The sequence below is a fragment of the Hevea brasiliensis genome, chromosome 15, assembly GCF_030052815.1.
Source record: "Hevea brasiliensis isolate MT/VB/25A 57/8 chromosome 15, ASM3005281v1, whole genome shotgun sequence".
Classification (NCBI taxonomy): Eukaryota; Viridiplantae; Streptophyta; class Magnoliopsida; order Malpighiales; family Euphorbiaceae; genus Hevea; species Hevea brasiliensis.
This window is the reverse complement of record NC_079507.1, coordinates 67,947,590-68,078,493: the sequence shown is the minus strand read 5'-3', so window position 1 is coordinate 68,078,493 and position 130,904 is coordinate 67,947,590. Positions and strand designations below refer to the sequence as shown.

The window sequence follows — 130,904 nt, the reverse complement described above, 5'->3', positions numbered from 1 at the left end:
ATTTCGACTTTTGGGCTAGATTTCTCAAAACCGTGAATCCCACGAGAAAACCGAGGGTACCAAAGACGCTCCACTCGTCGAGAGCTTCGGCGACATAAATTTCAAAATTTTCCGACACCGTTTTTCGGTGGGTCCTACGGAACTTCGCAGTGTTTTTCCGAACATTTAATGAGCTTAGAAAATTCTGAAAAATTTATGTACTAACCCCCGTGTTATGGGCTTCGTATAGGTATCCTCAATTCACAGAAATTCGATAGTTGACCGGGTCTGCGAAATTCCGGCCAGACAGACCCGTTACCGGAAAAGTCTCCGAATTGGACCGAGGTTTTGGCTAGGCCCCCATTGTCAGACATCCCGAGCGCGTTCCCGAAGTCGGAATTGGCAAAGGTAAACCCGAACCTTGCTTTTTCGTAATTTTCTAGTACTAAAAATCCATAAAATATTCGTGGTAGCTTAAAAAATTATGATTCGTTTTGCAATAGCTTAGTAATATTGCTAAGGACCGCGGGACAAAGTTTTAGAATTTTTAGAGCTTATTTGGGCAGTTTTTGCAAAAATGGTCAATTATAGGGACTAAATTGAAATTTTACATATTGTGATGGATGATTGATTTGATGGGCCCAGGAGGGGCTGTGTGATGTGATTGAGTTGTGGACATATGGATTGTGAATATAGAAGTGTGTTTTGAGCCCTTTTGCAGGTTGGGTAGGTCCTAGGTATAGGGGAAACTCTGCCGGATTTTCGGCACAACTTAGGACGTATTGGTCTTTTTCTTTGTTTGTATTGAGTCAAATTTATTAAATGATTGTAATAAAATTGTCAGGTGAGCCGGGACAGCCTTCTTCCTCCGCCCAGCCACCTCAGTGACCACTGTTAAGTCTGTGAGTAAAATATTAATTTTAATTGTAATTTCACTATTATTATATGTTCAAGTATGCCCATGCATCACTTATATGCATATATTTATGTAGTTAAACTCTAGGCACGATTTATGTTGCATTGATAACTGTTAAAGTGCCATGGATGTTATTGTGGTAATTTGGAGCAGTGTGCGTGCGTTGGCGTGCGTATGATGTGGTGTGGACTATGGATAGGACGGGTAGTCACGGCTTGAGTTCTTCGCTGGGACCCTCGATTTGGTTTATTAAGCGAAAGTCCGGCTTGAGTTCTTCACGCACTGTGTTGGATTTAAGAGAGTCAGATAGGGGATCAGCTCCCATATATTATGATTGATGCTACAGGGTGCGTGAGTGCTCCAAATTACCTTTTTGATGTTATGATGTGAAAATGTTGTTGATGTTGCATTTCACTCTACAGGATGCATTAGTTTTAGATAGTTATAGAGATTATGGTTAAAATTGATATTTTACTCTCTGAGTCGAACGCTCACTCCTGTTCAATATTTTTTCAGGCTACAGGAGGATTTTTTGAGATTAACCTGCTTCCTTTCCTCGCAGGTTGTTTATCAATATTCGTGTAATTTTATTTACTCCTAGAATTTCCGCATGTGTTAGAAATGTTTATTTGATTTGGGACTGTAAACTAAATTATTATTGTGGACCTGTAAAATTATTATATGCATGTTTGATGGACTGGATGAGGGAGCTGAGCTCCCATTTATCATTATGATGATATGAGTATGTGGAGGGTGAGCTGAGCTCCCCAATGGATTGTTTATTATGTTTACAGGTCGGGTGAGTCAAAAACTCCCCTTTGGTAGGTCCATTTTATGGCCGGACTCTGTCCAGTTGGTTTCTTGAATTTGGGTCCAAATGGGCCTTAGAGTTGGGTTAATGAACAGTTAGGCTTACTACGGGCCTCGGGGGCTTTAGGCTGGCCCAGGTCCTAGTGCCGGTCCGGCCCATAGGTTGGGTCGTGACATAAATAATAACTTTAAAATTCTTTCAATTAAAGAATAACCTTTTTTTTAATTAACAATGGCCTAATTAATTCTGATATGAATTTTCTCTACCTTTACGTATAAATAGTTAATATCATTTGCTATTTAACACACACCAAACTTTCTTCTTTTCACTGAGTATTCTCTCTTGATCTAATTATTTTTAATTCTTTTAATTTGCATTATTATTTGTGTTGTTTCTTTCAAGGGTTATTGGTCTCCATTCACATATCTTATTTATATATTTCTATTGATTGTTGTTTCCCTATAATATTAAGAATAGTTCATTGAATCTTAAAGGAACGTGGCTTGTGCTAAAATTATCTCTAAAACAATATCACCATGCCTCAAACTAATATTTGATTTTTCATCATATGAAATTTGCCATACAGTATATTTTTTTCGTCATTTATATTGCTCTCTAGAATCTCTCCTACCATAAGTTTACAATAATATAATGTACAACTAAATTTAAATATTTAATTTATGTTTATATTATTATGGAGGATGCATTTCTAATAATTACTTACATTATGCTTATTTTGCTAGTCTTTCATTAACTCTCTTAATATTTTCTATGTGTTGTGGATTATTTCGTAATAATTAAATTCTTAATACTAGTTTAATACCTTTCGGATTTTTCTCACTGATTATTTAGTTTCTAATATTTTTAACCTATTTCAATAAATTTTTTTCTGCCCAGGTAACCTATGACAAATTGACTAAACTGGATAACGGATCGTTGGCACTGGACACCACGGTGCCTCAGGCCGTCATACTATGGGATGCAGAACGTCAACTACGTATGCGGTCAGTATGGCTAAAAAGTCATGATAACACATAATCGGGCATAAAAGCCATGAATGTTGGCATAAAACCATAAATACGGGCATAAAGCCATGAATACAGGCATAAAGCTTTTCGTAATACTGTTAAAATAATATCCTATTAGCATGTCAATCTATCCAATCTGACACACATGTTTAGGCAATATAAAGGCACATAATATTATTAAGAGTTTATATGTTTCATCATTTCATTATTTTTTTTATTTATATTTTTATAGCATTCTAATTTTGTTTATAGGGGAAGCATAATTTCCAAATTCACATTTCTAGGTAATTTATGCATTCATCGTAATATTCATACTAATTACAATTCACATTCATTTGATCTCATATACCATTCACATTCAAAACATCTTTCCTTTCTCTTTTGACGGGAGCCTGAATCCCAAATGACACTTTTATCTCATTTATACATTCATCATAATATTCATACATTCCTTACATCATTTATATTGATCACAATTCACAACAATGGTGTTCATGTACCACTGTACTGAAAACATTCTTCCTTTCTCTTATAAAGAAAACTAATGTTCCATTCATATTTTCATGTGATTCATTTATTTATTACAATATTTATATGAATTCATAACTCATACAAGGTGTTATTATCTTCTTTGTAATGGAAACATAAATCCTAATGTAAACCTCATCCCATTTAAACTCAACAATCCATCTAGGTTAATTTCATTTCATATTCAAGTGGTATTACTTATGTTTTATTAGACCTACTTATAATGGGAATACAAATCTGAACTATATACTCATATAATTTAAATATTCATTAAGTCATTTAGGTAAATTACTATTTCTATTCCAATTAATCCATGAATGTTTCATGGATTCCAAATTTCATACCTTAATTTCCTCTATCAATTTAGTTATTACACTGTGTCTTTGTATTACTATTCACATTACTATTCACTCAAATTATTGATTTTTTAATACATAATAAATTTATTGAACTTAAGTTCACCAAGACACCACATTTTACATTCTAAAATTGTTGGTATTGATTGTCAATACCATTTCAAAGCTTAACATTGGTTACTTTATAATTTTCAGATTTCAAGAACTAAGTTTACTGTTCCATTGGTCATTTATACAATAGGAATTTGATAAAATTGTCTTCAGGAAAGTTATTCCTTATTGTGTCTAGTTACATTTCTTTTTTCGAATCACTCTATTTGGAGTTTTGTAGCTCAAGTTATGGTGATTTTACCATAATTGGCCGGATTGACCTGTACCTAGAATTTCTGGGCAATTTGATTCTGCCAGATTTGGTGACCTAAGTTTAATTGGAAATTTGACTAGGTTATGGTCAGAATTTGGATTTGTGTTCTTCATGAAAGTTGTAGGACTATGTCTCAGCTTTTTGCTGGTAAAATTTTAGATTAATTAAACTTTTCTACACTGAGTTATGACCATTTGAACAAATATTGTTCATTTGGTTATTTTCCAGGGACAGCATGTTGATCACCCGGATTAGGGTAATTTTTAGGTCAACTTGGTTTGGTTTTCTGGGCAGGATTTTTTCACCAAAGTTATGCCATCATGTGTCTAGTTTTATATCCAATTGGCCTTGCACTAATTGAACCTATACAACTCCATTTATGACTGCCCAAACCTGCTGGACTCACACCCAGTCCTGCAGGTCACTAAGGGCAGCATGCTTAAACTCAACTCCATTATCTTTACTCACTTCAATTCCCCCTCACACACATTCAAATGGTCACTAATTGACCATTACAATGTTAATATACCATTACATAAGCAAAACTCTAATTTTTCACAAACCCTAATTTTCAAAGTGTCCATTTCATGCTATCCATGCCATCTAATACATCCAATCACAAATACCTACTAAGCAACTCCAATAAACACATTTTATTTCATTTAAATTCATCAATTCCCATAGGTATACATGCTGACCAAAATTCTTCTTCCATCAAACATGAATAATTTCTCAATTTTTTTCTTGTAATTCTTTCCATTTTCATGCTCAAATTTAAGTTTACTAAAAGAATATGGAAGAAAATAGCATTAAACTCTTTGAGCAGAATTTTCCTAAGCTTAAACTTTACTTTCTTTCTTTTTTTAGGCTGCCAAACACTCTCCCAAGGTGCACAGGCAAATTTTCATTAAAGAAGTTTAGGGATTTTATGGTGTTTTTATATGGGAATTTGAAGTGAGAAGAAAGAGCAATGGAGAGAGCTCTAAAAAATTGTGGTTCGGCTATGGCTCTTGGGAGGAAGAAGATGACCACAATTTTTGGTTTATTATTCTCTTTTTATTTGTTTTATGTAAGCTTGTTGAATGGTGATTGGTAGATAAGTTTTTAATGACATCATCATGATGTAATAATTCCAATTTTCTTCATTTTTCTTTTCTTTTTTTTTCTACTCATTTTCAATTTAATTTTGAGTAATATTTATTCATATTTTAGATCATAATAATTATTTACTTAACTGGACAAGTCGGTCAAAAATCATCTCCGAAGACGAAATGATCAAAATGCCCTCCGTTTGGCTTATTGAGCTAAAATCGTCTGTACCGATTGAAAAATTTTTCTAAATATTTTCTTGGTATTCTAATGTCATAGAAACCTCAATGACTATTCCCTGGAGTCCAACAAATTATTTCATGAATTTTGTCCCGAGTTTAAGGCTTCTAGTTGCGAAGACCGCAACTTTTCATTAGATTACCCATCGCTAGGACACCGGCTGATTTAACTTGGTTGTATTTTATTTTTAAAATTTTTCCTAAATTTTTATTATTAATATTTGAATTATTTATGACTCCTCACTCTAATTTAAATATTTTTCTAGACGTTCTAGCTCGTCCAGACCGACACCGGTCACCGAAACAGTAAAATGTACGGAATAGCTAAAGTGAGGGTGTTACAATTATACATTATTTAAAAATTTTAGATTCATATATTTTTTAAATAAATGAGTATTAATTTTTATACTATTTTTCTATTGTTATATATATATATATATAATGCATTAACTTTTATATTAATTAATAATTAAGAATTTTAGAAATATATCTATAATTAAAAATATAAAATTATTTCATATGAAATATTTTTTTAATGAATTTATAAGAAATTAAATTAAAAAAATTTCACAAAATTAATAAAAGAATTCATATGTTTGGTTAAAATTTTTTTTCTTGTTTTTTTCCGTAAATTTAAATATGATTGTATTAAAATATTTTTTCATAAATAATTATAATTAAGATGGAGATAAAATCCATTAATATTCATTAGAAAAGTTACTCATATAAATAAAATATTTTCTATTTTTGTAAATAATATAAATCATGAAAGTACTGTTACAAATTTTATTTTAAATTAGATTATAATAAAAAATTAATTAAGTAAAATTTAAATACAAGTAGGATTACAAATTTTAAATTTATATAAATTTTAAAATTATATAGATAATTAAATTTTAAGTTATAAGAATTTTAAATTTATATAAACATTAAACTTAAATTAAATAACAACAAAATAATTATAAATACTATAAATAATGAAGAGCAATATTTAGGTAAAGCCAATATGTCTCCTCCCTCCATTCATACATTTATATATAATATAGATAACTATTTTTTTTAGGCAAAAAATGTCAAAGATATGTGAAAAATAGAATTATATCAAAAATTTAAATACAAGTAAGAATAATTGAAAATGTTAGCCAAAATCAATTAAAAATAGAATGTATATAATACTTTCATTTAAAATAGTTTGAGTTTGTAATCCTATCATATTAAGTAGTAATTTAGTGTCATCTAATTTATTTGATTAGTAACATCAATAAAATTTAAATTATTTTTGAGGATAAAATAATTTTATTATATTTTAATAAAGTAATTACATAGACAATCTTTAATTTATGTATAAAAAAAATAAAGAATATTGTTCTGAAATAATTATGCCATAAATTAATTTTAAAAATTACTATTAAAACAAAAGAAAACATATTTAAATTAAATTAATCAAGTAAAAATTAATTTAATAATAATAATTTATTATTATTATTTAGATTATATATATATATACACACACATTATCATGCATCGTATGGATATTCTGCTAATTTATCACTGAAAAAAAAATATAGTTCCTAAACCATGCCCATATAAATATCTGAATTTTGCGAGTTGAACTACGAACTAACTTAAATACCAGTCTAAAACCTTAATTGCATAAGAGGATAAAGTTTAGATTATCAACTTTACTAACCCGAATGCAATTATATTCTGTGCCTTTTTTTCTTTAAAGACACTAAGCTTTTGTTTTTCTTGTTTCAAAGAAACCGTGGGTCAAAATCAACCTAATTAATTTTGGAATGTAAATTTAAGGGGGTAAATTATATTGGCCATACCCAAACTTTATGATATGTAACAATAAGGTATCTGAAATTTAAATTGTAATAGAAAACCCCTCAATATCAAATAATGTAACAGTAAACACCATGTAACCATAACCTCCTATAGCCAGTTTACTGGTTTTATGATGATATGGCAGAAGTATTGTTTCTCACCCTTTAATATGCTCTCTCTTTCAATGTGACAGTGGAATTAAAAAAATAGGATCTCTCTCCTCCATTTAAACCCGTTCTCTCCACTCTATACTCTATCCTTTCTCCTATCAATATCACCTTGTTTTCTTACAAATTTTGATATCATTTGACTAAATTAATGTTTTGATTTTGTTTAGGTTTTCATATGATATTTTTTGGGCTTTCATATAATTTTGTTAAACATTATTCTCTAAATAAAAAATGGTTTGCTCCATATAAAGTGAGTAATTTTGCCTTCAATCTCAATCGAAGTTATATACCTACCCTTCTTGTTTTGCGACAATGAATAGTAGGGAAGAAGGTCAAAAGAGCACTGCCATTCCTATTTTATATTGTCATGTATTAGGAAAAAATCCCTCATTTTATCTTTTTTCTTTTGTTATACCTCTTTTCCTGCTTTATTTTCTCTTTCAATTTTATTGATTCGATTTAACAACCCAACTATGTCTTGGAAATTTTGGATCAGTCTATTCAAGCAAATTACAATAATTTATCCTCTGCATAACACAAACCATAAATGATTGGAAATTTAATTTTTCATTTTTAAGAAAAATAAAAAACAAAAAATCATTGTCCATACAAATTGTAATTTTATTTTCACTTACCATATATTTAGGACAACCATAGAACCTCATTTCAGGGTATTTATTAGTCCAATGTCCACTTGGCTTTTTTATCTTATTGGCACAAAGAAATATTATTTTGTGAAAGCCTTCTACCGTTGAAAAGAGACATCTTCAGCTCTTTCGCTTTAAATATTGTTTGATCTTTCTTCTTCAATGACAACCTTCGTCTTATAGCAAACTCCATCTCTCATTGCTGTAAGATCTGGTTAAAAAATATTTTTTTATCTTTTTTGTTCATTGATCTTATGGAGAGAGGGAGATATACATGACCAAAGAGCATTTCTAAAGAAAGACAAAAAATAAGTATGTCAACCCAACTATGTCTTGGGAATTTTGGATCAGTCTATTCAAACAAATTACAATAATTTCTCATCTGCATAACATAACTCATAAAGGATTTGAAATTTCATTTTTCATTTCGAAGAAAAAAAATAAAAACAAAAAATCATTATCCATACAAATTGTAATTTCATTTTCACTTATCATATATTTAGGACAGCTATAAAACCTCCTTTCAGGGTATTCATTAGTCCAATAAGTTGTCCACTTGGCTTCTTTATTGTATCGGCACAAATAAATATTATTTTGTGAAAGCCTTCTACCATTTTAAAGAGACATCTTCAGCTCTTTCGCTTTGAATATTGTTTGATATTTCTTCTTCAATGACAACCTTCGTCTTATAGCAAACTCTGTCTCTTATTGCTGTAAGATCTAGTTAAAAAAGATTTTTTGATCTTTTTTGTTCATTGATCTTATGGAGAGAGGGAGATACACATGACCAAAGAGCATTTCTAAAGAAAGAAAAAATATGTCATTTTTTAAAAAGAAAGTCTAGAGAGTCTTTAAGAAATATGTCATGTTGGATGAGAGAGATATATATGGAGAGAGAAGGAAGCTCCCAAGTTGCTAAGCCATGTCAACACAATACCAATTAATTGGCTAAAATAAGTAACTAGTGTTTTTTATTACAGTCCTTGATATTGGAGGTTTTCTATTACAATTTTAAGTTCAAATGCCTTATTGTTGTATACTATAAAATTAGAGTACTGTTAGTATAATTTAAATATTTAATAGTGGCGAGCATAAAAAAAATAATTAAGTATTTACAATATTAAAATGTTAAATTCAAAATTTATAAAAAATTATAATTAGAAGTTACAAAATGCTATAAAAATATTAATTGATTAAATATATTTGTATTTAGTAAATAATATTATATATACTTTATATATATTAACCCGTTAATCATTAATTTTATAAAATAAAAATTATATATGTCTAAAATTATTTTTTATTAAGTTCTATATTTTTATAATTTTCATTTACGATTTAATTTTTTAATTTGTTTTACACACTTGCCCTTTTTCAAATTTCAGATTTTATTCTATATATATAATTAATAGAAATGGAACAGAATTTAATTCCGAAATTCCAGTATAAGCCGATACTATAAATGGATTTCAATCAAACGGGGATTGCATCTAATCTTTTGTAACGATTCCTTTTAAAATCCCTAATTTCAAAAAAAAAAAAAAAAAAATTCCTCTTAAAATCCCTCTAGGCCTTTCAATTTACGGCAACCGACTTGTCCTTCACCATTGCCGCTCTCCCTCACTGCCTACCCTATCCGTCCGCGGCGTTGTTCACTGTGGCTGAGGTGAGATTTCCAATTAAACTTGAGCCATGGCTATCGTTTTCATGCTTTATGGATGCTGGCGTGCTATGTGAAAAAACTGAGCATTTGATTATGATGCTATCTTGTTGTTTGACTATCATTCTTTCTTCTTTAGATTTTCTGATTATCTTTTTGTTACTTCGCGCTGCGTTATCCTAGGTTTAACGTTTCTTTCCTAATTTAATACTGTGTTTAGTCACTTTAGTCATTGTTGTAAGCACCAATTTGGTGGATCTACTTTCACCTCGTTCTTCTTTAGTAGCATAATCACTATTATGTGATGCTCTTTGCCTCCTTAACTCAATAAAGAAGGCTTGCCTCTGGTGATGCCGGAGTGTCTTTTTTTATTGTTGTATATCATTTGTTTCTGTAAATTTTGGATATGTACTATTCTTGTAAATTCTGGGCACGATTTATTTGATGAACCAGCGTGTGTTTTCAATGTAATTATAATCTAATAATTTATAAAGGGTATATTAGCATCAATTTATTCATTATTTATTTGATTTCATAGAGTTAGAATTTTTTTTTTCACTTTTGTGCTGTGTGAAATTATTTTGGGTTCTGAATGGGTACCAATAGGGCACGACCTTTGATTAATTTTCCTAAAAAAATGGAGAAAAATGGGTTTGGTTAAGTTTTGGTATAATATTGGTCATGTGGGTGGTAGTAAGTGGATGAGGGATGGATGAGGGTAGCAAAGGGTGAATCCTTATTGGTTTTGGGAATTGGGATAGGAGTAGGAATGGGAAAATTTTCGCATGTAACCTATCACTGCCATTCCTAATTCTCATATTGTTGCTGCTGCAATTTATTTGCTTTATTTTTCTGAACATCAAATTTTCAGCTTTGAAATGGAGTATGTGAACTTTTTTGTTAGGGCATGGCATCTTCAGACGATGAGGCCGATGTTGGGCCACAGTCTGTCTCAAACTATTATTTTGTGGATGATGAAGATGCGCCAACTTCATTCTCAGTGTTACCACTTCAATGGAGCAAAAGTGAGAGTGTCAATGAAAAGAAAAAACAACAGATGTTCTTGCATGGGAGTGTAGATAATGGACTTCAGACCATACACAAGGAAGTCACGGCATGGAAGTTTGATCTTTTGAATGAAATTCCAGATATATCAGTGCTCACCAAGGAGAATAATTGGATCAAACTGGAAAAGCCAAGGAAGAGCTTCGAGGAAATAATTAGGACAGTCCTGATTACAGTGCACTGTCTTCATTTTGCAAGGAGGAATCCAGAGGCATCTGGCAAATCTGTGTGGGACCACTTGTGCAAAGTTTTCAGGTTCTTTCTTAGATGTGTCTCATGTCTCTTTTATCTTTTATTATTTGTCTTTTCCATGGAAATTGACACTTACGCATAAATTTGTAGTTTATACGATGTTAGACCTTCTCTAAATGACTTGGTGGACCACATGGCTTTAATATCTGAAGCTGTTAGAAGGGATGATTGGTTAGCAAAGTCCAAGGTTTTTATCCTTCTCATTGTATATACACTTTTGTGCTTTAAATTACTATTTATTTGTACTAAAAGAAAGCCTTTTTTTTCCTTTTCTTTCTTTGGAGGGATATTGTTTGCAAATGGTGAAACTTTTTGGGTAGGCTGTGTAGAATTTGATCATTCTTAATTATTTACTTGGGTTTATATTGGATCTGTTTTCTCATTTAGTCCCTTACCTCTTTGTTCAGGGTTTCTTTGAAAGGCATCTATTTCTTTTCTTCCTGGCTTAATGGCTAAAAAGAAAAATCCAAACCTTGTGCATTTTTGCAATTTTGTTCAAACCTTTTAATTTTGAAAAGTTTTTCATATTTCAGTTTTGTCCAACTGGTGAAAATTCAGAAAAAAAATATTATCACCAATTTGAATGAGAAATTTGTCAGAATTAGTTGTAAGTCTTTCCTCATGCTGTAGGCACTTTAATTTTTTATTCAAATTGATGATAAAATGTTAATTTTTAATCAAATTTCGATTAATTTTGACTGACTGGACATAATTGCAACCAAGTCTTGTAAAAACATGCAAAAGTTTTGATTTTCTTTTGGACCATTAGGCCTTTTATTTAGTTTATCTTTCTCCAGACGATTATATTATTTGAATATTATCTAACCTAATTTTTTAATGGTTTCTTGCTGTTTCATGCCTGGCTTATCTATTTCTTGTTATGTATTATGAAGTGGTAATCTTTTATTTTCTTTCTTAGTTGACAGAGTCTAGGTTTTGGACGTTGCCAAGACATTTGGCTATCACCAATAGCTGGTTTGCTGTAACTTCTTGCTTTGATATTGTTATGTTGTCTGTCTTGGTGAATGGTGATATCTCAATTGGTTGGTGTAATCAGTTTTCTGTTTCATTTCTATCGGGTACTGGAGGATTCTCTGTTTTCAAGCTATAGCTAATATTTGGGTGCATAAGCTTTGTAATTTAATATGAAATTAGTGATCCTTTTTATTGATTAAATCAGATGATTTCTATGTGAACTTAACTATAATTGCCATGTGCAGTTCCTACTCGCATTTCTTGAGGAAAAGCCAAGGAAGAGAAAGCTCTCTGATGAGGTTATATCTGTTTACCTTGGTATTTAGGGTTTTGATTCTCCTATTTGTTGCTCTTTATTTCCATGTTATTATATTCTTTTGACCGAGTGGGCTTGTTATTTTTCAGGATGTGAAAGCTACAACTGTTTCTGCATTTATAGTTGATAATGTGGATGATGACATCCTTGAAGATGCAGTAGAAGATGAGTCTGATGAAGTTGATGAGTTGTTTGATTCTGTTTGTGCAATTTGTGACAATGGTGGTGCCCTTCTATGGTATGTACCTTTTGCTGGTTGCTTCTGATAGTTAGATTGGTTGTTATGTTACCAGTGATGTTTTCTATTTTACCTTCATTTTGGTGATCGGCTTGCCTTCTTTATTGGCATTTCTTAGAGTAAATTTGTTTCTTCTCAATGAAAAATTATTGCCTCATTGATAACTATCATCAGGATCATCGTAACAGGACTTGTAGCCGTTACATATTAATTAGGGATAATTACTAAGTTTTGCTGTAATCTACTCGTTGTCCCAAGGTGTTTCAAAATTAGCTCTTTTAGTCCCTATATTGTTGTTTAGGATGTGAACTTTGGGTGTTGTAAATGTAATTTGAAAAATTTTTTTGGTATTCCTTACATATTCATGTTTTAAATGTGCATCGAAGCATCTTACTTTATTTAATTGGTATCATATACCTGCTTTGTTTAGTTGATTATTTTCTTCCTCATGTAAAGAGATTGATGTTGTAGAGCACTTCCGTATTGTAAGAATTTTGATGTCCCCTGGGAAACTGAATTTCCTGATTCATGGTTTCTTTTTTTTGTCTGCGCAAATAAGTGTTACCTTGTCTCTAATATGTGTTGTGCATTTGCTTTCTTGTATCGCACAGTTGTGAAGGGAGTTGCATGAGGTCATTTCATCCAACAAGACTAGATGGTGAAGAGTCTAATTGTGACACTCTTGGCTTTACACGGAGGGAAGTTGATGTATGATACTGTTACTAGAGTTTAATCAGTTTGCTATCTTCTGTTTCTTATGCTACTGTTACTTGAGTCTAATCAGTTGGCTATCTTCTGTTTCCTATCATCTTAGCATTGTTGTTTCCTTTTCCCTTTTTCGGCAGGCAATTGAGAGGTTTTTATGTAAGAATTGTGAATATAATCAGCATCAGTGCTTTGCTTGTGGAGAGTTGGGCTACTCAAATAAATCTTCTGGTGCTGAGGTATGAGTTTGTTATAAGAAAATGGATAATCCCTTTTTATATGCTTATGATTCTACTTTATGCTGTAGCCATCCCAAATGCCAATCAACTTGATTCATGTTATTGAGTCCTGTACAAGCATTTTTTGCTAAATAAGTTTCAGAATGAGGGTTTTTTCACTTTTATATTCTTCTGTTTGATGGTAGGAACTAGGAAAATTTGAGGAACTAGTATTGTCCCTCTTTCCTCGACATGGAACTTAATTGAGCTCACATTAGGAGATAAATGTTGTGTTGCTGAATAATATATTGATATTCTGCATTTGAAGTTCTGAGAACATTTATCTCCTAGTGTGAGCTCTGAATAATGCAGTAGGACATCAAACTTGCTGAACACATTGAAGTTTTGAATAATTTATAACTTTGCCAACTCTAATGAGTGTTTGGCAAGTTTCATGTTGAAATCTGGTTCAGTTTGGTTTTATTTAGTTATATTTTTTCACAGGGATGCCATTTCATGTCCTTTGTTTTAGTTAGAGAGGGGCTAGGTTATCATTGTGTCATGCAAGCCTAGTTTCTGATAGCTATTCTTCTTTGTTGTTATTGATATTTACATCCTTTTCTCTCAGCTTAGCAAGGAATTTAGTTCTCATTGCAATTCTTCTCCTCTTCCTCCTTTTGTGCATTGGTTTAGTTGGTTTGTGTAGGAACCTTGCTGGCCAGCGGCTTCTGCTATTGAATTGCAGATATTATTTGCTTTCATATTCTTAGCTGTTGTCGTGTAAAACTTCAGCGATTCTGCATAGTAATATGCATTGTGATACAGATAGACTTCATGTTGAGCCAAAACTATTTTTGTTCAGTAAAGGATGGTTTCTCTTAATTTCTGTGTCAGATCAAAGTGACTTTGAACCATGGTATTGCTCTGCCATTCAAAATTTCCTTAATTCATCTGTCAACATCTAATTGTAGGGTCTTATCACTTTCTGTTCTTAATCCCTGCTCATATGGATGTTCTGGAGGGGATATTTAGCTAGTTGCTGTATAGCTTAAAGTGGTAATGTCATCTAAATATTTAGACCTAGTTCTCTGGGTTATTAGTTTGTGTGAGTGATCCATGGAGGCATGGACGTTAAGTTTAATGCAGTGGATGATTTATTGGGTAAATGACTTCCTTGGATTTATATTAAATCGGGACATTGGGCGTTTTTCAATGTCATTGGAGGGATTTGCTTTACGAGTTATTTTCTTTATATCTTATCATTTCTATAAATGCCCTTGTATATTGAAACAAAGTGCAAATCAAATTAAATCATTAATTTCATGGTCATCCCAAAAAAAAATGTTGACTCGTGATTTATCATCCATAACAATAGAAGTTATGAATGATTCTTCTGGGCTTTCTCTTTAATAATTATTTGGTTCTATGCTTCAATTGTGCAAACTTGATCAGCTAATTTGCTTCTAGGTGTTTCGTTGTGCTAATGCAACCTGTGGTCATTTTTATCACTCGCATTGCATTGCAAAATTACTTCACCAAGAAGATGAAGTTGCTGTTGGGGAGCTTGAGAAAAAAGTTGCTACAGGAGAGTCTTTTACTTGCCCCATTCATAAATGCTACATTTGTAAAAAAGGAGAGAATAAGAAGATAAAGGAGCTACAATTTGCTGTATGCAGGCGGTGTCCCACATCATACCACCGAAAATGCTTGCCAAAGTAGTCTCTTTCCCATTGTCATATACTTGTATTCATATACATTTATACATTAATTGTATAGGTGATTCATGCCTGAATGATTTATTAGGGAGATAGTTTTTGAAAAGAAAGAAGAAGAAGAAGAAGAAGAAGAAGAAGAAGGGAAAGGAGGAGGAGGAGGAGGAGAAGAAGAAGAGGAAGAGACAGCAGCAGCAAGGGCATGGGAGGGCCTATTGCCAAACCGTGTATTAATATATTGCTTGTAAGTGTCATTCTTGAGCTTTTTTTCCCCCTTTTTCTTCTCACATTGATTCTTTCAATATATTGGCAATATTTTGCTAAACATGGGTTCTCCTTTTTCCCCTTGTTTTTAAACAAGAAAACATGAGATCATTGATGACCTTGGAACTCCCAGTAGAGACATAAGGTTCCCTAATGTTGAAGAAAAGAAGAAAAAACGGATATTAGAGTTGCCTGGAAGCTCAGGGAAACTTTTGCCAAAGAAAAGAAGGCTTACATCAGAAGACTCTTTTTCAGCAAAAACTGTTGCTAAAGAACTTAATGGGTCATATTCTGGTGTGACAAAGATTGCAAGTATCAAAAGAAGTGAAAAAATATCATCTGGATCAGATTTGTTGAGGAAAGTGAAAACAAATGATGCATTCAGAAAATCTTTAAAGGAAAATACAAAGTCTTGCTCAACAGATGTGGATAGGTCTGCAACAACTACCATAAACAAGACTTCACTGGGTGACAGATTATATAGGGTTATGACTAAAAGGTCTGAGCAAGTAAAACTTCAGAAGCAGGTTTTGCATAGTAGTGAACTCAATAAAACTATGACAGTTAAGACTTCAGCCCGGAAGTTAAGCAATGAATTACCTTCATTGGACGCTGAAACAGAGAAGAGGTAACCTTTTAATAACTTCTGGATGGTTAGACAACATCTTGTTTCTTATATTCTCATTTTAAATATTAAAATTTCATGTTTTCATGATGTAAGATTTCTGTTTGTGTTTAATAATATTGTCTTATTCTTTCAATAATTTCTCCTTATGCAGAATTTTGGCTTTAATAAAAGAGGCTGCATCATCAATAACTATGGATGATGTCAAGAAAAAGCATAAAGTTCCATCTACACATGCATACTCATCAAAAACTGTTGTTGACAAGACAATTACGACAGGAAAGGTGGAGGGTGCAGTTGAGGTACATGTATTTTCAGATTTTCTTTCTTGTTTGCTTCAAATTGCATGAGAAATCAATAATGGACTCCAATATGTAAGCAGGCTGTCAGGACAGCTTTGAGGAAGCTAGAAGATGGATGCAGCACTGAAGATGCCAAAGCTGTTTGTGAACCAGAGGTTCTGAATCAGGTTTTTAAGTGGAAGGTAGTTGTCCAATAACATCTGTTAGCAATTGCTATTCTTATGTAAGATTCCCAATTTAGAGGAATTTGTGCCTTTTTTTTTTTCCTATTCTTTGTGTATGCACACACAGGTACCTCAATTTTTTTGCTCGGGTTGATGAATCTTAGGATTGGATCCTTGTTTCTCTCCTTTCTGTTCACGTGCATTTGAAAGTTATTTGATTGTAGAGTTGTAACTGTGAGTGCATTTGTCATCTTGCTGATGCTTTATTTAGAGATGATTGGTCTTTATCACTGCATGCTGTAGTACAAGACTTGACTGAATCAATCTACTCAAAATAGATTAATGTAGATGCTGGGCTATTTAATAGAGCTAACACAACTCATTTTTTTCTTTATTAACACCATTGCTTGGTTCATATATCTCTAGAACAAGCTTAGAGTGTATCTTGCACCATTTCTCTATGGAATGCGTTATACATCCTTTGGCCGCCATTTTACGAAAGTGGAGAAACTGAAAGAGGTAATTTCGTTTGCTGCAAAATGTTCTACCTTTATTATTAATCTATCTTATCCTTTGTATTCATGTGCTGTAATAGTCGTCCTTACTAAATTTCTGATGAGTAAATCCATTCGTTAGCCCTAATTCTAATAGTGTCCTGCCATGTGTTTCTTCCCTCAAAGGAGCCTTTTTTTTCTCTGAGGCAAGCATGTTCACTGCCCAGTAGCTCAAAGGAGCCTTTTTTTTCTCTGAGGCAAGCATGTTCACTGCCCAGTAGCTTCTAGTGTGTTGGAATTTCTAGGTCTCATACTAATTGTATAAACATCTAGTTCAACATTATCTGAATTCTGAATGATGAACCTCTTGAGAAAATCTTATACTAGGAAGCTTCATAACCATTTGTCCTGGTAATTCTGGATAAAATGCCCTCCCTTAGAACTGATTGACCAAACTGAAAATTTTGGTTTAGTTTCCTTTTTAATTCAGTTCAGTTTATAAAGTTTTCTTTTTGGTTATTTTGGTTCGGAGCTGAACTGATTGTTTGCATGGATCTAGTGTCTGTTGGGCTTCTTTTAAGCATTTATTTAATTTAATAATATTAAATGTCCTTTTATATAATATAATATAATATAAAGAGGATAATAGGTTGCTGCCTTGCTGGTATTTTTTTTATACAAGAATTATTTTTATTGTAAATAACTATATAATTAATCTCTTAAGTAAATCATGTTTTATTATTCTACAAACTATTTTTTAGATGTTTACAAAATTAATATATTGCTCTTTCAATTTAGTTTTTTTTTTTTTTTTGCTTTTTAGTTGATTTAAGTCATTTAGTGAATTGTTTGGAAAAATCCACGATAGCAGTGGCTGATTAAGTTTATTCCTTCCTTGACACTGGTTCTGATATGTTATTTGAAGCCCTGCCGACATTTGTCAGATGTTTTATAGATCGATTTTGCCTATCGTTGTGTTACACCAAGTAAGTGAGGGTTTCTCAGATATGCACCAATATAGATCATTTCAAATACTTGCTAAACTATAAATACCTTTTTCTCTTTAAGCTTTTTGTTGGCAGGACATTCAAGTTTTCACATTTAAGCTTACTGTTTTGCTTCTGAGAGACTATTCCTTACTTTTATTCCTTTATTTAAACTTTCAAGCCACCACAAGCTCTTTTTTTAATCAAAGTTTGCATTGACTACAAGATTTCTCTTGTATCTGCACTTTTCAAGAGTTGATTCAAAGGTTCTTTGCTCAACAATGTAATTTTTAGATTTTTTTTGTAACTTTCTTTTGTGATTATGTGTTATATCAACAAAAACCTATTGATTCGACCCTTTTGCTGTGTTTCTAATGAAAGCTCAACTGTGACCATTATAGTTTGGCCATGGCACCTTCATATCGCAACTTGGCTCCTACCACCTTAGCTAATCTTATCTTAGTGGACATTATTGTAATAACATGTTGAACTTTTTCTTTCTATTATAAAAATTGGAGAATGGAAGAACTTTTTTGGGGCATAATTGTATTCAGGAAGTGGAAGGGAAAATCATTCTCTTAAATTTTCAAATGCAAAGATTCTGGGACAACAATTACAAAAAGGGCAGAGCAAAATTTAGCGTGGAGTATATTTTTGTCTGCCTTTATGTACAATATCAATTTTATTTAAAAAATTTTGTATTATTTTCTGTTGATATATTTTGATTGCTTGTGGAGAAATCTGAAGCAAGATATCTAACTTGCAGATTGTCAATGTGCTCCATTGGTATGTACAAGATGGTGATATGGTAAGAATTTAAACCCTTGTTTGTACTTCTTTGTCTTAACTTTGCATTGTATTTTGGAATTTTCTTTCCTTTTCCCTCCTCTAAACATAATTGGTACAGAGACAATAGATCTTTTCTCAATACTTTACCTATGTGATTCATTTATGCTTTCTTTAAATTCCAATTGCAGAATTTGGACTTTGGACAACTCCAAAATATTTCCCTGTAATTTTTTCCACTCATCTTACTTGTGCTAGGTCACTTTTTTTGTTTGGCACACAACAAATTAGGAAGGCTTAGATTCCATCTAAATTTAGGGCTACTGTCTGGTTTGTGATTCTCTAAAGTCCAAATATTAATAATCTGTTGTAGGTATGGAGACCTGTCAAAACTGTGTCCTGACGTATGCATTATGTAGAGAAGGGAGTCTCATTCTCATCTATTTCTTATTTTGCACTGCCTCTGTGTGTGTTCTGAATCGCTTTTGATCATTAGGAAGTTGTATGTGTCAAAAAACTTTTGAAGGTTTATTTAGATGAGGCGTAGAGCTTTTGGCAGGAAAAGAGAAACTCAGAAAGTAATGTACTGTGTGGTTTTTGCTTTAATTTGAAGGCTTTGAGGAATGTTCACATACTAAAGAATCAGAGTTTTTATTTGCAATTGTTGTGGGAAAATAGTGTTTCTGGTTGCTTTATGGATTTATGCTTCAGGAAGTATTACAGAAGTGTCTTTAGGTAATATTCAATGCATTTGGAGGGCATTGGTTTCTTTAGTTTAGTTTTTCTGGCGTAGTTTTCTGGTTTCGTTGCATCTTATCCACCAAGTCACATCTTCTCTCTTCATTGATAAAATTCTTTTCTTTTCTTTTCTTTTCTTTTTTTAATTTTAAGTGGTAATCAAATGTCAGTAAATAATTCATTTCCATGGTCAAATGTTTTCTACAGAAAATATTTTCCACAGGCAATCATCTGCAATTGCCGATTGTCCAGATTTCAACCAGACATCTTAGATTTTAATATATTACCATTCAGTGGAATTGTCTTCTAGTCTGGCGAGGGTTAGATAGTGATGGGTTCAGTCTTCATTGTGTCAATAGCTGATCACAATTTTATGCAAGATGTTATTTCTTTAGTGAGCTCAACCATTGATAAGTAAATGTACAATGAGCTAAAGGGAAAATCTTCTAGGGATGTTTTAATATGGAACTTTTCATTATTTACACCAGAAATGGATGGGACCACATATCATTTGTTCCCTTGTATGAATTTTTCGTATATATCATTTGCTACCTGGACATACCAGTTTGTCAGGTTTTGTATTGAATTTCCATTTTTTATATGTTGTGTTTCCAAAGTTTCAAAAGTAAAATAAATGTTAGCACTACCATGATTTGTCTTTTATGTCAATTGTTGAATGCATGTTTACTAATCATCCCCGTGAACAGGTTGTTGACTTCTGTTGTGGTGCGAATGATTTTAGTTGTCTTATGAAAAAGAAGCTTGAAGAGACAGGGAAGAAATGCTCATATAAAAACTATGATGTTTTCCAACCAAAGGTAACCTGTATTTCACCTAGTAAAGAAATTACTGTGCTTCGTTGTTACTGATTACTAAATACTTTTCTTTCATGTTTGATATGATTGTGCTTAAAAAGCAACCCATGTTCAAACCTTTGGTACTTTCTATCTGATGTAGTTTAAGGAGATGTCTAGCCAGTTAAAGTTTTTGGCTAGAGACTTCAAAGAGACCTTTGTTCATTTTATGTTATTTGGCATTTTTGTGAGGAACTGCATTCGTTGCTCTTCTGTTTTCTTGACTTCACCTTGTCTTTGATACCTTCGAGAATGACTTGAGCTAAGAGACCAGTTAAAATGGAGTTGCAAGTTGAAGGGACTTCTCCCCCTTTTTCATTTCTGCTGTCTGAAACAAGCTTACCTTTGACGTTTGGTCACATAAGGGGTTGGGAGGTTGCTGTTCACTTGAGTTCGTCACCGGCACTTGATTGGTTACTGGAACTTGATTGGTTATGTGGGACAGATTTTTTTTTCTTCTCTTTTAATTTCTCATTTTCCTTCCTTTTGGTTTAGATAGGATCATAGGATTGGTAATGTAGGCCAGCCTTTCCCCCTATCTGACAAGCTCGCATAAGCCCAAATATTAAGCATGTTCGAGGTTTCTCGCACGTACCTGTACAGATTCACACTGGTTAGCTCCATAGGACAAGAGATAGCTTGTGACGGCCTTGCCAAATGCCAAGAATAGGAGTGGGGAACTGCCGAACCATTACATTCTCCCCAACCCAATCCCACAAATGCCCTCGTTTGCGTGCTTTCACGTCGCTTCCCTGCGCAACTTGTCACACTCCCTCACACGTAGGAGCCCACACACCATTTGTTGCGCTCGCCCAACACAAAGACTTAAGCAGCATGTTGGCCACCAGTTTGCCAATGCACTCGCCCACTTTCGCACACAGACATCCTCTAAAATGCCTTGCCAAGATTCATCATATTACTCGCCAGACACATACAAGCTGCATGATAGGCCGCATTTGTCTCTCGGATCGACCCCTTTCTTGTCTGATGTGGGATTGAGAAACTCTTGTCTACCTCTGTCCCATTGAGGCCTATGGGGGCTGATTCCCCCACCCTGCCACCCGCCACACCAATTAAAACACAACTCTACACCTGTCTCGCCTCAAATTGTCATCAATATCAGTAGCAGAGATTGAGTGACTGCAAAAATCATGATCCTCAGCTACAAAATATGACTTCCAAGGGTGAATAATCCAACTATCTGGGAAAATAAGGAGGCAATCTCACTTGGGAAGAGAAGATAACAAATTTAGGAACAAATATCCAAGGATGACCACATGAGAAAGAAAAACCTGTAGGAAATAAGTACCCAGATGAAATTTATTGATGAAAACTATTGGCACAGAGCCTTTCATGTGAAACTGGAGAACCTTGAAATGATCTATGGTATGGTACTGGTTGGTGTGAGAAGAAAAGTTTAGAAATTAAGATGTATAGTGTTGCACTTTGGGAAAGAACTTAGTAGCAAGATAACTTGAATATATAGTGGCATTTGTGTAAATGTTGAAAATATTTGGGAAACTCATTTTGCTACATGAATAATCATGTTAAAACATTTATAATATTCTCATATTTGCCCCTGTTTCCATAACAACAGTGCTTGTGGCAGCAGCATAAAATTTACACTATGTTTGGGAACTTTGCTAGAGAGGAAAGAAAATAAAGGAGGGAAAATAAGGAAGGAAAATAAAAATAATGTAAAAGTTATTTTCCTTTCCTTGTTTGGATATTAGGGAGGAAAATAAGGAGGGAAAATAGCTTTTTAAATAGTAAAATATCCACTTTGTCCTTTTTATTTGAAATTAAAATAAATAATTATAGGGATAAAAAAGTAATTTTATGATTTTTCCACCCACTTTCTCTCCAAAATGGAGAGAAAATGAATAGTAAATGCATTTTTTACTTTCCACCTTTATTTTCCACTCTTTTCAATTTTCCCTCATTCCCAAACAAGAGAAGAGAGAAAATATGTTTATTTTCCTTCATAATTTTCCTTCCTCCCTTATTTTCCTCCAATCCAAATATAGCCTTAGATTCTTAAAAATTATTTTGGATATTGAACTGTGGGAAAAGTTTTGAAATCCGTAGGAATTTATGGTTTGAAAGGAATAGGGATTTAGTGTTGTTTAAAGGTGAAAATGAGAGATTCTGGGGCCTAGTTGGGATGTATCGTAGCTTAAAGTGCGAATGAGAAATTCTGAGAAGTGAGACCTGGTTGGGATATGCTGTGGCTTAAAAGTGCAAATGAGAAATTCTGAAGCCTACTTGCTGTTTGAAGAAATACTGATGACACACTATTAGAATCTCAAAACTGATGTTTTAATCCTTGCAAGTTATGATGACCAACTGTAAATATTTGCAGTAAATAATACTTGCCTACTGTTGGATTCTCCTTGACCTGTTAGAATTTGTATTACAATTTAAAAACTAGCTAACGACAACTGTAGACTCAAATTAACATATGAAAAATACTTGACAGCATAAAAAATGAAAGTAATAACTAGAGACAAAAGTGTTTGTTACCAGTGATGCTTTCTCTTGGCCAGAATTCCTTTGCTTCTCTCTTTTATTTAACCAAGCAATGGATGTGCTACCAAGCTACCCTGATTGAGCTTCAATCCCATTCTAATGAATCTAATCTCCAAAGAGCCTTGACAGATTTTGAAGGTCCTTGCACAAAGTTTTGAAGTTCCTTTTTTGGAATATGAGAACTAAAGATTTTTGGTTGAGCTAGTTTTCTGTCCTTGATTATATTCCAGTCATTTGGTAATCATTAGTCAAACAGTTGATTATGGTAAATTTTATTATATTGACTGTTAAGATGATGTGTTACTCTCTTGGGTGTATGCGCTTGCATCTTTGCATGTGTGCTGTTTGATGGTTTGAAATCTTTTTTTCTTTTTTTAGAATGACTTCAATTTTGAGAAGAGGGATTGGATGACTGTTCAACCAGATGAGCTGCCAAAAAGGGGTTCACAGTTGGTTAGTAGGATTCTTCCCACTGAAAAAGAGGATGAGATTTATTATTTAATTCAATGAAAATCTCTTGATTCTTGAGCAGATCATGGGACTCAACCCTCCTTTTGGAGTAAAAGCAGCATTGGCTAACAAGTTCATTGATAAGGCACTTGAATTTAAACCAAAACTCCTTATTCTGATTGTTCCACCAGAAACAGAAAGGTACCAACTTGGCATTTTTTTCCTCTCTCCCTCTCTCTCTCTTTCTACATATTCATGTTATGCTTCTTACCAGGTTAGACAAAAAGCGTACACCTTACGATCTTGTTTGGGAGGATGATCAGTTTTTGTCAGGGAAGGTAATACGTGAATAAGATGTTTTGTATATTACCATAGTGGCTGAGTATAGATTTTGGTTTTGATGGTGGCTTGTTTTTTTATATCCTTCCAGTCATTTTATCTACCTGGTTCTGTTGATGAGAATGATAAACAAATGGAACAGTGGAACGTGACTGCCCCACTTCTTTATCTTTGGAGCCGTCCTGATTGGAGTGTAAAACACAAGGCCATAGCTCAGAAGCATGATCATTTATTCATGCGACGGGGAGGATCCAATTTGGAAAAAAGTTGCCATGACTCAAAATCCCCTGATCATCCAGTGGAGGTTCACTGTTGCAATCCTGGTACTTCAGAGGTGACAGATGATCTTTACATGGAAAGTAAAGAACCTAATCATGAGATAGCTTTGATTGGAGGTCGTAAAGAATGCTCTCCTCATGAAAATGGTGACAAAGAAAGCCAAGATAGTCACGGCCTTGAGAGAAACCGGTCTGAGGAGACTTCAAGGAAGACTAAGCATATTGAAGATAAGATTGGCAGAGGAACGGGTGAAAAATTACCCAAGAACAAGTGGAAAGGTGGAAAGCCTTCTGGAAGTGATACGAACAAGGAAGTGCCTCATCGTTCACCAACCAACGTGGTTGATGGTAGAACCTCACAGGAAGGTCCCCCATCTAGATCTCTTGAAACGCCCATGCACACAAAGGTTGGCGAAAATAGTTTGCCAAATTTGGAGTCTGGCATGCCTAGCTCACATCTGCCATATGGAACAGCTTATGGTGGGAGCATGTCCTATGTTCATGAAGATGTGGGTAGCAAATACAGCATGAATGGTATGGAGTATTCACATGGCATTCATGGATTTCCTCATGCTAACTTGGAGGAACAATCGACAGGGAACATGAGAGAGATTGCAGAGGATATTGGTTATCGATCATATGTCACTGGATTAGAGAGGGGGTCAGATATGCGGTCGCAAGTTCGATTTTATGGACAAGATGTTGATTATTCCGTCCAAAGAAATTATTTGGGTGGTCTTGAGCCAGGATATGGCCAAATGGGACCACTATCATCTATCCCTTATGGCCATGTGGGTGCAGCTGTAGAGTCATCCTATAGGATGAACATGCCTGCAATGCAGCGATATGCACCTAGACTGGATGAGTTGAACCATACAAGGATGAATAATTTTGGTTCTGATCCATCCATGTTGAACAGAAATAATATCATATACGATTCTAGAGCACCTCGACCAGGCCCTCCTGGCGGCCATGTTGATTCAATGGGCTTTGCTCCAGGTCCTCAGTATCCTTATCCTCATAGCTCAGCAGGTTGGCTCAATGAGTAGTTAAAAGTTGTAACTCTAGGCCGCCTTACATTTTGATTATGGTAAAATATAAAGGTTTTCTTACTAGTAGTTATTATAAGATACTTATTTGCATGGTAGCTAGAAGTGGGTTCTGCAGCCTTTCCAAACAGTGCACAGTTATCAATAAGTATATTATATATTGTCTATAGTTGGTTATTTCTACCTCTTTACATGGCTAATTTCCCTGCTTTGTAAATCTTTCACAATTTGTTAACCTGAATTAATACTATTTTTTAGTATAAACAAATGAATTCCTTAATTATAGCTGACGGGGAAGATTTGGAAAATTCCATGCAATGAAACTTGGAAAATTCCTTAACAAATAAATATTTTCAGGGTTTTAATTTTAGCTTTCTGGATACATATAAAAATTCTAAAAATTAGGAATTGTGTGTAAATAATATGTTATATTAAAAAATGTACAAATAATGTGAAAGTAATGTAATATTAGAATATAATGTATATGTCATCTATATTTGGAAACAATGTGATGGTAACAACTATAATTATTTTATGCATGAGGTTTCGAATTTAATTTCTTAATAGCCAAAATATACATCAATTTATTATTTTATTTTTTGTAATATTTTTAGTAATATTTAAAATAAATTTATCGGTGCATAAATTATTTATCACAAATGTTATATTTATAATTAGTGATATTTCCAAAAATATCATGAGAATTGTAATAGTAAATAACATTATAATTGATATTTTGTGTATATATTATATGATATCAGAATAATTATGGTAATATTTGCTAAGAGGGTGATATTTAAAATAACTTAAAAGTGTTACGGTACTTTTTTTTGGTCAGAAATAAAAGACATGCACACGTTACACAATCAATCAAATACAAGATCTCGAAAAATTCCCCTATTAACAAATAGGTTAAAGAGTGTTACAGTAAATAATATAATTAGTAACACTTTAAAATGACTTTAAAAATTTCAAATCAATCAATTAAATTTATAAAAGAATTTTACAGGTTTTTAATTCTTTTCGAAAATAAATTTAATTTGTTTTTTTGTATTTTTTAGAGGTGTTTAATTTAATTAATTTTTAATTTTTGATTTAATTAATTTTTTTACTTTTGATTTAAGTTTAAATTGGCTCAATTGATATTTATAGTTTATTTTTTAATATTTTATTATATTTTATTATTTTTTAATATTAAAATATTATTTTTATTTTTTATAATTAATTAAATTAAATATAAAAATATTATTTTTATTATTTAATATTATTAATTAAAATGAAAGGATGAAAAAAAATATTTTTTTATATTTTCATTAATTAACTAAAAATAAATTAATTAAATTGAAAAATAATAAAAAATATTTTTATTTTCATATAATTAATTAAAATTAAAAATTATGATTATAATTAATTTTAATTATTTAAAATAAAAATATTATTTTAAATTTAATTATTTTATATTTTCATTTTCTTAATTAAAATTAGAAAATTATAATTAAATAAAGTTAAAAATATAAAATATTATTTTTTTCTATATTATTAATTAATATTAAAAAGTTAAATATAAAAAATTAACTAATTATAATTATTTAATTAACATTAAAAAATATTAACACTAATTATAATTATTTAATTAACATTTAAAAATATTAACTAAGCAATTTGTAACACCCCAAAATTTTAAATTTATTATTTTATGAGCATTTTTGGTATTTTAATTTTCTTTAAATTTTAGCATTTTTTTTGAGATTTTTTAGATTTTAAAAATCGGGTTTGATTTTTCAAAAATATAAACTTTGATGATTTTTAAAAATTAATTTAAAGGCCACGTGGCAAAACTAAAAATATATTTGAAATCTACGAATTTTTCTGAGTTTTCTGAAATTTTTTCAGAATTTTTGGACCTCGTTTTAGGTCCCGAGGCAGAGTAAAAATTCAAAAATTTTGTATCCTGAATTGAACCGGCCGAATTGAACCAGATCGGATCGGACCGGTCGAATCGGACCGGCCTTTTCTTTTTCTTCTTCCCTTCCCCGCGTGCGTCCGACCTCCTCCCCTTCTCTCTCTCTTTTCTCTCTCCTCCCTCCTCCCCTTGCCGCGCCGCCACCTCCCCTGCCTCCCCACCTCGCCGGCGCGCCGCCTCAGCCCTCCCCCACGGCCGGCCGCCGCCTGGAACGTCGGAAAAAGGCTCCAGAAGCGACGCACAGTGCGCGCGCGACTGTTCACCTTCCGGCCAAAATCCGGCTGATCCGGCCACCAATCGGACCGGGTCTTGTGTCTAAACTTATCTACTCGTCGAGAGCTTTCTATAGACACCAAGAATACCGAAATCCTTCGAGTGGTTTGTCCAATTTTTGCTCGGGAAGTTTTAGCCCATTTTGACTTTCGGGCTAGATTTCTCGCAAACCGTGAATCCCACGAGAAAACCGAGAGTACCAGAGCGCTCCACTCGTCGAGAGCTTCGCGGCGACATAAATTTTGAATTTTTCCGACACCGTTTTTCGGTGGGTCCCACGGAACTTCGCAGTGTCTTTTCGAGCATTAAATGAGCTTAGAAAAATCTGAAAAATTTATGTACTAACCCCCGTACCGTGGGCTTCGTGTAAGTATCTTCAATTCGCGGAAATTCGACAGTTGTCCGGGTCTGTGAATTTCCGCTGCATGCAGTTCTGGAGAAAAGTCTCCGAATTGGACCGAGGTTTTGGCTACCCCCCCATTGTTAGATGTCCCGAGCGCGTTCCCGAAGTTGGAATCGGCAAAGGTAAACCCGAACCTTACTTTTTCGTAATTTTCTAATGCTTAAATAGGATTAAAAATTCATAAAATATTCGTGGTAGCTCAGAAAATTATGATTCTTTTTGCAATAGTCTAGTAATATTGCTAAGGACCGAGGGGCAAAGTTTTAGAATTTTTAGAGCTTGTTTGGGTAGTTTTTGCAAAAATGATCAATTATAAGGACTAAATTGAAATTTTACATATTGTGATGGATGACTGATTTGATGGGCCCAGGAGGGGCTGTGTGATGTGATTGAGTTGTGGATATATGGATTGTGAATATAGAAGTGTGTTTTGAGCCATTTTGCAGGTTGGGTAGGTCCTAGGTATAGGGGAGACTCTGCCGGATTTTCGGCACGACTTAGGACGTACTTGGTCTTTTCTTGATTTGTATTGAGTCATTTGTATTAAATAATTGTAATGTAATTGTCAGGTGAGCCGGGACAACCTTCTTCCTCTGCCCAGCCGCCACAGTGACCGTTGTCAAGTCTGTGAGTAAAATATTAATTTTAATTCTAATTTCACTATTATTATATGTTCAAGCATGCTCATGCATCACTTATATGCATATATCTATGTAGATAAACTTTAGGCATGATTTATGTTGTATTCATAACTGTGAAAATGCCATGTATGTTGCTGTGGTAATTTGGAGCAGTGTGCGTGCGTTGGCGTGCGTGTGATGTGGTGTGGACTATGGATAGGACGGGTAGTCACGGCTTGAGATCTTCGCTGGGACCCAATCCTTCGGGGGGTAGTCACGGCTTGAGTTCTTCGCTGGGACCCCCGATTTAGTTTATTAAGCGAAAGTCCGGCTTGAGTTCTTCGCTGGCACCGGGTTGGATTTAAGAGAGCTATATAGGGGATAAGCTCCCATATATTATGATTGATATCACTGGGTGTGTGAGTGCTCCAAATTATCTTTATGATGTTATGATGTGAAAATGTTATTGATGTTGCATTTCACTCTACAGGGTGCATTAGTTTTAGATAGTTATAGAGATTATGGTTAAAATTGATATTTTACTCTCTGAGTCGAACGCTCACTCCTGTTCAATATTTTTTGCAGGCCACAGGAGGATATTTTTTAGATTAACCTGCTTTCTTCCTCGCAGGTCGATTATTAACGTTTGTATAAACTTGTTAAATCTTAGAATTTTCGCATGTGTTAGGAATGTTTATTTGATATGGGTCTGTAAACTAAATTATTATTTTGGACCTGTAAACTTAATATTCTATGCATGTTTGATGGATTGGATGAGGGAGCTGAGCTCCCATTTATTTTTATGCTGATGAGTATGTGGAGGGTGAGTTGAGCTCCCCAATTGAGTATTTACTGTGTTTACAGGTCGGATGAGTAAAAAACTCCCCGTTGGTAGGTCCATTTTATGGTCGGACTCTGTCTGGTTGATTTCTTGAAATTGGGCCCAAATGGGCCTTAGAGTTGGGTTAAGTGAATAGTTAGGCTTACTACGGCCCTCGGGGGCTTTAGGCTGGCCCAGGTCCTAGTGCCGGTCCGGCCCATAGGTTGGGTCGTGACAAATGTGGTATCAGAGCTTAGGCTTCAGATTCTTAGGGAATGTTTATCTAAAGTGTTGGGAAGAGTCTACTAGGAGTCACATGCGGAAAAATAGGGTCCACATTCGTCTTGCATTGTCATCTTTGCTTCTAGTTTCTGCTTCATATATTGTGTGTAAATATGAGTCTATAGAGCTGTGTAATGAGTAATTTTGAATTTTGTGGGCTAATGCTGCTGAATTTCAGGAAAATGCGTAAAAGCAGGAGAGCTGCCACTACACCAGAACCAAATGTGCCTGACGAGGTGTCAGCACAAGATGAGGCGCCTGCCCCGAGGAGGCGGGGTAGGAGGCCTAGAGCTGCTCAAGTAGAAGAGCACCGCCAACAGCTCAGATCGATCTTTCATGGCACAGGGTCCCATGGACCCCATGGCAGCTACTCTAGCTGGTTTGCAGAGGACCATCGATATGATGGCGCAGTATATGGTCCACCCTCCACAGCAGCAGCAGTCCACCGCACCAAGAGGGGAACCTTACAAACAGATAATCAATTTTAAGAAGTTGGTGCCTGGTACTTATGATGTGTCAGATGATGCATATCGGTTTTTGGATTCCTGCAGACAGGCAGGAACAAAATTGTAGTTGACTGATAGAAGACTTATAGAGTGTATGCAGCATGTCATGGGGCCTATGCCTAGACAATGGATGAATGACTACATATTACCTCGGATGGAGGGTTTGTCGTGGACTCAGTTTGTGGAACTGTTCATTAATCGGTTTATGTCAGAAAGCTTCAGGGATCAAAAGCAGTGGGCCTTTGAGGCCTTAAGACAGAATGGCAGGTCTATGGATGAATATGCTACAGAATTTCTTGAGTTGAACAGGTATGCCCCTACAGCAGTTGCTACAGAAACTATGAAGGTGAAGAGGTTCCTAAAGGGGCTTGACAGGAGGTATGCAAACCTGGCCATGATGTCGGATCAGTCTTTTGATGTGGATGACAGCGGAAGAGCAAAGAAAAACAGAGCAGAGGGTTCTACCGGTGTTCCCCAAATGGGTACTCCAGACAGTGGTGGCCAGAGTAATTACAGAGGAAAAAGTAGGAACAAGAAGAGTGGTTTTAGACACAAACCTCGAGGGTTCAGACCAGGATACGGATCCAGCAGTGGTCACAGTTCAGGGTACAGCAGTTCTGGGTCTGGTTCAGGATCCTCCTTGGCACTTTGTGCACAATGTGGAAGAGGACATTTAGGACCTTGTTTGATGGGTTCAGGAGTATGCTTCAGGTGTGGCCAACCAGGTCACTTTGCTAGGGAATGCCCCGTGTTCAGTGAGCCACAGATGGGGTCACAGGGTTCTGTTGCAAATGTTCCTCGCCAGTTGTATCCGGGTGCTTCCAGCATGGTAGGCAGTCAGTTTAGTGGCCAACATGGCCGAGGACAAGGAGGGCGTGGATTTGGAGGCAGATCAGGAGGTAGAAGTCAGTATCAAGGTTCTGCCACTCAGGGTAGGGGTCAAGCTCGGGTTTTCACCCTGACCCACCAGGATGCTCAAGCTTCAAATGCAGTTGTGGCAGGTATTCTTCTGGTCTGTTCCTATGAGGCTCGTGTTTTAATAGATCCGGGTGCTACGCACTCATTTGTCTTCCCTGTGTTTGCCATGAGGTTGGGTAGAAACCCTACAACCTTAGAATGTCCTTTGTCGGTAGCTACCCCACTTAGTGACAACATAGATGTAGATATGGTTTTTCCGGGTAGCCCAGTAGTGGTGGATGGAAAGATCCTCCCAGCAGACTTGGTTCCTCTACCAGTGATTGATTTTGATGTAATTTTGGGAATGGACTGGTTGGCAACTCATTATGCCACATTAGACTGCAGGAACAAAAAGGTGCATTTCCACGTACCTGGTGTGGAAGAGTTTAGCTTTGATGGTGATAGGAGCGTGGCTTCATATAACTTGGTGTCAACAATTAGTGCTAGAAAAATGTTGAGGCGTGGATGTCAAAGGTATTTGGCATTGGTGAGAGATACATCTGTAGAAGGTGTCAACATGGAAAATGTTCCTGTTGTCAGAGAATTCATGGATGTCTTCCCTGAAGAGCTTCCAGGGTTGCCACCAGAAAGGGGAATAGAGTTCTGCATTGATGTTGTTCTGGGTACAAACCCCATATCCATGCCACCTTACAGGATGGCCCCAGCAGAATTAAAAGAGTTAAAGGAGCAACTACAGGAGCTGTTGGACAAAGGTTTCATACGTCCGAGCACTTCACCCTGGGGTGCTCCTGTTCTATTTGTGAGAAAGAAAGATGGGTCATTGAGGTTGTGCATTGACTATAGACAGTTGAACTAGGTGACTGTGAAGAACAAGTATCCACTTCCTCGAATCGACGATCTGTTTGATCAGCTCCTAGGGGCTAGATTCTTTTCCAAGATAGACCTGCGATCAGGCTACCATTAGTTGAGAATCAGGAATCAGGACGTGTCCAAAACGGCATTCAGGACAAGATACGGTCATTATGAGTTCTTGGTGATGTCTTTTAGACTCACTAATGCACCAGCAGCCTTCATGGACTTGATGAACCGGGTGTTCAAGCCATTTTTGGACCGTTTTGTCATCGTATTCATAGATGACATTTTGGTATACTCTCGGACCGAGGAAGAACACGTGTGGCACTTGAGGATGGTGTTGCAGACGTTGAGGAAGCACCAGCGATATGCCAAATTTTCAAAATGTGAATTTTGGCTAGAAAGCATCTCATTCTTGGGACACGTGGTTTCTAGTGACGGCATTCAAGTGGATCCCAAGAAAATTGAAGTTGTAACTGATTGGCTTAGGCCTACAACAGTCACTGAGGTGCGAAGTTTTCTGGGTTTAGCTGGCTACTATAGGCGTTTTGTGCAAGATTTTTCCAGGATAGCGGCTCCCCTAACTAAATTAACTCGGAAGAATGTTCCATTCATTTGGATAGATGACTGTGAGAGGAGTTTCCAGAAACTTAAGGAGTGTCTAACCACCGCCCCTGTGTTGACACTACCTATGAGTGGTGAAGGATACACCGTGTACTGTGACGCCTCCAGAGTTGGCCTAGGGTGTGTTTTGATGCAGAATGGAAAACTAGTGGCTTATGCTTCAAGACAGCTGAAGATGCATGAGCAGAACTACCCCACCCATGATTTGGAAATGGCGGCTGTAGTCTTTACACTAAAAATCTGGAGACACTACCTATATGGTGAAGTGTGCGAGATATACACCGACCACAAGAGTTTGAAGTACATCTTCCAACAGAGGGATTTAAACTTGAGACAGAGGAGATGGATGGAGCTTCTGAAAGACTATGATTGCACCATCCAGTACCACCCTGGGAAAGCCAATGTAGTAGCAGATGTTTTGAGCAAAAAATCTTCTGGCAGTTTGGAGCACATTTCAACAGAGAAGAGACCGTTAATTCAGGAGGTACATGAGTTGATGGATCAAAGTTTAATCCTAGATCTTTCAAATGAGGGGGTATTGTTGGCTCATTTTTCAGTGAGGCCAGACTTGAGAGACAGAGTTAGAGTTTCCCAGCACAGAGACCAACAATTAATGAAGATAGAAAGAGTACAGCAAGGTGAAGGTGGTGAGTTCGGGTTTGCCAATGATGGCGCCCTTATGCAAGGTTCTAGGATATGTGTGCCCGATGTGGACAATCTCAGAAATGAAATCATGCAAGAGGCACACTATACCCTGTACAATGTCCACCCAGGTTCCACTAAGATGTACCATGATGTGAAAGATAGCTACTGGTAGAATGGCATGAAGAGAGACATAGCAGACTTTGTGTCCAAGTGCTTGACTTGTCAGAAGGTGAAGTTTGAACATCAGAGACCGTCAGGGAAGCTGCAAGAGCTCCCTATCCCAGAATGAAAGTGGGAAATGATTACTATGGATTTTGTGACTCGGTTGCCTCGTACCACGTGAGGATATGATTCGATATGGTTAATTGTAGACCGCCTAACCAAATTAGCTCACTTCTTGCCTGTGAAGACTACATATTCTGTGGCACAGTACGCCCGAATCTACATTCGAGAAATAGTCAGATTGCATGGAGTCCTGGCTTCCATAATATCTGACAGAAGGCCCCAGTTCACTTCTCGGTTTTGGAGGAAGTTGCAGGAGGCACTTGGCACACAATTGAACTTCAGTACGGCTTTCCACCCTCAGACAGACGGACAGTCCGAAAGGACAATCCAAACACTGGAAGACATGCTTCGCATGAGTGTTTTGGATTTTGGAGGTCAATGGGATGATCAGCTAGCTTTGGTGGAGTTTGCCTACAACAACAGTTACCATTCCAGCATAGGGATGACACCCTATGAGGCACTATATGGAAGAAAGTGTAGGTATCCTCTGTGTTGGACGGAAATGGGAGAAGCGAAGGTGCATGATATAAATCTAGTGCAGTACACTTCAGAAGTAGTTCCTTTAATCAGGGAACGATTGAAAACAGCTTTCAGTAGGCAGAAGAGTTATGCAGACCCCAGACGGAGGGATGTGGAGTTTGCAGTAGGCGACTATGTATTCCTGAAGGTTTCTCCGATGAAGGGAGTCATGAGATTTGGAAAGAAGGGCAAGTTGGCATCTCGGTATATCGGACCTTTTGAGGTTACGGATAGAGTTGGTGTAGTTGCCTACCGGTTAGAGCTACCACCCAACCTTTCTCACGTTCATCCCGTATTTCACATCTCCATGCTCAGGAAATACATTCCAGATCCTTCTCATGTACTACAACCAGATGTAATAGAGCTAAAAGAGAACTTGACATTTGAGGAGCAACCTGTAGCCATAGTGGACTACCAAGTGAGACAGCTAAGATCCAAACAGATCCCTATGGTTAAGGTTTTGTGGAGGAGTCAGTCGGTGGAAGAGTGCACCTGGGAGTCAGAACGGGACATGCGTAACAAGTACTCTTATTTGTTCAATGTATAATTATGTGCTTTATTCTGCCTTGTGTAAAATTCGAGGACGAATTTTCTATAAGGGGGGAAGAATGTAACACCCCAAAATTTTAAATTTTATTATTTTATGAGCATTTTTGGTATTTTAATTTTATTTAAATTTTATGATTTTTTTTAGATTTTTCATATTTTAAAAATCGGGTTCGATTTTCTGAAAATATAAACTTTGATCATTTTTAAAAATTAATTTAAAGACCACGTGACAAAACTAAAAATATATTTGGAATTTACGAATTTTTCTGAGTTTTCTGGAATTTTTTCGGAATTTTTGGACCTCGTTTTCGGTCCCGAGACAAAGTAAAAATTCAAAAATTTTGTATCATGAATCGGACCGGCCGAATTGAACAGGACCGGATCGGACCAGTCGAATCGGACCGGCCTTTTCTTTTTCTTCTTCCCTTCCCCGAAAGCGTCCGACCTCCTCCCCTTTTCTCTCTCTTTTCTCTCTCCTCCCTCCTCCCCTTGCTGCGCTGCCACCTCCCCTGCCTCCCCACCTCGCCGGTGCGCCGCCTCAGCCCTCCCCCACGGCCGGCCGCCGCCAGGAACGCCGGAAAACGGCCGAGCGATGCAGCGCTACAAGGCGACCGTTCACCTTCCCGGCCAAAATCCGGCCGATCCGGCCACCAATCGGACCAGGTCTTATGTCTAAACTCATCTACTCATCGAGAGCTTTCCATAGACACCAAGAACACCGAAATCCATCGAGCGGTTTGTCCAATTTTTGCCCGGAAAGTTTTAGCCCATTTTGACTTTCGGGCTAGATTTCTCGTAAACCGTGAATCCCACGAGAAAACCGAGAGTACCAGAGCACTCCACTCGTCGAGAGCTTCGCGACGACATAAATTTCAATTTTTTTCGACACCGTTTTTCGGTGGGTCCCACGGAACTTCGCAATGTCTTTTCGAGCATTAAATGAGCTTAGAAAATTCTGAAAAATTTATGTACTAACCCCCGTGTCATGGGCTTCGTATAGGTATCTTCAATTCGGAATTGACAGCTTGTTCGGTCTATGAATTTCCGCCGCATGCACTGCACTAAAAAAGTCTCCGAATTTGACCGAAGTTTTGGCTACCCCCCATTGTCAGATGTCCCGAGCGCGTTCCAGAAGTCGGAATCGGCAAAGGTAAACCCGAACCTTACTTTTTCGTAATTTTCTAGTGCTTAAATAGGATTAAAAATTCATAAAATATTCATGGTAACTCAGAAAATTATAATTCTTTTTGCAATAGCCTAGTAATATTGCTAAGGACCGCGGGGAAAAAGTTTTAGAATTTTTAGAGCTTGTTTGGATAGTTTTTGCAAAAATGATCAATTATAAGGACTAAATTGAAATTTTACATATTGTGATGGATGACTGATTTGATGGGCCCAGGAGGGGCTGTGTGATGTGATTGAGTTGTGGATATATGGATTGTGAATATAGAAGTGTGTTTTGAGCCATTTTGCAGGTTGGGTAGGTCCTAGGTATAGGGAGACTCACGGATTTTCGGCACGACTTAGGACGTTTTTGGTCTTTTCTTGATTTGTATTGAGTCATTTGTATTAAATAATTGTAATGTAATTGTCGTGAGCCGATGCCTTCTTCCTCTTTCACCGCCACAAAGGACCGTTGTCAAGTCTGTGAGTAAAATATTAATTTTAATTCTAATTTCACTATTATTATATGTTCAAGCATGCCCATGCATCACTTATATGTATATATCTATGTAGATAAACTTTAGGCACGATTTATGTTGCATTCATAACTGTGAAAGTGCCATGTATGTTGCTGTGGTAATTTGGAGCAGTGTGCGTGCGTTGGCGTGCGTGTGATGTGGTGTGGACTATGGATAGGACGGGTAGTCACAGCTTGAGATCTTCGTTGGGACCCGATCCTTCGGGGGGTAGTCACGGCTTGAGCTCTTCGCTGGGACCCCCGATTTGGTTTATTAAGCGAAAGTCCGGCTTGAGTTCTTCGCTGGCACCAGGTTGGATTTAAGAGAGCTGTATAGGGGATCAGCTCCCATATATTATAATTGATATCACTGGGTGTGTGAGTGCTCCAAATTACCTTTATGATGTTATGATGTGAAAATGTTATTGATGTTGCATTTCACTCTACAGGGTGTATTAGTTTTAGATAGTTATAGAGATTATGGTTAAAATTAATATTTTACTCTCTGAGTCGAACGCTCACTCCTGTTCAATATTTTTTTCAGGCCACAGGAGGATATTTTTGAGATTAACCTGCTTTCTTCCTCGCAGGTCGATTATTAACGTTTATATAAACTTGTTAAATCTTAGAATTTTCGCATGTGTTAGGAATGTTTATTTGATATGGGCCTGTAAACTAAATTATTATTTTGGACCTGTAAACTTAATATTCTATGCATGTTTGATGGATTGGATGAGGGAGCTGAGCTCCCATTTATTTTTATGCTGATGAGTATGTGGAGGGTGAGTTGAGCTCCCCAATTGAGTATTTACTGTGTTTACAGGTCGGGTGAGTCAAAAACTCCCCGTTGGTAGGTCCATTTTATGCAGGTCGGGTGAGTCAAAAACTCCCCATTGGTAGGTCCATTTTATGGTCGGACTCTGTCCGGTTGATTTCTTGAAATTGGGCCCCAAATAGGCCTTAGAGTTGGGTTAAGTGAATAATTAGGCTTACTACGGTCCTCGAAGACTTTAGACTGGCCCAGGTCCTAGTGCCGGTCCGACTCATAGGTTAGGTCGTGACACAATTAATATTACAAATATTTAAAAAAATAATTCACTCACCAAATGGTGAATGAATTTAAGTTGGACATAAATTATAATTAAAAGGTAAAATTAGATAAAAAAATTAAAAATAAATTAAATTCAACATTTCCAAAAACTAGCTAACTTTCAATTCTTTTATATTATCTTGGAGATAAAAAAAATTTTATATTCATTTAGCTTTGCGTCTGCAGGTCTGCAGGTCTTCCGCGTGACAGGCGGGAATACTCACCGCTATACTATGACGACATCACGTCTCTAGAGTCTTATTTATTAAAATGCAACAATGCCCATAATCATTTTATATTGATTGATATTATAATATTTTTCAAAGTTACACTGATTACTTGTAGAAAATTAAAATAAATTTTATGTTCATATTCAACAATTTTTTAAAATTTAAAAATTAGTTTTAAATTATTTTTTACTTATAATATTAATCTTATTTTTAACTCTTTTTAAAATATTAATCACATACTTTTAAAAAATTACTTCAAACATTAAATTTATTAAACAACACAATTCAATATTTGAAAAGTCATGAACAAAAAAAATAAAAAAAAACTCCAACTTTTCAATATAGACATTGATAATTTTGTTTGCAAAGCGTTTTAGAATTATATTAAAGAAACAAATTTAATAGGATATATAGAGATTAACTCTCATAATTATTAAAATAATAATAAAAGAATTAATGACTTCATTTTTCTACCTTATTAAAAAAAATAATATGTATTTATTTCACTCTAAAATATATTAAAAGATTAAAGAATGAAAATCATTTGGAAAATGTGAAAACCAATAAATAAATAAATGGCATGAAATTCAAGTAATAATTTTTTATTTATAAAATAAAAAATTGAGTGGAAAGACAGAACCAACAGAATTTGAAATAATGTAATAATAATAACTACAATTATTTTTTATGTATAAGGTTTTGAATTTAACTTATTATTAGCCAAATTATACATTAATTTATTATTTTTTAATTTTATTTTTAGTAATATTTGTTGAATAACATTTTAAAATAAATTTATCACTAGATAAATTATAGTAATATTTATCAAAAATGTTAAATTTATAATTAATGATATTTCCAAAAATATCATAAGAATTGTAATAATAAATAACGTTACAATAATATATTTAATAACACTCAAAATGATTTTAAAATATTTAAATAAATCAATTAAATCGAAATTAGTTATTTTCAATTAATTTAATAAATATAATATTTTTCCACCGTTACCAATTTGACGAAGCAAAAAGTGATAACGCCGTTGCCGGGGATCGAACCCGGGTCGCCCGCGTGACAGGCGGGAATACTCACCACTATACTACAACGACGCACATGCGAGTTTTATGTATGTAATAACATTTGGATAATGCCCATAACAAAAAATAAAAATACTCTTATAAAAAAGTAGAATAATTTAAAAAAAATAATTTTTAAAATTTAAAAAATAGTTTTAAGTTTTTTTTTTAAACTTTTTTTTCAAATAAAAAGTCTTATTTTTAACTATTTTTAAATTATTAATCACGTACTTTCTTCAAACATTAAATTTATTAAACAATAAAGTAATTCCAAATTTTCAAAATAGACATAAAAAAATTCTCCTCATAATTATTAAAAAAAAATTATATTAAAATTAAAAAACTGCTATTTAAAAATAAATTTAATATACAGAAATTAACTACTCATAATTATTAAAATAATAAAAAAATTAATGACTCAGCAAAAAGTGTATTGTTTTTGAAATACAATACATATTTTTTTCTTAAAAAAAAAGGAACGTAATTTTTCTTAATTTTGTCCTTATCATTAATCTTTTCTTATTATTATTATTATTAAATAATTCATTTACATACTAAATTTTACTCTAAAAATAATTAAAAATTAAGAGAATGAAAATCATTTGGAAAATGTGATACTAATAAATAAATAAATGACCAGAATTCAACTAATGGATTTTTCTATTTATAATATAAAAATGCACACTAAAAAAATGCTACATATTTATTTCACTATAAAAACATATATAAATTAATCACGTGAAATTCAAGTAATAATTTATAAAATTGCATGGAAAAGAAAAAAAAAAAAAAAAAAAAAAAAGAGAAAGGTGAGCCCATAGCTTTAGGCCCAAAAATAACTTGGTGAGGGCACAAATACAAAATCAAAGGCTCGGGCTCTATCGGTGTCGGTTTCTCGGCACCTTGTACCGATATAAAAGAACACGCACAGAGACAGAACTCGATCTGCTCCCTCACCGCCTTGATCAGCTCCGGCAACAGAGGTTTGTTTTTTTGTGTTTCCGGATAGAATTATGTTCGATTGAGCTTATTCAATTTTTAATCGCTTCTTTTTGCTTCTCACTGTATTCCTTATCTGGGGCTTTTAATCTGTGCTCAGTATCTTCCATTATTCCCCTTTTCCCCATGTGGTCTCAGCTTATGTTTTGTTTCAATTTTGGCTTGTTCCCAGCTTACTGATTTGCCTTTGCTCTGTCAGCAATGCGTAAAATTATTTTTTGTTTGCTTAAGAGCTAATCTGAACCTGAACATCACCCTTTTCATTAAATAGGGTCAAGATTGATAGCCCTAATTCTGACATCTATTTTGGCGCACCTGGAATCGGGTAGCTTAGTTCAATTGGTTCAATCTATAAGCTACTTTGTTATCTATAATATCTTTTTGTTTGGTTGGGGTTGGGAGGGATTGCTTTCCTTTTGGATTTAGTTAACTTTTGAATGTGCATCATCAATTTGATTTTGTAGCTTTTTTTTAAAGAGAAGGTTTTAGTTACTGGGTTGATTTATGGTGGAATTCAGTTCCATCATACCTGCTTAATGTATTGATTTAAATATACCTTTTTCTTTTTCTTCTTGTAAAATATAATTCTAACCCAGAAATTGGCTTTTGATATTGTTATTATTTTACATTACTTCATTTGGGTTTTGAATACGCTGTAATTTTATCAGATATTGATATATGCCAACACAGAGCTTAGTTGGATGATAATGGCTGCTCCAACATCTGTGAAACAAAATGTCTATGATTTTGATGATGATGATGATGATATGCCCTTAGTTTTTAAAAGGGGTAGCAACTCAACTTCCAAGCAAAATCAATTGAACCCAGAAATGAAGAAACCTTTATCATCATCACAGAACTCCAATGGACAAAGCTCAAATGTCCAAAAGGGTAAAAACACTGTTCCATCTTCCAAGGCATTACCAGTGAAATCTCCAATAGGAAGTCCTAAAGCATCAACTTCATCTGTGAAGGCATCATCAATGAAGTCACCAGTAGCAAATCCAAAAACATCAAGTTCTTTAGATGAACAGTTGAAACGGGCATCTAACAATAGCGCGTCTAATGTCGGCAAGGAGGATATCAATTCTGTTAAACGTGAAACTGAACCAAATAGTGCTGATGATGATTCTGAGGATGGTTTACCCTTGAGTTCTAGACTTAAGGGGACCAATAAAAGTGCACCTAATGCTGTCAAAGATGAAGATTCAGATGATGATCAAGTCCCTTTATCTCAAAAGTTCACTCTGAAATCAAATGCAGGGACATCGGGCAGTAAACCCAACAATTTTAGTCAAAAGAAACCTTTGGCTTCGAAAATTCAAGAGAATGGTTCCACTGTAAAGGACAAGCAACAGAAAATTTCGCAAGTACCAACTAAGAGACCTATAGATAAGGCTAATTTATCAGATCAGTCTTCTGCTAAAAGGCCTAAGCTTTCTGCTGCATCTACAACAACAAAAGTTAAGCAAGTAACTGTCAAGCCAGAACAGAAGGCAAATGATGATGACAATGTTCCGCTCAGTCAGAGAAAGAATTTAGGATCCCTAGAGAATAAGTTAACATCTGCCAAGCAAAAAGCATTAAAAGTTGCTTCTTCTTCATTCAAGAAGACAAATAAGAAGAACAAGAAACAAATGAAAAATGCAAAATATTGTAAGTCAACAAAAGTGCAACCTAGCTCCACTGACGGGCAGAAAAAATGGACTACCTTGGTTCATAATGGTGTCATTTTCCCGCCTCCATACCAGCCTCATGGCATTAAGATTCTCTACAAGGGGCAGCCAGTTGATTTGACTCCTGAACAAGAGGAGGTCTCTCTTTCCCCTTCTGTATTATATGTAATTTGCATTTATGGATGGCCTTCATTCCTCTATTTCTGCGCCGGCCACTATAATTTCTCAAAATCTTTCCTTCATATTTGGTGAAAGCTATATGTTTTATTTTGATTTTATCAATCTGCAGGTTGCAACAATGTTTGCAGTAATGAAAGATACAGACTACATGCAAAAACAAAAATTTCTTGAGAACTTTTGGAATGATTGGCGAAAATTATTGAGGAGGAACCATGTAATACAGAAGTTGGAGGACTGTGATTTCACCCCAATATATGAATGGCATCAGCGGGAGAAGGAGAAGAAAAAACAAATGAGTACAGAAGTATGTCACTACACAAATAGCACTATTTAGAATTGACATCCAAAACATGATAAATTTTGTGAGTGAGCACAGTCTGTCATTGCACTCACCAACTAACTTGATTAACCAACACAAATATTTGATTTCCATTTTTCACTGAAAAGTCCATTCATGGTGTATGCTTGTCATTTTTGTTATGGCAACAATGGATTTCTCCGGCCTCAATCTGTAACTAAGCATCATTCTTGGATATTCTAGGACTCTCTACTGCTTTATCAGAAAAGCCAATCAATGAATTATGCTGTTTTTTATATAAGCTCTGGACTCTTTTGAGTCATTCATTCTTTGTTTAAGCATCTCCTAGAAGTGCATTTTTAGTTATCATTTTAGTGTTGGAAAACCAGTATATTTATTTCTGTCTTGTTCTACTGGAGCATCTTTCATATGATATCTTCATCTTTGATAATCGTTATTACTGTTCATGTAGGAGAAGAAGGCCTTGAAAGAAGAGAAATTGCGGCAAGAGGAGAAGTATATGTGGGCTATAGTTGATGGTGTCAAAGAGAAGGTGGTTTTCTTCTGAATTTAGTTTAGTATTATTCTTGTAAAGGAACTGCTGTTTCCACATCTTTATGTGTGTGTGTGTGTGTGTGTGTGTGTGTGTTTTGTGGTCAGATATCCTGGCAAACTATGGTTCATTGTTTACATTTTTCTTCTTAATGCATTCTATTACTTGCTTGGATTCCATCTCATTTCTAATGCTTATCTGAATCTTAGGTTGGAAATTTCAGAGTTGAACCACCTGGGCTGTTTCGAGGCCGGGGAGAGCATCCAAAGGTTCTAGTGACATCTTTCCCTCCAACAACAATAATGAAGTGCTGTTTGCAATATTTTATTTTGATGTGTGGTGGCTATAACTGAATTTGTACTAGTTTGAGTACAATTTTTTTAAGAAATAATTTTGAATCATTTATTAATAATTATCAGATGGGAAAGCTGAAAAGCCGTATCCGGCCAAGTGACATTACCATAAATATTGGAAAGGATGCCCCAATTCCAGAATGCCCTATTCCTGGTGAAAGGTGTTAGTTTCATTTGATGTCTTCCACATATGGGAGGCAAGCATTATTTTAAAATGGGTTGAAATATTAGGATTCTTTGTTTGAACTGAATTTCTGAATTCTTTAAATTGCAGTTGGAAAGAAGTGAAGCATGATAATACTGTTACATGGTTGGCTTTCTGGAATGATCCAATCAATCCGAAAGAATTCAAATATGTTTTCTTGGCAGCTAGCAGTTCCTTGAAGGGGCAAAGTGACAAGGAGAAATATGAGAAGGCAAGAAAGCTGAAGGTATTGACCTACAAGCTTCTGGTAGTTGCCATATGTGTATCTAAAGTTAAGTAGGCTGTCCTTCATCAACGAGCTGTGTTTGAGTGCAGGACCACATCGACAACATCAGAGCAGCTTACCAAAAGGATTTTAAGAGTAAAGATATTGCGAAGAAGCAAATAGCAGTTGCTACTTATCTTATTGATAAGCTTGCTCTTAGGGCGGGTAATGAGAAGGTATAAAATATTTGATCTTGCTTGATATATTTTGATTTCTTTCTTTTTATAATTTCTTTTAGTCTTTGCTTTCCTTTTCTAAAAAGTAAATACATTTTATGGCTTAAACTAAATCCCTGGAGAATACTGTTATTTTGTATACGGCTTTCATTGTACTGACAGAATGGTTTGTGTCTTGTCATCATTATTTTATCTTTCATAGGAGATATGATTTTAATTAGGACATCTAATACTTTTAGACATAACGTAAACTTGATATAAGAAAAATTCTGATATTGCCTTGGGGCTTTTGGCAACATGGTCTTGCAAAAAGATGATTGAAGACCACATTGTTTTCGATGAGGTACATTGGTTTAAGTTGATTTAGTCTCTGTTGTTTTGCAAAAAGGTATTCAATTTTGTTTTTACATTTTTTGGTATATTAGGGAAGTCGAGGAGAAAATTGGGCTGAAACCTGTTTTCTTGGTAAAAAAACTTCTAATACTCAAATTGAGAAGTCACTTTGTCACAAATTTAAAAGAAGGGAATGAACCTATGTGGTAGTTGCATTGGTACGTGATATCCAGTGGTCATTGCATTGCTGATAGTCTTTGGTCATCTCATTTCACCCATTGCTTCTGCCAGTCACTAGTGACATCCGCCATTAATCTCTCTTTTATTTTTTCCCCCTTGGTACACTTTTCTCTCATATTCAAAACATAAATAGAAAGTCCTTGTTGGTCAAAATATTTTCAGTTATTGAGAGAAAATTAATATTTCCCAATTTACTCCATGTGATATGAAATGGTCTCAATCTGATTTTTGGTATTTCAACCAAATAATAGAAAAGGTGTTATTTTTTCAGAAAAGAAAATTTCCTCAAAAATTTTTACATGGAGTAAATGAAGACATAGTTTATCAAGTATCCCATGTTGCATGACATCAAAAGCCATTGTTTCTGCCTACTATTTCAATTCCTTTTTATCTTCTCCTTATCTTTGTGGCACTTTTAATTATATATACATGTTTACCTCATCAATTGGTTGGATTTATGCAGGATGATGATGAAGCTGATACTGTTGGTTGTTGTACATTAAAAGTAGCAAATGTAGAGTGTATTCCTGGAAGTTTTAATTTGAAGGTATGATGGGTTTATGTCTCTGGAAAAACTATCTTTGCTTTTCATTTGATAACTGTGGAAGTGGGCCTATTTTCATTTTTTTTTTCAAAAAATTCTTATAGAAGATTTAGGCTTCTTGAGTCAACTAAGTTTTAAATGGATTATTTTGTTGATTTTTTGTTCTTTTGCTATGGCTATTAATATCTTTAAAATTTTGTATATTCAAATTTGTAAAACTTTTCAAGCCAAGTATTGGTCTTAACACTTCTGTTTTTGGTTTGCTGTTTAGTTTGACTTCCTTGGTAAAGATTCAATTCGATATGAAAACACAGTTGAGGTTAAGCCTGAGGTGTATGAGGCTATTGGAACTTTCCAAAAGGGTGAGCATATGGTCCCAATGTTAGGTCTCGTATGTTTAATGGTTTGGCCTGATTAACTTGTTTTTCAATTCATCCCAGGGAAAAGGCAAACTGATGATCTTTTTGACAAGCTGGATACAACAAAACTGAATGCTCATCTGAAGGAACTCATGCCTGGCCTCACAGCAAAAGTTTTTCGTACATATAATGCATCAATCACATTGGATGAAAAGGTGAATTGCAAAATGGGGTCTGCTATCATATTTCATAATGTTTATTGAATTTAATGCATCAGGGTAAAGTATGTGAGACAGCTTATTCCAAATGGTTGTGTTGGTTGTAATGAAACTTAATCAAGTGAATCCAAAACTTTGTTTAGTGAGTTTATATAGTGATATTGCCTGAGAAGTATATTCATGATAAGCATTCTTATGTTTGATGACATAAGTTGTTTGGCATAACAAAGTGAGTTCATGATTTTATGCTTGATATAGGTACATGACTTGATTTGATTTTATCCTTTTGGCCTTTGCAGATCTGATAAGAGAAATTTAGAATTTAACTGCTTTATCCTTTCTTTTTTTTTTTTTTTCCTGCCGTCCTTGTGATGTACATTTGTTGTTTTTGATCCATCTTATGGTTATTTTTGTACTGTTGACAGTTGTATGAGGAAACTGAAGATGGGGATGTTGCAGAAAAAGTTGTCATCTATCAACAAGCAAACAAGGAGGTAAAGCCAGCTTGGCCACAAACTTTCACGATTGGTCGTGATCCTTTTCTGTTTGACTTTAAATCCAATATTTTGCTTCATTTGCTGCAGGTTGCAATCATTTGTAATCACCAGCGTACTATTTCAAAATCTCATGGTGCACAAATGTCAAGGCTGACTGAGAAAATTGAGGAGCTCAAGGTAATAAATATTTCTAATACTGCTTCATCATTATAGAGAAATGAAGTGATTTTGTACCTTAGACATTGGATCTTTGTTGATGCACATGGGGATTGACAGAGGATTCTTTGGGCAGTGGGCACAAAATCTCACTCCCGTTTCCTTTTTCATGCGTCTTTGCACATGCTCGTGTGTATTTATCTTCCTCAGCTAATCGTTTCATTTGCCATATATTTACCCTATGCTCCCACACATCCTTGGACCTTCTCGAATTTGGTCTGAAGAGCTTTTGGCATTCATCAAGTTCATGCTTTCAGTTGATGTCTGTTCTTTCGATTGCAGGGTACTCTAAAAGAGCTGAAAACTGATTTGGACAGGGCCAAGAAGGGGAAGCCTCCATTAAAGGATGCAGCTGGAAAGCAAAAGAGGAACCTGAGTCCTGAAGCGTAATATAACTTGAGCCTTTTGTTGAATTATTTTATGTACCTTGTGTTTTTAAGCTGTTTCACTATGGTTAATTAATTGATACAGCATAGAGAAAAAGATAGTGTCAACCAATCAAAGGATTGAGAAAATGGAATTGGCTATGAAGACCAAAGAGGATCTGAAAACTGTGGCTTTAGGCACGTCCAAAATCAATTACCTTGATCCTAGGATCACAGTAGCATGGTGCAAGCGACATGAAGTTCCCATTGAAAAGGTGAACAGCCTGAGCAACCTTTTCTGGTGGACATTACGAACAATTATGGTTCCATTACTGCTGGGTGGAAGCAAATTCAAAAATTGCATGCCTTCTAATTAGAGTGGGGGATAATGTAACTGCCTGTTTTTGTTTTTGCAGATATTCAACAAATCTCTTCTGGCAAAGTTTGCTTGGGCAATGGACGTGGATCCCCAATTCAGATTCTGATCTTAGCAAGTGGAGCACGGCCTGCCGACCCCCCCCCCCCCTTCTTCCCAAAAAAAAAAAAAGAAAAAAGGTTAAAAAAATACTACAATTCCTCCTTTTAATCCCCCTCATTACAATTTATTTAACATTTTTTTTCCTCCTGTTCAAGGGAAAATTAATGTTGTATGTTCAATCTAATCTAATCATGGGGCAATTTGTCCCCTTCGTACCTTCTCTGTTAAATCATTCAGTGATGATGAGTTGCAACTAGAATTGTTTGCTTAGATGTTGAGATGCCTCGAACTAACAATATAATTCTCAAAAACACATTGAATTAATTAGACATCAATATTTTTGTTGGTTTTCCATTTGTTCCTTCTGAGTTGTCAAATTTATGATGAACTTCTGACGTTCGGAGAAGTTGCAATGGGTCAGGAAGGGTGCGCGTCTAGCAAATGTGTGTTTTGCAAGGTTTTATTTGGATTCATGAATGTGGGAGGAGTTTAGAATGAGTTTTGTACATTAAATTAGTTTTGCATGTAAGTTGATGCCTGTATTGAATAAATTTTTGTTTCGCTTCGCTTTTCTCTAAAATCAATGGTAGGGGAATAGTGCTAAACCTGTTGATGTTGTTACTTTTACTGCTTCATGGACAACTATTTTGATGACCATTGTTGTTTCATTTAAAAATTCGGTCAATATTTCTTCCAATTCGTAATGGCTTCGCTTCAATTCTGTCTCTGCTATTCGCCTAAACCAAGGCCTGCAAGTCTTTCCATGAAGCATTGACAGGGTCAAAAATTTTTACAAAGTAGCCTCTTCAATTCGACCAACACAAACATGGGTAGAGGTCTGCACTATTTAATTGAAGCTCTATTTCAAAATCAAACCAAGTTGATTTGGACAATTTAGTCTGATTTAGAAAAATACTTTTTGTTTTATTCAACATAGTTAAATTATTTAAAAGAGCTCAGCAGCGTCCATCCAGTGATCAATGTCAAATCAACACAACGATGAAAGCTCCGCTTTGCTAAACAATTTGTTACTGAATTAGCTTCGCGAAGAATATGGCTAACAATAATTATGTTAAGATTTGTTTTCTTAAATTAGCAGTGTTCATATATACGTTATATTATAGCAAAATTTCAATGATTGTTTTCTTAAATGATCCTTGAGGTACCAATTAAAATCAATCTTAAAAAAAGATTAAAAAAAATCCCAGAATGAAGCAACTATTTATAAAATCTTCCTTTCATGATATTCAAATTTTAAGTTCATATCAGTATAAGAACAAAATTATAAAAAAAAAAAAAGAAGAGGGCAGCTCTAACAGAGAGGGGGACATGTAATGGAGGGCACGCAAACGTCTGCATGGCCTTATTCGCATACTTCTTATATAAGTGACACATGGTAACAGTAATAAGCCATAGGGAAAGAGTTATTTTTCTTCTAATTTCCAGCTTCAGCTTCCAGTACTCTTTTGTCTTACCACCACCATGCCCATGCTTCCCGCGGTGTCCGTGGCCGTGCCCCTTCCAGTGTCCGTGCCCACTTCCATGGCCATGTCCATGTCCATGTCCGCAACCGTGCCCATGGCCATGCCCTTTCCCTGCTGGGAAGCCGTTTATATCTACGTTTGTGCTCTCCTCTGCATAAATTAATGGAAAGAGTTAAAAGTAGTGTTAATACATGTATTATATGTCGATCATTAATTTATGTTGATTCGAGAATATTTTTAATTGCAAATCCTAAAAATAATTCAAATTTTAAAGCGCTATACTTGCCATTGGTGTGGTAATCACAAGGAAAAAAAAAGGGAAGACAGACATAAGAATATTTGATCAAACAAATATGAAAAAACTCACTGGTTTGAACTGCCTCTGCAAATTCACGAGCAGAGACCTCAGAGGAGATAAGAAGAAGAGCAGCAAAGGCAAGTCCGACAAGAAGGAGGAAGGTCTTAGAGCAGGCCATTTTCCTTAGCAACACAGACAAAGACAAGTTAAGAAGGAGACGTTTGGTTGAGTAGTGGTGGATGAGCAAGTGGAACTTGAGGCTCCTCTATTTATACAATTTTTGCAAGAGAAGAAGAGTGAGAATAGCTTAGCAAAATTTTCATGAAAAAAAAAATAACAAATGTATAGAGGAAATGTTCTACTTGTCAAACATCTGAAAATTTTCAATTTTTTTTTTCTATTTTTCCAATATAAGGATATAATGAATTTATTTAACATTAAAAATAAAAAGATTATTGATATTAATGATATAAATTAAAAAAAAAAGTTATATTAACTTTCAGAAGTATGACCTTCCGTATAGGTTTTGCCTTGCGATTAACCATTATTTACATGAAATTTCAAAGATCTATGGAAGAAAGACTTCTTATCAAAAACAGAAAAGAAGACAATTAACAGGGAAAAAAAAGAGTTGCAGATGGAAATAATTTCTTTCTATCCCATAGTTTTATACGTAAGTGCATGCTTTAATTTATACGTACATGTATTGCATGCGTCATTCCTTACGCGACCGAGTCTAAGAAACTCCGACTTCAACGCCTGCTCATTTATAAAAAAATTGAAGTACTTTTTTTAAAAGATTACTCAAAAAATAATTAAAAAATAAAGTTTTATAATTTTCCTAATGAAAAAATTTAATTATTTTTAAATTATTTTTTATTATATACGTTTATAATATAAATTATGTTTTTCAACTGTTTCTTAAATAAAAAATAATTTTTTATAACTAAAATTATACTATATATATAATTTTTCATAATTTAAATTAAATAATTATTTAAAATTATTTATTTATAATAAAAAAAATAAATCATTTTAGAACAACAAAGTAGGATAAGTTTTAAATATAATTTTATAATACTTTTGTAATTATGAAAAATATAAATAATTTTAACATTTTTAATTTAAAAACTTGTTTGAAAAAGGATTTTTTTCTTTTTTTTTAATTAAAAATAAAAAATATAATTTTCTTAGAAAATAAAAAATGAAAAATACTAATTTTGACAAGTAAATATGCCTTAATTTTCTTTATTATTATTATTATTATTATTATTATTTAGAATTAGGAAAAGGATTAAGTAGTTTATTTTTTATTTTACTCCTAATTGTATATTTAATAAGACTGAGGAAAGAAATTAAGTTGAAATATTGATTAATTATATCAGTAGCAAAATGAGAGAACTCAGTGAAGTGTTAATTCTTTGAGGTATTGAGCTACGGGCTTAATGATAGAATCATTCTCCTTCAAAACGCTTATAATTTATATCCCTCTTTTATTATTATTATTATTATTATTATTATTATTATTATTATTATTATTATTATTATTACGTGCCCAATAATATAATGGCTAATAATTTGTGTGTATACATATATATATATAAATTCTATGACGACCATCCAATGGTTATTTAAAGATTTTCTAGTTCGGCGATGAGAAATATTAAAAATCCCATATGCTTAACTAGGAGGTGGGGATAATAGAGGGAATTTTTTTTTTTTTTTAAAGAGCATAATAAGTCTAACAATAATTTATAAATTATATTACATAACAAAAAAAAATAGACTTTTCCTTTTCTCATCATAAAGATTAATAATATTATAATAAGTAAATAAAAATATTTAAACTCAAGATTTCCTTACTTCTTACACTTTAAAGTTAGAAAAAGACCAATAAAATTATTCTTTAATTGGTTAATAAAAGGGATTTACCCACAATTTTTTTAATGATAATTGCATATCATATTATTAATTTTATAATTTAATTAAGTTATTTCTTAATAAGAGATGAAAAATATTAATTATAAGTGTGTTCTTATATAAAAATTCAACAGATTAAATATTTAATTTAATAATTTAAATGGGTTTTATATATTAAAATTAATAGTTCACCTTTCAAATTATCCCTTTAGAATTAAGCAACGCTAAAGATCATTGAACACAGCCATGAATTCTTCATTTCTATATGCCATCAAACAAAAGTGCATCGCATTGGTTAATAATCATGCCACTATGGTAAGCCAAGCCCCCCTTGTTGACTTACAAAGTTCTTAGTCTATATATTAATATATATTGCTTCATGGAGAGTGTTTTACTTTTAATTTCCAGCACCATGCCCTTGATCACCGCCGCGACTATGCTTCGAATATCCATGACCGTACTTCTGGCCATGCTCATGTTCATGTCCATAGCCATGACCCTGCTCATTTCTATGCCCATGTTCATGCCCATAATTATATCCATGGTCATACCCGCATCCATGTTCATATCCTTGCTTGTGCCCATGTTCATTGCCACGGAAGTGATTCAAATGTACTTGTACCTTTTCTTCTGCAAAAGTTAAAAAACTAATCCAATGAGGATTAGATTTAAGTACTAATTAAACCGTAATCAGGCTCTAAAACATATTATATTGTGTACTGAATTGGATGTTAAATTGTGTTTATAATGCCAAACAAGTTTTTAGCACTTTGAACAAACACAGACTACTTAATTAGCAATAAATAAAATTTGATTAACATTGCAAACCCCTGTTTGGAACAACAGCTCACGGGTTTGAACTTCGTCATCAACAAGCTTACGACCTAAGACCTTGGAGGAGATGAGAAGAACAACAGAGAAGGAAAGTCCAAGAAGAAGAAGGAAAGTCTTTGAGCTGGCCATTTTCTTTAGCAAAACAAAGGCAATGTGAGTAGCTTGAAAGACAAGAAGCAGATTTTTGCTCTAGTGCTGGATGAACAAGTGAAGCTCAGGCTACTCTATGTATACAATATTTTTGCAAGAGAACATAAGATTTAATTAATTAACATGAATTTTTGCTCAAAAAAAAATCTAAATTTTTTATTATTATTGTTTGTTAAAAAAAGTATATGATTCAACTGCAATGAAAAAGAAATTAACTTAAAGCAAACAAACCCATTTTTGAAACTAGAATTTTACAAGGATTTAATTCAATTTATTTATTTCTAATTAATTTTCATATTTGGAATAAAATAATAAAAAATATTATTTATGCAACTACTTCACATTATTTGAACAAGAAGGGAATTGTCTATTTCAATTGAAAATTGACATAGTAATAATAATAAAAATAAAAAAAAAAGCAAAGTAATAGAAATTAAAATTTATGATAAATGTACCTTAAACAGATGGTTAATTTGAAGAACAAAAGATAGCGATGACTTGGTGAATTTTCAATAGGCCTATTACTAATTTTCAAAGATTTATTTCTTTATATGCTGTAGTTTTATACGTACACTTCTGTCTTTTGTTTATGTAGTTTCTTATCATCCGTATTTGTTTTTCCAAATCTTAAAAAAAAAAAAAAAGAAAAATCAATAAAGGAAATCTTCTAGTTGTGAAAAAGTTTATCTGAAAGTAATGCATAATTAATAAAATAATAAATTCATATAGCAAATTAGGCCAGTGAAAAAAAATAGACGGTGTACCTTATCACCTTGAAGAGTTTTTTTACCTCGAAGAATAAAAGATGACAAACCAGGCAAGATGCTCTGTAAATTTCAATTGGCAATTTACTTTAATTTTCAAAGATGATTTCAATAATCTTTTCAAAAAGCAGAAAAGAAGACAATGAAATGGAAGTAATTTCTCTAAACTAATTGTATGGAATTAAATGCACATATTTTAAAACTAGAACTTTAATATCTAAACATACATGTAATTATTGAATATTTATTTTGTCATATAAGAGATTATGAACAACAAATGTTATAATTAGTAGCAAAAAATTTACAGCGATATTAGTTTTACTGCTTATAAAGTTAACATACAGTAAAAATATGAATAACTATTGTTAATAATATATAAAAAAATATGACAGTAGTTATAAATTTTTATAGCAATAATTATTGCTGTCAATAATTATTCTTTTTTATAATACCTATAATTTTATTGTAAATATCTACGATCACAACTTTATAGTAATAACATATAGCAATTCATATATTATTGTCATAGACTTATGGTATCAATTTTTATACATTTAATAGTAAAAAATCATTAATGCTAAACTTAACATTTCTTGTAGTGAGTGTTATTTTAATTGCATTTAAATTTTAATTTTTTTTATGTATTTAATTTGTCTGTGTATATATATATATATATATATATATATATATATATATATATATATATATATATATATATATATATATATATATATGTATGTAAAAGGGATTTGGCATGTTGAAGGAACTGAGATATATGGTAAGGTCATTGAGTTTCAACTCCTGCATGCAGTTTAATATGAAGCTGAAATCAACGGTTCTAGATACATAATCTAATGCTAATATTGTACCATTTTTTCATTTTAAATAATTTCTAACTGTGAGTTTAATGAGAAGGATGTGTGATATGGTTAATTATTAGATACATCAGGAGGACTAAAAAATAGTAATTCCTCTCTCACAAAAAAGTGGGTCCTTCCAATAATATAGAGAGTAGGTCTCACATGATTGTGAGAGATGGTGCATGTACACCGGGTATACCTAATAATTTCTTGTGTGATATTACCGGTCCAAAAATCCAAGTCAAATAGTTAAAATTATCTAGCATGGTAGTCAAATAGTTAAACTTGTCCAACATCACAGTCAAAGTCTGATGATGTTTAGAGGTCAAAAGAGTCGAACAAAATATGGATCGAGCAAGACCTTCGTTCGCCTGGTAGGGCAAACGAACGTTTTACCGAACAAGCAACTAAAAATCAAACAGAAGCCCAGATCTCATGGATCAAGCAATAATCACTCCAGCAATCAAGCAATAATCACACCAGCAATTAAGCAAAAGAGGATTTCACGAAGGCAATCCCAAAGATTTAGCCAAGATTAAATCTACAAACGAAGTAACGGCTATTTTCTTGAAAAAACCTATAAATATTAACCAAGTACCAGAAATAGGTGCACATACTTACTCTGCATTTCTCCTTAGTCCAATATTCTCAAAATATCCTTTAAAACAAGATATCTGACTTGAGCGTCGAAGTGGCCTGCAAAAAGATCATTCATCTCACATTTTCTTTTATTGCAGGTTTATGAGACATCAAGACTAGTATCTGTGAATAACCGATAACATCAATGTGGTGTGCAGATATTATGGTAGATCAAGAAAATAGTTAGGCTAATTATAATAATTTATGTTTCAGAAATTGAGAAATTGAGAATAGAGATAATTTCTCATTAAAACTTGATAGAATGTAGAAAGGATGAAAATTTTTAATTTTTTGTATTAACTTTGAAAAGATTACGATGTGAGTATATAGAATATTATTTAAAAAAATATGATGATTTTTCTTTAAAATTATATAAATGTTAAGAATATCCTTATCCACAACAAGAGCATAGGAGAGAAGGGTATTTTTTTTACCTAATTAAGTGGTATTAACTATTTAACCTAAAGTGAAAATGTGGGCTCCTCCAATTTTATTTATTTATATTTTTAAATCAATGAAGGTTTATTATAATTAATGGATTACGTTGTGGCATGTCGTTCTTTTCCTTTCTTAAATTAATTCTTATACTGCATTATTTAACAAATATAACAAGGAAGAAGAGACGCCATAAATAGAAAGCTTGAGAGCCAATAGGAAACTATCTCAACCATGGTGAGTGGTGTCAACATTATTTTAGCTAATATCGATGGGTACGTAGGGCAGTTTAGGTCACGCATGCTAGTAACTTCCACCATGTAGAGTTATATACGCACAAAAAAAGGATGTTTCATCTAGTTTCTGACTTTTGTTTCTCCATGTTCATGGTCGTGCCAGCTGCCAATGTACCATGCTTGTGGCAATGCACATGCCCGTGCTAATGTCCATGCTTGTGTTCATGTCCGTGGTTATGCCTGTGCTCATGCCCCTGTCCGTGTTTATGTCCTTGTTCATTTCCATGGCCATGATTATGCTCATGCCAATGTACATGTCCATGCTTGTGTTTGTGTTCATGTCCATATCCGTGTCCATGGCTATGTTCATGTCCATGTTGATGTCCATGCTTGTGCCTATGCTCATGCCAGTGCTTTTGCCAGTGTTCATCATGTCCGTGCCCATGCCCAGTGCCGTGGAAATGACTGAGATCTGCTTGTGTAGTTTCCTCTACAAATTGAAAAAAAAAATATAAAAAAAAAAAAATATATATATATATATATATATATATATATATATATATATACAGGGTTAGTAGTCGTAACACACACATATATATAACTGCATTTTTCTGTGCACTGCATGCATATTTGGACATGAAACAGGGTATAAAACATATTGCGTGTCTGCCTTAAATATAGCTTGTATTTACAGATTATAGAGCATCAGTAGCCAGTGGGGTTACATATTTGAAAGCAATTAATGTTTCAATAATATTAATTATTTTAGCTTTTGATTAATAGATTAATAGTACAAATTCTCAACAGGATATATATCCAAATTTGGTAAACGGAAGTTAAAAACTTACTAGCTTGAACTCCCTGCACAAGCTCACAAGCTGAGATATCAGAGGAGAGGAGAAGAAGAACAGCAAAAGCAAGGCCAAGAAGAAGGAAAGCCTTTGAGGAAGCCATTTTGCCTTAGTAACATCAACGAATTAATACAAAGATGACAATATATAAGGAGGAGATGTGATAGTATAAAGTGCTGGATGATCAAATGGAGCTTGGGGCTTCTTTATTTATAGCATTTTTGCAGGGAGGAAGAGTGAGCTATTGGTGATCAATAGTAAAGATGTAGATTAATATTAATTAGAAGGTTCTTTTAGGAAAATAGTTAATGGATGAATATTTGGAAGTATAGTTATGATTTCATAAACTTTATCAACAGTTTAATTTAATGTTAATTTGAATGAAAAAATTCTGAAGAGTTAAATCTTAAATCAATAATAGAACAGTTTTTGGAATTTTGGTAATAGGAGAGTGCAATAGTCCTTCCCTTTATTGAGAAAAAAAAAATGCGTATAAGCAAGGTTAATTAATTACAGAAAGAAGCAGTAGAAGGATGAAATTTCTGGTTAGTTATAGTTGAATTTAATTTGCAAGGATATTAGTGTCGATTTGCAGGAGAGTGTTGAGTTTTTTTTTCACTCTCTCTCTCTCTATCTCTCTCTCTCCCGTCTTTGCATATATGCTAATTGGCCTCTCTCTCTAGAAGGAATTCTAGCTTCACGCCACTACAAGTCAATTATCAAGTTTCAATTTATTTTTGGTCAAATTTGTCGTATTCCTTAAGAGTTATATACCCTATGGTCTATGAGTTTCATTGGACTGAATAATTATATATTTTTTAATTAATTTTAATGCGTGATGTTGAAAGAAAAGGGTAAATTATATTTTAATAAAATTAATTATTAAATTTTTTTATTTTAAAAAACATATTATTTAATTTATGTCTTTCATTAAACTGTTTAGTTATTCCGTCAATTTTTTATTAATAATATCTATCAAATTATTATTTAGTCTCTCTATTTTAGTGAAATTAATTAATTAGTCCATATATTTTGAAAAAATACATTAATTAATTCTTATAATTTAACTCGTTAATTATTTAGCCATAATTATTTTTTAGATCTAAACTACCCTAATTCTTTCATCTTTTTTTTTTCTTTTATTTTTCCTCTCTCTCCATATTTTTTTCTCCTTTATGCCCACATTTATCTCCTCTTTATTTTCTATTTGTTTTCATTTGTTAATAAAATGATATAAATTGTCTATATTAAAAAAGTTAATCAGTTTCCTTAAATTTTTAAGTAATTAAGAAAAATGATTTCCTAATATAGAAAACATAAAAATGATGTTTAAGAAACTAGAAATTTAAAAACTATATCTATAAATTCAGATTTAGTTTCCACATAAAAATTTTTTTTATGTTTATTCAATAATATATTTTTTAAAATACTATATTTTTTAAAATATATGGATCAATTAATTAATTTTATTTAAATAAATAAACTAAATAATAGTAATTTTTTAAAATATACGAATCAATTAATTAATTTTTTTAAAATAAAAAGATTAAACAGTAATTTGAATAGTATGAATAACAAAAAATTAAACGAAAGAACTAAATAATTTAACAAAAGTAAAATATATAAATTAAATGATATATTTTTCAACATAAGAATTAAGTAGTTAGTTTCTTTAAAATATAAGGAATGAATGCTAATTTTCTCAAACTTACTTACCATCGTTATGCACTTTTCAGGTTAAATGAGCTTCCTAATTAATTATGTACCTTTATGTAATTTGTTTAATTTTTAAATTTTTTATGAAAAAAAATCGATTTAGCTCATAAATTCGTAAATTCTGTGTTTAATCTGAAAATTTAAAAATATAATTATTGTATATACAAAGATAATATTATGACTATGAATCGTGGACACATGTAATAATTATATTTTAAAATTTTTCATCACGAATTGATTAATCCTGTTTACCTGTCCCAGTTTTTTTTTTTTTTTCATCAAATGACATTTCCATATGTTTTCCTTTGAAAAAATTATATAAACTGTGATTTATAGTGATTTTAAAATATTAGTATATAAATTTTATTTATTTTATACATAAATTTTAATACATTATATTACATATTGAGTTTATAAAAAATTACATCTAAATAAAAATTTCTCCTCTTATATTATATTAAGAGATCGAGATTCTGTAAGACCCGTAAGAGAAAAAAAAAATTCTCAACTTAAAATTATTCTAAAAAATTAATGATATTTTTATTAGTTAAAGCTTATGAACCCATTTTTAATTTTTAAGGCGAATATATTAAAGGTATCATCACTAAAAATAAATAAATAAAATAAAGTGTCAATAATTAACAGATAAAACAAGAAAGTCTTAAAGACTTGAAATTAGAATTGAACATTCGTCAATTAATTTATTACCTAACCAGTTGACATATAGTTGAGAAATTTGAGAAAAATAAGGTTTGATAGATTAAGTTGTTATTGATTGGGTATAGTTAATGCTAAGTTTTTGATGAATTTTAATTTAATAAATATTTTATTTATAAAAAAAATAGATTAAGTTTCATTTGTTTAAAAAAAAAATTCTAAAAAATATTTTTGGTATTTTTTAAAAATATTTTTCTAATTAAAGAGAAAATTATGTCATTTTTTAAGGAAAATAAATTTTTTATTTTTTATTTTTTAGAATTTGATAATTTTATTAAAATTTATACAAAAAACAAATTAAAGCTCCATAAGAAAAAAAAACATATTTTTCTGAAAAATATTAAAAATATATATATTTTTCAGAAAAATATTTTGTTTATTTTTTCGTATTTGAGGTACTTAGTAAAATTAATTAATAAAAAATATTTTTTTAATTAAAAAAAATTAAGTCATTTTCAAAAAAAATGAATTTCTCATTTTGTATTTTTTAGATTTTGATAATTTTATTAAAATATGAAAATACTTATACATATATGACATAAATACATACTATTAATTTAATATTATAATTTTTTTTTAAAAAAAATTATAAAAAATTATTTTTTATATACAAATTATTTTTTTTAAACAAAGAAAGCCTAAGTTACTGAAAAGTTGGTCATTGAAATTAAGTAATTATTCTTTAATTGATGCCAAAAATTTACTAATGTTTATGAAAATTGTAGGGGAACCAAATCAAGCAAGCTAACGAAGGCAACTTTCTGCCAACTGCTATGGATGGTCACGACATTATTTTATTAGTTTTTCCTTTTTTTTATAAGCTGAAAATTTTATTAGAAATTATAATATTTTATTAATTAATGTCGATATACATTGTGACACGCCCTTATTCACATATAAACTTTCATGTATATGGGCATGGCTACATATGTATGCTCTGGTTTAAGTCGCGCATGCTAGCTAAAAAGCACTAATAGGGAGATGGTTTTTCATCTAATTAATTTCCAAGTTTAGTGTCCACTTGTGCCACCATTCCCTGGCCTTCCACGGTGGTGGCTTTCCCATAATGTCTGTGGCCATGCCCTTTCCCATGTCCATGTCCGTGCTCATGCTTATGTCCATACTTGTGGCTATGCTTATGCTTGTGCGTGTGCTCATGCCTGTGTCTGTATACATGCGCTTGCTTGTGCTTGTGGCTGTGCTCGTGTCCATGACCATACCCATAACCGTGGCTATGCTCATGTCCGTGTTTGTGGCCGTGTTCGTATTCAGACCCATGGCCGTAACCATACCCCTTCTTGTGCTTGTGGTCTTCTTTGTCATCCTGTCCCTGGAAGTGAGCCAGATTTCCATGTGCTCTCTCCTCTACAAATTGAATGATTATTAATTGTATATATCCATTTGTAAACAAGACATGCATATCAATATTTGATGAAAATAAATAAATAAATGAAGTTAAAAACTCACTGGGTTGAACTCCCTCAACAAGCTCACGAGCTGATGACACCTCAAAGAACATAAGAGCAACAACAGCAACGGCAAGGACAAGGAGCAATAAAGTGTTTGAGCAACCCATTTTCCTTAACATAAAGGAAGAGAAAAGACAATGCGACTTGAAAGAGATCTGTGATAACTTTGCTCTGGTGCTGGATGAACAAATGGAGATTTGGGCTCCACTATTTATAGAATTTTTGAAGGAGAGAAAGATTGAGCAAGGTGAGTGATCAAGGATTGGACTATTGGAGTTCACTACTCAATAGTCAAGGCTTGGATTCTAGAGAGTGTCATTTTCTTCCCGCAAATAATAATAGTGATATATTTGAGTATTACATTTAGAAATTGTCCAATTGACGAGGCATTTGATAATTATGATTGTGCTAAGTAATAAAGTGGAGTGGTCCAAACAATTTATCTTTAGTTTTTAACTAATCATCCAGTAAATAAAATTAAAATTTATAGTATACCTTAAAGAAAATAAAAATAAATACAATTAATGACATTTCAATTGGCAATTTACACATTTTCAATGATTCAATGCTAAGACAGTTTGAACATTATATCATTTATCAAAACCAGAAAAAAAGACAATAAAATTGGATTAGATTACAATTGGAAGTAATTTCTTTGTATTGTCTAGTTAATTTTCTATATATACACCATAAATCATTTCTTGCGTCACTTTTTTATTTTCGTGAGGGAATTAAGAAGTGGAGATTTAAACTTAATTCTACCAGATGAATGATATGTCTTCAGTTATAGAACTAAATTTGACTAGTCTTACATCACTTACTCTAAGAAATCTAGCTTTTTTTATATAATTAATGTAGAAAATCCAACAATAAGAATATACAATATTATTTTTAATTTTCATAGAATATTATTTTTATTATATAAAAAAAAAGTGAAAAGAAAAATAGTCAATGGGAGAGCCTATATATCATGGGCTAGGAACCCAATTTCATTATTCCAGGCTTGCAATGGGCCTAAATAAATTTGGGCCTGAACTCATCTCCGTTCTGATTCAATCCTCGCCTTCTATATTCACAATTCACAGAAATGGATCTTGCAGCTGCGAAGCCAGACATAAACCGCAGGAAGCTTCAAATTCCAAGGTCGGTTCCTTCATTTTCCGTTTCCCTTTTCCTGCATTTTCTTCCAACCAAACAGATTGTTTGAAGAGTTCTGTTTTTTTTTTTTTTTAAAAAAAAAAATCATTCCTTTAGGGCAATTTAGCTTGCTTCCCTCGGCGATCTCAAAAACTATTTTCGTTCTTTGTATGTTGAGTATTGATAAATTAAACCCCACCCTTCTTTTTTTGATTCGTTGCAGAAATCTGAGATCGAGTTAGGAAATCGAGATGGGGTTTTTGGTGACCACTCTAATTTTTGTAGTGATCGGAATAATCGCGTCGCTCTGTACCAGAATCTGTTGCAATAGAGGCCCCTCTACTAATTTGTACGATTCTTTTGTCTCAATTATGCTTCTTTCTGTTTGTTTAATTATTGAATTTATGCGTGGTTAGTGTGATGGCTGCTGCATTTGTTATTAAGACATTGTCTGCATAAGTTTTTGCTTCTTTGCATTCTTATTATTCGCTTTGCTTTATTGGAAGTGTAATTAGAGGTAGCATTTCTCTTGAGGGTTTTTTTTTTTTTTTTTTTCCATAGTGCCGTTTTTTGTTTAATATAAGAGTAGTTATTTTAGGTTTTCACAATTTGAGTCTCAAGAGAACAGATGCAATTATTTGTGCATAAATTAGCAGATCGGGGCAACTGAATTTGACTAGGGACAAATTTCCTTGAGTTTAACTGCATTGGAAGTACTAAATTTTCGTGGAACAACTGATTGATTGAATCGCTGCTGTCTTATTAATCTTGGGCAGTTTTTATTGGTGTATGGTTTCTTTAAGGTTGGGGTGCTTATCATCAGACTGGATACCTACCATTCAGTTGTGTGTTATTTGATGGGTACTATTTTGTGTTCTCACTAAAAATGAACCATATTTTTGGCGTCATGGCATCATGTTCATCCGCTGCATGATCTGTCACCATTGTAGAAAATAGTTTTGTGAATGCTTCATCTCATTGGCACTGATTGATTCACACTCTTTTTCTTATCTGCCTAGTGATAAATATATTTGATGCATATGCACTGACCAGATGCTCATATTTTGCTAGTTAGTTGTCAGATGCTTGGTTTATATAGTTTCTTTTAATTGGCTAATTCTGAATACTGTGCATATGCTCTATGTTTTTCCTTTCATTTTGTCTGCTTGATTACCTTACTTTCTTTTATTCTTGTGCAATATGTCTTATATGGGCATTTTGGTGTAGGTTCCATTTGACACTGGTCATAACAGCAGCAGTCTGCTGTTGGATGATGTAAGTTTGTGTTCCTTAATAATTAGTATTTTTCATGTATACTTTAGATACAACATATTTATTATTTTGCATCCATAATCAAAGAGAAAAAATATTGAGGTAAGGAAGGTATGCCATTGAGATGTTGTGTCAGTTACTGAATGAATGTATCAAGTGTTAGTTCTGCTCATGTTTTCTCCAAAGTTCATTTGGAAGACTGTTGATTGCTTATGATTTGCACACTTATTATGTGGTAAGAAAAAGTGACTCTTTTATTGTGTCTGCTGAATAGATGTCTGTTGCTGTACTGCTGTTCATGATACTGAGAATGAGTTGAGAGGAACTTATTTTCATTGTCTAATCTGTTATTGGGTTTTTTACAATTTTGATTGTAATGCGTCATTATGCCCATAGCAACAGCCAACTGCCATCATAAGCTCCTTGTGTCATGTTGACATAAACACTGCTATCATTTTCAGTAACGAAATGGCTGTCCTTTGGTTTTTCAGTGACATGACCAAAAAAGTCCTATTTACCTTGATCTGGTACACTGTAAAACAGTGAGAATTCATTAGTTTATCTTTTTTTAGGAGTAAGTTGATAGCATAGATGATAAAGCTTTGAATTGCCTTCCGAACTATACCTGATTTCATCAGTTATATTTACACTTTTTTCTACCCTTTTTGTGGGTTGGACTACATTTGTGAATTTAATTTTGATGAATCATTGTCTGCTTTGGTTGTGATATTGATTTCAACCTAGAACATGACTGCTTGGAGCAAGCAATTATTCTGGAGCACAGCTTTTCTGATACGGAGATACAAGTTTATGCTATTTTCTTTTGGGTTCAGTATTAAATTAAATTCATAGCCCTGCATGTTTTTCCCCCTTATTCTCATGGTTCCTATATTCCTCCTTGTATTTGTTAGGTGGGCCATTGTATATCTTGCACAGATGAAACCACTCATTGTTCCAATTCTAAGTGAAGGAGAGTGAAGATGTTCCTGGAAAAGCATAATAGGATCTTGTTGGTAAACCAGCAATATGTCTAGTGCATTGTTCGCCAGGGAAATATCTTATTAAAGACTAATGGATCATTCAATATCTTCTCATTTTGGGTCTCTCTGTAATATTTATCAGCGTGAACTTTGAATTGATTTTACTTTGGTGGTTCACTTTCCTGCTTGTGATGGCCTCGCATTCAAATTTTAATTCATTGAGCGGTGATTCTATCTGCCATTGAGTGTACAAATATGTAATTCGGATGAAATAATTGTTGCAGAAGAGTGTATTTGATTTTATATTCAGGTCATTTGGAAAAAAAGAGTCTGATGCAGTTGAACACTTTCGTGGCTTCAACAATCTCTTGTGTGTGGCTTAGTGGTGAACTAAGAAAGTGCGACGAGCTTACAAGTGATTGCTTTTGGACCATTCTTGCCAAGGAAAGAGCGAAATCACTTTCTAATCCATGATCCATGGGAATATTTGATTTCAATTTTTCTCTTTTCGTTTGGGTTTCACCATTCCATTTAAGGGTTGTGTCAACATCAGCATATCCTTTTCTTTTGGAAGAATTAAAAGTAGCTAAATATGTAGTTGTTTTAAATTACTATAACCATCTAACTGAGCTTAATATATGAAAGGAAATCAAGGAGAGTTTGAAGTAAGCTGGCGTTTACCAGGTGACAATAACCCTAAGTATTGGGTACGTACGGCATCGTTTAGAAATTAAAGCGAATGCAGAAACAGAGGCCCACCCGATCTTTGTCTCAAAAATTAAGGTTAAAATGGCTTTCATATTTGCTCTTTAATGTTCTAATTTTGGGAAAATTATAGTATGATTCTGGTTTACCGCGTCATGTCATATATGTAGTGTAACGTGGTGCACTAAATCAATTGATCGCTAACTCATTAATTTTATTATTTAAAAATTTCAATAATGAATTTTATATTGTTATTACACGTCAATTTCCTTAAAGAAAAAAATTTTATTCATGTATCATGTTGGTCTCTCTTAATTTTATTAGATACATTTAAATACTTGTTTTTTAATTTTTGGGATTGTAACACCCCTATGTTCATTAGTCCTATAAATTTCACTGTTCCGATAACCAGTGTCGGTCTGGACAGTCAAAAGGCATAGAATCATATTTTAGTCACCTAGAAAAGCAATAAACAAAAATTAATAGAAATTATATGAAAGAAAAATGGAAATAAGAAAAATAAGACATAAAGAGTTAAATGAACAGGGGTCACAGTGATGGGTGACCGTATCGGGAAGTGATTGTAAGATCAGTTGCTGCCCTATTTTTGGGTGGGACCTAATGGCACCGCAGGCCTAAAGATTATTACGAAGCTAAGGGTATTATGAAAACCACAGAAAAAAAGCCAAGAACCAGTTTAAATAATTGAATCAGGGTTCTGGAAGCAATTAAATACTATTGGAGAAACTGATCAGACGGTAAGGGGTAATTTGGTCAATTCACCTTTAGAGATGACTTTTGACATAATTGTCCAATAAAATGTAGGAAATTAAAATATTAAAAATTTAATTTAAAGAGAAGAGGTGAAGAAAAGGAAAGGAGAAATGAAAAAGAAAAAGAAAAGTCAAAATTAAAGTGGAATTATGACATCATGCTTAAGCAAGCATGATGCAATAATAATTTATAATTTTTAAATCATAAAATTAGGGATAAATATTGTAAAAATAAGACAAAAAATTAAAAGTCATTTTGGTCTTCTTCCTCATCAACATGCCGCCCCACTCTCTCTCTCATATTTCTCTCAAAACTTCTAATGGGAGCTTACTCCAAGCTCTTGTAAACTCTAATTTAGCCATAATTTCCCTAACTCCTTTTAAGTAAACTTTGTTTTTGAACCTTGGTAAGGTGATTGGCAACAAAAAGAAGAGGAAAGGAAGGAGATTTGAAGAAATAGAAAATTCACAAATTGAGGTATGTATGAATTTGTTCAAATTCTTGAAAGATTAATTGAAACTTAGTTGAGATGCATGAGAATTGTGAAGAAAATAAAGAAAATTTTGTGAAAATTGATGGGTAAGAAATTCGGTCAACAAGGGGATTAGGGCTTGATGGAATTAAATGAAATTGAACATGTAATTGAGCTTAGGTAAGTAAATAGAGATTGTTGGTATACTTGAATTGGCATGAAGTGTAACTATTGGTGAATAAAGGTTTTCACCATTGAAAATTTGGGAAAAAATTTGGGGATTTGTTGAATTGGTACAAATTGACCTAGTTGATGTTTAAATTGGTCAATTGGCATGTTTGAAAGTTGATTTGATGCATGAGAATTGAAGTGGGATTGAAGGTTATGCTGCCCCAATCTGGACAGCTTGACCTTTGTCCCTTCAAATGGTCATAAACTGAATTTTGTTGCTCCAGTTGGTGTGAGACCAATTGAAAATGAAAATAGGGTCATAATGCAATAATTTTGATGAAGAAACCTTGCCCTAAAACTGAACACAAATTTGTGTACAATTAGGTCAAATCCAGATTAGAGACACTGTCACTGTGCAAAACTGATCATATGAATAGTACATGTTCAAATAGTCATTACTTGGTGTAGACAGGTCCAAATAATCCGATTTTTATATCATTGAAAGCCATAACATAGTACTACAACTTTCATGAATAACACAAGTCCAAATTATACCCATAACCAAGTCAAATTGTTAATCAAAATTGGTTGTTCAAAACTGCCAGAACCAAAATGGTACCCAAAATTATGGGTTTGAACTAATCCGGCCAGCAACCTTAAAAATAGCATAACTTGAGCTAGAAAACTCCAAATGGAGTGATTCAAAAAGAGAATTAAAGCTAAGACATTAAGGAACAACTTTAATGAAGGAAAGTTGACCAAAATTTCACTGTAGACAGACCAATGGAACAGTAAAAGCAATTAACCCAAAACTGAAATTATGATATTTAATCCTAATAGACTTTAAATTGAATTTGGCAATCAATGCTAACATAAATGTAACCCAAAATGTAGTATGTGGGGGTAATTAGAATTAACATACCTAGTAAGTATAAAAAAAATCAACATTTTGACTTGAATAATGAAATAAATAGTAACTCCAATATGCCAAACACAAAGAACTCCATTTTAAGCAAATTTAAAAGTATAATCAAGTGTGTATAAATTTAAGTTTTGAATTACTTATGAGGTATGGTATTAAAATATTGTAAATTGTGTGTTTCAGTAGAAAAAGAGATTGGAAAGTAGGGAAAGAAAAACGTGAGTCAAGGCAAAGAGGCGACTCACTAGAGGTTTGTATATAACTAAATTTATTCAATTAATTTTAATATTGAACATTATTTTGAATGAATTGTGAGTTTGAATGTTTTGGTGGCAATTGTGATTTTCTCTTTGAACTTTATGAATTGTTTGTTGCCAACCCTATAAGTGTAAATTCTTGAATGATTTGTGTTAAGTGAATTGAAATGCAATTATTTGAATTGAATTTTATGAATTAGTTTTTAAACCACAGTTAGCATGACAGTCCCGTTCGAAAATCCCTGGTAGTAACGGCTATTTAGAGTTTGACAATTAAAAATTACTTATGTCTTCCATTAATAACGGTTAGTGAGATAAGACTATATGAGTACTCATTAGTTAGCTAGCTCTTCCCTCATTAATAATGGTTAGTGAGGTGATTTGCTTTGCCGTGGTGTACAACACAGCATTGATCGTGGAATTTTGTGTCATGGTATGGACTGTGTGTACTTGGCAAAATTTTTTCTTTGAAATTTGTGAACTATGTTGAAATAAGGATTTTAGTGATTTGATAAATTGGACATGCTTCATTTGTATAAAAATATTGATCTGCTATGAATTGTTTTATTTTATTTCATAATGATTTTCAATGAATATTAGTTGTGTATCACTGAGTAAAAGTTACTCAGCGATAGCTTTTATTTGCTGTAGCAGATAAGAGAAAATATAAAGCAGCAGAGTGAGCTACTACAGTGATAGGGGAGCATACTTGGAGATTTTGTGTGGGTATACTATTTATACTCTTGCAATTTAATATGATGTAAATATTTTTATTCATATGTATCTTTTGAATTGGTTGATCAATTGTACAGTCAAGTTGTAATATTATTGCTTTCGTTTTCTTTTCTGTAACATTATGACTTTTGTATGTATATATTTTTGAATGAAATGAAATTTATGTTATTTGCAAATGTGTTGAATTGAGAATTAGTGAACATTGAGATTAATTTGAAACTGTGTTAAAAATTGTGTTGAGTTGAGACTTGATGAAGTTGTGGTTGAGGAAAATATATTGAAAATGCTTTCTTTTCAGGTTTTTGAAGAATTGTTTATCAAAATACAGTCGGCACTCTACTGAAATTCATTGTAGTGTATTTAATAAGTTATCGGTAAGAGAAATTCGGTAATTCATTAGGTACACTACGGAATCATGTTATACCTTACGGAGGGTGAAGGTGTGACAGGGATTATAATAGAATTGTCCCAAAAGTTTAAAAAATATAATATAAAATTCTTTAAATTTTAAAATTTTACACAATAAAATCTTTTTAACTTCTAATAGCTAGTTTATATAATTCATATTTAGTGATATCATTGACAATTCTATCTCCTTTATGTCACAGTGACAAAATCAGTAATTATTTTCTTCATAAATTAATTATGAAAAAATTTTAATTGTACCGGATAACTAAGATATATTCGTATAGTAGTTAATTTGAGAGATTTTATTTTTAGAAAACAAAAGCAATTGACTATATTATCGCTGTTCTGAATTATCTACATATTATATTACTTATAAATCCATTATTGAGGGTTAAAAGAATTATAGTATATAAATTTTCTAAATTTATGAAGTTTTATATTATATTTTAAAGTTAATGAATATGACTGTAAATAATTTTAATTTATATTAATATATAAAAATAATGTAATATTTTAAAATTTTATTTTTATTATTTCTATTTCTTAAAATTTTTAATAAAAATTTGACAATAGAAATAATTAACTAATATATATATATATATTAATAAATTAATTATTTATTATAATATTAATAAGATAATTATTAAATAATATATAATTTATATATAATAAAAAAATATTATATGTCAAATTCTGCCATATAGATAAATAAAATTTATTGGTATGTGACAACCCATTATGTGTATGTTTTGGCATACGGATTCATAGAATACTTCCTCTTAATTTTGATCGTTTTAATTAAAAAACAAATGTCTGACACATATTGTAAAGCGAATTTCTGCAAGGTCTTTGATTAACATTAAACTGGATTTGATTAACATTAATTTATCGGAAACAGTCATGATGTCATTAGTTAATGGTGACCCTGATGAATTATGGGTAAAAAATAATATAAAAAAAAAAAACATTGCTAATTGCTTGGTAGAGGTTCTAAATAATGATGCAGGTCTCCAATGAGAGTCCTTATGCAGTGTAAAACACGTACTCAACTTTGATGCAGGAAGAATATTCAATACGTTTCTCGTACTTCTTTGTACAATTATGATTTATTTTTATATTATAACTAACTATAGTTGTTAAAGACCAAGTTTATTTTATATAAAATAAAATGATTTAATTGATAACAAACTATAAATAAAATAATAACCTAATAATAATAGTGAAACGTAATGGCACTAACTTGAATGGATGGAGATGATTAAGAGTCTGATTAGTATTTCTGTTTAAATTATTTTTAAAAAAATTATTTTTTTAGGTAAATTAATTAAAGAGTATTAAAAAATAATTTAAAATTAAATTTAATAAATTTTAATTATAAAAATATTAAAATAATAAATAATTTTTTATAAATTACTTTTTAATAATATTTAAAATAATAATTTTATTCAGAAAAATAAATTTAAAACTATAACACAATGTTTGGATAATTTGAAGGGGAGAAAAAAAAAATAAAAGAGAAAAAATAATTTTTATTTTCCTTTCATTTCGTTTTTATTTTCCTTTCTCAGGTTTATAAATGAAAAATAGAAGAGAAATAAAAAGAAAATAAATTTATTTTTCCTTATTTAGAAAGAAAATAAGTGAAAATAAAATACTAAAATTACTAATTTACCCTTTTTTACTATTATGTGAACTTGAGAGAAAAATTAATAAAATAAAATTTAAGAGATTAAATTATTTGAAATTGAGTTAATTTAAACAATAAAAACTGATTTTTTTTAATGAACTTAAATCATAAAAATTAAATTATTAATTTTTAAGTTGTATGAAAAAGGGTAATAATGTCCCATTGTGCTCATAATGTCCCAAACTCCCAAGCTTTTCAACATAACCACGAAGATTGGGAAGCTTTGAACGGTGTCGTCCTTGTTGGATACCCAATCTGCGACCAAATTTCTGTAGGGCTTCAAAAGCCCTAGCTGTTCAATAATGTTTCAAATCTATGATTTTCCTTCAAGGAACAAGCCAATGAAGGGAAATCGATGGTAGATGGATAACGTTGAATCATTTAGCTAGGAGAAGAAGGGAATTTTTCAGAAAGATTGTTGGGATTAGGGATTTCTCTTTTCCTCTTGAGAGGATGTCTCCCGAAAAGTTCCAACTCTATTAGCCGCTAAACACACAGAAGACATATAGATCAGAGGATATTACTGAGGATGATAAAAGTTATTATTCTTCCACCCACCGCTTTCTCTTCGGTTCCCAAACAGGGGAAAGTCAGAATTTCACCGTACTTTTTACCGGTTATTTTCCTTCCCCCTTACTTTCCATTTATCCAAATGCAGTGTAAACGTAATGCTAAATAAATACTAAATGGGGGTTTGATTTATTTGTTAGTGCAACTGATAGCTGATAGACATTTAAATAGGTAAATTATATTATTTGGTAAGTTTAAAAACATAGAGCTGATGGCTGATGGACAACTGATATGATACCATCAGCTGTTTTAGAGCTGTTTCTCATCAATTGATAGCTGATCTAGTTTTATTTTTTTTTTGACCATATTATCTTTTTTTATTTAATTTAAAAATTAATATTATTAATATTTTTATTTTTTTATTTATAATTTTAATATTTTAATTAATGTATTTTAATTTTGTTAAAATATTTTTTATTAATAATATAAAATATAAAATATTTATTTATATCTAAAAATTTAAAATTAATTATAAATTTTTTTAATAATAATAATAATTATTTTATTATTTTATCTATATTTTTTAAATTATTTAATTATCTTAAAAAATAATTATTTTCTTATTTCAATAATAAAATAAATGATGAAATATAAAAGATTAATAATTATATATTTATTTAAATAATATAATATATTAATTTAATAATAAAATAAATAATATAATGTAATAAATTTATAATTTTATATTTATTTAAATAATAAAATAAATTATATGATATATAACCTTATTAGTCATTTCACATATTAACAGTAATAGCTAAATATAATTTTATCAAACATTTAATATAAAACAGCTATCATCAGCTATCATTATCGCTTATCGATTAACGATAAATTTATTAAATTAACATTTATCAATCAGATTCAACAGTTAATCCAAACAGACCCTAAATCAACGCAGCAGATACCTTTGGAAAAAGAAAAAAGAGTAGAGTAACGGAAACGGTGCGTTTTAGCAAGACGACGAGTTGGTCAACGTCAACAAGGAACTCTCAGACGTTGTTAAGAAGGTGGGGGAGCTTATTTATCCCGCGTTATGCGAAAAAGACGAATGGGCCGGAAAGACACGGCGACTTGTATTTTACGTCCCACGCTCTCAAATACGACTCCGTTTTGATCACGGCTCAAATCTTAATGCCCCCTTCTCTCTCTCTCTCTCTCAACATCCAAAATCACATTTCTGATCGCAGCAAATAAAAGCAAACACAGGTAAATTCTTATCGTGCTTTATCCTCTTGTTTTCTATTTCTTTCCTTTCACTTTAATTGTTAAATTATCTCAATTCATAATCTACCCGATCGGTCCTTTTCCTGTCTGGTGGGCTAATAATTTATGTGAATTTCAATTAATGTATTGTAAATTTGTAATCCGATCGTATTTATGCTGAATTTGACAAAATCTGTAAGGATTGTTGGCGTGTTTTTATGAGCAACTGAAGTATTTTATATTTTATTTTTTAAGTTGATCAAGGGTGGGATATCATTCTGAATTTTAAGGTTTTGTGGTTGATTTCTTTCCCCCTTATGTGGTCAGTCTTTGGATATTTGCAATTTTTGCTAATGGTTTGGGTTTCCATTTTTGGTTTTTATTGGACAAAATTTTGATATCTGTTAGCATTTGTTACATTTTAAGCTCTATTTCTTAGGATCATTGAGGACATAAGAGGAAATTAAATAAACAACATGAAATTATGTTTTGGATAATGCGTTATAGAAATTGAGCTCCATTTATTTTCTATCAGGTTGAATCTTGGCTTCATGGGTTTCTTTTTTAACTTGATGGATATTCAATTGCTTTCTTTTTTGATCACTTATAATTGAGAGCGTAAATGTGGGTATTAATTCTTTTACTGTTTAACAGTTGTTATGCATTGATTTGTAGTGAGATTATCTGTTGATCAGCTAAGTTATCATTTAGGCAAAATGGCATCTTCTACAGACCCATGGATGAAGGAACATAATGAAGCAGCAAAGCTTGCAGAGGATATCAATGGCATGATTGCAGAAAGGAGTCCTTTTCCTGCTTCGGGGCCCGAAACACAGCGTCATGCATCTGCTATACGGAGGAAGATTACAATTTTAGGGACTAGGCTTGATAGCTTACAGTCCCTTTTGACCAAACTTCCTGGCAAGCAGCATATGTAAGCTACTTCTACATTCTACTCAGATCATGATATTTGGTTTATTGTGTATGCTAATCATCTTCCTTTGGTTACGTTTCAATCTTCCATGTGCTTTTTGGCTGCTCCTCTTGCATATATGCCTATGTCTAGTTGTCTACAGTCCTGCTATTATGCATGAGGCTGTTACCTCAAGCCATGCTTTGCTGCATTTGTAGGAAGTAATGATTTGTCAAAGTCTGTTGTGTCTCTATCTGTCTGCCTGCCTCTCTCTCAGTCTCAAGTAATTTTCTGAAATTTATAGGTGCTGCCTTTTGTGATACACAGATTGGAAAAAGAGATGAATCGTCGCAAGGACATGGTTGCAAATTTGAGAACAAAAGTAAACCAAATGGCTTCCGCATTGGATATGTCAAACTTTGCCAACAGGGATAGCTTGTTTGGTCCAGAAATAAAGCAAGCCGATGCCATGCGTAGAACGGAAGGCTTGGACAACCATGGCATTGTCGGTCTTCAACGGCAAATTATGAAAGGCAAGCTGCTACCCCTTGTCTTAGATGCTCTTACTTGTTATTATGTTGCTCAGTTTCTTACAGTACTGGAGTCTCATATGCTATATGTGTTTGAAGCAGAGCAAGATGAGGGCCTTGGGAAGTTGGAGGAGACAGTAACAAGTACAAAACATATTGCCTTGGCAGTCAATGAAGAACTTGGTCTTCACACCAGGCTTATTGTATGTTTTTCTTTTCCTCATTTTCTTAATTTATTTACAACTTTTTTCACATTTGAATATCACTACCAAAAACACGTACTTTATTAAATTGAATTATTCTAGGCTTTATAGAGATTATGATTTATGCTCTCAAACTATGCAGGATGACTTGGACCAACATGTGGATGTTACCGACTCCCGCTTACGGGTAATGCTCTGGCCTTGACATATATAACTGTATAATACTATTTGCTTTTTTATTTACATTGGCAATAAGGGAATTTGAGTAAAAAAATTTGGAAAGAAAAAAAAGTCTCTGAAGCCCTGACATGCGCGCGTGCACACACACACACACACACACACACACACACCACAAAAAGATGCAAGGAAAAAGCAAAGGATATATTGTTCTTTTAGAGATATTTGGAATTGTTTCAGGCCTCAGTGGATAATTTTGATCTTTGTGAATGCTTTACAAGCTGTGAAGTAAAGGAGAAGTTTGAGAAGTGCATTTTCTCTTTTTAGGCTGCTGTTAGTGTGAATCTCAAGTGAAAAAAAATAAGATTAATGGTCATGGTTATTGACTTTGAGTCCTTATCTATTTAAATGCAACTTAACGGTCCATTTGGATAGGAGGATTTGAAATCCAAGGATCTATTTGAGTTTTTAGTTCATTTTATAATTTAAGAGACTCGTAAAGGAGAAAGGGAAAAAAAATCTTAAACTATGAAGGAATGTTATGCAAGGTCTTTGATGGAAAACAAAGAGTATATATTGCAATACATATCACTTGATGAATTAGAATGGTCTGGATATCCTGTTTTATTTTCTGTACATATGTTCTTGTTTTGTTTCTCTGTACCTCAGAATCTTATATCATAATATAATTTGGATTGAACATTGTTTTTTGGTAACAGCGAGTGCAGAAGAATCTGGCTATTCTGAACAAGCGTACAAAGGGTGGCTGCTCCTGCTTGTGCATGCTTTTGGCTGTTGTCGGGATTGTGATTCTGGTTGTCATCATATATCTACTGATAAAATATTTGTAACACTGCCAACAGAAAACGTATATATTTTCCTCGTTATTGTTGTGTGATGTGATGTGCAATTGCCCTTCATTATTGGTTGACGTTGGAACATTGCCTTAATGCTGGAGTTGATAAGCAACTGTGAAAATTACGAGGTGTCTCCGGATACTACCTTTTTCTGTATCCAAATATGTGCTGGGCTATCAATCTTCCAAATGCAACGACACATATTAATGCATCTAAATATTTGATGCCACAGAAAGAAAAGAAATAAATCAAATGTAGCGTCAAAAGTAGTACCAGCAGCTAAGGAAATGGAGAATCGGTAAACTTGGGAGATGAGATTGCAATGGTAAGTGACTAATGGGCATGCTCTCCACTTTGTTAAGAAGCATAATATTATAACTAGAAAATATGCTTGGCGTTGAGCGTTCAATTTATGATTCAGGAGATTAGTGTGTCGGAGGCCCATTAAAAAGCCCAATAAACTTTGATCTTCTTAACTGCCATCGGTAGGCATTAGGTGCTTTTTGCTTTCCCGTTTACAATCCATCGCCTCGCCGGTACCAAGCGTGCATCATTTTACGGTTGCCCTAATTTGGGATTCAGACTTTTACCCTCTAATTTCAAAGTTAGCTCCTTTTTTTGAGAATTTCTTTGCAATCAACCGATGAATATGTGTAAGAACAATGTCAGCACCTGAGCGTTTTTTTTTTTTTTTTGCCTTTTATCTGTTCTCTGTTCCTTTCGGTCTACGTGAACCAGAATTGAAAATGAGTATAACGCCAAAGGAAACAATCGAGGTGATTGCACAGAGCATTGGAATCACCAATTTGTTCCCTGAGGTTGCTCTCGCTCTAGCTCCCGATGTCGAGTACCGAGTTCGCGAGATCAGGTAGGTGCTGTTTCTCTCATTTTTTTTTTCTATGATTCGTTTATTGTCAGTTTTCTGCTATGAAGCTGTTTCCTGAGTTTGGACACTAAAATATTGGATTCTGGTTTCTGAAGGAGGCTATTAAGTGCATGCGCCACTCAAGGAGAACTACTTTGACTGCAGAAGATGTCGATAGTGCTCTTTGCTTGAGAAATGTCGATGTTAGTTATGCGATTTTAATTTCCGCTTTTCAGTCTGGTTTTCTTTTTACGATTCCTGTCTTCTTACTGCTGCTACTGCAGCCAGTCTATGGCTTTGCTTCTGGAGATCCGCTGCGTTTTAAGAGAGTTGCGGGACATAAAGATCTATACTATATTGATGACAAGAATGTTGAGTTTAAAGATGTAAGGAAGTTGCTATTTTTAATTGTGGGTGACTGAAAACTGGTGATAGGGAAGGAGTTAGTTTGGGCTAGGGGGGGGGGGGGTGGTGGGGGTGTTGTTGTGTGTGTAGTGCCCCATTCACGGAGATGATGGGGAATGTGAGTAGTATGTCAGTCATGAGATTAAAGTCGGATTGTTGAAGTGGGCACGTGTCATGGGAGTTTATGTTATCGCAAAATTCTGAAGGAGTCGTATGCGTCTATGATAAGATAAGAGTTATAGAGATGAGAATATTAAGGTGGATGAGTGGTCATGCTAGACTAGATAAAGTCAGTAATGAGAGTATCAGAGAAAAGGTAGGTAGGTAGGAGGTGTCACCAATTGGAGATTGAGGTGGTTTAGTCATGTGAAGCGTAGACATATAGAGGCTTCAGTTAGACAAGTAGAGCACTTTAGGTTAGAGAATAGAAAGAAAAAAAAAGGATAGACTTAAATTGACTTGGAGGAGAGTAGTATAACATGACCTAGAAGTATTATAAATTTCTGAGATTTAACTCAAAATTGTTTAAAGTGGATAAAGCGAATCCATATAGTCGACCTCAAATTTTTGAGATAAAAGCTTAGTTGAGTTGAGTACTAATTCAGTCTTCATATGCTCTAGAGTACAAAGATTCAGTATTGGTGATTGCATGTGCAATTTCTGAATAGTTAATTGACTACATGTGCATTTTCCTAATTTTAATTGGATGTAGTTCAGACTTCAGATTGTCTATGTTCGATAGTCCATATGGTTACACCCTTGTCCTATTAAATAATGGTTACATTTAAATATCAGCTACTATTAACCTTCATGGTGAGTTTTAATTTGCCTAGATAAAAAATTCAGGTTTGAAAATTTGTACTGGTCTTCTGCTTTGTTTGCAGCTTCCTCTGATGGTAAAAGTGTCTGAATACAAGGAAGATGGTCTTCCCCTGTTGATGTTAAATTACCTGTCAAGCATGCATTGTCAAGGGAACTTCAGGTAAATTCTTTGTAGCTTGTTTAATGTGTTCTCAACCCTGCTATCCACACTTCTAAGGAACACTTGAACATCAAGAGCATTTTATGGTTTATGTGCAGCTCTACTTTGACAAAATCACAGTGCTTACCATGAGGACTGATTCTATACTCTTCAAACAAGCTTTAGTTAGCTTGGCAACAGAGTCTGGTCTCCATCCCTTACTTCCTTATTTCACATACTTGATTGCTGATGAGGTGGCTTTGGAGGATTTGCCTCATTTTATTACTTTGGTGAAGGTGAATTTTTTTTTTCTCTTATGTTTTTTATCTCATATTCTTTTCACTTTGTTCTCAGGTCACACAAAATTTGAATAATTTTTCTGTCCTGTTTGCTTTGATGCGTGTTGCCCAAAGTCTTCTTCAAAATCCACACATACACATAGAACCTTATGTAAGTTATTGTCAGCTTATTAAATTTGTATTTAATAAAGTGTCAGAAGATTTTATATCTTATTGTTGTAATATATTCTGATCTGTGGTTCATATGCCTTTCACTTACTGTCAATGCTGTTTAACACTTCAGTTGGTTGAGAATTTCCTAAACTGGTATGCTACAGTTAAAGGGCATGTTTTTGGATCTAATATTTTTTCTCTCTTTTTTGTCAGCCAATTGATGCCAGCTATTATCACCTGCCTAGTTGCTAAAAGGTTGGGAAATAGATTTTCTGACATCATTGGGAGCTTAGAAACTTCACAGCAGGCCTGGTTGCTTCAACATGCAAAAGGCAAGGATTTTGTTCCTTTTTTGTTGAATATGCAGAAAAATCAAGGATAGAAACATTCATTCATAATTGAAAATTTTCCAATGAAAATGAATAAATGGTAATTAGAGGTAAGATTCTCAAACCATGGCATTGATGTGAAATAATTCAGTATGCAGTTATAAGATAAAGGTTGAATTTCTGGCATTATATAATTCGGAGTTCAATTTTGCAGAAGCTTGCTGTGAACTTTTCCCTTTAGCTTAGCCACATTTGATTTGGGCTTGGAATGGACTGTTCTAACCCGGAACTGAATTGGCCTTGAACTGGTCCAGTCCAGTTTCAAGTCAAAACAAGGTTTTTTTCCTCTTAAAAAAATTTAAAAAAAATGAAAAGAAAAAATCCAACCGTTAAGTTTGATCAAAACCGGACTGAATCGAGAATTAGTTCGGATCTGCGGATTGAACAGGCAGCCAGGCCTATTTTTCCCATGTGTGCTGCGGTAATTACTGTGTTCTGCACCAGTATGCATACAACACAAGAGATATACTTGCTTGTATAGGCATTATAAATTATATGGTAAATTACTTTTTCATCCTTGTATTTTGTCATAATTAACATTTGGATCCCTATATTTTGAAAAGTACATGAAAATGTTCATAAATTTGGTTTTGTCATACACTTTTATATCTTCATCCATTTTTGTCAATGTAGTCGTTAGTCATGGACTCAAAGGTGATCAATGAGGAGCTAGGTGTTAATAATAATAAAAACTCATGGATGAAAGTGTTCATAATGGTAAAACTCAAGACGAAATAATAATTTATTCTGAGTGGTATTAAGGTATGTTCACTATTTATTAATGGTAAAAGTTAAGAGAAATGAATGGAGAATTAAAGTGCATGATAGAATCAAAATATAGGGATGTTTTCATCTACTTTTTGAAATATAGGGACTCAAATATTAATTACAGCATAATATAGGGATGAAGAAGTAATTTACTCTAAATTATAATAAATATGATGATGTTAACTAGTGTGTGTTTATCTTAGATCCAGTCATGGTCTGATTCGGATTAGGAATTGGACCGGTCCAACTGGAATCAAAATTGGAGCGAAATCAGTCAAAATTGGATTGACGAAAACCAGTCTTAAACTGGATCAGAACAGATTGTTCATCTTTTTTTTTTTCATTTTTAAAAAATAAAAAGTTTTGAAGACAAATTTCAAGTGTTGGATTTGATCAAAATCAGAATCAAATTGGAATTGAATTGAAACAGAACCGGAATCGAGGGGGACCTTGCTGTCTGGAACCGGCCTGGTCATAGATTATGTCACATCTGATTCTATTATGTTTGAGAATTTGAAATACCAAGTCTCTTTACTCTGCCTTTTTTATCCACCAATACTGTATGTAGTATTTACCAGTTGTTATGTTGCAGAATTGGGCATGTTTACCACAATCTCCAGCCACGTGTCACAAGTACTCTACTCCATGCATTCTTGGACCCAACAAAATCATTGCCTCAACACTATGGTGCAGTACAAGGATTAGCAGCTTTAGGACCCAATGTGGTATTCCTCTGTCAATGTCTTACAAGAAAAGAAAAAAAGTTACCATATCTACATATATATTAGAGGGTAGGGGGTGATCACAGTTTTGGTACTTTAAGATGTTATGTTATTATAAATTCATTTCGCAAGGAACAAGGATGGATAATTCATTCATTGCATATTTTTTAGGAGTTCTCAACTCTCTATGAGGAAAGAGAAAATAAAAAGTTGCAAAAAATATAAGAAATTATTTTGCAGTGAAATTAATTTACCTTCAATAAACTATTACATTTTTCTGGATCTTTTTTTTTTCCTATTCACTTTCCTGTCTTGTAAGCAAATGTATTAAATTGCGGTTTGTGCTCAGCTGAGTGATTTTGGGTTTGTTTTTCAATTTTTACTCACTTAATTCCTACAAACTTTCTGTAATCTGGTTTTCAGAGATTTTTGATGATTTTTTATTTTGCCCAGGTTTGTCTTCTTATACTGCCAAATCTAGAGCCATATTTACTGCTTCTTGAACCAGAAATGCTTCTTGAGAAGCAAAAGAATGAGATAAAGGGGCATGAAGCTTGGTGCATTTATGGGGCCTTGGTGGTGAGTTCATTTTCAGTATGATGATAAATTCCATTGTGTGATTTGGATTGCTGTTGATATAGCTTTGCCATTAATAACCCAGCCTAAATCATTCAGCGTGCAGCTGGTATATGCTTGTATGATCAGCTCAAAAGGTTACCTGGTATGCTAATGCCACCAACATGAGCTTTCTGGAAGAGCAATGGAAGAGTTATGACTAAAATGCCAAGTATGACTTCCTTTTATTTGCCTTCATCTAATATTATACATAAATACTTGTTATATTCTGTTCAGCTTTTATAAGAATCCACCTTCTGAATCCATGTGAATGTGTGGAGGTGGTCTTCCTGTAGAGTGTAGTCAATGCACGGGTGTGTGCTTGTTCAATATTCTATTAGTGGACACTGGACCTGCCCAAAAGTCTTGAGATCAAGCCTGGTTAAGAGCAACTTACTAAGGGAATAGCCTGTGAAAAGTCAACAATGATCGCTTGCGAATTGTTCCCTTTGTGACAGTGCGCCAGATGATGTTTTAGTAAAAAGATAGTTGCTTAAATCATATGCACTTAGAACATATCTCTTCACATGTATCCTGGATAATTGTTTTTTCCTAGCGAACGTGCGTGAGCTGGTGGTGGGTGTTTGCTAGATATGCCATAAAATTAGAAAGTTTACCTATAAGTTTATCAGAATGCATACTGCTGAATTTCTTTGTGCACATGACTTGGAGAATTTGATTCATGTTCAGCCTTTGGGCCAAAATTCATGTGACTATTCTTCTATTAACTTGGTGACAATTTAGGTGACTTCATTTAGCTTCTTCCAATGGATTCCTGATCCTTTTTATACTTCCATTTCATAGGCGGTCATTGCTTCCAAATAAATAAAGATAAACGAAAAGCAAGCACAGACAACTTGATGCAGCAACCACCACTGCAGAAACTTGCGACAGATGGTGCGACGAGTGTAATGCAGGTGAACTCCACACAAGGGGCAATAGGTGGATACCCTAAGGCTGCTGCGGCTTCTAGCATGGGTATATCATTAATGTCTCATCAGTTGCCTACTGAAAACATATCAGGAAGCGACAGTGGTCTGGTGTTGAAAACGTCTACTATGCTTGCACAGGCATGGAAGGAAGACACAGATGCAGGACATTTACTGGCGTCGCTATGTGAACTTTTTAGTGAAAGTATGTTTGCCTTCATTCCCAAACCGGAGCTATCTTTTTTCTTGTAAATTTAATTGGAGACGTTAACAATTTTCCTCAGGATATCTTTGTAAATTATGGGTAACATCCCTGTGTTTTCTTTATAGATGGCCAATGTAGTTCCCTTGCTCTAATCCATATTTTATTCTGGAAGAAAAAGACTGTAACAGTGAGGTTTGAAGCGGATTCTTATTCTTACACAAGGCGGTACTCCGATATAATAATAATAATAATAAAAAAATTCAATACAAATAAATAGTTTTTTTAATAATCATAAATTAATTAACATTAAAGCGAAGAAATTTTTTGAAAATGAAAGAAAATATAAATTTAAAAAAAAAATAAATAATCAACTGAATATAGACCTTATAAGGTTTTAAATGGTTTAATCTAACATTTAATTAAAATGAGGTGTTAAAAAAATTATTAATACTACACACTTGTTAAAAATTGAAAATATTAGCTTTAATGCCATTAAAATCATATAATTGTGAGATCTTGATTTTGAAACTCAATTGGAGTTAATTATAAAAATAAAAAATAAAAAAATACCATATATAAAATACTATTGAACTGTCAATTACCACATCTATCGGTTTTTCATAATTGTATTTAGGTTTTTGTATTGTTTAAAATTATTTGGTATATTTAAAAAATTAAAAAATATTAATTATTTTTTTAATTTTATTTTTTTTTTGTCTTTATTAAATTTAATAAATACTTATATAAGAAATAATTAGATAAAATAAAGGAAAATATTATTATATTTTTATAAAAATAAAATTATTATATTATTTTTTAATTATTATATAAAATTTAAATGTGAAAAATAAAAATAAATGAAAATAATAATTAATAGCTAAATGAAATATTCACCCATTTAACTTAGGTGGCACAAAGACTGTCACGACCCAACCTATGGGCCGAACAGGCACTAGGACCTGGGCCAGCCTAAAGCCCCCGAGGCTCGTAGTAAGCCTAACTATTCCTTAACCCAACTCTAAGGCCCATTTGGGCTCAATTTCAAGAATTCAACCAGACAGAGTCCGGCCATAAAATAGACCTTTCAACGGAGAGTTTTTAACTCACCCGACCTGTAAACACAATATATAATCAATTGGGGAGCTCAGCTCACCCTCCACATACTCATACAACATAAAAAAATAAATGGGAGCTCAGCTCCCTCATCCAGTCCATCAACATGCATAAAATAATAATAAGTTTACAGGTCCAAAATAACAATATATATTACAGACCCAATTCAAATAAATATTTCTAACACATGCAAAAATTCTAAGAGTTAACAGGTTTATACAAAAATAAATAAACGATCTGCTGAAGGAACGGAAGCGTGAAAAACACAAGTTTATACCATTGAATTCAAAAATTTTCACCTAGGGTCACATGCATCATGTAAGATTTATTTTTAACTATTTGACTTCAATGATAAACAACATATTAAAACTCTTTTAATATGTTTTTGGATCTGTATTTTTCATTTAAGATTTTAAAATTAATCAGATTAATTTAGAACCCTACATTAAATCAAGAATGATTACACTAACCTCTTGATGCACTGTAGCGTATTTGCGCCTTTGAGATTCGTCTTTAGGACACTAAATGTTGTCCCTCTAGCTTGTCCACACCAAGAACACCTATGGCAGCCCTTGAACAGCTTCTAAAGTTTTTTCTATTAATTAGAAATTCAAGTTCTGCCTTTTAAGAGATTAGAGATGTAAACAGGACACAAGAAACAATTTCCAGTATTTTTAATTCAAGAGATTGATGGCTAATCTCTTTGAATTGATGAGAGATGAAGAGGAAGAGAGGGAGAGCTTCAAAATGGCGTGACAAGGGAGAGGAGTGGTTGCTGGTTGTTTTTCTTTTTCATAACAACACTTATATAGCTAGGTTAACACATTAAACCCTTGCCACATGTCACCCTTTGATTAGCTCTAGGTTTAAGTGACCCAATCACATTGTGCCAAGTGTCAAACCTATATTTAATCTTAATTTTAATCATCTTATGTGTAATGCCATGTGTCACCATCTCATGGTGCCACGTGTCACACTGCGAAATGACCAAAATGTCCCTGTGTCTTAATTTTGAGTTCTTAACCCAAAATAATTATTTTTCTTCTTCTAATTTATATCAAATATAAATTAATTAATTAATCTCTATAAATTAATTTCTCATTAATTAAATTCATATTTAAACACTTTAAATATAAATTTAACTTCTACTATACATCCAATAATCTAGATTTGGTTTCAAGTCATGCTAGGGACTTTGCAATTTAATTGCAAACCAAACCTATTTAATTAATCAATTAAACTCTTTAATTAATTAATTAAATCATATTTAAATAGGTGATTACTTGTGTATGTGTGTGACTTACTAGGCTCATCACTAATTGGCAATGAGACATGATATCAACTCTTAATATCATCAGAACTCTTTCTTACCATAATTGATTTCCCTAAATCATTTTATGTACCTCATAGACCATGGTTAATACCTAGCATAGCATGCCATGGACACCAAATTAGTAATAAGGTTTACCTTAAATGAACCTATAATCATATGTTACCATGCACTAAAATCTCTCTGTTACAAAATCCCAACTCAAGCCGGAGTCATGGTTCATGTCAAACTCCATTTGCTATGAATATTATGTTCTCTTTTAATTCCAGTTCTTGATTAAAAAGATTTTCTCATCAGAAACTCTTTTCTGATTAAATCTATCTGTCCTGGCTAGGAACTTAAAACATCAAGAACAATTAAATGAACATAGGATTTTATCTCTATTTAATTAGAGGAACAGATTCCATCTTGATCAACATCTACCTCCATATATAACTAGTAGGAGCCAACACATGCCCATATACTCATACACAGTACAAGTATGAAAGCAGTATCAAACTCAAACTACCCATATACAAGATAACTGTGCTATCTCAGGTCTAAAGATTATATACACTGATATGATTTATGACAAAACATTGACAAGAGTAAACTCCATGTGCTTGTCATAAGTATCACTGGTTCGGCCTACTAATCATTTATAAGTACCTATCATGTTTGTCATATGGCATGAGACTCACCATTCAATCTTATTTATATCTCATATAAATAACTTGGGAACAAACATGAATACAATCTTTCTGGATAAGTCATATCCTTATTATGAAGTATCTTCGATTGTGAACCTATTTATGATACTTTGTGCTAGAAATAATGTCACTCATATTCTTAACAACTTAAGAATAATATTTCTTAATAAAAATATGTACAAGATACATACTAAATGATATGCTCTAAGGCATACTACTAACATCTGCGAGAGAGAAAAGCAGGTTAACCTAAAAAAATATCCTCCTGTGGGCTGAAAAAATATTGAACAGGAGTGAACGTTCGACTCAGGGAGTAAAATATCAATTTTAACCATAATCTCTATAACTATCTAAAGCTAATGCACCCTATAGAGTGAAATGCAATATCAGCAATAATTTCACATCATAACAGCAAAAAGGTAATTTGGAGCACTCACACACCCGATAATGTCAAACAATACATATATGCGAGCTGATCCCCTATACAGCTCTCTTAATCCAACCTGTGCCAGCGAAGAACTCAGCTCGGACTTCCACTTAATAACCAAATCGGGGTCCCAGCGAAGAACTCAAGCCGTGTCTACCCCGAAGGACCGGGTCTCAGCAAAGATCTCAAGCCGTGTCTAGCCGTCCTATCCATAGTCAACACCACATCACACGTACACCAACGCACGCATACTGCTCAAAATTACCACAACAACATTCATGGCACTTTAACAGTTATGAATGCAACATAAAACGTGCCTAGAGTTTAACTACATAGATACATACATATAAGTGATGCATGAGCATGCTTAAACATATAATAATATCGAAATTACAATTAAAATTAATATTTTACTCACAGACTTGACAGCAATTACTGTGGCGGCTGGGTGGAAGAAGAAGGCTATCTCGGCTCACCTGATAATTTTATTACAATCATTTAATAAATTTGACTTAATACAAACTAAGAAAAGACCAAATACGTCCAAAGTCGTGCCGAAAATCCGGCAGAGTCTCCCCTATACTTAGGACCTACCCAACCTGCAAAAGGGCTCAAAATGCACTTCTATATTCACCAACCATACACCCACAACTCAATCATATCACAGCCCCTTCTAGGCCCATCCAAATAGTCATCAATGACAATATGTAAATTTACAGTTTAGTCATTATAATTAATCATTTTTGTAAAATTTGCCCAAATAAAGTCTAAAAATTCTAAAACTTTGTCCCGCTGTCCTTAGCAATATTATTAAGCTATTGCAAAAAGAATAATAATTTTCTGAGCTACCACAAATATTTTATGAATTTTTAATCCTATTTAAGTACTAGAAAATTACGAAAAAGTAAGGTTCGGGTTTACCTATGCCGATTCTGACTTCGGAGACGCGCTCGGGACATCTGACAATGGTGAGGTAGCCAAAACCTTGATCCAATTCGGAGACTTTTTTGGTAGTCGGTCTGTCTGGCCGAAAATTTACAGACCCGGACAACTGTCGAATTTCCGTGAATTGAAGACGAAGCCCACAACATGGGGGTTAGTACATAAATTTTACGAAATTTTTTAAGCTCATTTAATGCTCGAAAAAACACTACGAAATTCCGTAGGACCCACCGAAAAACGGTGTCGGAAAAATTTGAAATTTATATCGCCGCGAAGCTCTCGACGAGTGGAGCGCTCTGGTACTCTCGGTTTTCTCGTAGGGTTCATGGTTTGCGAGAAATCTAGCCCAAAAGTCAAAATGGGCTAAAACTTCACGGACAAAAATTGGACAAACCACTCAATGGATTTCGGTGTTCTTGGTGTCTATGGAAAGCTCTCGACGAGTAGATGAGTTTAGACACAAGACCAGACCCAATCGTTGGCCGGATCGGCCGGATTTCGGCCGGGAAGATGAAGTGTCGCGCGCTGCGTGTCGCGTCGCTTCGTGCGACGTTTGCCGGTGTTCCAGGCAGCGGCCGGCGAGCTGGGGTGGCTGGGGAGGCGCGCCGGCGAGCTGGGGTGGCTGGGGAGGCCGTTGGCCGGCGAGGAGAGGGAGGATGAGAGAGAAAACGGGAGAGAGAGAGAGGAAGGAGAACACGCGCGAGAAGAGGAGAAGAAGAAGAAAAGGAGCTGGCCCGATTCGGTCGGTCTGATCCGGTCCGGTTCGATTCGGCCTATTCGATTCAGGATACAAAACTTTGAATTTTTTTTTACTCTGTCTTGGGACCGAAAATGAGGTCCAAAAATTCCAAAAAAATTTCAAAAAACTCAGAAAAATTTATAGACTCCAAATATATTTTTAGTTTTGCCACGTGATCTTTAAATTAATTTTTAAAAATCATCAAAATTTATATTTTTGAAAAATCGAATCCGATTTCTAAAATCTGAAAAAAATTCAAATAATTTCATAAAATTCAAATAAAATAAAATATCAATATTTACCCAAAAATAATAAATTTAAAAATTAGGGGTGTTACAAATACGTTACAATTGGACTTCCCCATCAATTTTACTTGTTTATCTTACTAAAAATTTGGATGAATATCTTCTTAAAATTAAGTAATATTAACTTAATCAAATTTCCTTATAAAAAGTTTAATCAAATTAAAATTAATGTTGCTAATTAAAAGTTGAAATTTAATGCTATAAATGATCATTTTAGTGATTAACTATGATATTAACCTTTAGATTTGGAATGTTGGGATTTCCCGCGAAGCAATTATGATATATGAAAAGGTTGAGGGTATAATTGCAATTGCAAAAGATCAGATAGAAAACACCTGAAGCAAAACCTATACATCAAAACTCAAAAAAGAAGGGAAAAAAAAGTTGAAAAGGATGTGGGCCAAAAGCTAAAATTGACAAAAATTTTGGAGAATGAATTACAAAATCAGGTAACCAAAATGGCATATTAGCAAGAACCTCTAGGGCCCAAAAAAGGACAAACCAGCGGAGCGGAGGAAAAGCTTTAAACTGCAGATGCAGAGCCAGCCACTGAGATTCAAAGACAGCGATTGCAAAATTAGCAATCCTGCTATTTTTAGGGATTTAGAGGGAAACGAGAGGGAGATGTCTGACCTAGATAGGCAAATAGAGCAGCTAAAGAAATGCGAGCCATTGAAGGAATCGGAAGTGAAGGCTCTTTGCCTCAAAGCCATGGAAATCCTTGTTGAGGAGAGCAACGTCCAACGCGTCGATGCCCCTGTCACTGTTAGTACTTATATTTACAATTTTTTTTTCTTTTTTTTTTCTTGGGAGGAGGGGGCGGCGTATTGGTTTAGTTTGGTTGGTTCTGATTTAGATGAGAGCTTGTTGTGGCTTTTGGCTTTGCAGCTGATTGGTCCAGAAATTTTAGTCTTTGTTGGAGAAATCAATTTGGGGGTGGCCCCTCTCTCTTCTTCTTCTTTGAATAAGCTTTGTCTACTTACCATCTTTATAGGCCTTGAAGAAGGTTGTTTAGATTACTGAGTTCCTTGAAATTATTGAGGTTTGAATGTCTTACTGTGGCATGCTTTTGATTTAGTTAGGCGTTATGTGCCTTTGCTGCTGATCGGCTGGACCTAAAGCGCTTCAGTTCTTCAGTGTGTTTTTAACCCATTTTTGTCTGAATATGGACTATGCCACTTTTAGGGTCGTGACCATTTTTATGGGTTGAGGATTTAAAGCTTTACAGCATTTTTCTGCAGTCCAGTTTCTGCATGTTACAGTGCAGAGGTAAGGCATAAGTAATTCATGGAGAAGATATAAACATATTGTTCAACTAGGGAGCTTCAGGTTAGAATAATGTTTTGGCGTGAGTGTTGCATCAACTGTCCAGGGTGGAATTTTAGACTTCCAGTCAATGGTAAAAATTGGATTAATGACACATCTGGCCTGAATCTAGCACCTATTTGCATAATCCTGGTACTCATGAATAGATTTAATTTTAAATGCACTTTCTTTTACTTTGACTTTCTGAACTGTATAGGTCAATTTTGTTCTATTGACTCTACATAATTCTGGCATGGTGTTGATCCTAACTGCTTCAAAATTTTCAGAGTGGTGCTAATGAAAATTATTTCCTATACTCTTTTTGGATATATATATATATATATATATATATATATATATATATATATATATATATATATATATATATATTACTTGAAGTGATGGCCTGCACTGAATTGAATCCACTTGTTGCTGATCTATTTCGTGCTGCAGTCTTTCCTACCTAATTAAACAGAAAGTGCCAATTTTGATTGGCCTGAGTTCGAATGGAAATATATCCATGTGGAATATTTGTTTAATGTGCTATTGTTGTTTTAAATTTTGGATACCTGTACTATATATTAATATTGATTGCTGTTTATGTGCATAGATATGTGGAGATATCCATGGGCAGTTTTATGACATGAAAGAGCTTTTCAAAGTAGGAGGGGATTGCCCAAAGACTAATTATTTGTTTATTGGAGATTTTGTTGATAGGGGATTTTACTCTGTTGAAACATTTCTGCTTCTACTTGCCCTTAAGGTACTATCCTTAACAATATAAAATTAACTTTTTTCCTCCGTTTGTCTTTTTTGTCTTTCTCCTATTTGTTGTTCAGATTAGGCAAGTTCGGTTGCTTGTTATCTAATTTTAAGCCAAATATTTGTTGACTTGTGCCAGCTTTTTTGTGGTTTTCTAGACAATACACTCTTGTGGATTATAAATATATTTCCAATGCTCTATATATTTAGTTTCTGGACAGAGCATTTACAATCAGATAAATCCATTTGCATCATGATTTTCACTCTCTGCTGTGTATGCCACTGTCTGATGATCACATCTATAATATGATTGACTCAGGAGTTCTTAAGTAATTTGCGTTCAGTCAAGTCATTTGAATCATTTTTTGCAACTGTAGCATATTTCAATATTGTTGTATGTAGCTAGTGGTAGTGTTAAAACATTTTCTCCCCCAATTTTTCTAGGCTTTTTGGAAGTCCTTACAAAGCATCACATAAACTGATAGGATAGGGAAGATATGTAAATGAATGCATTTACTGTGTTCATAGTTGTTGAAGGGGCCCAAGGCACACCAGGCCCTAGAGCCAACGCCTTTGCAGGGATGAGGCAGGAAACTTCACTGACCAGACTACCATTAATTTGCCATGTATATAATCCTGGTTATTGATGTCTTCAATTATTTTGTCTTCTCATTTCTTTTTTCTTCTCCTCACTACTAGTGTTGGTATCCTGTTCATCAAGATATTAATGTCTTCAATCATTTGTTCCTCTTATTTTTCCCTTCTTCTCTTTACTACAACTATTACTACTACTTAATATCGATAATTTGCATTCATCAGGTGAGATATCCAGATCGGATAACCCTCATCAGAGGGAACCATGAGAGCCGTCAGATAACACAGGTTGTTATTATTATTTTTTTAATCTGGTGATCCTGTTAACATTCTATTCATTAAAGGTATTGATCAGTTGTCCTTTCTTTGCAGGTGTACGGATTCTATGATGAGTGCCTACGTAAATATGGCTCTGTGAATGTTTGGAGATATTGCACTGATATATTTGATTACTTAAGGTATGGTACAGAAAATATAGGGCTCTTCTATGTAATCAAGGTTGAATGGTGTCCATATCACAAATAATGATTAGTCTATTGACTCATCCTAGATCTAGTAGATGATCAAATAAATTTCATTCATTTATCCAATCAATATTGATACTTGCAGTCAAGATAGTTGTATATTGGAGCAATCAACAAATGTATTATTTTTCTGGTGGCAAAATTAAGTTCTAGAATTCTATTTTTCTGCCACATCAGATGCTCATTCTTTGTGGCTGGTACTTCTCTGGTGCGTGAAATTGAATTTATGTGGTTGATAAGTTAGATATCTACAGTTTGCATAAGATTGATTTTAGTGTAGCGTATGTTACTTTTTCACATGGTAAGATTTGTTTCATCCAACTGGCAGGTGCCTGATTTTGATTTGCTTATGTGATTTTGTTGGGAATAAATACTAATATTCCTTGTAGGATTCTTAACATGCTTTGTTATCAAGTGAATTTGATAAAAAAATTTCCATTGAGCTGATTCACAATAAGTAGGTACTGCTTACATTATTAGGTGAAACTAAAGATTGCCGCTATTGAGTTACTAGGTTTTAAAGCATTATATGTTCCCTTTTGCAATATCATGGCAAATGCCAATAAGGAAATCTAATATTTACTCAATATGCCTATTATCTTTCTTTCTTTTCTTGTTCCCCATGCCTTTTGAGTTTCTTCTGACAGATCTAGCCACTTCTAAATTTAGTGATGGTTTATTACAGTTTGTCAGCTCTCATTGAGAACCGGATTTTTAGTGTTCATGGTGGTCTGTCTCCTGCCATATCAACATTGGATCAGGTTAAGAATCCATTCTAATTACCCACTTATTTTTGTGAAGTTATACATAGGAAATTACTATTGAGATCCTTTTGCCAGATCCGAACAATTGATAGAAAACAAGAAGTACCTCATGATGGTGCCATGTGTGATCTTCTCTGGTCAGATCCTGAAGATATTGTGGATGGTTGGGGTTTGAGTCCACGTGGTGCTGGTTTTCTATTTGGTGGCAGTGTGGTCATGTCTTTCAACCACTCAAACAATATTGACTATATATGCCGTGCTCATCAGTTGGTAATGGAAGGATACAAATGGATGTTCAACAACCAAATAGTTACAGTCTGGTCAGCTCCGAACTACTGTTACAGGTAAGTCAGTGCTAAAATTCACCCCATGCATTTGTTCCACACTAATGGTTTTTCTGTTGGATTTGCTGCAGATGTGGTAACGTGGCTGCAATCTTGGAGTTGGATGAGAACCTTAACAAGCGGTTTCGTGTTTTTGATGCAGCTCCACAGGTTTGTACATGTAATCCTTTAGAATATATTTCCAAATTAAAAAGAAAAATGTTCATGGCATTTGATCATTCTGAGTATCAGCAATGGCAGCATGAAGTTTTATTCACAGTGGCTGTTATTCCAGGCATACAATGTTTATTTAATGCACAATATCATTTTATAAACAAGTACCTATATGGTATGCTGTATTTCTGAAAATAGTAGGATGTAATAGTATGATTTTAATCATATGGATTCTCTGTCTCCATCCATGTGATCTCTGTATTAACCGTCATAACTACAAAAAGTAATCATATGCTTCTCTGAGGGACCACTGAATGTGTGTGGAAATGTAGATTTAATATATGGAGTGGCCTTTTCTGTCTTGTTACTAATCCTCCAATACACTTGTGTGTACGTGTGATACATATATTTATATTCCGCTAAAAAGTACAATTGAATGCAGGAATCAAGAGGCACACCTGCCAAAAAACCTGCACCTGATTATTTCTTATGATACAATTGGCAAAGCCTTTTATTATTAGATACAAGTGAATCGATGACACAGTAACCTTGTGAAGAAAACCCAGAGCAAAACCAGAAGAGCTAAATGGGAGGTTGCCCAGTAACTGGAAAAACTCGTACTTTCTGGTTTTTTTTTTTCTTTTTATACATTTGGATTATTGGGATTTGCTTTCTTGTATTCCAACTTCCACCACCATTGATTGGTGTCCGTGTAATAGTATTGTATATCATGCATTGTGTGAGTGAACCCTGGAAGTATAAATTTCGACCCAAAAAAAAAAAGGGAATATAAGACATCTATCCTTCCTCCACTTGGGTGGAGATATAGATCTTGTTGGAGATTGATTCGTTTTATTTTCGTGGAAAAGATTAGGTTTGTGACAATGAAGGGTGATGCAAGAGGTATAAGCTCTCAAATTTGTTGCGTTTGCCCTTTTGGAGAATAAAAGTTACGAGTCTCTTACTAGGTTTTACCAGTGGTATCATGCTGTTGTTAACAAGATGACAAGATTGAAGTCCTGTTTCATTTCCAAATATTTATAATTTCCAAATATTTATAAGGTGGTTTTTTTATATAAATGAATTTTATAAAATTTTATGAAATTTATTTGACTCTTTAAAATTTTAGTGTTTGATTTAAATAAAAGTTTATTTAAAATTTTTAATAATCAATTTCATAAAATTTATTATAATTAAATTAAATTTAATTAAAATTTATATAATTTATAAATGAATTTTAGATTTTATATATATTTTAAGTGATAAAATTATTTTTTTATTATGTATTATTTTATTTTATTTAAATTTTATTTAAAATAAATTTTATATTCAATATAAAGATATTAAAAAAATTATTTATAAATAAATTTTATAATGAAATTTATTGACAAATAAAATAAATTTTATGAAGAATCGAATCAAATAGGTCGAAGATTTCTGTACGATGATTTCTACCGCGATGAAGCGCTGATTTCTCGCATGACTTTAAATCTGAGATGGGAAAATACATCCTTGCTCTCTCTCCCTCCATGAAAAAGGAGCTGTCCTTGTCTACTGTTGAAATGTCCCTGTTTTCAATAGGGAATGATGGCTTATTGGCTCTGAATGCCAAGCTTTCTCCTATTCCTTAAAACGCAGACAATTCCCAATTCAACCATTGTCTCCATTCCACGAACTTTAAACACTAAATTCCAAGTATTGCCTTTCAAGCTCCTACCAAGTTGATCATTCTTTATACCAGGAATAATTTGAAGCTGTTAACTATTCACTAGAGAAACTTTTTCTATTTTTATTTTGGGTAACAAAGGGGAGCGAAATGTAGGTTTGTGCTGTTATTCAATAAAAATTATAGCCTAATTGGTAAAGCAGCATCACTTTCGTATGATGAATATTTATCAGAATTCATCCTCTCATGTAAATGATTTGTTTTAAATTTTCTTTCTTCTGTTAGGTTGTTCATAGATGCTTCCGTTGCTGACGAAGCAAGAATCACGCGCCTTCAAGACATGACACTCTCACGCCTCTCTTTAACTGATGATATTTGTAATGACAGTTACACTTTATTTGAATCAAGCAACAACATGTTATAAAAATTATTAAAATATTTATTATTATTATTTTAAATATATAAATATATTTATTTAAATAAAATATTAATTTAAAAATAATATTATTATAATAATGATTAAAAATAAATTTTATTTTTTAATAATTTTATTAAATATATTTTATAAATATACAATATTTTTATAAGAAAATAAAATTATTAAAATTTTATAAATTATATATAGAAATAAAATGAGAATATAAAAATTTAAACAATTTCCAACATGTAAAATGATAATACAACAAAAAAACCATGATTCAAACGATCTGTTAACACGCGTGGTCTTGTTGTCAGCTCAATTCTCCTAGAAGTCCAAGCCAAGTAGCCAAATTATTTCCCAAAAAAAATAAAAAATAAGTAGCCAACCATAAATCAAAATAATGGACTAAAATCCAAAAGCTCACCTCTTCTTGCACATAACATCCTCCTCCGGTTACTTTCACCAAAAATTCTTTCTTTAAGCTGCTTCTCTCTGCGGTTTTTTATGGTCTATTCTATGATTGTCATATTTCTTACATGGGTTTCTTCTTGAATTTCATGGCACACCCTACTTTCTTCTTAGTTTTGTCACTTCTATTGATTCCTGCAAGTACCCATCTCCAATCCAAAGAACAAGGATATGTATCTGTGCTCTTATCCGATAAAGGTATTGATTTTGCTAAGAATATGCTTATAAAAAAGGCAATATCCTCCATGATTCCACTTCATCTGCCAGACATAAAGAAGTCAGTGAAAATCCCACTTCTTGGCCAAGTCCATATGGTTCTTTCAAACATCACGATTAGTAGTGTCCGTGTTGCCTCTTCATCTGTTGAAACTGGGGAGATGGGTATTGTCCTAGTTGCTTCTGGTGTTACCGCGGATTTAACCATGAATTGGAGGTACTCTTACAAGAGTTGGATAGTTGTGATTTCGGATAGTGGAGATGCCTCAGTTCAGGTGCGTGAGGGCATGGAAGAGTATTTTTTGTTGACTATGATATAGTTGCCAAGAGTTTGGTAAATTTTCTGGTTTGCTTTGACTTGCTCTTCCTGTAATATAGTTGTTTCAATTTTGATTAAGCTAGAGAAGAAAGATACGTGAATATTAAGATTTTCACTTTTGAAAGTTATGCAATCGGGGGAGAATGTTTTCTGTTAGACTTCATTTATGCCAAGGAAGGGATAAACAGTAAGGAGACAAAACGTTAGCAGTGTATGTTGCATAATCCAATGAACTAAAGTCGCTTGCACATTGATTATAACACATTAATTCGTAATTTTGATTATATGCCTCATTATTGTAATTTCCATGATATTCTTTGTTCATAGGAGTTTCTTCATTTTTACCTTTGCTAGGCCATACGTACCCATGTCTTTGAGAGATCCGAGAGTACAGCCTTTCTAGTGGCCTCTTCAACATTCAGTGAAGAGCAGTTGAAGACTTCAAATTGATTATTAATATAATCAATCTAGTCTTTTTTTTTTGTTGGGAGGGTGGGGGGTGTTGGGATGGCAAAGTCTACAATTTATCTTCTTCAATTTGTTTAGGGAAGTATGTGTATTATTAAGGGCTATTACTTCAGGAAATGGAGAAAAGGCTGAAAGCAAAAAGTTAAATATCTTCCTTAATGCACTATTCTGGTGACAAACGTGTCAGTAATTGGAAATTACATATGTATGGGTATTTGTATGCACCATGAGCATAGATTTATAAGTTTGGAGAGTCAGATTAATTGACATAGAATAGAATTATTGGAGCTAGCATCAAAGTCAAAATTTTCTTCTTCTTTAAATTCCTTGCTTTTTCACTATCAGAGAATTAATTGGGAGACCTTCCATGTCAATTAGTGAATGATAGATAATGAAATGGTAATTTTGCTTCTGTTATCATTTTTTACGGGATTTACTTTTAAGGGAAAGGTATTGTGATGTATCATTTATCTTCAGTCTTTTTTTTTTTTTTTATATATATATATACAATCCTCTTCGGTTTTAATCCATAAAACAAAAATTGATGAATTTACTTCTGTGCAAAGGTTAAAGATATGGAAGTTGGGCTTACTTTTACTTTAGAAGAACAAGATGGAAGTCTCAATTTGTCTCTCTTGGACAGTGGATGTTATGTGAAAGATATGTCTATTAAGTTGGATGGTGGAGCATCTTGGCTGTATCAAAGGTAAGCAATCCTCTTACTTAAGCCTTAAGAAACTTTATTTTGTCTCTTTGTTCTAATAATGAGAGTGGTTTCACTTAATATTTTTTGGTGGTCAGATTTTTTCTTTAAATGCATATATTAAAAAAAATTATGTTTCAGAATATGATCCAAATGTAGTTTTTACAACTGTTTATGCTGACAGCTCTATCACGTTCATAAAAATTAGAAGTGTATTGATGTCTAAAGTAAAGGTTAAAGGCTAGGAATTTATCCTCCTATCCAACTTCATGGCATTTTATAAATAAATGAGGCCGTAAAACACTATTACTATGTATGAGTTACTTGGCTGTGTTATATTCTAATTCCAATTTTATCTTTTTATCCTTCAGGGTGGTTGATGCTTTTGAAGGTCCTATAGGGTCTGCAGTTGAAAATGCTATTTCCAAGAAAATCAAAGAAGGGATATTAAAACTTGATTCCCGATTGCAATCACTTCCAAAACAAGTCTCAGTGGATCATGTTTCTGCAATGAATGTTACTTTTGTGGACGACCCTGTGTTGAGTAATTCTTCAGTAGAAATTGATATCAATGGTTTATTCATGGCGAAGGACAATATTTTGATTCCCAACTATTACTATGAAGGATTGCAAGCTTCTGATTCCTCAAACTGTGCAGCTAAGATGGTTGGAATTTCATTACATGAAAATGTATTTAATACTGCTGTGGTAGTATACTTCAATGTAAGTTATTGCATAAAAAGACCATGAACTTTGAGATTATAGCACTAGCACATTTTTTATCCTTTTTATTTTTGAGAAGTTTCTGAAAAAGGTAGTAAAAAGATATATCAAAATAAATGTAAAAAAACAGGTAGACAGTAATTGTTTAGTATTATCTATTTCAGGGGACATAGTTCAAACTCGTATGGATTGGCTGCTGTGCTTACTCATGGAGATGCAAACTTGAATGACATATAATGTTTTTGTGGTTAAGCAGTTAAGCTAATAGTTCTTTGGCTAATTTCTGTGGTCAGGCAGGTTATATGCACTGGATAGTGGATAGATTTCCCAATCAATCCCTCTTAAACACTGCAACATGGAGATTTGTTTATCCTCAACTATACAAGAAGTATCCAAACGATGACATGAATCTGAATGTATCACTAACTTCCCCACCAGTGATAAGAATTGCAGAGAACAACCTTGATGGAACCATATATCTAGATGTGATAGTTAATGTTTTGGATGCTGATGAAGTTATTCCAGTTGCATGTGTGTCATTGGTATGTTTGATTAAATTTATCTATCCCTTGTCACTGTAATTTTCACAAGATACGTTTCATTGCCTTTTAGCCACTAACTTTTGGATACAGGTAATTAGATCTTCATGTTCGCCACAAATTTTAATGAATAAGCTAGCTGGTTTCCTCAAGTTGAAAAGCTTTACAGTTTCTTATAAGTGGAGCAATATTGGGGACCTGCATATGCGTCTACTTCGGGTATGTTCATACTGAATTTTGTGTTGGGTTTGTTGATATGCAACATTTTTATCATTGTTGGAAGTTTGCAGTCATTTAGTCATTTAGAATATATCGTTCTCCATGTTGTCTGTAACATTTGAATCTCATCCACTAAAGCTGGAAGACAATTCAAGTGATGTAGACCTCTGGTTTTGGCTGCTACTTCTGCAGCCATAAATGTGCATTGATGACCCAATTTGCTGGGGATTACTAAACCTTTTAGAATGTGTGTGAATCGTTAACATTTAATCAATTAAGCTTGAAATAGTCTTACCATATGCATGGTAAGAACATGTTACCTACTGGGTGTATCTTTTTTGAACCATCTTGGATAACTATTAAGTGGTAAATCAGTCTATTTAATCTCACAAAGTTTTGTGTGACTATTTGCAGCCAGTAGCTTTTGCAATTCTTAAAACCGTCTTCCTTCCATATGTGAACTCACACCTCCTGAAGGGGTTACCGTTGCCATTTCTTCATGGATTTACACTTAAGAATGCTGAAATCCATTACACAAATTCGAAGATGATGATATGCAGCAACCTTGCCCTCACATAGCAGTACCATATCAATTAGCTGTCAGTTCAGTTCGACTAGATGCTTCAGAGATATATGTACCAAAACTGCATATATTCATACATTGTGTTAGCTGTATATATGCATAGTGGTATAAGTTAAACACTAAAGCAATTCAAATATGTAATGTAGTGAATTGTTGAATTGAAAACAATTCATATTCCTGCTGTATGCATGATTGCTCAGTTGGGCTAAATATATGTTTTAACGTAGTACTTTCTGGACATGACCTGGTTTTATATTATATATAATATAATATTCACATTGGATTTATTTTTTGTCATTGTTTATTGATGATTAAAAAATTTATGAGAAAAATGCTTTCTTATAATTTCATTTAGAAATTAAATAATAATTAATTATTTTAAAAAAAAAAAACTAGAGGCGAAAGATTCCCGCATAATAAGAAATTTTGAAATATAGTATGATGAGAGTTGGAAATTATCTTTTAAAAATTAATGAATTCAATAACCCAACCAAATTTAATAACATGCTACACTAACATGTCAATGTTACATTCAAGATAGGCAAGATTTTAGATTTTTATTTATTAAATGTGAAACTCGGTCCCCTCTCTCTCTCTCTCTATATATATATATATAATAAATTCCATCTAAAAAAAAATTACATTTAATAAATCCAATCAGATTTAATTTGATTAATCTCTTCATATCTTTTAAAAGGACAAATTGACAATTCATTTGGGTGTACTTTTTTTTAATTATTATATATATATTTTTTAGAAAAAATTATTATTTAATTATTATATTATAGTGAGTTAATGATTTGATCTGGTCTCTAAATTATGATTTCGTCAACACTTTCCTTCCTTCACCGATTTTTTTTTTAATTTTCACTTATTTTTAAGTTTTATTATTATAAATACTTTTCATCCATAAATTTTTATTATTATTAATATATTTATTCCTCATTGACCACCTTCTAATTTTTTAACTAATGATTAAATTGATAAAAATATACAAAGAGATCAAATAGTCAATGAAATAAAATGTGAGATATTAAATCATGTATTTTTAAAAAATAAGAGGATGAAACATAATCAAGAAATTACATAATAATTTATACTATTTTTAAGTTATGAAAATAGAATTGCAATTTTTTTTTATTAATAACAATAATTAAATTTTAATTTCAAATTAATTTGGTTAGCTATATAAATCTTTTTCACTGCTTAGTTGTGTTGAGCTATTTACTATGCATCAATATCCAAATTTACAAATCATTTGATGTCATTTTTTTTCTCTATGTTATTTTAAGTTTTTCCTTTTTTTTTTCTTACTACTTACTTAAATTATATATATTGGGTATTATTAATTTTTATTTAATAAATTATTTAAAGTTTTCATGAGTTCTATATTTTTATTAATTTAAAATTAATTTTTTGAAATCTTTTAAAAATAGTAATTTTAATCCTTATATTGTGACTACTAACTAATAAAAATATAATTGAAATTTATATTGTAATAATTTTAATACTAAAATACAACTAAGTATTTAATTATTGATTGAGCTGATATGGACCTCACGTGCTGGATAATTGACAACAACGCAAAATACGTACTGCAGCAAAATCAAAATCCCTAGATTAAACCGTTGAATTCCCAATTTGTATGGTGAACCGAGACTCAGAACCGTAATTTAAAAACCGAACCGAATAATAAAAACCTATTATCTCTCTAGAACACACACGCTCTCTCTATCCTCCCCTCTGCTCAATTCGCACCCTTTTCTCTCGCTCTCTCTCTCTCGCCCCCTATTATCACTTACAACAATATATCACTCAAATAACAAATCCCTCTCTCCAATTTACCCGCCAAAAAGGTTCCTTAATTTAACGTCTCTAATTTTCAAATTTCTCTTTAAACCCCTCTCTTTCTCTCTCTAGGGTTTCTCCCCTCCCCCCTCTCGCTCCTTTTCTCCTCACAACCCTCTGTTCTCTCTCTCTTGCAGGTCGCCCCCCGTGGAACGATCGTGCATGGGATTTTCTCCTTAGGAAATGGATTCTGCGGGTAATGATGAGTCTGTAGACGGTATGAATCCTCAAGCGGAGTGTGAGACTGCTGCGGTTGGCGAGAAGAGGCCGGTTGAGAACGGGGAGACTGAAGAATTAGGTGTTAGATCAACCAAAAAGGCGAATTGTGGGGCCGGAGAGATGCAGAGAGTGGCGGAGATAGTGTTGGTGTTGTCGACCATGGCGGGGATGAGAGGAGGGAAGAGTCCGACGGAAGCGGAGGTAAATTTGATGGCGGAGGCTAGGGCAAAATTGGTAGAGATTTGTCAGGATTTGGCGCCAAAGGATTTAGTAGCGAGGGATGCAATTGGGACAGTTATTGAGGATCTAGGGCTCAATTGGAAGCTCAAAGATCAACGATTAGGGTTTCGGGGCACTAGGTTGTCTATTAAAGAGAAGATCTCTCTTTCAAAGAAGAAGGTAATAGTGTTCAAATCTGTGTCTGATTCTGGTAGATTTGGAGTGGTATTTGGTTTGTTTGTTTGGTTTAGTCTGTGTTATTGTTCCATAAGTTAAGGTTTTTATTTTCCCCTCATATGTCAATTTAGTGCCATTAGCAAAGATGGTAGGATTTATTTTTCTGATCCAACTGCTTCATCTTTTTTCCCCGTTCCCTCTTCCAGGGAGAATCTTGCTGAATTTGGTGGTTAGAATGTAGTGAGCTGCATTGCACTTTAGAGGTTAATAATTACAGGTAGCAGAGGTTAATAATTACAGGTAGTGTCTTTAATGTGTGAATGGAAATGTGAGACCAAGAGCTCTAATTTTGCTAAATTTTGTGTTGTCATTTGATGCACAATAAGAGGTAGTAGGTGTAGGATTTTTTTTTTCCTAGGAAGAAGTGGCAAAGGAAAAGAGCTGCATTTAGAATCAAAATTTCTTTAATAAGTGGGACCTAACGAATGTAAATGCTTCAAAACTGTAAGCCAATAAGCCTTCCTAATATGAGGATAATGAGCTTAGAAATGACAAGAGACTAGTTTTCTTTGTCAGCAATAAAAGGAAAACATTTGGTTTGCTCTTTAGCCTCTGAGGCAATTCTGATTTACCTAGTACAAAAGTAGAATTTTAAGCTGCTCCATTGGTTAAACAATGCAGCTGAGAAGAATGGTATAAGGCTTTAGGCCAAAAAAATATTACGTCCATGATGTTATGTATTTATAGGATCGAATCCAAAGTTGTGCTTTATCTTTGTCATGGAGTGTTGTAAACTAACTTCTTATTTCTGCATGAGCTATTCATACCTCTGGATTTCATTGGATTGTGTCTAACACTTAAAAAGTGTGTCATGACTAGATAATGTGAATTTCTTCATGCTTCTCCAGATGGAAGAATCCAAGAAATTTACTGCACCTTCTGGTACATATTCATCTCAAATGTCACAGCCAAATTTTGGTGCAATGGGTGATATTCGTGGGCCATCCAATTCTATTCGCATGTTTTCATCAGATAAACCAAGTAATACAAGTATACCTTCTGGAGGCCTTCCAACTTCAGCAACTCTAGGGCATGTCTCAGCAGCAACTTCTACACCTGTAGCAAATCAGTTGCTCCCCACTGAAGTGAGAGCATCTACAGTATCGACTGGGTTACCCAACAGTCACCCAGGAAGGGATTCATCTGCATTAGCAGGTCCCAGAGTTGAAAAATCTCACTTTAAATCAGAGGGACCAAATGGGACTTCTTATGCACCGCATATACAAGGTAATCTTTTATTTCCCCTGTACACTAACCTCTTTTCTTGTCTGGATCCAGTAATGATTGTCTACTTTAATTCTTTCTTTTCCTTTCCTTGGCAGATATAATATTTGGATTGCTGAGTCTGTTATGATTGATTTTTAAATAATATAAGAAGATGTAATCAAGCAAAATCTAATAACATAAGATACTAAGGAATTGTAGACAATGTTGTCAAGAGGCGCCTGGGTGCTCGTGAAATCTAGGCACTTTGCTTGAGAAGCCTCTAGGCGAGGTGCTTTCAACTAGAAGCTACCTAGGGACCCAGGCGAGGCATCACCAGGCGCCTCAAGGGAGAAATTAGTAAAAAAAAAAAAGTTGAGAAAGAGAAAAATTAACCTGATTTGTTTTTCACCTTTTGGCATCCTCACGAGGACTAGAGAATTAGGACTTTGAGTTTGCATGACATAATGAATGAAATTGAACAATGCATCTATAATTTTAAATTAAATCATGTGCTTTATGTTTTACTTTAACATTTTGTGTTATTAGAGGAATTTTTTTTATCTTAAAGTTTAAAACATATAATATATTATGAAATATGAATATGAAATTTGACAATTTATTGATTGTGTAATATTGTAGACTTTTTTACATTGTATATTTAATTATTTATTATTTCATAATAAATTAGAGCCTCACTTTGCTCAGGCAAGCACCTAGCACCTCAAGCGATGGAGGATCTTCTTACCTTAAGGGCACCTATCACTTTTGACAACACTTTGTAGAATGAATCACACTTTATTTGCACTTCTGCTTAATTTTAATGGTACTATATTATAGGAGCTCTATTTTTCATCTTTTGAATTTGTATGCTAACTATATATTATTATTAGGGTTTTACCTTAAAGTAAAACACTCTTGATTGGTAACACATAAGCAAAATTGCAATCTTGTTAAGAGTCAGCTAATCAGCTTAGTTGTCCTGAGTGTGGCCTTTGTTGTCTCTTCCTACCACACACTATTCTCATCCTATATGCATCTCTCTATGCACATGAGTGGGTGCATGTGTGGGGGAGAGAAAAAGCTAGATAGGGAAGAGTGGCTGGGTTAGGTGGTAGGTTCCAAGTGATGTGAATGGTAACACTTATATTACGTTCTTAAATTCTTCTGAAGTGAAATGTGAAACTAACAATATCACCATCTTTGTTACTTTGTCTTGTTTTTATGTACTTATGCTCTTTAAATTATCTAATTGCAGCAAATGCTTCTGCAAATCAGCCACTGTTGAATGCTACAACTTGGTCTTTACAATCTCATTCTATGTCCTCAGCCAAAGCTACACCAGAAAGCAATGTATTAAATCATAACTCTGCTAAAGCTGAGGGAAATACTGATTTGGGTTTGTCACGGGCTGCTTCTCAAGCTGCAAGAGATCAAGCATTCAGACCATTTATTCCTCAAAGTACAGCTGCAAATTTGCCTGGTGTACATCAACCTGTGCAAGGTGTGAAGGTTGTCCAAACCTCATCATTTTTCAATAACCACAATGAAATTGCTAAAATTATTCAGAAGCTGCTGCAACCAAAACTTCCTGAACATCCCACGTGGACTCCACCTTCTAGGGAATATATGAATAAGCCTTTGACTTGCCAGATGTGCAAAGTCACTGTCAATGAGGTGGAAACCATAGTCCTTTGTGATGCTTGTGAGAAAGGATTTCACTTAAAATGTCTAGAATCAGTGAATCAGAAAGGAATACCTAGAGGTGGTGAGTGGCACTGCTTGAGGTGCCTAGCATTAAGCAATGGAAAGCCTTTGCCACCTAAATATGGCCGTGTGATGAGAAGCATTACTCCACCAAAAGGACCTTCTAATCCAGCTGGAGCTCAGCCTTCGTCAGAGAAGAAAAATGGAATTGTAGATCAAAAGTTCAATCAAGAAAAGTTAATGGCAAATGGAAGCTCTGGTTTACAAAGTTCTGCAGGATCTGGTACTGTGATTGGTAACCATTCTGAGCCCGCATCTGATTCAATAGCACCCAATGCAAGGGAAATTACAGGGAATAGTTTCACGTCAAGGATGAAAAATGTGGATCAGGCAATACGTGCTGCAAATTTGCCAAATAACTCAGCAAATTCTTTAGGTGTTGTCTCTGATTCTCCTTCCATTGGCTTATCAAATGAAGGATCTATTCAACCAGCTAAAGTATCTGAATCACACATACAGGAAGAGGGATCAGTTTCTGAATCAAAATTGCAGCCTCCTGCTACATTACCTGAGACTATTAGTAACAAATTTGAAAATTCCAAACCCGCTAATAGCTTACAAGATATTGACCGAACGGCACCATCAAACACTGGTGAAGTTCCTTTGAAGACTAGTCAGGACCATTCTATGGTTGAAGACTCAGAGAGTATAAGAGGACTTAGTGATTGTACTCCAAGATTTGATGTGAAGCAAAGTGACCAAGATGTCACCCATGCAAATCCTATTGGAAGTTCTGAACGTAATAATGACAGTCAAAAGCACTCTGGGATGTCTTTTGATGGTGTTCACAATATTGAATGGATTGGGAATGTACTTAAAGTTTCAGATGGAAAAAAATTCTATGAGTCTTGTCTTGTTGATGGAGTAACATATAAAGTGCAGGATCATGCCCTTTTTCGTTCTAGCCATGAGAAATTGATACCTTCTAAACTTCAGGCAAGTGAAACACCAATCATTCAATTATATGCTTATTGCAAACGATAATTGTACAGCTACCGAAATGAAAACATTCAAAGTTGCTTTTGTTTGATATGAGCCCATTACTCAACTATTACATGTTATTGAGAGAAGTTCGTTTGTTTCTTTAGCTGTGTATGTTAGTCACTTCATTTTTGTTTCCTTTTGTGGAGTATTCTGCGTTTAAATGTTCCTTATATGGATTAGCGGTCTTCTTGTTGCAGGCAATGTGGGAGGACATCAAAACAGGATCAAAGTGGGTTATTGTGAATAGATGCTACTTTCCAGGTGACCTGCCTAAGGCTGTGGGCCACCCATGTGCCCCTGAAAGCAATGAGGTGAACTATATTGTATACTTTTGCATTTTCTCTGGTATCTGAAGTTGTCATAGAATAGTTTGATCATTTTTTTTGTTGGTCGAGTGGTTCAGTGGTTGGATGAACAATAGTAGTTTCTTGGTTATATAAATATGCTCTCAGACATGTGCACGCACAAACACACACACACGCACGCACTGATCTTGCTCAAAGTTAAATGTACTTTGTTGGTTTAATTTGATTCTGTCCTTCTCTTTACTGAATTCACATTTTGACAATTTTTTTTCCATCTGTGTAATGAACTCCATGTTTCTCTGACTCAGGTATATGAATCTAATCACCAGAGCAGTGTAATGGCTGGCTTGATTCAAGGTCCGTGTGCAGTTCTTCCTCCTACCAAGTTTCAAGAGAACTGTGAAAGACAGAGTCAGTTAGAAACTGAGGCTAATAGTGGATTACAGCCAGTTTTTATATGCAAGTATGTTTCTTCATCTATCACATTCCTTGCAAGCCCTTGCTTACTACTCTCAATTGCTTGAGAAAAGCTTTATGATTTGTCCACATATCTCTGGGTTAGTGTAGACATGGAATTTATTTTCTTGCTAATTATAATCCTAATAATATTTGATATAAAATATTGAAAACCCTTTTTTTTTCTTCTCTTTCTTTGTCCATTTTTATATTCATATCAGATGAAAGGGAAGTGAGATGAAATTGAGAGGAAAGATTGATAATAGTTGTTTCTTGGGTAGAAATCTTGAGAGATTTCTTTAGAAATGTTTAAACACCTCATTAGAGTGAGATATACTTGATTGCTAAACTCCCCTTAAATTTGCATGAAGAAAGCCCTTCATTGCCTTTTGTCAAATTCCAGGGCTTATTGAAGTCATATTAGAAACCTAGGAGGCTGCCTTCTGTTCACTATCTAAGGGGGTTGGCTTGTCATCTTTGTAATTATTCAGCTTTTAATAGTGAGAGTAGACCTATTGTGGCAAATTCATTTCAGGCAAGTGTATAAATAATTTTTATCCATAATGATGCTGCACCCACTTAGCTTGCATTTGAAATGAAGTTGACTTTATATTCCCAGCAGCAAGCAGATAGACTCTTGCTTGGAGAGTCATCAGTAGGTTCCTAGGCGTCACATATTAACTCTGACATTTGAGGGACTGCTGAAACCTAAAATTTAAGTCCAGGCATAACAAACAGTTGAATATGGCATTTCTCCTCTTCTCTTCCCTTTGTCAAGTTCAGTGATATGTTTTTTCTTAAATTTTCTTCAAAAGATGCCGTTATGTTTGCTCATACCAATGAGGAAGTGCTTATTTGATTGGCAATTTGCCTCTTGTACAGATAATTATTGCATTGATCTTTGACTATGCTGAATTTTCTCCAAATTATAGCTTGAGATCAAATTTTTGAGTTTTAATCAACTTCTTCTTTTCCTTTTCCGTTTTCTATTATTTTTTCCCCTACGCCTTTTTTTAATACTATGATGAGGATATACAATATTCAGTCTCTGTTTCATTATTTTCATTCAAGATGAGAATGAATTGATTTGTTTCCATTCTTATTTGACGAGGAAAACTTGTGTTGCAGATGGTTTTATGATGAAGCCAAAGGAAGTTTTCAACCTGTTTTTGGTTAGTCATTCATGCACATATTTTGTGAGGCGATGAAGTCTTCTTAGTAATGCATCATGATGGTGCTCCCTTTGATCAGGTATGAATGTATCTGGCATCTGATAACTGTTGCCTTTATGTTTAACTTCTGTTCCTTGTGCTGATACCAGAGCACGGGGTCATATAGAGAAGTAGATATCTAGTTTATAAAAGAGCTAACTTTCATATGTTATCATGTGCTTGCATTTAGCTTCAATCTTTCCCCCTTATGGCAGAATTTTTTTTTCTTTTTTTTTTTTTTTTTCATATGTTGATATTTCATTCACAATGAAAGTTATTTGAGTATATACTGCATCTCTCTGAATTTACATGAGAATTTGGGAAAACAATTTTTCTTTTTTTTTTTATTATTGTTTTGTCACTTCTTGCTTGATAGACATATGCTAACAACACGGGGAAGGTTGCTCGAGTGATTTTAGAAACTAGGTATTAGGTATAATGTCCGTGCAATTATATCTTAAAATGCTGAGATGAGATGCATTCTGTTTTATATGTTGCCATGTGCTTGCGTCCAACTTTAATCTTTCCCTCTTATGTGCAAATTTTTCAGTGGTGATATTCCATTCACAGAAGTAATTTGAGTACAGAGCATGGTTCTCTGAATTTACATGGCAATATGAGAACTAATTTTTTGCTGACATGTTACGGCATATTACTTGATAGACATTGTACCAAGGGTTGGCAGGAGTGATTTTAGAAACTAGTTATTACTTACTAGTTATGCTGTGTGCATGTCCATGGAATTGCATCGCAATGTTGGGATGAAACACGTTCTGTTTTTAGGTTGAGCCACAAGTACTGTCATTCTCTGCTGCATTTTATTTTATTTTATTCATTTTTGCTGCCTTCATTATATTGCCCCTTCTTTTGATTTTCTGCCTAGAATCTCTCAAGAATCACTACTGATTTTATCTATATATATATATTTTTCTGTTTTGGTAAGAACAGGTAATCTATATCAAATGGGGCCTTCAGAAAATTGACGAGAGAGTTTTAATACTCATGTCTTGTGTAATATGTAGCTGTAGTTCAACTTTGTATTATCTCCTCTACTCTAGTTTATCAAAATTTTTAGTGTAGCATGAAATATTGCCTAGTAAATTGTAGAATTAGTGTTCTATTTTGTTCTCTCAATTCCCCTCCTCCCTTGAATTAGTTTTAGATAATTTGTTGTGTAACTATGACCACTCATACCATTTGAATTTTCTAGGATATCATAAATGACATAAGGAGATTTGAAGTGTTTAGTTCTTGCGGGAAGTTTTGCATGTGGGGTTGATCACCACATGAAATAGATACAATGGCAACATATTGTGTGACCCATACATTTCTCGATTATTATGATGTATAGCTCTTATTTTTAAGTTTTGATGTATTAATGATGGATATGTGCTATAATTCCTAGTCATATTCTAATATTTTCTCTCCAGTTTTGAGACCTTTGGAAACAGGGTTTCACTTGGGAAGTCGCTTGTCCATAATAGAAAAACTTCCCTTTTCTGTTTGGATGAATGAATGTCAAACTTGGCATGAATTGTATTTCTTAGAAAGATACTGTTCAAAATGTTGAACAAAAACGTTCTGAAGGGAATTTATTTGGCCTTAAAGAGAAGACTTTTTGGTGATTTGTGTTTTGAATGAATGACCATTTGTGCATGATATGCTTTTTACTATCCGACAGTCCTTACGAAATTGATCGAAGATTTTTGTTTTTTTCTGGTTTTTAGGGAAGTGAGTAGAATTAATGTTTCTCAATTATTTTTAAAGGGTAAATCTCAATCATTAGATTGAAGATTTGGACAACTTATCAGGTAGAACTATGTTAATATTAATATGATGTTCAATTTTATAATTTGTTATTGAAATAAATTTGTAAAAATAATAAAATTGTTTTAATAAGAAAAATAGAATTCAATTACTTTTCTATTTATGACAACAAGAAAAATATATTATTTCTTGAAATTTAGAAAATAGTAAACCTTTTTTAGAAAATGACAAAGAGGTAATATGATAAATTAAGAAATGAAATAAAATTAAAAAATATGTGCAAAATTGAAAATTTTGAGTACTTAAAAACTTTTTTCTTTTCAAACCCATTTTCTTTCTGTGTTCTTTTGGATCTTGCATAATTTTCCAGCCAACCCACTGGTCGGCCGAAAGTTTTATGGGCCACGTCTTGCAAACATTGCAACATTACCAACTAACCATAAAACTCACTCATCCATTTGCCCTCTACTTTTTCAATTTGTTGGATACAACATAATTAAGAGAGGGTGCAATGTGCATGATGATAAGGAGATACAAAAGACAAAAACTCTTTTGAAATCTGCCATAACCCTAAATTTCATGCATATATACGTACAATTCCCAATACCATTGAAGCAGCTATAGGGCTTATAGATATCCGTATCATTTGGGTCCCCAGTAACATTAATGGCCGAGTTTTTGATATCTTGTAGTTAAAGTAATTTCAATATTAATTGGAGGATTATATTATGTTCTTTCATTATATGCTTCATGGACCAAGCCAATCAAATTCAAGCACTGGTTACATTTTAGCCGTAATTAAGTTACAAGATTCTAGTTAATTGTGCAGAAAATATATAGGAGCTAGCTACGTGTAGTGTAGTGTCGTGAAGGTTTCTCCTTGTCTATATATTTCTTTGTCGTCGTCACAGATGTTGGCAACTTGCCTAATAAATCCAGAACCAAGTCATTACTATGCTTGACTGATTATTGGAAGGCTGTTCCTTGTAAGTGTTACAAAACCATGCATTGGATAGGATTTGCAAATATTCAAACGGTCACCCTATGAGAATTGCTTAGGCCTTCAAGGACCTTTTGCACTAGACATAGCAACTAGCTAGGGTATAATATATTACAGGATCACATTTCGATGCATTTGAACTTCCTAGCACTAGCAGTAGCAGTCATAAATCACATGATCACATGGGTTTACATGGTATATCTTGGTCTTCAAATAGGCCTTTAGGCTCAAGATTTTTTAAGTTTATAGGCGCAAAATAATGAGAGAGATCTTGGATTTCTTCATTACTACCAATGGCAAAACAAAATACCAGAATTTGATGAGAAATTTCTTTTGAATTGGGAGTAGGTAACTAACAGGTCCAATCTCTACCCTAAAAACTTAAAATTACTTACAAAAGTGCTAAAGCAGAGTGAGCTTTTTGAGGACCTTGACCTCCAAATGCAGAATCAAAATGGGGGCCATAGCAGAAAATAACAGACAAGAACGCATGACACAAGCTTAACTACCATCTTTTTTGACCGTTCCACCAACTTTTAGGCCTTTTTTACCCATAAACTTTCCGACCCTTTACTTCTTTGCTCGAAAAATGAACATTTTTATCCCATAATGAATCAACATCATAATCAGTCCACCCCAAATGTCCATATGCTGGTTAAATTTTCAAATTTTAGTAAAAGATTTAGATTCAAATCAAGATATTGAATTTTGAATTCTAGTCTCCTATATTATATATGATAAATTTTTACAGAACCGACTCAAATATATCATCAAAATCTTTGCATGGCTAATTATTTGAGTAAATACTATCATATATACAAGCAGAAAACCTAACATAGGGTAGTGGGAAGTTAAAAGCGAGATAAAAGCCAAAGGAGGAGGAGGAGGAGACGGAGGAGAAGAAGAGGAAGAAGATGAAGAGAGTAGCCTGACCTAGTTACATGAGAACCGGCGATTATCACGGTGGCGTAGACTTTGAGAAAGAGTAGCAAAAGCAAAAGTTGAAAGACGAAGAACAAGATTCCGGATCTTTAGATTTTCATCAAAAAGTTTTTATTAAAAGAATTGCAGCACTATATACGTTCTGTTGTCAAATTTTTCATTTTGCATTCCTACCTAGCTCTTTGTTGAGTTCTAGAACAGCAACTGAATTTTCTCCAACATAACATACATACCCTAGCTAACCATGGTCATTATCAAGTAACTCAACCCATAAAATCATGGTTGCTAGGGTCGAAAGATTACCATATTACTGTAAATCACCAGAGAAGGCCAAGTCCAGAAGAAATTCAATAAAGTGTTCTTGTTATTAATGGTAAAACAGTTAAAGACTTTTTCATGCTAAAAGAAAGTTTTTTAATTGATTTATTTATGTGTGCATATATGTGGCATTAACTATAATTTTTTTTTCTAATTTTACCCTTTATCTTTACTAATTTAATTTAATAAATATTTATATAAAAAATAATAAGATGAGATAAAGAGTAATTTAGTCAATTATTAATATGATTTTATAAAAAATAAGATTATTCAATTATTTTCTTAATCATTATGCAAAATTCAGATGCAATAGATAAAAATAAATTGAGATAAAAAAAATATTTTTAGTTAAATTTAATTTATTATAAATTTAAAATAAAATATATAATAAAATTTATATGTAAAACTGATGAATTTTCATATTTATACTTAAATTCATAATAAATTAAATTTAAATAAATTTTATAAATTTTTCCTTTTGTGAAGAGTGAAAATATAATGTGGTAGCATTTCTTTAATGGAGAGTGAGATGACGCACTTGGAATGAGCACTGTGGTGGCTGTTAATTAATTAGTTAGTAGTTAATTAGAGGTTTTTTTTGAGGCATACAAACTGAACCTTGATTTCTGGGATGATGGTTTAATAAAACAAAAATCATGATTTGGGTAGCTTTTAATAAAGATCTCTCCACAATTACATTATCCCATGAAATTGCTCTCTCACAGTGTCGACCAATAAATTCAACTTTAATTATCCCATAAAGTGACAAATAATAAAAATTAACATCAATTTAAAACTGGGAAAAAGACAAAAGGTTGAGGCTTGAGTGCTTATCTTGGTCTTAACTACTGTTATCGCAACACCTCCTAATCATTCACCTTCAACCCATGATTGGAAAAACAAAACAAAAAAAGGAACATACGCGTAGCCATAAGAAACATAATTGTCATCTTTTGTTCGTCAATTTGTTGAGAGAGAGAGAGAGATTAAACGTATTTATTAGTAATTAAGTAGGATTATTAAGCAATAATTAATTTGCTCTGCTTATTAAATGGAAACAAGATGTCTTCATGTATGTATGTATATATCAGAGAATCCAAAGACCAATTCCACTGATCTTATTTATGAGCAATTGCTTGGATTTGGTCAACAACGGCTCTGCCTTGTTTCTTTCTGATTGAAGGTAATTAATTATTGTATTGCACGGTTAGGATTGCTTGTTTGCTCATTCCAGGATAGGTTGGACCCATGCATTAATTTGAAACCCTTTCGTTTTAATTTGTTTCAAACATATTTTCTTGATTTATATATTTTAATATTTTACAAGAAGATGATTATATACATTTGGCAAACAACAATCACATGTTTATACCCATCTCTGACACACATTAGATTGTACAATCGTTATGTTTTGCCTAAAAATGCTATATTTTCTTAAAATCACTAACCAGAGTCGATAAATTAAAATTTCGGTGATAATCAAGGCCCTAAAATGACTTTGTTGTTGCATGTGAGCCCCATTTGTGTGGATTTTGTACCTTTCTATACCTTAATTATTTCTACTTTGTTTAAATTTAATTTAACACTAATAATGGCCACTTAGCTTTTGTATCCTAACTAGACTACAAACATAACCTAATACTCCCACTCCACACTCTATATAATCCACCTCTTCCTACTCTTCTTTCTTCAACCTCATTTTCTCAGACAATACAGCACTACAACTATCATCCATGGCTCCTAAAGGAGACAATGTTGTTGTTTCTAACATCAAGCTTGAGAAATTGCTTTGTATGAAAGGAGGCAAAGGAGAGGCTAGCTATGCCAATAACTCCCAAGCCCAGGTTCGTGTTTTCTCCATTTCTCATCCTTAATCTATCTTCTTATGTACATGTTTTCTTTTCTTTTCTTTTCTTTGTACAGATTATGAGTTCTTTCTTTCCTTCGTCCTTTCTTGTCATAGATCTAAGATTATGCATTAATAATCTTTAGTTTTATATTAATTTAAGCAACTTTTTTCTTGATAAGCTAATTTAAGCAACTGATAGTTGCTAGTTTAACTAATAATAACTAAGATGTTTAAGTGATACTGATTTTCCATATATACCTATAATTGATATTGTTCACATGTTATTAATTAATTCTTGAAGTTCTTGTTTGTGTAATTGGCCTAACTCAGATTAAATTGTCATTTAAAAAAAAAAAAACTGGGTGATGAAAACCAAAACCCTTCATTTACTAGTGCTATCTTTGTGGTTATAAACCCTAATTATCCATGCAGGCCTTACATGCTCGATCTATGCTTCACCTTCTTGAAGAAACCCTAGATATGGTGCACCTCAGCTCCCCCGAGGTCCCATTTCAAGTGGTGGACTTGGGATGCTCTTCCGGCAGCAACACAATATACATCATTGACGTGATTATTAAGCACATAATCAAGCGATACGAGTCATCAGGACTTGAGCCTCCTGAGTTCTCCGCTTTTTTCTCTGATCTCCCTAGCAACGACTTTAATACTCTTTTTCAACTCCTTCCTCCCTTGGCCAATTACGGAGGAAGCATGGAAGAGTGTCTAGCTGCCAGTGGCCACAGAAATTATTTTGCAGCTGGAGTCCCCGGTTCGTTTTACCGGAGACTTTTTCCAGCCAGATCGATAGATGTGTTTCACTCAGCATTTTCCTTGCATTGGCTCTCTCAGGTTAGCTTTTTTTGGTATCTTAATATTATTATTATTATTTTGTAGAGTTTTAAATGGATTAAAAAGGAAAGGACAGTCTTCATTTATATCTACTCCACATTTCCCTTAATTTTAAGCAAGTGAAATAATATATTAGTGTATTTTGGAGACTTAATTTTGGTATCTTAAATTATATATTGTTGCATGTTAGAATTATTAATTAGTTATGAATTAATTGAGTATTTTTCTTATTTTGAAATCACATTCTCAAAAAATTAAATATTGAATTGATTGTACTAATTAAGATATTAAGACATTCTAATTAGTATGGCAAATTAAATTATTTAAAAAATAATAATAATTAAAGCGAAGTGAATTACTTTTTCTTGTTCTTTACATGTTACCACCATTATTTTTTTTTAATTTTTTAAAATAAATTTCACATATTAATATATTAGTGGCCTGCACACCAACTGGGAATTCTAATTGGTATAGCTGGGTAATTTTATAATTTCTCCACATACTTAAATAAATGTTCATATCTAGTATATATTAGTTACAGGTACGTGCCAATTGAATTATGTAAATGGTCTTATATTTGGCCGGCCTAGAGAGGTGGTCAAAGTCATCCAACGATATTATATGGTCCTGAGGCTTTAAAGAAATTCGGATCGATCATTGGATGGATGTATGTTCATGGGTTGAATATTTATCCTTGCTTTCTTTTTTTTGTTGAAATTTTTGTTTTCAAAGTATCCTTTTGAGGTGGTGGGTGGGTGGGTGGTGGAAGTGTATATGGACCATGTGAATATAATTCAAGGAAAAGAAAACTTCAACTTTAATCTTCATCGAAATTGACAGATGCATCTATTATATCAGGCTTAGCCTGCAGTTGCCAACTCAAAAATTTTGAAGTGAGTCAATGCATGCTTATTGACTTAATAGATTCATTATTTGTTAAATCATGAAGTTTTTAAAACTAGCTAGCGATGGATGGATAAAGAAGAGAATAACTTTAGGTTTTCCAATGCAAGCAGTTGATGATTAATATTGTGACGTATATTGTGTGGACTTTTTCTTTGTGTGTGTTTGTAAATAAAGGTGCCAGAGAGTGTGGTAGACAAGAGATCAAATGCATACAACAAAGAGAGGGTGTTTATCCATGGTGCCAGTGAATCCACAGCAAATGCTTACAAGCACCGGTTTCAAACTGACCTTGCAGGATTCCTTAGAGCAAGATCACAAGAAATGAAGAGAGGTGGGTCCATGTTCCTTGTCTGCTTGGGTAGGACTTCTGTGGACCCCACAGACCAAGGTGGGGCTGGCCTCTTATTTGGGGCCCACTATCAGGATGCTTGGGATGATCTTGTCCAAGAGGTAATCATTATCATCATCTACTACTACTTGCTTGCTCATATCCTTATATGCCCTTGGCAGACCAAAAAGCAATAAGACACCATGCAGGGGAGGATATGATTATGTGTAGGGCTTACGAAGGCCTCATTATGAAATGTCACTGGTCATTATTAACCCTATTCAAACGTAACCGTTTGATGCTTTCCTAAGACTACAATCTAGCCATCCGTTTGTCCATCGTCAGTGTAGTGGATAGGACATAACCATTGACAATAATGTTAGATTCATAAGAACACTGTACCACGTACCAACACAATCATGTCTCGCAACTATAGCCTTCAGTCCATTAGATCATTGTTGATCAGATAATCACCAAATGAGGGCCTAAAAGGAACTGCAAATTTTATACCACTTATTTTTTTTTTCTTGGATAAGTACAATACTACTTCCATCCTAATGTTTTTATGCCTATACAATTATAGCTTTAATTTTTTAATCAAATTGGGAATAAAATAAAATTTCCAATTTTAATGTTATTATTATTAGGTTAATAAATCAATAATCGAGAACTTGTCTGGTCATGTATTCCTATTTCTCTCAAAGAAATTTTTACCTAGTGTTATTACATGGATGACAGGGGCTTATTACAAGTGAGAAGCGTGATAATTTCAATATTCCGGTCTTTGCACCGAGCCTTCAAGACTTCAAGGATGTGGTCGAAGCACATGGCTCATTTACCATAAACAAGCTTGAGGTTTTCAAAGGAGGAAGTCCTCTGGTGGTTGATTGTCCTGATAATGCAGCTGAGGTCGGCCGAGCTTTAGCCAACACCTGCCGGAGTGTCTCCGGGGTGCTTGTTGATGCTCATATTGGGGACCGGCTAAGTGAAGAGCTGTTTTTACGGGTGGAGCGCCGAGCCACAAGCCATGCAAAAGAGTTATTAGAGAAGCTACAATTCTTCCATATAGTTGCATCTCTTTCTTTTGCTTAGGAAAAGAGAAAAAGGAAAAGGAAGAGGAAAATTCTCTCTTCTTGTGTGCTATTTTCAATGCACAGGTGATCAAAGAAAGGGTCGAAACACACAAAAGAGAGGAGAAAAGGCTTTCATTCACTATCTTTCCTTTTCCTCTCTTTACTTGATGGGTTTTGTGACTTCGTGTTCCCTTGAATCCAAACTAGGTAAATAAAGCTTGTAAACCCTATTCATTTTGCTTCCTTTGTAGCTAATTATTAATGTCTATAGATGTGAGTTATTGAATTAAAGTATTGGAGTGTATGTTTTGCAGTGTTAAAAGTGTTATAATTTGAACCTTTGAATTTATCTTTTCTTTAAAAATTTATTCAGTCCATATCAAAAGAAAAATGTCGGCAGATGTAAATTAACTTTTGTACTGCTAAAAACCTTTGTCAATGCTAATTGACTCAAGTTTAATTTAAAAATTCTCCCTTTAGTTCTTCTTTTGTTTTGATAAATTCAGGACGGTGCCAAAGGTAGTTACTTCAGTTACAAACTTGGAAAAGCTCCTCCCCTTCTTTTCATAAGTACTTTTTGGCCCATTGGAATACTAATAGTAGTATTCTCTTTTTTTCCTTCCTAGACTAATGATCGTTTGATCATCTATTCAAAGTCTAATAGGGTATTAATTTGAAAGTTTCTAATCTAATAATGATGGTTTCTTGACAATTAGCTAGCTAGTTTTGGACTATATTAATTACTCTTTTCATCATATAAAAATAAGCTTATTTTTCATTTTCATCTGTTTTAAATGATAGATTACTCTTTTTATTATTTAAATAATAATTTATTTATTAATTTATTAATATGTTTCTATTTAATATGCGTTGAAAGTAAAGTCTATTAGTTCTAAGAATAATTAGTAATATAAATTATTTAATTTTAAATGGAGTAATATGAGTGGAGAGTATATTTAAAAAAGAATAAATAAAATTTATTACTTTAATTAAATTAATTATGTTTTCTTAATCTATGTGAAAAAAAATAGAAGCAAACTTATCTTTGTGGGATGGAGGCCGTAATAGTTTTCACTGCATCATGGAGAATATTAATTACATGAAAAAGTGTTGCCAATTTTTCATTATTTTCCAAACAAATTTGACAACTGTTTTCCCACCCTTATTAGCACATCTTACACAAAATTTAGTAGCTAGTAAGATTAATTTTAACATTATCATTACCATTTAGGAAATTCCCACAATCCAAAGTAGCACTTGCTCGAGAAAATTAAGCAGTATCTAATATACGATTTTATCAGCCTCTTCTAGTTGTCTAAAGCTTACCCTCTTCTTCATCTTCCCACTTTGGCTTCTGTTCAACGAAGAAGGAGCATTAACTTCACTACTGTCGACTTCATCAACCTTTAGAAGCCTTTGCCTTGGGTTAGAGACATAATCGAAGGTACATAACTTGTTCTGCTTCAGAGCATGGTGGTTTACTTCGTCTTCATTAGTGTTATAGCTATTCAACAATGGTGAAGCTAATAGACATTCCTCCAGAGTAGATAACTCATTGTCTTTTTCAGGCTGCTGCTGCTGCTGCTCTTGCGGTTAAAACTGCCTCTTCTTTATCTCATTCCTTCTCCAAGAACATGCTCGCTTCATGAACTCAACAATAGATGATGATAAACCAACATCCTGATCATTCAAATATCCTTTGGGCTGTCTTTTGGAGCTCGGTTGCCCGAAACAAGAACGACCTATTCCCATTGCTTCTCAGGGCCTACACTATTAGTCGTTGATTAGAAACTGTTTGGTGGACATTATATGTAGGATGCTACCCTGACGTTATCTCCAAGATTGAACTTAGTTATTATCATATTAATAAACACACAAGAAATTTTGTTAAAACAATAATACGACCCCATTTCAGCGGCATAATTATATTCATCATCATCAGTAACCAACTAATTATTGGTTTAAAAAAATAATAATAAAAGATGATAACATTGTCTCTAGGCTTATTCCGATCGACTGGTGATTAATGCAACAACACTTAGATCACAAATTTGTTCAAAACTAAGCAAAAGCAGGACAAAACACCTTCAATGGCAAGTACAAAGCAATCTTTGTTTTTGCTACCAGTCAAGTGTTAAATCAAAGAGTATTTAACACGTCACTTGCACATTTTGACATAGAACTTGCACTGACACTCTTAGAATCTCTCCTTGTTCACATCATCCATCAAAGCGAGACATGCAGATGGAAGTGACACCAAAAAAGTCGGATCATTAGCTTGTAAGATTTATGCTCGCCTTGGAACCATCCCCCACATGGACAACCAAAAAATGAATAAGATTCATGACTCCATTGTAAGGTAATTGATAGCTGAATCATGTTATAAATGCCATGACGGGCTAAACAGAACAAGGACATCCAAGATATAGTTCGATCAGAGGATCAGGATCAGAATGAGATTTTTAATAGTTTCAAGATACTAACAGCAACAAAAAGTAACTGTTGCCTGAAGCAGCATTAAAAAGGCTTAAATGCTATGCTCGAAATGAGATAGCAAACTACTAGTCCAAAACATCACATAAGCTTGAAGGTAATAGGCACTTCTATTTTTTTTATCCCGCACGAGTACAACAGAAACACTGGCTATATTTGATTAATAAGCAGGCTGCCTAATTTACGCCAGCAAGCACGGACATCATTCAGTGGGAATGTAAGCTAGCCTTGACAAACAAATGGGTGTCCTCCCAGTTAAATCTTAAGACCAAATTTGGAATGAACAACAGGTTCCAATTGCAGCAGTATCATAGCATTATAAAGTATAAACTATGATCTGACAAAAGACAAATTTACTAATTTGATATCTTTAAGTTATAGCAGAGATACTTGGTTAACAAATAACAATTGCCTAGTATTAAGTGAACTCATAAAGGTTCAACCAATAGCCCAGAACCTCAATACCGCTTGAAATTTTGTATGCTTCACATACAGACGTAGCTTCATAATATTTCGCATGTATATACTTATCGTCTCCACATAAACTCTTGGCACTGTGGTTTGACTCGTGCTTTAGCCCTTTGCGTTCATGCCATTACCCTCATTACTCATATATCACACTAAACCTTTGTTTGGGAGAGTGGAAAACAAGAAGGGAAGGAAAAAAAAAAAGTTGAAGATAAGAAGAGGAAAAATTCCCTTGGGCCCACCTAATTTGAATCTCGCCAATTTGAATGAGAAAATAGAAATATGTGGGAGGAAAATAAAAGGAAAGATTCCCTCCTTTCATTTGCCTCTCATCCAAACAAAAGGAAAATAAATGAAGAAATCCAGTGATATTTTCCCCACTAATTTTCTTTCCTCCCTCGCATTCATTCCCAAATAGAGTGTAAACTGACATTTTTATCGCCCCAAACTCTAAAATGGACTGCATTACTTTGAGTTCCACAAGAGCTATAAGCTATTGCACCTCATTGTTTATTCATTTCCTACCAAGAGCTGCACATTCCAGTCTACAATCCGCATTAATAATTGGATCAAAATGACAAGAAAACAGAAGAAATGAGAAAGAAATATGTCCATCCCATTCAAATTCTATAACTGATGGAACAGGTTTTCAGATTGAAAAAATACGCTAAAATAAAATCCATTGAAAAGTCTCAGCTATTTAGCAAAGGATTGAAAATCTGTTGATCCATTGCTAATCCAGACATTTCTTGTAGCGTTGACATACAAACATATGCATAATGCCACAGAGAACTGAAGAAACTAATAGCAATAACTTCTATTCACATTAAATGTCAAAATGGTCAATCATAGCTTTTTTGTGCAAATATCCAATCACTTTACATATCAAAGCATTAAAAAGCTAAAGACCAAATGATAAAAGCACCACAAAAAATCTGATGCAGATGAAAATAACTTACTGATTGGCCGATGGATTTGTCAGTAGTTCAAGAGATTTCTTTAAGTAGTCCACTGCAACTGACACATCATCAAATGCCAAGGCTCCAACTGCAAATCTTGCAGCCTTGTGTGCCTCAGCAATTTTCTCAGGTGGAGGCTGGTAATTGCTGTCATATTGGTATGTTTGAGTTGAAGTAGGGCCAGGATCCGAGTCAGTCCCATTTGTACTGCTTGTAGTATATTGGGCAGTTGATAGATAGCTGCTTGGAGGAGCTGACTGTGGAGCATAGGAAGAATCTGAGCCCTGATAATAAGAAGGATAATGTGAGGGGGCAGATGGGAAACTGCTCTCTGTGAAGCCGGGATAAGACTGGAAGTTGGGATATGAGTAGGAGGAAGTGTCATGAGATGGATAATTATGTGGCGCATGCTGATGAAGTTCTTGCGAGTAGGATTGATGGTGGTACGGCTGAGAATATGTATCATTCTCTGATCTGCTGGCTGGAGGTGGTGGATGAAAATCATGGGAAGCATAACCAGCAGAAGGGTAAGAAGGAGGTGGTGGCAGGATGCCTGTAGAATGTTGGTTGTTAACCGAGTCATGGAATTGAGGCTGTGATGCAACATGTGCAGAATGCTGGTTGTTAACCCTCTCATGAAACTGGCTTGATGGTGGAAGGCTAGAAGAGTGCTGGTCACTGACTTGGTCATGGAAAAGAGATGACTGATCAGATTCTGGTCGAGGACTGGTAGCTGCAGTTTCAGTAGGCCCAATATCCTGCAAAGACAGCCACAGCTGCATGATTCTTCAAAATTTTCTAGATTTTCACGGATTGTTTGCCAATGCAAGAATAAATGAGATACTTACCATCATTACACTAGTAAATTCTCAAAGGTTCCATCTACTTATGTATAAGATATGAGAAATAAGAGATCATTTCTTTTCTCATTTCCTTATTGGCAATCTATTATTTCAACATTGATAATCTAATTACAAAAAACTTTGAAAGATGCCAATCGAAAATGAAATGAAATTGCAAAATCCATAGAATATAGAATCCCTTATGAATATTACCATTTTACTAGAGATTCAACTATTTTTGAACTCTTTAAGGATGAGATAACTAAAGTAAGGAGATCTAGTCATTACATGTATGACCAGTTTTGCAATCAAATTGCTAAGATGCTCCAACAAACAACCCCTCCATCCCCTACTTCCCCCAACAAAAACCAAAAACACCTTCCCTTTTTAGGTACAGTTCCTAGAGTTAAAGTTATAAAAGAAATAGCATAACAGTTTTGCAATCAAATTACTAAAATGCTCCAACCAACACCCCTCCATCCCCTACTTCCCCAACAAAAATCTTCCTTTTTTAGGTACAGCTCCTAAAACTAAAGCTATAAAAGAAATAGCATATGTAGTTTCATTGATAAGCACAAGACTGAGCTAATGATTTTAGAAACATACATAACCACCACTGGGGGTGCTCAATGGAATTGACAAATCTTCATCACCATCAGGAGGACCTGGATTGGGCTTCCTTCCTTCTTTCAAAGCTTTCCTTATATCTGCAGCTTTCCAAACTGCGTACTTCTGTTTCTGCTCAAGCTGTAAAATATGTGAAAAGAGTAAACATAAATATAATGCCATTATTTACAAAAAAAATGAAGATAAATGCCATTTTTATAGTTTATTTTTTAATAAAACAATCTATTTATACAACAAATAACACATGATGCTAAAATATTCAAATTCAGAAGCGGCATCCGTAAACTATTTGAAGCGCAAATAAGTTTATTAGAAACTCACATCAGGCTGAAGGGCACCAAACTGGTTTAAAATCTCAAAGAAAATGCTCGCTGCATAAAATGTTTTTGCAGTATTCCTGTAACCAGGCACAGGATTTAATTCCAAAATCCAGAACAGACAATTCTGCAATGAGTTACATGAATATGAACATAACTGCCATATAAAAAAAAAAAATTCAAACATCTTATTCAAGTACCAATAATTACTATGATACAAAAACTGATGTACACAGATTAGGTCCATTAACTCTTGGATGGCCCAAATAAATGATCATTTCCCACTCCATGGTTCCCCCCCAAGAAAAGTTCAGAGGGACCTAAAGGACAAGTATTATGGTTAGGCTCCTTAACATTGAAATGAGTCCATCAAATCAAATGACCACAATCACATGAAATTGCAAGAACATAATAATTTTTCTTTCTTGTGGTTCATAAATCAATCATATGTGCACACACTATGCTGCTCACAAAAAATGTTACAATAATAGATTGGGTCCCAATCACAAAAGCTGTCATATGCTAAGTCAAACTGAAACTCTGCACAATCCCATTTTCACTGGTACAAGAAATGTAAGCAGTGAGGCATGCATGTTGGATGAGGTGGTATTGCATACACACACAAATAGCTGTATGTAACTGAATTACATAGATATAATTATTATGATGTATGAAGCATGAACATCATCTGTCACCATGCACTCAGCACAAGTCACATAGATTATATGTCCTACTAATATATGACCTATTGGCCCCAACAGAACCACATGACTCTAGGGATATAGCTACTTCTTTATCATTGGATTTGAAACCAGCTTCCACTCTAGAGAATGGATCAAAATATATTATGAAACAAAGAGGAAATCCCAAAAGATAAGTTCCGTGAGAGAGTTTGGCACCTAGATCCACCGTCTCTAATATAAGTTAAACAAAAAGAAATGCAACTAAAGGCCCTGCATAAGTATCATTCCCTACTGATAAAAAAGTTAAACGTGAGGAAAAATGTAATACAAGTCTGCTCGGCCAGCACGATCTTGCTTGTCTGCCTTCCCAAACACATTTAGTGCAAATCCTTCCAGATGCAAATTGTCTTCAGGTCCCAACTTCAGCGACTTCTTATCCTGTAAAAGACCAAAACCATAAACCATAACCAGGAGAAAAAATCCGAGATAGAACACATTTCAAACTTAAACCACTTAATTAAGCTAATAACCTTGGCAGAAACAAGATACACTAGAATAACTCCAAAGAAAATAGAAAAATCCCTGGAAGATGTTGCACCATTAACAACCACTTCTTCCACATATCAATTTAGTAAACTTTGGAAGCACCCAACATTAAAAGTTGACCCTTGACCTATAAAAAAGACATATCTGAAAAGAGAAAAACATGGTTTTGTATCACATCTTGGACAATAGAGGCAGCTACATTTTTTATACTCAGATGAAGGTAGGCAGTGTGGGTATTTAATTAGGCCTTCAACACACAAAACATGCAAACTTCAGGATACAGGGACTTGGCCAAAAAGTGTATAAACATTCACAGGTGTCTGTATCATATATAAACTAGAATGGAGATGAATTAAATAACGTACACAGATTGTAGGATGAAAATAAATTTTGGAAGTTGGTTGGGATAAGATTGCATATAGAAGTCAGCCAAATTCTACACTTTTGGAGACACTACATCATAAGCATTCAAGAACTTAAAATGGCCTTCTAATACAGAGAAGTTTGATTCCACATAACCAACTTCATGCTATAAAAAAAACAAATTGTCAATATCCCCACATCATAACAGTCAAAACACTAGCTAACAAGCGGTAGCAGAAAATAGAAATTAAATAAATAAACATGTTCATTTTGTTAAAAAGTTATAAAAAATTCAAACTTTTTGGATTTTAGAAAACAAGTGAAAATGTGCGGGCATTACAGGCAGCAAAAAACATGTTACAGTTTAGCTGCAAAGCGGATCCCAACAACTGATTTTGCACATTGAGATTAGGCAACTGGCTGATTTATTTGGTAACATCCAGAGCCTCAGTACTAGTGCAAATATTAAAACCTCAAAAATTCGTTTCTTGAAGTGCTCTATATTTTGACAACTTTATACTTAGAGAACCCTGATAATCATATGGTTAATAAAGTGTGCCCATTTCAACTCTAAATACAAAAGATAAAAATAAATAAATAAATAAAAACTCCACATACTTCTCCCTTTATGTGTGCACCTTAAATTTACTAAAAGATTGAAAGGAATCAGTGGAATAAGATTTTCAATAAACAATAGAAAAGAGGGAAAATTCCATCTAAACTTAATGCAGACAACAATTCCTCAAATAGAGGTGGGAAAAGCACACATAACACAGATATGAATAAATGTAATAACTAAAAAAGAAAAAAAGAAAAGCAAACCTTTTCAAGTTGATTCATAAGGGAAATAAAGAGAGAATTGGTGGTCTTGGTGCGCTCGTTCTGTGGAATCTTTAACCCTTTCTCCATCGCATATAATCGACCTAATCAAATAACCAACAAAGAGGTCAAATATTCATTGAAATTCAATGGAATTCAATAAAATATTTGATTACATTATATTCTATTAAGTCTGACCAATCTTATGAATTCAATAGAATATTTGATATTTGATTGCCTTATCAAACGTAGCCTTAAGTTGAAGGAATTAGAAATTGGTATAGGCCTGTAGGTTTAGCAATTAGAGAGAGAGAAAGAGAGACAGAGAGAAACAGAGACAAAGAGAGTTACAGTAGTAAGCGACCAAAGGATCGTGTTTTTGCAGCTCGTCGGCTCTTTGTAGGTACGGCAACAGCAGTTTCGCGGGCTCGTTCTCGCTGGACATGGCTTTGCTTGATAGATCTACTTTAGCTTCTTTCCTCTTCTTTTCTTTTCTTTTCTTTTTTACACAGAAAGGGTGAGAGTTGCGTGCCCAGAGAAGAGAGCCGGCTAAGCTTTAAGTTAACTCGGGAAGACGATCTTTTGTGCGTGCAAAAGGTTGATCGGTTGATTTGTTAAAACTACGTCGTTTTTTTTGCATCCACCTTAACTCGATATTAAGAAGAAAATAAGAAATAATAGTTGTTTTATAAATAATAAAAATTATAGGGATAAAAATTTAATTTTATTATTTTTTTATCTATATTCTGTTTAAATTGAAAAGAAAGTTATTTGTGAATTTAATATTATAATTTTTCACTTTATTTTTTATTTCCCTTTTTTTATTTTCTTTCTTTTCAAATAAAAAAATGATAAAAATTTTCTTTATTTTCTTTCCACTTTTATTCTCCTTCCTTCCAAACATAGTTAAAGAGAAGGGTTATAATAAACCCGACTTCCTATACACTTCTTATAAGTCAAACACCAGCACTAGAATACTTAGTGATGTATTTAATATAATATAATTAAAATGCAATGAAATGAAATTTTAATTTATTTTTGTTAAAATTTTTTATTTAATTATATTTGATTATGTTCGATTATATTCATATCAAGTATGCATTGAAACTTTACATTTACAAACACATGGAATTTATTTGATACAAACACATGGAATTTATTTGAAAATTGAAACATAAGTTCCGTATAAATAGACTCCCCTTACTTTGGAGCCTGTAATAATGAACATCTACACCCAAGTAAGTTTCTGTTGGTCCACCATTTAGCAACTCTTGTAAAAACAAATATGAATTATCTTCAGCAAGTAGAGAACGTTACTCTGCACTTGTCTTCCAATATAAAATTCAAAAACAAAGGAATAAGAGGGCTGCCATATGCCCATAGCAACCATAAAATACAACCAAATGTATGCCAAACTTGTTCATACGGATATCCCTTGGAAGACTGATAGGGTTTGATGGCCACCCTAGTGACATCCCATAAAGATGAGGTGAGATAATATAAACCTCACGCTTCCCCTCTTTTACGAACCAAAAGTTCTTTGTTGGAATTCTGCCAGAAAATCAACCACGTCAATCTTGTAGATACATGCAAAGGATGCTGGTCAGGCAAACTGTAATTATTTTGCAGATGTAAACTCACGAAGCAGTATAGGCAATACAATATATTCCAACTCCAGGAAGTAAAGCACCATGGATTTTATCAGCTTCAAATTGCCAACAGAACATAAATAACTAGAAACAGTTCACTCTCCAATTCTCGGTTTTTTCACTGCTATATCACTACAACAGGCTCCTAGTAGTAAAAGTAATATCAAAGGATGTAAACCTACAGATCTGTCTTGTCATGCCTTGTCAAGGTGAAGCTGGAACTGGGTCAGTACCAGAAATGTGGGAGGCAGCATCTTCTTTTGACATGGCAACATAGTTAACCGGAGCTGCTGGCCTATTAGTACTGTCGCTTCTCCCTTCTCTAGTGCTGGACCTGCTGCCATTTAGATGAGCGTTCAGGGATAGCCGTCTGCTGGGAGTGCCATTGGCACCTCCATTTGCACGTGGGCCCACCACCTTTTTTGTACCAACTGGTCGAGCAGGGCTGGGCCTTGAGCCAAATATTGTTTCTTGTTCTGTGTTTTGCTGCTCATGGTATTTCTTCTGATCCTGTCATGTCCAAAGGTTGTAGCCTCCTTTAGCAGGGAGATCTATCAGATTCTTCGACTTTTATATCAAAAATGAATGACTGGCCAACTGTAGAGCCCAATGCATACCAAAGTAAACTAGATCATCAATTGAAACTCACCCTAATTCTTCGCTTCTCTTCTTCCCTTTCCTGCCTGAGCATGGCATATTCATCTAGCATGGCCAGGAGAGGAACTCCATCATAAGCGAATTGCATTCCACGATCTTCCTCCCATGCCCGAGTTTTGGCAACCAAGGTGTCCACCAGTGCTGCAAAAATAAAAATAAAAATAAAGTCATGAATGGTTTAAAAAAAAAAAGCTGTACATGTTAAAGTTAATTACAATAAATATGGTGGTTCTCTGATTCTACAGATACCTGGAATTTTGTTTACCAAAATCCGGGCTTTCTCTGCACGCTTGAGATTTAAGTGTGCACCTCTGCTAGCATTATACCTATTTTCATCCTGTTTTTTCAAAACAAAGCTAATTATTTTTAACACCCAAGTCAACTATGAACAAATAAGATGAAAACCCAAATTAGATCTGTCCTCTGTTTAACTATATCTTTCTCAAATGTTCCTTTCCTTTCTAACCTAGTAGATATGAAAGCCCAGCAAGCTATTATGATTAACATTAAAGACAAGATTGGATATTTCTAAGGTCACCCACTTACACTTACCAATGCTTAAAGGAAAGAAGAGAATCATAAATACCCGGTTATAATCCTCAAGCCAACTCTCTTCTTCACATGCTGACATCCATTTCTCAACCTTCTCCAAAATCTCTTTTCTGCTAAGAGCTTCTTCTTTGGCTATTGATATCTGATTGTCCAAGTTAGCCAACAACTCAGCAGGCTCAACATTCCCAGAATCAATCAGTGCCATGATTTTTTCTCGAGCAGCCTCTGGATCTATTTCTATATGCACAAGTACATATATTTCTTCAAGTTCTGCTTGCTTTTTGAAGGCAATTTCTTTCATTCTGCTGGCTTTTAACTGATCAAGCCTTTCCACTTCAACCTCAGCCTTAGAAAAAATGACAGTAAAATGAGTAAACAGCTCCCACAGTTCGTTCAAACTTGTATTTCTGTTTCCTTGCATAACTTAAATACCTGCTCAATCAGATCCATAGCAAGAGCACCAGGTACTGTCACTTCATCAACTGAAGCTGACATGTTACAGGTAACATGATTAAACAATTTTCTTTCTTCTATGGAGGTATCCATCAGATTCCATAGATCAATCAGCTGAGTTGCTAACTCTTGAAGCTGTGGAGTGTGGAGCGAAGATAATTGTCAAAGAGCTTTATCAAATTTTTTGAAAAGAAAGCACATTTCAAATGATTCTTAATGGGACAGAAGTGCCAAAAAATCTTCATGTATACCAAAAAATGTGACAGCAATTGAGTATGCATAAAAAAAACCTTTTCAAGTTCCATCCCACTTATAAGAAAACACTACTTATCTTCCACTTGGATATCACTCTTGAACGATAATAAGGACAGATTAACAGGAACTATCACAGATTTTTCATATTTTCTGATATTGTCAATTGTCAAACAGACATACCATGTGAAAACTAAGTTTTCTCTTTCATATCAAGAAATAAATCCAAATTACAAGTACATTATGAATATGTTTGATGTTACCTGGAAGTATAATGTGAACATGCCTAAATTTACACAAAGCCTTACCGGGAAAAAAATAATGAAAAAATATAAGTAAATGTCTTTAGTTTTCTCCCACTGAAATTATGTGACATTGTTTATGGAATAGAATTCCTATTTCTCCATCAAAAAGAAAAGTTTTAAGAAAGTATTGATTGATCAAGAGGCTTAGCCAGTCAGCCTCAGGTTAAAGTCTTGGAGTAGTATTCATATCTATGTTCAACTGTTCAAGTACAAAAGTATCAAGGGAAGTGATGATAAGTCATTTTCTTCTTTTGTGAGCACCAAAAGCTAAAACAAATAAAGCTTACCTTATGAAGCCTCTGCTTCTTATCTTCTTTTAGCACTAAGACTGTCTTGGCAAGTCTTGCTAATGTATCATTACTAATGCTTTTGGACTGCACACCAGTAGAGTCATTTAAGCTAGGATGAACTTCAGTTACGGTACTGAAGAAGTCCATTCCAAGGACAGCACAGAGATCATGCACATTGTTCACAAGTTCAAGGACCTTCTGCAATCTATCACTCTACCATATCAAATAAGCAATTAGCAGTCATAAACTCAACAAATTTACAGTGCTAGGAGCTGTGCAATTTTCATTGCCAATGCATCACCATCAAGACAGAGCTTTACCTTTTCTTTTTGAAGTTCCTGAAGCTGGGCATGATATTCATCTAAATTCTTCAAGGATAGATCAGTCTCATCAACTGCAGGAGTCTCATTAACATTCAGGTTCCCAGCAATTTCTCCACATATCTTTTGAATTTGCGACTGTACATCAGAAAACTCCTTCACTCTCTCCTCTTTCTGTTTCCAGAGCTGTTCAAGTGCTGGTGCTATAGCTGCAAGTTGTTCCTTGATTGTTCCAGAAGTTTTCTCTGGCTGCAATTAGAGCCAAAAAGAAACCATAAGGAACCCAGTTTTGGTGTTGTTCATACCAGGGGACATAAGAAGCCAAATAAAGTAAATTACTAACCATTCCAACAAAACTTTTTTCTCCAAGGGCTGAAAGAAGACTGGCCAGTTCAATTTTGGCATCTGACAATGCCTCAATAAGCTGTGCCCTTGACTTTGCAGCCTGCTCAACTTTCTTCTTATACACATCCAAGCACTCTTGTTCTATTTCAAGAAGCATTTTGTCTCGTTCCTCATCACTCTCACCAACCTCGTCCCAGATTTGCTAGCGCACATCAAGCCAATCACCAACAAATTAAAGCTATTTCTTTGTACAAAACAAATTAATTGTGGAGAAATAAAATAAAATAAAAATACCTGCAATTTTTGCAGCAGAGTACCACAAGTTGTTTCTCCAAGAAGAGGATTATGACCATCTGTGACTGCCATTGACGGTAATTTTACAACCTAACATGCATCACAGAGCATTTAAAAGCAATTCTTGATTTATGTATTTGGCATCAACGGGCATTTATTGGTTGCACATATAAACTACAATCCCATAACTGGGAATCCAATGTATGTACCTTATTGACTGGCAAGAAACAGACCTCTATCAGACAAATAAAACATGCACAACTGTCAGAAATGGTCACATATAAGGACAAACAACTAGTGAGTAGAGGGTTCAAGCATTGGAGAATTAGGATAGTTGAAAAAACAACAATAAATAAGCCCACATAGTAGGAAAGACTCCCAGCTTAACAGTTTTAACTTATTTAATAGCAAAGGCATCACAACATTCAATAAGACATTAGATACATGGAAAAAAGAAAAGCAATGATCAAACCCTATTGCTTGAAAATATGACACTTAGCATGTCTATTACCATATACAAACCCTCTAGATCATAAAAAAGTTTCAGACTCCACAAACTGCCTACATCTTTTCTTAAAAAGCAATGTCTTGGCAAACAGATGAGGTTCTGAGAATTGATCATTAAATCCTGTTTCTTTGTAAGCAGAAGCATACATTCCAAATCACTTTAACAATTTAGAACCTACTGTTGCTATTTAATTTCCAAGAAAATATGACAAAAGAAAAGGAAAACTATAATTCTGAATCTTGAATCTAGAATTGTTCTCTTTTGTCATATTTCTCGTTAGCAACACACAGGACAACTTATTCTACTGTTATCTCAGAATTTATCATTCCTTTTTCTCTTGCTCACACAATCTCAGCAACCAAACAAGACATTACTTAATTGTATCACAGCAATTCATTTAATTGAATCACAGTATCAATTCACTTAACTGAATCACAACAGCAATTAATTTCTTTTTCCTTGCTCACATTTATTCAGTAACCAAACACTAGCTGAGTTTAATTAACTATAAAACTCTTAGTTAAACAAATCGCGTCCCATCTCCAGATACTAAAACTGCTCAGCTACGGATCAAAAGAATAAGAATCAATAACAATATCTCCAATTGGCTAGCCAAAGCATAGTCATCGAACCCCATGATCACAGTCACATAATATTCACTTCCCATTGGAACTTTTCAATCATCAAACAACTAAAAGAACCCAAAACTCAGAATCCTAATTTGAACTAAAATGCACCACCAAAAACCCCACATTGACTGAATCATGCACAAGCACAGCTTCAACAACTCCCAGATCTATCCCCTGTCCCAAAAACTTAAAGACAAGAATGGCCAGTAGGCAAACAGTACTCAAATCGAGATCAAGAAAGCTATACTAGGCTAAAAAAAAAAAAAATGAATATAATGAAAGCTGAAGTGCGCTGGAGGGAGAACAAAACAATGCTTACCCAGATCGTCCTTGGAGCTAGGGTTTTTGGGGGTTTGTTAGTTGCAGATCTAAAGCTTCCTATCTGGTCTTGGGTCACTCGGTGTTTGTGTACACTGACGGAGAGAGATAGTAGAAGCCAGGCAGCTAAGAAAAGGACAGAAAGAGGGAGATATGAAAGGTGGGGCCCTTATCTATCAAAATCCACTTGTCCTGAGAACGGTATGGTAATTAACTGCCCGCGGATTTAGGAGCTATTTACGAAAATGACACTATGAGCAGCAGTTGTAATTGTGTTCATTTGGTCTTACGCTTTGACTGGGACAAGAAATGGTGTCCATCCGTGGGCTAATCAAGCCGTACCTGTGGAGACTGGAGGGTAAAATTGTGGGGCCAGCTTGCGTCGTTGGGATCAACCAAATCAGCGGGCTGATAAAGTAGGGGAGTAACATGACCCAATGGGGAAAAAAAGGCTAATTAGTTTTCACTATTCTAAATTTATTATTGGTAGTTAAAATTAAAAAAAAAAAAGGAAAGAGGGAGAACAAGGGAAGGGGCATGCAAAATCAGATTTGGAGGACGAACCCAAAAGTCATTTGTCAACTGTGCAATCCATCACGTACCTAACAGTGTTGTTTAATTTTTCGTTAATGAAATCACGATGCAAAGTGATTATCACATTTAAGGCTAACCTCACCAAATTCGTGTTTCTTTTCCTTTTATTGGAATAAATACCCCACATTTGCCCTTTTTCCTCTCGTGCTAGAAGCCAAGCCTATTACCAGCTCGTTAAGCATTGTGTTTTTAAAGTTGAAATTACTTTTTCAAATAAAAATATTATTTTAAATATTATTAAAAAAATAATTTAAAAATATTATTTTATTATTTTTATAATTAAAATTTATTAAATTTAATTTTTAATTATTTATTAATACTCTTTAATTAGCGTATTTAAAAAAAACATTTTTCACAACAATAATTTTAATCAAACAGGCCTTATATGTGATTATGTCAAACATTTTTAGTTATAAATAATTATTGATAATTAAATTTTAAAATAATTTTTTAATATTATGACCTAAATCAAGCTATATATTTGTTGCAAATGATCCACAATGTGTCCTTGGTGTTGAACACGACTCACCCATTTGCTAAGTGCAAAAGAAACATCTTTGTTCACAATATGTAAGGTTTAATGTTTTTGATGGGTGAGGACTGGAAGATTTTTGGCCTGGGATAAAATTAATACTTTTAATATGACTAATATTAATTAGTATTTATTTTAATAAAATAAATATTAACTCTCTCTTATATTTATTTTTTTATAAAATTAGAGTTTTTAAGATTTCATTTTTACATATAAATCAAGAAAAATAAAAAAAATAAATTTTATTAAATCAAACGATCTCCCAATTATTAGTATGATTTAATTAAATTTTGCATTACGTACAATTTCAAGATCTATGAGTATTTAATTTTTTTAAAATTTATTATTAATATGATAGATAAATCTTATATTTATAATTTATATTGTGTTTATAATTATTACGATATATTAAAAAGACAATTAACTATCTTAGATCGATTTTTTTTTCATATATTTTTTTTCTTCCTCTAATCTATGTAGCTCATTAATTGCATTCAATATAATATTAAAAAAAATTGTATTCACCATACATAGTCATTTAAGGTTAGGTATTGTTAATCTAATGATGAAATGTATGTCTCATAACATAGAATCTCAATAATTTAAATTTTGATAAATTTATCCAATTAAATTTGTCTAATTATTGAAGATATGAGTTTTTTTATCAACCAGAATTTCTTTTTTAAGATTACTTTAGAGTTATTATAAAAATTTAATTGTACTCATCTAATTTGGTGGAATACATCTTTAATATTATATGTATTAAAAAAGTATTTTTAATAACTATTTAAAATTAATCATTAAACTATCAAATTAAGTAATTGAATGACAAGATAAGAGATTAAAATTTTAAATATTCACAATTTTTAAAGAATTTTTTTTTATTAAAAAAAAAACTACACATTTGTCTTTTCATATATATGGGTATGAATCTGAGCATGTGAAGCAAATCATGTCTGAAAAGTAGTATTCAGAGAGGCCAATGGGGGCAATCTTTGTAGGGCATGCTTCATGTGGGCAAGACAGAGATTGAACAAGCCAAGCTAAATACACTCACATGAGTTTTGTATTTATTACATTATAATATTTTGCTTTTCATGCCCAAAAGTTTAACAAAAAGTTTATGCCAAAACTAATTAAGCTTTGAGTCCCTAATCATATTGCAACCCTCTAAATATATATCCCTTTTCCTGACCTGACCAGTTGAATTGATTTAAACACTAGCTTTTTACTTAAAAAAAAAATAATGAATTTTAATACAGTGGTAATTCATTAACATCTAAAGTTATGGGATTTCAAATTCAAGTATTAGTTAGATTCAAACTCAATTTATTAATAATTTTACCTAGATTCTCAAATATTATTTATATATATACTCAAATTTAAATTTAAAATCTTATATCGTAAAAATTAATAATGTTATGATTGAATTGAGGGATTTGATACTATAAATTTAAATTTAATTTAAATACATTATTTGACATTTTATATGAAAATGAATGTAAATTTTGTTCGAATTCTATCTATTTATAATAAATTTAAAAATTAAAAATTAAAAATAATTATTTTTACCTTATTATTTCAAGTTCATCTCGCTACAATAAATGCATCAGTTTTACATAATATCACAACTTCTAGTATTTACATAAAAATTCCTTTTATTAGCTAAATAAAAAATTTATAAATTTATAAATTTTAAATTCTAAATCAAACATTTTAAATCTAAATTTCAAATTTAAATCGTTGAATCCAAACGAAATTTTAAATCATTTCAGTATTATCAAATTAAAATTATGATTCTGTTGTTATTTTATTCAAAAGAAAATATCCAAACAGTATAGAAATGTCTTACTTGTTCTGATATTAAAAACCATGAAAATCTTTCGTTTTTTTTTTGGCACTGAAAATCTTAATTTCCTAGAGATAGAAACTTTTATTTGAGAGAAATTAGAGATAGAAACTTGGTGATATCTACAATTGGTTTAGCTATTAAAATTTATGGTCATTATTGATATCTTTGAAAAATGAGCACAATTGAAAAATTAATAACATTTAAGTAGTTTTATAAAAATTTAATTATTTATTTTTAAATTAATTTATAATTAAAAGTATATTTTTAATTTAAAATTTAAAAAGGAAGTGATTAAACCGAACACCATTTAAATTATTTATTAAAAATTTAAAATAAATATTATAAATTAAATATATAAATAAATATTTTAATTTAAAATATAAATCAAATTAACAAAATATTTACACTAATTAAAAATTAATAAAATTTTTATGTAACACCCCTAATTTTTAAATTATTTATTTTATGGGTAAATATTAATATTTTATTTTATTGAAATTTAAAAATCGGGTTTGATTTTTCATAATCAATAA

At 33.4% G+C, this 130,904-nt stretch overlaps 13 protein-coding genes, 1 non-coding gene and 1 pseudogene across 25 annotated transcripts; 9 read left to right on the top strand and 6 right to left on the bottom strand.

The window, feature by feature from the left end:
- The first annotated feature begins 9,436 nt into the window (after positions 1–9,436).
- On the top strand, positions 9,437–25,133 carry LOC110633643 (protein ENHANCED DOWNY MILDEW 2). Of its 2 annotated transcripts, XM_021782331.2 has the most exons (19): positions 9,438–9,623; positions 10,522–10,937; positions 11,025–11,121; positions 12,155–12,208; positions 12,315–12,463; positions 13,075–13,171; positions 13,309–13,407; positions 14,854–15,101; positions 15,190–15,342; positions 15,460–15,990; positions 16,142–16,289; positions 16,370–16,471; positions 16,880–16,972; positions 18,700–18,741; positions 20,165–20,275; positions 23,219–23,293; positions 23,373–23,491; positions 23,565–23,628; positions 23,721–25,133. In XM_021782331.2, the coding sequence occupies exons 2-19, from the start codon at positions 10,525–10,527 to the stop codon at positions 24,954–24,956; spliced, it is 3,831 nt and encodes a 1,276-aa protein (XP_021638023.2). In that variant the 5' UTR covers positions 9,438–9,623; positions 10,522–10,524; the 3' UTR covers positions 24,957–25,133. The 2 variants fall into 2 exon arrangements, with proteins under 2 accessions (XP_021638024.2, XP_021638023.2); XM_021782332.2 differs by lacking the exon at positions 16,880–16,972 and having other exon boundaries at positions 9,437–9,623.
- Positions 25,134–38,253: 13,120 nt separating this feature from the next.
- Positions 38,254–38,325, bottom strand: TRNAD-GUC (transfer RNA aspartic acid (anticodon GUC)). The gene has a single exon. It is a non-coding gene; the product is annotated as a tRNA-Asp (tRNA).
- Positions 38,326–39,142: 817 nt separating this feature from the next.
- LOC110646366 (DNA topoisomerase 1 beta) lies at positions 39,143–46,599 on the top strand. 2 transcript variants are annotated; one of them, XM_021799784.2, is made up of 17 exons: positions 39,213–39,275; positions 39,563–39,616; positions 39,960–41,105; positions 41,257–41,451; positions 41,918–41,998; positions 42,208–42,267; positions 42,418–42,512; positions 42,626–42,782; positions 42,872–42,997; positions 44,034–44,117; positions 44,386–44,476; positions 44,555–44,688; positions 45,117–45,185; positions 45,276–45,365; positions 45,687–45,790; positions 45,876–46,044; positions 46,186–46,599. In XM_021799784.2, exons 3-17 carry the CDS (start codon positions 39,993–39,995, stop codon positions 46,252–46,254), a joined length of 2,637 nt encoding a protein of 878 aa, XP_021655476.2. In that variant the 5' UTR covers positions 39,213–39,275; positions 39,563–39,616; positions 39,960–39,992; the 3' UTR covers positions 46,255–46,599. The 2 variants fall into 2 exon arrangements, with proteins under 2 accessions (XP_021655475.2, XP_021655476.2); XM_021799783.2 differs by lacking the exon at positions 39,563–39,616 and having other exon boundaries at positions 39,143–39,275.
- A 908-nt stretch (positions 46,600–47,507) lies between these two features.
- LOC131174109 (dormancy-associated protein 2-like) lies at positions 47,508–48,282 on the bottom strand. Its single transcript, XM_058137173.1, has 2 exons — positions 48,099–48,282; positions 47,508–47,881 (listed from the first exon to the last, which is right to left on the bottom strand). Exons 1-2 carry the CDS (start codon positions 48,205–48,207, stop codon positions 47,508–47,510), a joined length of 483 nt encoding a protein of 160 aa, XP_057993156.1. The 5' UTR covers positions 48,208–48,282.
- A 2,064-nt stretch (positions 48,283–50,346) lies between these two features.
- On the bottom strand, positions 50,347–50,912 carry LOC110646357 (uncharacterized). The gene is made up of 2 exons (XM_058137172.1): positions 50,801–50,912; positions 50,347–50,579 (listed from the first exon to the last, which is right to left on the bottom strand). Exons 1-2 carry the CDS (start codon positions 50,910–50,912, stop codon positions 50,347–50,349), a joined length of 345 nt encoding a protein of 114 aa, XP_057993155.1.
- A 7,236-nt stretch (positions 50,913–58,148) lies between these two features.
- Positions 58,149–58,727, bottom strand: LOC110646364 (uncharacterized). Its single transcript, XM_021799782.2, has 2 exons — positions 58,619–58,727; positions 58,149–58,516 (listed from the first exon to the last, which is right to left on the bottom strand). The coding sequence occupies exons 1-2, from the start codon at positions 58,725–58,727 to the stop codon at positions 58,149–58,151; spliced, it is 477 nt and encodes a 158-aa protein (XP_021655474.2).
- Positions 58,728–59,681: 954 nt separating this feature from the next.
- LOC110646356 (V-type proton ATPase subunit e1) lies at positions 59,682–62,355 on the top strand. Its single transcript, XM_021799774.2, has 4 exons — positions 59,682–59,763; positions 59,981–60,106; positions 60,985–61,032; positions 61,941–62,355. The coding sequence occupies exons 2-4, from the start codon at positions 60,009–60,011 to the stop codon at positions 62,005–62,007; spliced, it is 213 nt and encodes a 70-aa protein (XP_021655466.1). The 5' UTR covers positions 59,682–59,763; positions 59,981–60,008; the 3' UTR covers positions 62,008–62,355.
- A 7,430-nt stretch (positions 62,356–69,785) lies between these two features.
- On the top strand, positions 69,786–72,637 carry LOC110646352 (syntaxin-52). 4 transcript variants are annotated; one of them, XM_021799771.2, is made up of 6 exons: positions 69,786–69,919; positions 70,628–70,850; positions 71,157–71,362; positions 71,462–71,562; positions 71,705–71,749; positions 72,459–72,637. In XM_021799771.2, exons 2-6 carry the CDS (start codon positions 70,633–70,635, stop codon positions 72,588–72,590), a joined length of 702 nt encoding a protein of 233 aa, XP_021655463.2. In that variant the 5' UTR covers positions 69,786–69,919; positions 70,628–70,632; the 3' UTR covers positions 72,591–72,637. The 4 variants fall into 4 exon arrangements, with proteins under 4 accessions (XP_021655463.2, XP_021655462.2, XP_021655465.2 ...); XM_021799770.2 differs by having other exon boundaries at positions 69,802–69,919; positions 70,592–70,850; XM_021799773.2 differs by having other exon boundaries at positions 69,840–69,919; positions 70,571–70,850.
- A 621-nt stretch (positions 72,638–73,258) lies between these two features.
- Positions 73,259–79,059, top strand: LOC110646353 (transcription initiation factor TFIID subunit 6-like; annotated as a pseudogene).
- Positions 79,060–84,959: 5,900 nt separating this feature from the next.
- Positions 84,960–89,872, top strand: LOC110646370 (serine/threonine-protein phosphatase PP-X isozyme 2). Of its 2 annotated transcripts, none has more exons than XM_021799791.2 (8): positions 84,960–85,217; positions 86,368–86,520; positions 87,339–87,401; positions 87,486–87,571; positions 88,323–88,398; positions 88,477–88,745; positions 88,817–88,895; positions 89,341–89,872. In XM_021799791.2, the coding sequence occupies exons 1-8, from the start codon at positions 84,987–84,989 to the stop codon at positions 89,389–89,391; spliced, it is 1,008 nt and encodes a 335-aa protein (XP_021655483.1). In that variant the 5' UTR covers positions 84,960–84,986; the 3' UTR covers positions 89,392–89,872. The 2 variants fall into 2 exon arrangements, with proteins under 2 accessions (XP_021655483.1, XP_057993285.1); XM_058137302.1 differs by lacking the exon at positions 84,960–85,217 and adding an exon at positions 85,230–85,721.
- A 1,520-nt stretch (positions 89,873–91,392) lies between these two features.
- On the top strand, positions 91,393–95,510 carry LOC110646347 (putative BPI/LBP family protein At1g04970). The gene is made up of 6 exons (XM_058137301.1): positions 91,393–91,944; positions 93,023–93,162; positions 93,531–93,882; positions 94,176–94,424; positions 94,515–94,640; positions 95,055–95,510. The coding sequence occupies exons 1-6, from the start codon at positions 91,522–91,524 to the stop codon at positions 95,217–95,219; spliced, it is 1,455 nt and encodes a 484-aa protein (XP_057993284.1). The 5' UTR covers positions 91,393–91,521; the 3' UTR covers positions 95,220–95,510.
- A 1,421-nt stretch (positions 95,511–96,931) lies between these two features.
- Positions 96,932–104,919, top strand: LOC110646362 (uncharacterized). 2 transcript variants are annotated; one of them, XM_058137299.1, is made up of 8 exons: positions 96,932–97,079; positions 97,209–97,689; positions 98,595–98,973; positions 100,208–101,652; positions 101,898–102,011; positions 102,314–102,468; positions 103,590–103,712; positions 104,621–104,919. In XM_058137299.1, exons 2-7 carry the CDS (start codon positions 97,255–97,257, stop codon positions 103,636–103,638), a joined length of 2,577 nt encoding a protein of 858 aa, XP_057993282.1. In that variant the 5' UTR covers positions 96,932–97,079; positions 97,209–97,254; the 3' UTR covers positions 103,639–103,712; positions 104,621–104,919. The 2 variants fall into 2 exon arrangements, with proteins under 2 accessions (XP_057993282.1, XP_057993283.1); XM_058137300.1 differs by having other exon boundaries at positions 104,616–104,919.
- Positions 104,920–109,310: 4,391 nt separating this feature from the next.
- LOC110646361 (indole-3-acetate O-methyltransferase 1) lies at positions 109,311–112,995 on the top strand. Its single transcript, XM_021799777.2, has 4 exons — positions 109,311–109,543; positions 109,981–110,397; positions 111,478–111,753; positions 112,370–112,995. The coding sequence occupies exons 1-4, from the start codon at positions 109,433–109,435 to the stop codon at positions 112,721–112,723; spliced, it is 1,158 nt and encodes a 385-aa protein (XP_021655469.2). The 5' UTR covers positions 109,311–109,432; the 3' UTR covers positions 112,724–112,995.
- Positions 112,996–113,799: 804 nt separating this feature from the next.
- On the bottom strand, positions 113,800–121,394 carry LOC110646367 (protein HOMOLOG OF MAMMALIAN LYST-INTERACTING PROTEIN 5). Of its 3 annotated transcripts, none has more exons than XM_021799788.2 (7): positions 121,173–121,394; positions 120,825–120,925; positions 119,422–119,531; positions 118,415–118,490; positions 118,073–118,213; positions 116,625–117,382; positions 113,800–114,538 (listed from the first exon to the last, which is right to left on the bottom strand). In XM_021799788.2, the coding sequence occupies exons 1-7, from the start codon at positions 121,264–121,266 to the stop codon at positions 114,535–114,537; spliced, it is 1,284 nt and encodes a 427-aa protein (XP_021655480.2). In that variant the 5' UTR covers positions 121,267–121,394; the 3' UTR covers positions 113,800–114,534. The 3 variants fall into 3 exon arrangements, with proteins under 3 accessions (XP_021655480.2, XP_021655478.2, XP_021655479.2); XM_021799786.2 differs by having other exon boundaries at positions 113,800–114,528; XM_021799787.2 differs by lacking the exon at positions 113,800–114,538 and adding an exon at positions 114,643–115,001.
- A 1,011-nt stretch (positions 121,395–122,405) lies between these two features.
- LOC110646369 (65-kDa microtubule-associated protein 1) lies at positions 122,406–127,547 on the bottom strand. Of its 3 annotated transcripts, none has more exons than XM_021799789.2 (11): positions 127,395–127,524; positions 126,148–126,173; positions 125,939–126,028; positions 125,643–125,846; positions 125,300–125,548; positions 124,977–125,192; positions 124,112–124,267; positions 123,714–124,025; positions 123,377–123,464; positions 123,120–123,268; positions 122,406–122,980 (listed from the first exon to the last, which is right to left on the bottom strand). In XM_021799789.2, the coding sequence occupies exons 3-11, from the start codon at positions 126,008–126,010 to the stop codon at positions 122,675–122,677; spliced, it is 1,752 nt and encodes a 583-aa protein (XP_021655481.2). In that variant the 5' UTR covers positions 126,011–126,028; positions 126,148–126,173; positions 127,395–127,524; the 3' UTR covers positions 122,406–122,674. The 3 variants fall into 3 exon arrangements, with proteins under 3 accessions (XP_021655481.2, XP_057992089.1, XP_021655482.2); XM_021799790.2 differs by having other exon boundaries at positions 122,677–123,006; positions 127,395–127,525; XM_058136106.1 differs by lacking the exon at positions 126,148–126,173 and having other exon boundaries at positions 127,395–127,547.
- Between the last annotated feature and the right edge of the window lie 3,357 nt (positions 127,548–130,904).

Bases quoted from the DNA above. Each gene is read 5' to 3' on its own strand.
- LOC110646369 (XM_058136106.1), bottom strand. From the start codon at position 126,010: ATGGCAGTCACAGATGGTCATAATCCTCTTCTTGGAGAAACAACTTGT. The intron at 125,193-125,299 runs GTAAAGCTCTGT...TTGATATGGTAG, and splicing joins AGGAACTTCAAAAAGAAAAG to AGTGATAGATTGCAGAAGGT. The intron at 123,269-123,376 runs GTATCTGTAGAA...TTATTTTTGCAG, and splicing joins TTTGGTAAACAAAATTCCAG to CACTGGTGGACACCTTGGTT.
- LOC110646362 (XM_058137299.1), top strand. From the start codon at position 97,255: ATGGATTCTGCGGGTAATGATGAGTCTGTAGACGGTATGAATCCTCAA. The intron at 102,012-102,313 runs GTGAACTATATT...TCTCTGACTCAG, and splicing joins GTGCCCCTGAAAGCAATGAG to GTATATGAATCTAATCACCA. The intron at 102,469-103,589 runs GTATGTTTCTTC...CTTGTGTTGCAG, and splicing joins CAGCCAGTTTTTATATGCAA to ATGGTTTTATGATGAAGCCA.
- LOC110646356 (XM_021799774.2), top strand. From the start codon at position 60,009: ATGGGGTTTTTGGTGACCACTCTAATTTTTGTAGTGATCGGAATAATC. The intron at 60,107-60,984 runs GTACGATTCTTT...ATTTTGGTGTAG, and splicing joins AGAGGCCCCTCTACTAATTT to GTTCCATTTGACACTGGTCA. The intron at 61,033-61,940 runs GTAAGTTTGTGT...TGTATTTGTTAG, and splicing joins GCAGTCTGCTGTTGGATGAT to GTGGGCCATTGTATATCTTG.
- LOC110646366 (XM_021799783.2), top strand. From the start codon at position 39,993: ATGATAATGGCTGCTCCAACATCTGTGAAACAAAATGTCTATGATTTT. The intron at 41,106-41,256 runs GTCTCTCTTTCC...ATCAATCTGCAG, and splicing joins TGACTCCTGAACAAGAGGAG to GTTGCAACAATGTTTGCAGT. The intron at 45,186-45,275 runs GTAAAGCCAGCT...CATTTGCTGCAG, and splicing joins ATCAACAAGCAAACAAGGAG to GTTGCAATCATTTGTAATCA.
- LOC110646370 (XM_021799791.2), top strand. From the start codon at position 84,987: ATGCAGAGCCAGCCACTGAGATTCAAAGACAGCGATTGCAAAATTAGC. The intron at 85,218-86,367 runs GTTAGTACTTAT...TTATGTGCATAG, and splicing joins GCGTCGATGCCCCTGTCACT to ATATGTGGAGATATCCATGG. The intron at 88,896-89,340 runs GTTTGTACATGT...AATTGAATGCAG, and splicing joins TTTTTGATGCAGCTCCACAG to GAATCAAGAGGCACACCTGC.
- LOC110646367 (XM_021799786.2), bottom strand. From the start codon at position 121,266: ATGTCCAGCGAGAACGAGCCCGCGAAACTGCTGTTGCCGTACCTACAA. The intron at 120,926-121,172 runs GTAACTCTCTTT...TTATTTGATTAG, and splicing joins TCCTTTGGTCGCTTACTACT to GTCGATTATATGCGATGGAG. The intron at 118,214-118,414 runs GTGAGTTTCTAA...CATATTTTACAG, and splicing joins TTGGTGCCCTTCAGCCTGAT to CTTGAGCAGAAACAGAAGTA.
- LOC131174109 (XM_058137173.1), bottom strand. From the start codon at position 48,207: ATGGCCTGCTCTAAGACCTTCCTCCTTCTTGTCGGACTTGCCTTTGCT. The intron at 47,882-48,098 runs GTGAGTTTTTTC...TAATTTATGCAG, and splicing joins TGCAGAGGCAGTTCAAACCA to AGGAGAGCACAAACGTAGAT.
- LOC110646347 (XM_058137301.1), top strand. From the start codon at position 91,522: ATGGGTTTCTTCTTGAATTTCATGGCACACCCTACTTTCTTCTTAGTT. The intron at 91,945-93,022 runs GTGCGTGAGGGC...TTCTGTGCAAAG, and splicing joins GTGGAGATGCCTCAGTTCAG to GTTAAAGATATGGAAGTTGG. The intron at 93,883-94,175 runs GTAAGTTATTGC...TTCTGTGGTCAG, and splicing joins CTGTGGTAGTATACTTCAAT to GCAGGTTATATGCACTGGAT.
- LOC110646364 (XM_021799782.2), bottom strand. From the start codon at position 58,727: ATGGGTTGCTCAAACACTTTATTGCTCCTTGTCCTTGCCGTTGCTGTT. The intron at 58,517-58,618 runs GTGAGTTTTTAA...TTCAATTTGTAG, and splicing joins TGTTGAGGGAGTTCAACCCA to AGGAGAGAGCACATGGAAAT.
- LOC110646361 (XM_021799777.2), top strand. From the start codon at position 109,433: ATGGCTCCTAAAGGAGACAATGTTGTTGTTTCTAACATCAAGCTTGAG. The intron at 110,398-111,477 runs GTTAGCTTTTTT...TTGTAAATAAAG, and splicing joins CCTTGCATTGGCTCTCTCAG to GTGCCAGAGAGTGTGGTAGA. The intron at 111,754-112,369 runs GTAATCATTATC...CATGGATGACAG, and splicing joins GGGATGATCTTGTCCAAGAG to GGGCTTATTACAAGTGAGAA.
- LOC110633643 (XM_021782331.2), top strand. From the start codon at position 10,525: ATGGCATCTTCAGACGATGAGGCCGATGTTGGGCCACAGTCTGTCTCA. The intron at 10,938-11,024 runs GTTCTTTCTTAG...ATAAATTTGTAG, and splicing joins CACTTGTGCAAAGTTTTCAG to TTTATACGATGTTAGACCTT. The intron at 23,294-23,372 runs GTTAGTAGGATT...ATTCTTGAGCAG, and splicing joins CAAAAAGGGGTTCACAGTTG to ATCATGGGACTCAACCCTCC.
- LOC110646357 (XM_058137172.1), bottom strand. From the start codon at position 50,912: ATGGCCAGCTCAAAGACTTTCCTTCTTCTTCTTGGACTTTCCTTCTCT. The intron at 50,580-50,800 runs GTGAGCTGTTGT...TAACTTTTGCAG, and splicing joins TGATGACGAAGTTCAAACCC to AAGAAAAGGTACAAGTACAT.
- LOC110646352 (XM_021799771.2), top strand. From the start codon at position 70,633: ATGGCATCTTCTACAGACCCATGGATGAAGGAACATAATGAAGCAGCA. The intron at 70,851-71,156 runs GTAAGCTACTTC...TGTGATACACAG, and splicing joins CTTCCTGGCAAGCAGCATAT to ATTGGAAAAAGAGATGAATC. The intron at 71,363-71,461 runs GCAAGCTGCTAC...TGTTTGAAGCAG, and splicing joins TCAACGGCAAATTATGAAAG to AGCAAGATGAGGGCCTTGGG.